Raw genomic sequence first — 144,179 nt, forward strand, 5'->3', positions numbered from 1 at the left:
TTTTTTTACTCAATAAAATGATTATTTTTTTCAAAAAAGTTACGAACATAGCACATGGTATTCTTCTACCGTCCTCTGTCAGGGTAAAATCTGATGCTTCTGGAAAAGATGGTGGTAAAGCCTTTCTGTGCAGATTATCTCTGGGGTAAAAAGCTTTAGTTGCCTGCTCACTGGCTCACTAGGATGAAAACGCTAAGATACCTTCTTCACATTGTCCATTTTCTCACCCCTCATGTGTGGAAAAGCTGCTTTCAGTTTCACTAGAAGAGCAAGAAAGGTCTCATCACACATGCTGGACAGCTGGGTGAGCTGCAGATATGCAACCTTGTCCAGTCACAGGAAGATTTCAAAGCTTCCTTCTCTTCCCAATCAGATATTTTGCTGTTTGACATCGCTGATTTTTACACCCGCGTATGAATTGCTTCATTTACGAACATTTGAGAATGTAAAACACCTTGGAAATCTACTTTCAATTTTCAAAAGGTTGAGATTTCTTTATATACATACAGATGCACTAGTGCACACAGGCAATCATACGCGTGATTTAAAAATATGGTTGTAGTTACTTAAATTACAAAATCAACCAATAGAAAAACTAAAACAATAAATAAATAGCTACTAGAGGAAGAAGGAAGGGAGGAAAGAGAAGGTACTATATGTGTGTAATGTCCTCTACTTCACAGAGGGGAATTCATTTGACATCCTCCATAAGTTTATACCTTACAACATTGTCTAGGGCACAGTAAGTGCAGACACCACCACATGAAAATCAGGGAATACTAGAGAGTTATGCTTTGGTCCTGGATCTGAGGTTCACACTGAATAGAAAGTGACTGCTTTCATAATCTCTGCAGTTTCTGTAAACTCTGTAATTTTCATTTTTGAATCATTTGAAAACTATGGATCAAAGATGACTATATTCATATTAAAATATAATTACCAAAGAATATATTTATAAACTTGTTGATAATGTCAGCCCATCCATTGACCACTCCCCCAACATGAGTAGTTTTTACAAATAACCCAAGAAAATTTAAAATAATCATCTCAGATTTAGATACAACTACAGACAGGTATATGTACAATTTCTGAACAATGTGGTTGTATTTATTGTTGCTGCATGACTTGAATAAAATTTATGGTTCCATGGCTTAAACAGTAACATCAAGAAATAGCCATGTTCTCCTGCCTTTGGTAATAATAAGCATCTGTGTGCAAAGTTAAGATAATAAGCAAAAATATATAAAGGTATACATTACTGAAAGGAGACAAAGAAAGAAGTGATATGAAGTTGAAGAACTATTTCTCTCCAACATTTTATATTATCTCAAAAATATTCATGTAATTTTTTATATATGAGATTAATTTTATTTCACATTATATATTACAAATACTACGTACAAACACCATGTAAGTAATTGAAAAGTATGTGTCTTTGTGTCCATAAATTAAGATATTATTAACCAGAAATTATCTATCATTTAATGATCTTAAATCATGTGCACGCCATCAAAAAATAATTAAAAATTTACACATTGTTTCATATTGCATAGACCAAAATTAAACCCAGTTTGTGTTACCTGGTTTAATTTTGTCATGTTAATTTGGAAAGCTTTGTTTAGGTTTAACTTGGTAAACAGATTTTTTTCAAATCATTTGATGAGAGGACACAAGATGAATCTTTCTGACTTTCTCCTTTTAACTGCTCTTTGTTTCCTCTAGTATTCCTTTTGCCCAGTTATCGTTCCTTTTCACTTGTTTCTCTTTTACTCCTAAATGGTGGAAAATAAAGATATACACAAGCACATACATACACATAAATACATGCATACATGTACATACATATACACATGTATGTATACATATATAGAGAGAGTGAATAGTGTTGCCATGCAAGCAAATGAGGGTTCAGGAATTAATTGAAAACATTTGATAATGGTATTAATCTTCTAATCCTGAAGAAACCTAAGCTGCGACATATGTACATAGAGTTATGCATATAAAAGTAGAAAATAAATTGCATGTGACATGGCAGAAACGGTCAGTGTATTTTTCTTAGGCAAGTCTCTTTCATATATAAAGTAGTTAAAACTAAATTAACCATGAAGATTATATTTGTTACGTTTGGTAGTCGTAAATGGTGCTGAGTAGCTCAGCAGCATCAGAATTCTGACATATTCACACATGAATATTTTTATAAACTAATCGTTGATTAATGTGTGTTTATATCCATGACATAAACAGGAAATTATTATAGTTAAGTTAATCACTACATATCCCCCAAATTTTAATATATACTAAAAAATACCTGAATGATATAATTGAGGAAAATAAGTATCAGACAAAAAATCAAAGGAAAAGTTCTTTTGTCATTAACATTTACCATATATACATATATACGTCTATATAGACATATATACATATATATAGACGTATATATTATATACGTCTATATAGACATATATGTGTATATATACATGTATATGCGTATTAATATTAATTTTTCATCATAAAATAAAAACGTTAATACTATTGGTTTAGGTTCATCTAGTCCATAGCTTGCCATCTTTTTTTTTCTGAGGTAGATCAGCCCTGAGCTAACATCCATGCCAATCCTCTTCTTTTTGGTAGGGAAGACTGGCCCTGAGCTAATATCTGTGCCCATCTTCCTCCACTTTATATGGATGCCGCCACAGCATGGCCTGACAAGTGGTGCATCGGTGCGCGCCCAGGATCCGAACCTGGGCCACCAGCAGCGGAGCACGTGCACTCGCCACCGGGCCAGCCCCCATAGCTTACCATCTTATGCAATACATGAAATCACAAAAATTCACATGCAAAATTAAAATATTTAATATGAGACCAGGCCTGTTTTATGTGAGTAAATGATGAGGAATTATACATTAAACTTAGAATAAATAGAACTATCAGAAAAATAATAAGCATAGTTTAACTAAAATACTGTTTGTATCTTATGCATTTACCAGTTAAGAATTATAGATATTTTAAAAATTGATTTTTGTACGTATAAAGTTGTTTTAGATGATAATCTGAATGTATTTAGCTGGTTACTTGGAAAAGCTTAATAACATAGTCATTAAGATATTTAATAAATATTTCTCATACTCCCTCTTCAGAGAACTTCCTGACCTTCTTTTGTTTGAGTAAGGCCCTGTGACTAGTTTTCAACCAAGAGTTGGGGGTAGGAGTTGCATATGTTACTTGCAGGCCTACAGTTTAATAGCAGGTGTAAGACAGTCCAGAATGCATTATTTTTCTCTGGCATGATTATGGATAATATTTGAAATGTCAGCTCTTCCATCAGTTTGGTTTTCTGGACAAATATAATCATCAGACACTTCACCAATGACTCATGACGGACATATGGGGTAAATAAGAAATAAAACGTTGGCAATGAAATTTTGGGCTTGGTAATTGGTACAGCATAATCTAGCCGATCCTGATTGAAACAATTCATAAATCACTTCTCAACTATAGATTTTGATGCCATTCAGAATGGACACGATGAGGCAAATGGGGCAATGGATAGCATTATACTTATGGAGGAAAGGTTGGTTTTGAGAAAGCTGATTAAACATGAAATTAAAAGAAAAATTCCTACTCTTTTCCCCTTGTATTATTGCACTTAACTCTGTTAGACCTTCAGGTCGATGTTGAATAAAAGTGATAACAGACATTATCTTTGTCTGCTCCCAATCCTGGGGGAAAACATTCACCCTTTCACAATTAAGTAGGATATTAGTCCTAAGTTTTTCATAGATCTCTTTAGAAAGCTAAGGAAGTTAGTATTTATTCCTAATTAGCTCAGAATTTTTATCCTGAAGGAATGTTGAATTTTATCATGTGACTGTTTTGTGTCTGATAATAATATCATATAATTTTCCTATTTTAGTCTGTTATATTGAATGACCTATATTTGTTTTTCACATGTCCAGACAACTTTTCATTCTGAGATGAACAAACTTGGTCATGATGTCTTATCAATTTTATATATTACTAGATTTGCTTTGGTAAAATATTGCTAAGAATTGTTGCACCTATGTTCATGAGGAAAATTGTTCTATAATATTTTGTTTTGTTTTGTTTTCTTGTTAATGTCTTTGTCTGGGTTTAGTATTGGCCTCAAAAAATGAATGGGAAAATGCTTTACCTTCTTTTACTTTTCAGGAGAGTTTGTGTAAAATCGTGTTATTTCCTTCTTAAATGTTTAGTTAATTCACCAGTGAAGCCATCTAGGCAGGCCTGGGGTTTTCATTGCAGGAGTGTTTTATTTCAGAATACAGTTTCTTTTATTAAAGATGTATGGTAATTCAGATATCTAGAATAATTCAGTTTATCTAGTTTTTCTTGAATGAAGTTTGGTAATTTCCGTCTTTCAAAAAATTATTCCATTTGATGTCAGTTTTTGAATCTTTGGCCTAAAGTTGCTCATAACATCTTCCTATAATACTTTGATATCTGTACAATATGTAGTGATGTCCATGCTTTCATTGTTGTTACTGGTTAGCTTTCCACAGTTTCATAGATGCTGGCAGAAGACAGGGAACTCCTACATCAGAGACGGAGCTCTTTATCTTATCAGTTTGCCTTGTCCCCCAACTCCAATAGGGGCAATGCGGAGTGGCTAAAGTGGATGCTGTACACGTAGTGAGTTTGCATCGTAACTGAGGAACCCCAAGCTCAGGAACTCACAGTCTTTTCAAAAGGACTACTGGAAAACTTGCCCAACATTTACTCTAGAGGGACACATTATCTTTATTATCTTGGGCAGCAAGCACATCTGCCCTCTGCTCTGGAGGGAGACACCACCTCTATCTTTCAGGGCTCTTTGCTATACAAACATCTTTAAAAAATAGTCTGAAACAAAATCTGTTAATGCTTTTTCTCATTATTAATAAGAAGATGTGTAGAAATGTAAGATATCCATGAAGAATCATCTCCAAACTGATTTCTTCTTTCTTTCCATGATTAGTCTGGCTAGAGTTTATCACATTTATTAATATTTCCAAAGAATCGACTATTGGTTCCATTGATTTTCTCTATTTTTTTGTTGTTATTTTTAGTATTTCCTTCTTTCTGCTTGCTTTGGATAGAATTCATTCTTCTTTTTCTAGTTTTTTAATGTGGAAACTTAGATCATTGATTTGAACTCTTTTTTCTTTTGTAATATAAGCAAACAATTTTATAAACCTTTTTGGTAAGTATTGCTTTAGCTGCATCCCACAAATACTAATATGTTGTATTTTTATTCTCATTCATCTAAAACATTTTCTAATTTCTCTTGTGATATTTTTCTTGGACCCAAGCATTGTATAGAATTGTGTTATTTTTTTCCCTCAGTGTGTACAAATGGATTCAGTATTTATTTTTTATTTCAAATATTGTTTCATTTTTAGATCCAAATTTATTGGTCTTTTTTTGTATCTTCTATGCCTCATTTCTTCATAATCATGTTTTCCTCTACATTCTTATGTATGTGGAGTATAGTTATAGTGGCTGTTTAAAAACCTTGTTACTATTCCATTGTCTTTGTCATTTCTGGATCTTTTTCTATTGATTAATTTTTCTTCTAGTTATGGATTATATTTTCTGCTTCCTGAAATACCTGGAAATTTTTCGTTAAATGCTAGCCATTTAAAAGTTTACATTTTGTGTGCTGGATTTTGTTGTATTCCTCTGAGAAGTGTTTGATGTTATTTTGGCACACAGTTAAGTGTGATCAGTTTTGTTGATCACATGATCAGTTTTATTCTTTTGAGTCTCACTATGAAGTTTATTAAACTGCCACAGGAGGAGCCATTAGTCTGAATCTAGCCACTGCTTAGGCTAGAGCTCTTGAGGGCTCTTCCTACTCCTCCGTATATTGTGAGGTCCTTCCATTCTGGCTAGTGAGAATATAAACTATTTCCAGCCCTTGTTATTTCTAGGAATTCTTTGATCTACTGTTTTCCGGTGCCCCTTTGCTAGCATTTCAGAGTTTTACTCCACACATGTACAGATCAATATTCAACCAAATATTTAAGGGGATTCATTTCTTCAGATTTCCAGAGATTTCTCTGTGAAATTCTTTCCTCTCTGGCACTATGCTTTAAAAATTCTAAGTTTTTTTGCCTTTCTGAGATTCAATATCCATCTCCTCAACTCAAAAAGACCACCAGGCAATGTTTGTGTTACGTAGCCTTACACTGAAGCCTAGAAATGGCCTCTAGAGAGTAAACTGGAGAGATTGTAGGGCTCATATCAATTGTTTGCCTTCTCTTAGAGTTTAGTCCTGACCTACCTGTTTTCCAATGTCTGAAAATAGTTGTTTCCCATATTTCTTCTGGTATTCTGGTTGTTATAGTGAAAAGATAATTCTGGTCCCTGTTACACCGTCATGAAGAAATTCTAGAAGCAGAATTTCACTCTTCTCTTGAATTTAAGGCCATCAGATGCGCATAACTTCTCTGCTATGGCTAAGAAAGTCCATGTGACAGAAGCATGGCTTGAGTTGGATTTGGAGATTAGGTAGAGAGAAAGAGAGAAAGAGAGACGACAGACAAGAGCTGAGAGGCTGATGGTAAACAATCTTTAACACTGTCTTCCCCCTCGAAAGTAAACTCATACATGTCAAACTTTCATCAGTCATTCTTATTACTAAGTCTTCTGGGTGGTTGTATTGAGTTAAGAGGTGGAGAAAATGGCAGGAACTTTTTGCCAATGTCCTTACTGGAGAGGGTGGATATTCACAGCACTTCCCAAGAGTCTGAAATGATTAATGTAAAATGTATTACTTGAGTCTGAAATATACCTAGAAGAAGAGACATAGTAGTAATGGCAAATTTCAGGGTTTGTTGCTATTTTGGTGTTAATTATTATTAAAGTATAAAGTTACTAAGATATATTCCTCAAGATGCTGAAATAATTCATTTTATCAAAAATCTGCATGATGCAAGATTTAAAATCCATACGATTTCTCATAGTGAGAAATGTGTTTTAAAGAAAATGACATTTAATTCAATATTAAACTCAAGATCAGGAAGGGCACCATGTTTTACAACTGTTAGCATGATGTCAAGATGACCCACAGATATCAGCAGAGAGTTTATTAATAATATTCAGAAATAGATTATCTACAAAAATATGATAACTGGGCCTCAAAATTAGAATTCTTATGGAAGTAAATACTTCATTCTAATAAAAGTGATTACCTAATTTTTATTGTAGTTCTGTAAATCAAACCTAACTCAAATAAATGAAACATAAGAAAGCTCACTATCCTAGTACCTTCTTGCCTTGTAACTTGAATCTGTTTAGAATGAAATAGGCCACTTTTTTAGTATATTACTGTATTTGTACTTCCAACACCTGCCATTCTTTCAGCTGATAGAGCAGGCAATCTTCTGCGCCATATCAAGCCTCTAATACAACCTAGTTTCCTGAGATCTACACATAAATGAAAGTAAATTTAGATAATTTTTTGTTGTTGCTGCTGCTGCTTTTGTCATGAAACTTCATATCAGCCAAACCCATCATGTCACAAAAACTCATCTCCGTTCATCTTATTTTTTCTGTCCGTCTCTATCTTTATTCCATTGGTCCCCTATTTCCTCATGTGTAGCAGCCATGAAAATGTACCTCTCATGTCTCCAACTTGACCAGTTTAATTGACCAACTGCCCCAGATGCTGAAATATATCATCATGTTTGTGTGAGGCCATGCTTTCAATGACAATTACTGAGAAAATATTGAGCATGGCAGGAATATTTAGGCAGGCCTATTGTCAGGAGATATGCAACTCTTCTGATGGCTGACTTTGGTTTGAGGTGTCCCCTTAAGCCTTGGCAAAACTTTCATTGAACTGTACTGCACTCTAAATTATTCCTTCTGTGTTTTCTTCCCTCCTTCACAAAGGTCAAGCCTGCATCGTGAAAAACCTAGAACTCTGAAACATGACGTGAAGAAATTTGGATGAATAATCCTGAGAATGTTGACTCTGCTATCCTCTGAACCTTCTGGGGTTACCGAGGTGGCCTGTTATTCCCCAGTAAGAGTTAGCACCTCTTCCAAGATAGAAGATGCTGCAGAGGCATTCTTTATGCAAGGCAATAGGTCTCCTCGTACTCAGGAACTGTCCTTACTGTCTCTTCTGGCTGATTAGACAATAAATAGGTAACTATTCCATCATAGCCTAGTTGGAGAAGTCCAGGGCCTAGTGAGAGAAGAAAGGGACTACACATTGAAAGACCTGCAACAATTAGCTGTCATTTACTAGTAGGAGCCAGAGAAGTGCTTTGGGAATGTATTATTGAGTTTCTCCATCAAGGGAACTAAAGTATAAAGTTGGATAAACAAGAATTTATTGAGTTCAGGATACTGTCTTAGGACAAGGGATTTTTTTTCAGTGACTAGGGCAAAGTTATTGTTAGTGTGGCTCTTAGAAGCCAAAAATACGCTATGGCTTTTGATTAACAATGTGGAAATGTCTGAGATGCTTTGGCAAATAGTAGAGGTAGGAATACAAAGAAGCTGAAGGAAATAGGAATGCAGAAATACATATATTTATGTGAGGCCAGTGCTCCCTTTCCAAGGTAATGTCCTACAGGCGGGCCCAGAGCACACATCTTTCACCAAAGCCATTAAGAATATACAGGTAAGAGGAGCACCAGATTTACTAAGAAATTCAATTGTGGCTATCCTTTGCAGACCAGGTTTGATGGTAGGAGAAGTGGTCATAGAGGTGGGCTCATTAACATCCACATGGAAGGTCTGATCCTGGAGTAATAAAGATTCAACGGCCAAAGTTAGTAGGCTTCAATTACCATAATGACCTGCAAAATTGAAGAAGCAGCCAATGGGGCTTGATCTACAGGCACTTGTAAAGATGGTTAATAAACTATGGTACCTCTATGGGTAAGATATACAAGCAGTCAACAAGAGTATATATTTACCTCTATAGCCAGAAAATTATAATGGTGAAAAACAGAAGATTGAAGGCAGTTATTACAATAAAAAGCCACAATTTCTTGCTCAGTTCCTGGACCCAAAGAGTGGTCATGTCCCAAGGAGGAAGGACTCTGCAATACTGTGACAAGAATCTACCATAATAATTCACACAGTTTTTTTTTTTTCACTTTGGAATGAGCTTATACCCATTTACTCAAGTGACTAAATATTGGAGAGAGAGGGGAATGGTTACTCAGACATCATAAGAACAATTAAGCCCAGGTTCTAAGTTGACATTAATACCTGGACATCCAAAACATCATCTTCTTTTCCCTGTTAGACTGGCTTGCAAGAGCCACGTGTCCAGCCAAGGCATCATATTCTACCTAAACTAAACATACTCAGAGAGGATGGTGAACAGTCAAATAATAAATACACACCTTTCCAAAGCCTCCACCCGAATGTACCGATCCTCATGTATGTATTACACATCTTGGTTAGTAGTACTGCTATCTGCCAGTAGTCCAGACTAGGGACCCTAATGTCATCCTTAACTCCCCACTCTTTACCTCTTACTCTCAGTCAATCATTCTACTCTGTTGATTCTACCAGCTTTATGTGTCTTGAACTGATCAAACCTGCATCATTTCCTAATCAGCCTCCTTCCAATCTCTGGTTTCCAAAATGTATTCCAAAGACATGATGGATAAATCTATCTAAAATACAAATTTAGACACTTCTTTTCCCTGCCAAAAATCTTTCAGTGGCTCCAATAGCACTTAGGACAAATTCCAAACCCCTTAATTTTGCATATAAGGACATTCATAACCTGACCCCCACCTAACTTTTAAATTTCATCTCTCAGCACCCCAACTCCCTCCTAAAAACCCCAATCCCCTTCTGTAAACTCATGCTTTCACCATGTTAGAGTGCTTACAGTTCCACAACTTCTTTCTGGAAGCCTCGTGACAGCTAGATTAAGTGCCCTCATGCATATGCACCCTCATATCATCCAGGGCTAATCCTATCTGAGCAATCATTATGCTTAAACGTTAGTATATTTATTTTTCTCTCCTATTAAGCAATTTTATTTATCTAGTACCTAGTATTTTCCTGGGTACACATATGTTAGATATTTAGCAGATGGTTTTTAAATGAAACAGTGTTTTGAAACATTCTAAGATCCTTGAAAGAAAGATAAAGTTAACTTTGAGAGATTTATTACCTCACATTACCTCAAATGGAGGATGTATCACGTGCAAGTAAATGAGGCTTCTTAACTTAAATTTAATTTAAATGTAAACGTGGAATTAATAGAAATAATGATCTCAATTAAACCAGTAAGAGATTTTCCTTCCATCTTTAGTCTAGACTGTGGAAATAAATGTTTAAGATATAACAACATCTGTGTGAAGTCAAGAGTAGTACAGTTCTTTGCCAAAAATATTTACTGTTTGTTTTCTGTTGGGTTATCAGACATACACACAGTCTTCATATTAAATATCAACATTGTATTTTAATTCAAGTTATCTTTGCCAACCGGTATTAAAATCCAGGAGGCTTGAGAACTGAGAGAGGCAACTCTATCCCACAGAATGCTCAGCGGCTTAGTTAACATGAGAGTGGTCGTTCCAGACTCAGAACTATACATCCAATGAACACTCCTGGACATTTAGGAAACTTCTTCCCTTAGGATAATGTCTTTATTCTCTCTCCTACGCCCTTCAAGTACACCAACTTTTTTATTTCTCCTTCTGAGGACATGCCCTTTTCTTCTGCGAAGGCTGGTTGTTATTCATGCAATTCTGTCCAGTTTCACAGCTGGATGGTAAGAGTAGAGACATTTCAATTCATGCCTGTGGAGGAGGGAGAGGAGAAAGAAACCATTACCTTGGCTAGCTTTTGAGGAAAAGAATCATTTTTAAAAAATTTTGTCTTTCATTATAGCATTGCTCTTACTATATCTCCTAAGCATTACCTTAAATATTGGAATGTATGCTGGATGGACAGGACGTAATGATCACCACAGTTAGTAAGCATAACTGGAAATTAGGGAGTCAGAGTTAGATATTATTTCAACTTTTTTACTCAGTAGCTATGAGACTGAATCTGAGTAGCTGGTTTTCTTAAGCCTCAGTTTCCTCATATATAAAAGTCCTATAATGGTATCTACTCCATCAGTTTTTTTTTCATTAGAAATAAACACGATGATCTACTTGATGCATTAATTTAGTGCCCGGCACATAATAAAAGGCAAAGAATATAACATCCGGTATGATTAATAACCTTTCTTCTCTGCTAGATACACTGAAAAACTGGGCTCTAGCCAACAATGTTTGTACTTCAGGATGCCCCTCTGTTAAAATAGCTGGTAATTGTCATCCATTTGTGGATAACTTTGTAATAACAAAAGTCACAGTATGTTCTGGGTTCTCTGGTGCTATCTATTGTAATCTTGAATGGTATTGGTGTTTATGTTGCTAGTGCCACTGTTGCTACTCTTAAAAGATGGATTTAAATAAGCATGTTATTTGATATCACAGGTGGAGGATGATTCACTCTTCAAATTGTGTCTGTGTTGCTGGGAGGACAGGGAATTAATTTGAATATAGCATCAGACATAAGGACCAAGAAGAGTCTCAGAAAACAAAAACAAAATACTTGAAAAGTCTTGTAGAAGAGACTTAGAATGAATGTCTCTTTATGCAAAAGTATTACTAGCAACATATAGAAGGAATAGTTTTCAAAATGCACGATGTCATTAAAGATGATATAAAACACACACTGTGTCTGCACATAGCAAAGTGTACTAGCAAATATTTAGTCAACTTGACCAGTATATACAACACAAGGATCATATTGAGAAACCAAAGTAACTTTCTTATAATTTTTTATTTCAAATAATGTAATTAACTTGATCATATTATCCCTATATTTTCAATAATTCATTTCATTTTTCTTGTTTATACATCTAGTAACATTTAGCAGTTTTAAGTTAAGTTATTTGGAAAGGTAACGGTAGAACCACCATGATTTTATTGTTTTCTCCACAAAACAATAAATCCATTTTTATCTTTCTTTCCTAAATTACCTCTTCACATTTAGTTGATGCTCGTTTTGTGTAGAGAATGACTGCCCTAACCCTAGAGGGATATGGGAAGCCTGGGAAGTGTCCAGATAGGTGCCTGTCCTGAGATGTCCCTAAGTTCCCCTGACACTAAGAATGTCCATTAGGGTTTGCCACTTGGTCCCTCATTGGTTCTACTTTAAGCTCCATTCTGGGACTGTTCCCATTAGAGAGAAAAAGGAAGAGGAGAATACAGAACTGTAATACTATTGCTGCTCTGCAATCCTTCCAAGTTCAGAAAGGTGGCCTTCTAAAGATTGATGACATCTCCATTTCTCAGTGGTCAATTTGGAGAAATAGACCAAAGTTGGCAGCTATTTCCAATATGACATAAACCTTTAATTATACCCAAAAGGTTTGGGAAGAAGCGTGAAGCATACACCAATAATATATCTACTATTAGCTGCTCATAGGCCACCCAGAGTCTCATGTATAAAGCATTTTGTACTTTTCCCATCAAGAACATATGGAAATTACCTGGGATTTGCATCATTAATTTTCCTTTCTCTCTGGTCTCTTAAACTCTCGTATTCTCCAGTAAGTCCTCTTTCTTTTTCTACCCCTTCCCTTTCCCAGCACCTACAGTACCGAAAACATCACATCTTTAAGCTTCTATGACCTGCTGGATGAGACTTAAGGACTTCAGAATCTTCAGAGTAAAACTCCTATGAGCAAATATTTATATTTTCCTAGCTAATATTGGTAAATTATCAGAGTATAATTTTGATTAATTTCTTTAACAGAATATCTGTCTCTTTACCTGTCTTATGAAAGAGACTTTCTCCATATTTAGTAAGTGAACAGAAAGAGAAAAAAAAAATGGATGATAGGAAAAGAAAATCTCATATTGCCTACATACATATTCTCTTCTCTTTGTGACCCTCAAAGTTAATTATTTCTCTCTAAATGCATTTGCAAAACCAATTTATTTGAGAAACCTTGATAAAAGACCTTACAAATGATATATTCTGGTGACTGACTTTAAACTTCCTACCCCTTACTCAAAGTGTTGATGATTCTGATGGTTAAAGATGTGCTAGATAGAGGTCAAATTTAGGTGGTTTCAAGTCTATAAAAAGAAGCCTAATTTCATTTTTGAGTAGATGGAATGGCCTGAGTGGCCTTAAAAGTCATTGAAGTTTTATATGAGGCTTGGCAAATTCCCAGTCCTCTGATAGGGACTCATGCATAGGCATAGAGTACAAAGGCCCTGCGCAGGTCGAGATGATCTCAGTATTTATGTTTTGGCACCAACAATCCATGAAAAATAAATGACTTATCTTAGCAGGTCCTTCATCTTTTTAAGAAGTCACTTCACTTCAGCTGTATTTCAAATTAAGAGGTATGAAGATCTTTGTTATACTTAAGATGCTTGCATTCAAGTTAATTTCTATATTATTAATTCACTATGTCTGCTTCCTTTGTCTGAAATTACTATATATGTGGCTATAGATGTTTATTTCATTAGGAGGCTAAAAACATTTTTCTTAGGAATGATTCTCTGAGTAGGGCTACTAGGTCCTCTTTCTTGTTCAGAGTTGGTCACACCTATAGCTTTTACAAGGATTCTCACGTCTATCAAAAGTCTGGAGATACTAAAACCCAAATTTTTGTTCTTATTTTTTTGCTTCTTTATTTTGTTCTCATGTAGGCAAATCCAAATTGTAAAGGTATGCCTTGCCACATGCACTGCCTATTCGGCTCTTCTTTCATTGTTTTTCTTTCCCTCAGACATACCTACCTTTTCAAACTATATTGATTTCATTAACTTCCATTCCTCACAAAAATAAATTGTTACTCTCTCCCGATCATACAGAGCCACATAAAACCTACAAACATGAGATAGTTGGGTGCCTGTTTTGAGACCTCCCCAGTCATTCACACTACTGAAATATCCATTCAATCTGCAAGTGATATTTAGTGAGGAACTGCTAACATTGAAATACTTGCTAAGAATTTAAAGGACAGAGAAGAAAACATATATACATAGAAGCATGAATGGTCATTTCATCCTCTTCAAGAAGCTTGCGATCAAATAGGATGGATAAGAAAGATAAAAGATATGAAGAATGATGTGTGTTTTCTTTAAAGGGATCATAGAAAATCTGCTAGAACTCTGGTACTCAGTGTTGTCTTCAAACCAACAGTGTTGGTATCCCTTGGTAGCTTGTTAGACATGAAGACTCTCAGGGCCGACTCCGAACAGTTAATCCAAATTTGGACTTTAGCAACATCCGTAGTTAAATTCCATGCACATTACAGGTTGAGAAGGTCTGTGTTGGAGCTATCAGGTTCTAAGAGGAGATCAAAAGCTTATGTGTGGAAAGGAAACTATTGGAGCTGGATCTTAAATATAGAAATAAAGAGGGCAGGAGCATAATAGCAAAGTCACGTCATTTGTACAAAGAAAGGCACAGTCTTATCTATAGCTCACTCTATTTGGATGAGTTATGAGTAGTCATATGGAATGAAACAAGAATGATAATCTTGTCCTTAATATTTGATTGAGTCAGAAAATTACATGTATGACTGCAAAAAGTTGTGGGTACTGGAGTGGAGGAAGAAATTTTCCTCTACTCTTCTAGGTAGGTTCTTCTGGGTGGCCTAAGACTTACATTGACATGAGACAGAATAACAGGAGGCAATCAAACAAAGTTTAATAATATGTATACATGGGAGAAACCCAGGGAAACTGAGTAACTTGCCAAAATGGCCAAAGTCACCTCCTTACATACCATCTTCAACTAAAGACAAAGGGGGATGTTGGGGATAGTGATTTGGGACTTCAAAGGGGAGGGAGGCAATTCACATGGAGAAGAAAAAGCAAATGTTTGGTAAACAAATGTTTGCCATGCCTTGCAGAGACAGTGAGACATGGAGAGGACTTGGATGAAATGGGCCTTGCTGGGTTCCCCCCATCTATCACACCTGGTTTATATTATACGATAGTCATCTATAGTGATAGCTCCTTCCTGGCGTAGGTCTTCTAACTTAAATTCTTTTAGACAGTTAGGGGGAAGGTCAAAGTTTCTTCCTTAGTCTTTTGTTCTTAAAAATAATCAAGCTGGAGAGACACATAGTGGGGTGGCAAATTCTGCTCCCATACTGTACTATTAAATATCTTACATTGTTTTTTTTGACCCAGGAAGTTGGGAGCCAGAGAAGGAGCAATACTATCCCTAAATTTAGTAATGAGGTAAAAACTTAATAAGCAATAAATTTGAAAGTCTATAGTTACAGAGACTGTCTTTGTCCATTCAGGTGGCTTTCACAAAATACTACAGACTGGGTAGCTTATAAACAACAGAAATTTATCTTTCACAGTTCTGGAGGCTGGGAAGTCCATGCTTTGGCATGGTCACGTTCTGGTGAGAGCCCTCTTCCTGGTTCATAGCTAGCACCTTTCTGCCTTCTTCCACCATGTAAGACAGAAGGGACAAGGGATCTCTGTGGGGTCTCTCACTAATCCCATTCATGAGGGCTCCACTCTCATGACCTAAGCACCTCCCAAAAGCTGCACATCCCAATACCATAATCTTAGGGGTTAGGATTTCAACATATCAATTTGAGGGGGACACAAACATTCAGGCTATCTCAGACACATTCAGAAATATTACCCAGATCTAGTCTCTACTTGCAGTCCTAATAGTTCTATCTCAGACTGGTAATCATGGAAATCACATATTTGAGAAATGATGGTCACTGAGTTTCTTTTCATCTACCAGTATTGAGATACAAGAATTTTATTCTTGCTCTGTAATATGTAATATTATGAATCTGGATTTTTGTCAGAAGCTTTCTTTTTGGCTATGGTACAGAGAAAATTGAGTACTGTGGAAAATGAAAAGTCTTTAATTAATTTAAAAAGGACACCCTAGGGGCCGGCCCGGTGGTGCAAGCGGTTAAGTGTGCGTGCTCCGCTATGGCAGCCTCGAGTTCGCCGGTTCGGATCCCGGGCACGCACCGACGCACTGCTTGTCGAGCCATGCTGTGGCGGCTTCCCATATAAAGCAGAGGAAGATGTGCACGGATGTTAGCTCAGGGCCAGTCTTCCTCAGAAAAAAGAGGAGGATAGGCATCACATGTTAGCTCAGGGCTGATCTTCCTCACAAATAAGAAAAAAAAAAGAAAGGACATCCTGGCTGCCAAAAAACTGTGTGAGTTGATAGAGGGAGGTGTGAGAATATGCTCATATCATTAATTTTGTATAAAAATTTGAATTTCTAATAAGTCTTACTAATTTTATAATTTTTATATTCATGAGCCATTATAATCCTCATATGTATGTGTGTGTGTGTGTATTTTAAAGCAAGAAAAGACAAGCTTTTACACCGAAAAGTTTTTATTTTCAAGTTGAAAGAACTTTACATATATCTTTAACAAATAAGTAATGATCCAGTTCTACCTGAAGGAGAGGTTATGTCATTCACATAAAGTAGGCACCAAAAAACATTGTTTGATCTGGATTTTGATCTAAATATATATCTAGAAGTGTAGTTAATAATCATATTTCATAGATCTAGACCCTCCCTAGGAAACTATACAAAACAAGGATGCTACCAGAAAATCTGCCATCTCACTCACCTAATTCTAAATGCAATCTAAAACATATGCTAAGCACATAAAGGATCCAAATACTGGTCTAAGTAGTTAAGATATAAAAATTAACAACACAATGTCTCCGTCCTCAAGAAACTGTTAAAGGGAATAAGTATATTCAAGTAATTGTTATACAAATAAGGCTACTACAAATACTTTGAGGCCAAAATTATTAATTTCCTGTGAGAAAACAGTAAATAATTCACAGAGAAAATGATATTTAACAAATATCTTAAATCTTTGGTAGGATATCAGAAGTCAGAAAAGAGGGGAAAAGACCCCTCAATTCTATTCATTAACTTGACCATAGCCCAAGAGCTGCAAGCAATCATGGCACATGTGGGAATTGACAAAATTCCGATGTTGCCAGTGGGAATAGTGTGTTAAGAAGAGTGACAGGGAAAAAAGAAGAAGAAGAAAACAATGCTGAAGATGGGTGAATGGGTTTAGAGAGTGTGATATCGTGGTTTATAATAAGAAATATAATTTGGTTTTTGTCCCTGTACCTGGCGCAAAGCTCCTAAAAGCCTTGCAATTTCCTAAGTGATAAGAGCAACAAAAGTGAAAGGATAGTCTTCTGTTATTCATATCAAGTTCTTTTCAACCACACCTGAATTTACCTTAATGAGGTGACTTCTGAAAGTTCAGGATGAGGGCTTATTGCCAGGGGAACTATCCGTGTAATTAGATGGTTGGAACTTTCAGCCCCATCCCTCAACTCCAGGGATGGGAGAGGGGCTAGAGGTTGAAAATATCACCAATGCTAATGATTTAATCTATCATGCCTATGTAATGAAGCCTCCATAAAAATCCTAACTGAAGGGGTTTAGAGAACTTCTGGATTGCTGAACATGTGAAAGTGCTGGGAAAGTAGTGTGCTTGGAGAGGGCTTGGAAGCTCTGCACTCCTTCCCACATAACTTACCCTATGCATCTCTTCCTTCTGGCAGTCCCTGAGTTGTATGCTTTTATAATAAACTGCTAATCTAGTAAGTAAATTGTTTTCCAGAGTTCTGTGAGCTATTTCAGGAAATTGTGAAACCTGATGAGGGAGTTGTAGGAACTTTTGATTTTTAGCCAATCAGAATTACAGATGACAATCTGGACTTGTGATTGATGTCTGAAGTGGGGATCAGTCTTAACCTGTGTGACTTGATCTAACTCTAGCAGTTAGCATCCAAATTGAGTTAAATTGTAGGACACCCAGTTGACGCTGTCCAAAAATTGGAGAATTGCTTGGTATGGAAAACCCCACACATCTGGTGTCAGAAATTAAGTGTCAGAAGTATTGAATGTGGTAGTAAGAGAAAGTGGAGTAGGAAATAGAGTTTCTCCTTTCAAGGAGAAAAGTTCTGCAAATAAGCAACTATGTCAAATGCTACTGTGATAGTTGAGGCAAGATATCATAAATGCCTGCTTTATTTAAAAGGGTTTATAGAAAATGGAGGAGACAAATTGGAGACAGTATAAACATATTTTTTTTAAAGGGTAGAGCTATTAAGGGAAAGAGAAAAACAAGTGACAGCTAGAGGACAAAATGTGTTCAAACTAATTTATTATTGTTTGTTTATTGCGAGAAATAAAGATATGTTTGTTTGCTGATAGGGAAGAGGCAGTAAAAAGGGAAGTATTGATGATATCCTTGAGTGTGTGATGAAGAATGAGGAGCTTGGCAGTATCTTCTCAGTAAAAAGACACAAGTCATAGTAAATGGGTCCAGATAGATATTGTTGGGTAGATCATGACAGGAAGAGCTAGTAGAAGTGGGAATTCTCTTATAATTGCTTCAGTTTTCTTTGTGAATTAGAATAAAATAGTATCAGCTTACAATGAGGATGGGGATGGAGATTCAAGCTTTTAAAGATTGGTACCAAACCTCTTATTCTCAAGTTTGTGTGCCCGATGCGCAATAAGCCAATCACTGAGACATCCTTGCTTGGAGATGGAGAAAGGTTTATTTGAATTGGCCAAAAACAAAAAGGTGGGAGGATAGGCTCTTTCAAATCCATCTTAACAAAAGAGGAAAGCAGGGGGTTTTATAGAGCTAAGGGGCTTGGGTGGAGGAGTTTTGGAGAAACAAAGAGGAAATCCCTGTTTCTTTCACTCCAGGTAAGCCCTTGGGCGATCAGACTTCTGGGTATCAAGGGCAGCTGGGGGTTGGTTATTTGATGATCATATCTTCCTTAAAGGCCTTCCTTTTATTCTACAAAACAAGCTCATAAATCCTTCTGACCCTTGAGTCACCCCTCAGACTAAACAAGAAAACAGCAAATTAACAAGATTAACTTCTTTTCATCTGTGTCTGTGTTGGAACAAGGTCAAAGGGTAATCATGTTCTTATTGAATATTTACAGTAACCCTCAAGTACCTGGCTTCAAGATGAACAGAAAATATGAAATTCTATTTCACATTTCACAGAAAAGACAATGGACTCAGCATCAAAATCCTGTTTTGGTGATTAATTATTAATTTAAAGTGAGACTAGTAACGTGATTTGTATTGTTTTTTAGGAAAGTGAAGCTGACTAAAACAAGAATGAGGAAAGTCATCAGATGAACTAGGTTGTGTGACATAAACAAATGCTGCAAAAGGATAGAGAAGCAAGAGAATGAAGAGCATATGCAGTAAAATGCTCAAAAAAGAATAAAGTTAGCAAAAGCAGAATGAAGTTCATGGGGAGGAGGATGAGAGGTGAAAAAAAGTGTTTATGTCATCAGATTAAACCTCTATTTGAATTAAGAATTTGCTGTCAATGGAGTAAGAGTGTGATTTGGAAAAGCATTGATGTGATAATGGACTGGCTGAGGTAGGATGGAGAGAAAGATCATTGGAGGAAATTAGATCACATAACTGAAAGTTGAGGATACGAGAAGTACAATTTACATGGATATTGAAATTATCGAGAATGATAACAGGGCTATTGTTGGAGAGAGGGATAGTGACCCAGGAAATAAAATATTCAAGAAGAGAGGAGGAGAGATTGGGTGGGTTGTAGATGACTACAACAAGGAGTGGTGGTAGAGTTAGAATGCTGGTGACATGAGATTGAAGCTAGAGAAAGAAGATGAGGGAAATATTCACTGAAGAGTTTACAGATTAAGGAGGTTTTTATTTTTGACCTTGAATTTAACATAGCACAGTGGAAGTTAAGGAAATGGAGAAATGTGGCAGATGGGGTCAGAAAGAGGAATATGCATAGGATCATATGGGGATTACAGTCCAAGGAGTAAAGTATGACCTATGATCCTGGGCTTCCTGATGTACGGGGAAAAGAAGAATGACAGAGTAAATCCTTAGGTCTCAAGGTTATAGATGTTGAGGGGAAGCAGGGTTGGAGAAGGTTTGTCAAAACTGAGGATTAATTCTGGGGCCCCCACCTACTATTGCCGATTGAGATTTGGATTCTAGTAGAAGATATTCTTATTTCAAAAATCAATTCAAAGAGCACAGTGATCTTAGCATGAAAAGCATTTTTTCTAAGTTTAAGAAAATATAGAAAAATATCTCTATGACCTTAGAGTAGACAAAGATTATTTAAACAGCCACAAATCATAAAATGAAAAACTGAAAACGTGCCTACCTTACTTTTCAAAATTTAGTGTTTTAAAAAGTAAAAAGACAATTTTCTGGCTGAGAGAAGACATTTGCAATATTTATAACTAACAAAGGCTCACATTTAGAGTAAAGAATTGCTACAAAAGTATAAGGAAATTATAAATGATCCTGTAGAAAAATAGTAGAAAGTATAAAGAGGCAATACTATTAAGAAGTTATCTAAGAAAAAAAGTTCAACCTCTTTGGAAAATAAAATTAAAACCACAAGCAATCAGAGAGACTGTCTTACAGCCCAAACCCTCTTTGTGAGTAAATATGAAAGTTTCACAATACTAGATGTTGTGAAGATCTGGACCAAGTGTAAATCTTATTAAGGTGAAAATAAAACTGGTACAATCATTTTTGAAATAGATCTGCAATGTCTAGGAAAGTTAAAGGTCCCAGTTCCCATGACTCTGAAATTGTACTCTAGATATATCGTTTTGGGTAACTCTGGCTCATACACGTGAAGAGAAGTGTGGAATGCTCATAGCAGCATTGTTTATGAGAGCAAGAGTTCTTGGAGTCTCTCCAAATTGATTCATCTTCAGAGGGCCTTTGAATTCCACTGATTCAAAATCTCCTCTAAAAAATGGTTTGCTTCTTTCTCCTGGTATGAAGAAGAAAAACTGCTTTCTCAGTCTGATTTTAATCAGGCCATCCAACAATCTCAGTATGCTGTATCTGAAGCTATTCAATGTCAACATTCACCTCTCCTCAACTGTTACTCCCAGGTCTATTCCAACCTCAAAGTCACTCCCATTTCCCTACGCTCCCTCTCCTTTTCATTCTGATCCCCTGAACATGTTCCTGTCTCCCTCAACACCATGTCCTGACCCTCCTTGTCTTTACACAACTCTCCCCAAACCTGTTGCTATTTTACACACTTCCCAGTTTCCTAAAGTTACTCAAGATCTTGGTCCTGCTCCCCTGGTATTCACACCCGGGGAAGGGAAGCTAAATGACTTCAACTGCCGTCTCCTCAACTAGTTACTTTTAAGCCTTGGTCCATGTCTGACTTTCATGCAATAGTAAAGGAATCTCCTAACCCACAAGAAAAACAGAGAGGGACTTTCTCTAAAATTGAGAGATGCGACAACATCTCCATCAACAGGGCTCATATGAAATTCTAAAATACAAATCCATGGGACAATGATTTTTATGAACCTTGGATAGCCCCCAGTGAGACATATTTTGTTTACGGCAATTGTGTCTATTGGTATCTGCCTGCTAATTGAACTAGATCCTGTTATCCAGCTACTATTATTAGCCCTTACCAAATCTTTAAACAGACTATCTTCCTCTCTCATTTTAACTACTCTATGACCTCTGATTTAAGCTTTCCAGGCACTAGGTGATCCAAAAGGCCTATAAAAATGTGTTACAGCTATAAGCTTAGGTATAAAATTCCAGCACTAGAAGGAATCTATGACCTTTCTTTCTCACAATGTTCCCAAGAAGACTTAGAACAAGAGGCTAAGAAATTTGGAGTAAACCTAAGAAACTTGATTACCATAGCAGATCATTTATGGCAACCTTTGTGCCTGTAGCTGCTGCCATATAGGCCACTCAGGAAGTTTACTAGAACTCCTACAATTTACATGCTCTGCTCCGGGAAATAACCAGGACTCTGCACAATCTTACCAAAACAATCAACATCATCGCCAGAGAACTACCAGAACTCCAGTGAATGGTCTTCTGCAATCATATGGCATTGGACATGATTCTGGCTTCCCAAGGGTACACTGTGCAGTAGTCACAGTGACTGCTGTGTGTATGTTCCTTGAAAACTCTCTGATGTCTATGCCATCACTGAAAATATTCAGACAACAAACCAGGAAATTTGTTGCATCACCACTGCCATCCTCACTCTAACATCTAAGGACACTTTGGGCCCAATGTCCTGAATCCTCCTGATTGGCTCCCTTCAAACCTCCAATCTTGTTTTCACTCTCTTATTCAAATTTTAATACTCATTATTTTTATTATATTCTTGTGTGTGTGTTGTATGATGCGCTTGCTCCCCCCAGCTTTGTTCAGGTATAATTGACAAATAAAAATGTAAGATATTTAAAGTATACAATATGATGGCCTCGCAACCACTTTTGTACTCTCTGTTTCTATATGTTCTCTCTATATATAGAATATATATATATATTTATTTTAGATTTTACAAATAAGTGATACCGTGCTGTGTTTATCTTCCTCCATTTGGTTTATTTCCCTTAGCATTATGCCCTCCAGGTTGATCTTGGACCATGTTGTCACAAATGAAAGATTTCCTTCTTTTTTAAGGCTGAATGATATTCCATAGTTTATATATATGCCATATTTTCTTCATCCCTTCATCTGTTGATGGAAACTTAGATTGTTTCATTATTACAGCTATTGTGAATAATGCTGCTATGAACATAGGAGTATGGGTATCTCTTTGAGGTAATGATTTTTTTTTCTTTTAGATGTATACTCAGAAGTAGAAGAGCTAGATCATATGATAGTTCTATTTTTAGTTTCTTGAGGAACCTCCATAGTGTTTTCCATAGTGGCTGTATCGGTTTACAATCCCACCAACAGTGAACAAGTGTTCCCTTTTCTTCACATCCTCACCAGCATTTGTTATCTCTTGTCTTTTTTTTTTTTTTTTAATTTTTTGTTTATTGCAGTGACATTGGTTTATAACATTGTAAAAGTTTCAGGTGGACATCAATGTACTTCTATTTCTGCATAGATTACATCCTGTTCACCACCAAAATACTAATTACAACCCATCACCACACACATGTACCGAATTATCCCTTTCACCCTCCTCCCTCCCCCCTTCCCCTCTGGTAACCACCAATCCAATCTCTGTCCCTATGTGTTTGTTTATTGTTGTTATTATCTACTACTTAATGAAGGAAATCATACGGTATTTGACCTTCTCCCTCTGACTTATTTCACTTTGCATTATACCCTCAATGTCCATCCACGTTGTCACAAATGGCTGGATTTCATCGTTTCTTATGGCTGAGTAGTATTCCATTGTGTATATATACCACAGCTTCTTTATCCATTCGTCCCTTGATGGGCACTTAGGTTGGGTCTCTTCAACAAATGGTGTTGGGAAAACTGGATAGCCACATGCAAAAAAATGAAAGTAGACCCTTACCTTACACCATACACAATAATTAACTCCAAATGGATTAAAGACTTGAATGTAAGACCTGAAACTATGAAACTTCTAGAAGAAAACATAGGCAGTACGCTCTTCGACATCGGTCTTAGCAACATCTTTTCAAACACCACATCTGACCGGGCAAGAGAAACAATAGAAAAAATAAACAAATGGGACTACATCAAACTAAAAAGCTTCTGCACAGCAAAGAAAACCATCAACAAAATGAAAAGACAACCTAACAATTGGGAGAAGATATTTGCAAACCATACATCTGATAAGGGCTTAATCTCCAAAATATATAAAGAACTCATGCATCTCAACAACAAAAAAACTAACAACCCAATTAAAAAATGGGCAAAAGACCTGAACAGACATTTCTCCAAAGAAGATATACAGATGGCCAACAGACACATGAAAAGATGTTCAAAATCTCTTGTCTTTTTGATAATAGACATTCTAACAGGTGTGAGGTGATATCTCATTGTGGTTTTGATTTGCAGTTCCCTGTTGATTAGTGATGTTGAGCACACTTTCAAGTACCTGTTGATGATTTGTATATTTTCTTTGGAAAAATGTCCATTTATGTCCTTTGCCCATTTTGTATTAGGGTTATTTGTTGTATGGCTATTGAGCCATATAAGGTCCTTGCATATTTTGGATACTAACTCCTTATTTGGTATGTGATTTGCAAATATCATCTCCCATTCCATAGGTTACTATTTCAGTTTGTTGATACTTTCCTTTACTGTGCAGAAGATTTTTGGTTTGAGGTATTACTACTTGTTTATTTTTGCTTTTGTTGCCTTTGCTTTTGGTGTCAAATCCAAAAAATCATTGCCAAGACTAATGCCAAGGAGATTATCCTCTATGTTTTCTTCTAGGAGTTTTATGGTTTCAAGTCTTACATTTAAGTCCTTCATTCATTTTGAGTTAATTTTCGTGAGTGGTAGAAGATAAAGGTCCAATGTCATTCATTTAAATGTGAATATCAAGTTTTCCCAGCACCAATTATTGAAGAGACTACCAATTCCCCATTATATATTCTTTGCTCGTTTGTTGAAAATTAATTGACTATATATGCATGGTTTATTTCTGGGCTATCTATTCTGTTCCATTGATCTATATGTCTTTTTTTATGCCAATACCATAATGTTTTGATTACTATAGGTTTGTAATATTGTTTAAAATCAGGGAATGTGATGCCTGCAACTGTGTTCTGCTTTCTCAACATTGCTTTGGCTATTTGGGGTCTTTTATGGTTCCGTATACATTGTAGAATTGTTTTTTCTATTTCTCTGCAAAATACCATTGGAATTTTGATAGAGATTGCATTAAATCTGTAGATTGCTTTGGGTAGTATGGACATTGTAACAATATCAATTCTTTCAATTCATGAACATGGAATACCTTTTTATTTATCTGTGTCCTCTTCAATTTCTTTCGTCAGTGACTTTTGTAGTTTTCAGTGTACAGAAGTTTCACCTCCTAGGCTATAATTATACCTAAGTATTTTTCTTTTTGAGACTATTGTAAATGGGATTATTTTCTTAATTTCTTTTTTGGATAGTTCATTGTTAGTGTATAGAAACACAACTGATTTTTATTTATTGATTTTGTATATTGCAGCTTCACTGAAATCATTGATTAGTTTTTTGGTGGAGATTTCTACCTATAACATCATGTTATCTGCAAACAGAGACAATTTACTTCTTCTTTTCCAATTCGGATGCCTTTTATTTCTTTTTCTTGCCTAATTGCTCTGGCTAGGAATTCCAGTACTATGTTGAATAAATGTGGTGAGGGTGGACATCCTTGTTTTGTTCCTGATCTTAGAGGAAAAGCTTTCAGTGTTTCACCATTGAGTATGCTGTTAGCTGTGGGCTTGCCATATACGGCCTTCATTATGTTGAGATATGTTTCCTCTCTACCCAATTTATTAAGAGATTTTATCATGAAAGGATGTTGAATTTTGTCAAAATGCTTTTTCTGCATCAATTGAGATGATCATATGATTTTTATCATTCATTTTCTTAATGTGGTGTGTCACATTTATGATTTGTGGATGTTGAACAATATTGCATCCTAGGAATAAATCCCACTTCATCAAGGAGTATAATTCCTTTAATGTATTGTTGAGTTTGGTTTGCTAATATTTTTGTTGAAGATTTTTGCATATATGTCCATCAGGCATATTGCCCTGTACTTTTATGATTTGTAGTGTCCTTGTCTGACTTTGGTATCAGGATAATGCCAGCCTCATAAAATGAGTTAGAAGTGTTCTCTCCTCTTCTATTTTCTGGAAGAGTTTGAGAAGTATTGGTATTATTCTTTAAATATTTGGTAGAATTCATAAGTGAAGCCTTCTAGTCCTGGACTTTTCTTTGTTGGGAGGCTTTTGAATACTGACTCAATCTCCTTACTAGTAATTGTTAAGATTTTCTCATTCTTCATGATTCAGTCTTGGTTGGTTGTGTATTTCTAGGGTTTTATCTATTTCTTCTATGCTGTCCACTTTGTTGCTGTATAATTGTTCATAATAGTCTCATGATCCTTTGAATTTGTGTGGTGTCAGTTGTAATGTCCCCTTTTTCATTTATAATTTTATTTATTTGAATCCTCATCTTTTCTCCTTGATAATCTATCTAACAGTTTGTTCACTTTGTCTATCTTTTCAAAAATCAGCTCTTAGTTTGCTTGATCTTTTCTATTGTTTTTTTAGTCTCTATTTCATTAATTTCTGCTCTGATCTTTGTTGTTACTTCCTTCTATTAACTTTGGTTTTAATTTGCTCTTTTTCTAATGCCTTGAGAAGTAATTTAGGTTGTTTATTTGAGATCTTTCTTGTTTCTTAACGTAGACATTTATCACTATAAACTTCCCTCTTAGAACTACTTTGTTGTATCTCATAAGTTTTGGTATGTTGTGTTTCCATTTTCATTTGTCTCAAGATATTTTTTGATTTCCCTTTTGTTTTCTTCTTTGGCCTATTGGTTGTTCAGGAGCATGTTGTTTAATCTCCACATATTTGTAAATTTTCCAATTTTCTTTCTATAGTTGAATTCCATCTTCATACCATTGTGGTTGGAAAAGATTCTTGGTATGCTTTTAATCTTAAATTTATTAAGACTTCAGGGAAAAACTGGGAAATGGGAAATTTTGGCTGCTCCCTCTGTGCTGAGCCCTGGTGGGATAGCTAGTTAAAAATTGCTTCATTGTTTTCTATAGTCCTGTGGGACTCATGAATGGAAGCCCCTTTGGCTATCAGAGCTAGACATTTGGGGACCTATCCCTTGGCAGCAGCTGTAAAAGCTGGGGTGCAGGTGTGTGTACAAACTCCTTCCAGGAATTTTCTGGTGACTTGGAGCAGACTTGAGGGAGAAGACAGGAGTGATCTCTGCCAGCTTCCCTGGTCTCTGGGTAGAATCACAGTGAGCCCCTAGAGCCTACCATTTTTTTGATGTGTGTATTTTCTCATTCGTCTGATATGCAGGAGTCACTCAGCTGTTTTCTGGATCTCTTTCAGAGAGAATTGCTCCATGTGTAACTGTACATTCAGTGCATCTATGGGAGGCAGGGATCTCAGGAGCCTGCTATGTCACCATCTTGGTCGATTCCTTCACTATATTCTTAGGCATGGTTCCCATCAAGTTCATGATCTCTTAGATGTTCCAACTGCTGACAGTCCAACAACACACTAAACAAATGATACAACTAGTTCTTCAAGGCCAACAAGAAAGTTCAGGCCAGCCCACCCCTGGAAACTACAAACTTCAACTTTACAATGACTTTTATTTTATCTCTGATAATATTTAAGGACAGACTTTGTCCATCTTAAACAACAGAGGGGCTGACCAGATTGCCTATTATTTACTTACTGACATAGTCTGGTTAAAATTTAGTCAAGATTTCCCCTTCCCCATAGTCCTATGAACGTTATTAGCTTACTCCCAATTTTAAGGAATTACTAAGGCGTAGAACATCCCCCCGTCAAGGTTCATTCTGACAATCAGCTGGCCACAGCGAGAAACATTTCCTGTTAAACCACCCAATCATGCTGTCTGCACACCCACACCTGCTTGCATGATTTCTCCTCAAATTTCTTGCTGACCCTGCTTACTATTCCCTATAAAAGAAAAGCCTTTTTCTGTTTGATTTTGAGATGTTTGAAGATCTCAAGGTCTGAGTCTTCTCTCTATTGCAATAGTCTTTTCAAATAGTCTTTCTTTAGCTGAGTTCAGACTTTTTATTTAACAACATATTTAGAATATTATACAAAACAAAACAATAAATTTGTTAAGATTGTACTGACTGTTTCATATCTTCTAATTATAAGTCCTGCATGTATAAATTTTTATTTCATGTAAAATTCTATGGGAATGACAACCACCTTATTAAGAATGGTGTCTACTTTGTGAAGGAAAGGGTAGTTAGTGGTAGTTAGTGGATTGTGTTCATAGGAACTGTGTAGAGAGCCTTAACAGTTGGATAACATTTCAGTTCTTAAGTTGGATTTGGGGTACATAAGTGTTAATTTAATATTCTTTATACTGTATTGTATCCCTAAAATACTTCAGTTTCTTTTTAAGGCTTAGGTAGTAAAGAAGGGCACAAATTAACAATAATAGAAGTGATAGCAGGAAAAAAGGCAGGCTGTTTTTGGCATTTAATAGTTTTATACATTTGTTTGATTAGTAAGGGTTAAAAATAGAATGAAAACTAAGACGGTGAATTTCAAACTGTTTTCAATCAAAATCTCTGGTACTATGCGTTATCTCTTGGCATGGTGTTTATAAGTACAGGATTTGGTGTCAAACAGTTCTAGAATTAAATTTGCTGATGACACCTTCTATTTCTGTCACCTTGAGAAACTGACACAACCTTTTGAGCCTCTGATCTCTCATCTGTGAGATGTGACACAACTGATACCTCTTTGGGCTATTATGAGGTATAATAGAGATAACTAGGTGCTTAAAATGTTAAAGGTTATTCTTTAAATAAAAGATTATGACAAAAATTTCATAATAATCTGTCTTCCACATGATTTCTACGGCCAGACTCAGGACCAGAACAGAGCTTGATATTCCAGGTTTGAAGAAATTCTGTCTCCTGAATTTGGGAGAAAAAAAAAGGATTTAAGAGATCTCTAAATTTAGGAGACGTGCATTATAGTTCCAGCCCTGATATTAATAAGGTATGTTACCTTGACCTCTGAAAATATATTTATTGAGCATAGATTGGTAATATGCCACAGCAAAGTGATCAATGCTGAGGATAGGCTGTTAAACATGATAACTTCATTCCTTTTTGGACCTTATATTTCCTCATCTACAAAATAAGTGGCTTAAATTAAATGATATCTTTGTTTTAAGCTTCAATAATTCCTAAATAACAAACACTTTGCCAGAGCCGATCTTGATTTTTTCATTAACACTGAACTACCATAAAGAAAGAAGAGTCAACTATGTGCACCTAAGGTATAAGTTTGCACCTGGGCCTAAGGCAAGGATTTGTGATAATGTATGTTGTTTATGTAAAAGGAGGGAAACAGACAACTGGAGCAAAGATGGGCTTGGTTATACGGAGGAGGCTGAAGAAATTACTGTGCATTAGCATCTCAATATTGTCCCCGCAGCCTTAAAACATATTCCAAATGGGTCCACTTCTTACTATTTTTGCTGCTACCGTCCTTGTCCCAATCTCTACTCTCTCTTGCTTGTACTACTATCAAGGCTGATTGATTTTATTGATTAATCTGTCTGCTACCATTTTGCCCCAACTCCCTGCAGTACATTATCAACAAGAACAGCCAAAACAATATTTTAAAAACAATCATATCATTTGATTCCCCCCTTAAAATCTTAGGATGGCTTCCCAATGCAATTCTAATAAGAAACAAGCGCTCATCCTTGCCTACTCATTCCTTACATGATGTGGCCTTTGCCTGCGTATCTCACTTCTGGCCCCTGTCTGGCTCCCCTCGCTTCACTGGTCCCACACCAGCATAACTGTGTTTCAGTGTCTGTTCCACGACCCCACTGAGTTTACTTCTGCTCTTGGGTCTAGGAACACGCTGTTTTCTCTTCTTTATTATAAGCTCTTTTAGAAGATCTTTAGTTGGTTTTCTCTTTTTAATGGCTTAGGTCTCAGCTTAAACTTTGCCTTCTTTATGCCCCAATGTAAAGTAGCTTCTTGGTCATGAATTTGAAACCTTGTTCATAGTACACTCTAAACAGGTATATTAAGATTCTTCAGATAAACAGAACCAATAGGATGTATAGATATATAGATATAGAGAGAGATTTATCTTACGAATTGGCTAGTGTTGTTATGGAGGCCAAGAAGTCCTATGATCTGCCATCGGCAAGCTAGAAAACCAGGAAAACTGATAGTATAATTCAGTCTGAATGCAAAGGCCTCAGAACCAAGGGCCCACTGGTGTAAGTCCCAGAGTCCAAAGGCCACAGAACCAGAAGCTCCAATGTTTGAGGGCAGGAGACGATGGATGTCCAGACTCAGGAAAAAAAGATAATTTGCCCTACCTCCACATTTTTGTCCTATTTGGGCCCTCAGTGATTGGATGGTGCCCGCCCACACTGGTCAGGGCAGATCTTTACTGGCAATACTGATTCAAATGCTAATCTCTTCTGAAAAGACTAGCCATCTGGGCATCCCTTAGCCTAGTCAAGTTGACACATGAAACTAACCATCACAGTAGTGAGTGAAGTTTTCTTGTTATTTATGTTGTTTATTTGGTTATCATTTGTTCCTCTCCACACAGACATATAATACATACTAAAATGTAAATTCTGTGAGAGCAGGGTCTCATTAAATTTATTCAGTCCTGTGTTCTAGATGTCTAGTACCACCTCTCATAAATAGCAAGTGCTTAATAAATATATACAGATGGAATGTATAAGAGAGTGAGTGAAAATGGAGGTGTATATGTATCTCCATATTACATATGTATCCATATTATATATATATATTCTCACATTTTTATGTTTTCAAGGAAGAGAGAGTGAAATATGTATAATACAATATTGTGTAACCCAATATCAGTGGAATAGTATCCATTTTTTAGAATTTGAAATATGCTTCTTAATGTTCATGGTCAAAAATGAAAAACAGCCCATGCCTAAAAGTAAAATGTTTTAGAGCCAGCCCTGATGGCCTAGTGGTTAAAGTCCAGCATGCTCTGCTTTGGCAGCCCAGGTTCCTGGGCATGGAACCACACCACTTGTCTGTCAGTAGCCATGCTGTGGTGGCAGCTCACAGAGAAGAACTAGAAGGACCTACAACTAGAATATACAACTATGTTGGGGTTTTGGGGAGAAAAAAAAAAAGAGAGGAAGATTGGCAACAAATGTTACGTCACAGTGACTCTTTCCCAGGAAAAAATAAAAGGAAAAAAAAGCGAAAATGCTTTAATCTATAATATTAACAGATGAGCTCAGGTACATATTAAAAAGCATAGATGATGCTATCCTTCAACAAATCACACACAGATTTTAAAGACCACTGTTAGAAAGTGATGAAAACATCTCCAAAATGAAAACAGTAGAGAGAATACTATTTTAAAGTATTTTCCTCACTATAATTTAATACTATTAATCAATTTTTTTTTTTTTTTGTGAGGAGATCAGCCCTGTGCTAACATCTGCCAATCCTCCTCTTTTTTTTTTTTTTTTTTTTTTTTGCTGAGGAAGACGGCCCTGGGCTAACATCTGTGCCCATCTTCCTCCACTTTATATGGGACGCCGCCACAGCATGGCTTGCCAAGCAGTGCGTCGGTGCGCGCCCGGGATCCGAACCAGCGAACCCCGGGCCGCCGCAGCAGAGCGCGCGCACTTAACCGCTTGCGCCACCGGGCCGGCCCCTATTAATCAATTTTTTAAAATACTTTTTTCACACGCACAAACAATAATAAAGTCTTTTTATAATTTTGTAGTGTATTCAAGTGTCTCTTTAGGAATTCAGGACCATAGGCATGCCCGAAATGATTTTTTGGCAAAATTACAAAACAGGAGAAAAACCTCCATCACCCATTATGTAATTGAACTTTTGCTGTATGGATAACACACAGACACAAAGTGAATTTGTAAAATTTTCTCTTTCATAATGTAAAATTTAGTACATCTATTTATATGGAAACTTTATTCTAGATTTTTTTAGAGATTTGAGATAATTGTGAAATAGATTGTTTCATCATGAACGAATATTAGAAAAGACAATAAATGTAAATAGTATTTCTCTGCATGTGTGCTCATAAACCTTCATTATATTTAACTATATTTCATGATATTTGAGGAAAAACATGAACTATAAAACTGAAAATCAAATTGCAGCATACATTAAGAAATTGTTCTAAAATGAAGCTATACTGTGATTGAAAAAAATTTACCTTTTTTCCAACCCAAAGCAAGCTGAACTAAATTTAGCAGAATAATATAATGTTGTTTTTTGTTTATTTATGTTTTATGGTAAACATTTCCAATAAACCATATGGTTATGCAATATTTGCCTATTGTACAAAACTGTTTTATGTTTTTAATTGAATTTATTCATCATTCCAATCAAATAGGATGTCAAGTCAATAAACAGATAAGTCAACCCAAGACTAATTTAGAGAAGTATTGGAAAGGGACTGAAAATCACTATGTAGTCCTTTAAGAGGAGATGATGTTCAAATACTTTAGAAATGTGAATGTTAGATATTTGATTGAGTTAAATGATGAATTCAGTACAAATTATTGAACTACATGTTCATCAAAACTTCGTGCTGAACTGTTTTAAATGGTCAAATTGGAAATTTTGAATTTAATTTTATCAAAGGATTTTTATGTAATAAAACAGATTTATTGGGTATATAACATCTGGCTCATTTTATTCCAGGAGTTCCAATAAAGAAATAAACATGTTTTCATGATTTGGAGTGTAGAATTCTAGGGAAATAAAATATCTATCCTAATCACTATATTTCATTCAAAACAATATGTGCCCAATATCTATTATAAAATTAATCTCTTTATAATACATATATGTTCTATAGTATTTGAAAGATAAATAAAAATTTAAGTTTTTTTCCCCAATACAGGACTCAATTCTATTTATATTTCTAGAAAAAAAATCAGGGTCCTTTCCGTAGAGCTTTTGTTTTATTTAGCTATGTTATTTCCCTCATCTCTCCTTTTTTTCTTCTTAGTTTTTCTTAAAAATGGATATAGCCGAATGCAGACTCTATTAGCGTTTTCACTACAATTAAAATTAAAACTACATTGATCCAAAGATTTTCACCGAACAGGACCATAGATGTTTGGGAATTGCCTCAACACTCATTTGTTCTATTGGCCAGTTTCTCAGTGCTTTAAATAGATCTCCTCTAGTGGGTCCGAGCCCCGGTACTGCACAATAACACAACACCGAAGGAGCAGAAACTGATAACCTCATTTGACTTCACAGTTTCATAGATATAAAAGGAGTATAGCTGTAGCCACAGAGTTGGGTTATTGTCTTGCTCAATTGTTTTGTCTACCACAGGCAACTGTTTTGAAGCTTGATAATGAGGCAGGTTCAAGTACTTAAAAATTATGTCCTCATGCTCACACTTAGGTTCTTTGGTAAAGACCAAATAGCCAAAACTGTGAATGCAAAGACTATAAGATGGAGAAGAAAGTCAATTAATAAATAGAATAGATCATGTATTGGAGGAGTCACTTCAATTTTTTGCAGCCAATTTACATGTTATTAATATGCTGTTATATCCATGTACTACATGCCCTATTATATCTTAGGAAGGATCTTACATTTTTCAAATTCATGATATTACAAATACTTAAATTTGGAGAGGAAAAATTGGGACAGATGGCCGTTCAATTTGTATGCAAAATGAGAAAATTTCAATGTAATAAGAGGAAGAGTACCTGCCAATAATTCATACTCTAGCTTTCCCTAAGTTGACTGACTACAAAGAATAATAAAAATGTTAATTTCATTATAATACCAATTACACTAATTAAAAAAAAATAGCAATATCAACAACAAATAACAACAACAACAAGGAAACTTGCCCTGAATCTAATATTAAGAATGCTTATAAATGTGATTTAAAATCGGTTGTAAAACTTGAAGTTGTTTTGAGAGATGATGTGAAATGGGGGCTGGGGGCAATGCTATTTTTACTCCCTTTTAGAAACTTGAATGATTTCATATCTTCAGGGGTGGACTAACTCTATAATTCAGGCCCTGTAGATTTCACTGATGCCAAGTCAGAAGACAGTGTTTCCAAAGGCAACACATTGCTCCTTACATCCAAAGGGCATAAAATATGGATTAACTTATGTGCCACCAAATAATATCAGATGGCCCTTCTGAGTGGAATATTGAAAATATTTTTAAAATGTATAAATTACTCTTTTCGTGAATTATATTTCTTAAATATTTATATTGTTTTTTTATTCCTCCTGAAGTAATACCAACATAAAAGCAGTATTAAGTACAGAAAAATTGTAATGGGCTAAAAAAATTAAAAACAGCATTTATAGATTTCTTCCAACCATAGATATCAAAGCAATGAACAGGATTAATTTAAGATAACTACCTAGATAACAGACCTCAAAACATGTTATTGATAATCACTTTATTATGAAGTTAGTGGGAAGTATATTTGTGATTTTATCTCTGTTTTACCCCTGCCAAAGCATTTAGAAGTTTAAAGTAGTAGAGTTTATAAGTGAATTAAATGAGAAAGTATAAATAAAAGAGAAGGATGAGAAAAATTATCTGAATATACAGTAAGACAGTGAAGTTTTGTTTGCATGTTAGTGGGAAGAGATGCATATTTGCACATTGGACAGTAAGTTAAGTGAATCTCCAGAACATCTAAAGGACTTTTGAATAAGAACCATAGAAATGTCCATAGCAATGATCATAACAATATAATAACATAAATATTTACTGTTCCATCTCAATAAAATAATGTATGGTCTAATGTTTGTGGATCATCCTATATCTATTCTTTATAATGTCTTGATTTGAGTGGGTTTTAAAAAATATAAAAAAATGGTTATTAAGAAAACATAGTTTTATTATCTACCTATTGCCTTACCTCAAAATTAATACAGGATACTTTCATTATTGCCCTCTATCTTCACTAAAAAATACTGCAAGAGATGTTTAAGTGTTTGGATAAACAAAGTAGAGCATATGTAGTGAACATTTACTTCCTTCTTTCCTCTTTTAATAGTACCCTAATTATCATTCAGTTGTCCAATCTTCTTCCACAAGCTCTGTGTTTTCAGGATAAGCTGATTCCACCTAGGTATCCGAGAACGGGCAGCATTTATTTTCAAGGTAACCCTTCCACCTTATTACTTTATTCAGGAACAGAAGCCAAGCTGATGAATGCGTGGCGTACTTCTGGCCACAGTTAGACATCAAAGACAGTAACATAGCAATTATATATCACAATTAGATCTCATACTAAGAGAAGTTTGATGAGGCTCCTGGAGGAAACAAATATTTCCTTGCTTTTCAAATAAACCTACTTGAAAGGACAGCCTAAGTAAGACACCCACCCCACAGAAGAGGGAGTATTAGAGAGAATTGCAGAGGGCAGAGAGAACCCACTTGTTAAACATACCTGGAGCCATCTCGCTTTCTAGATTTGCAGTAATGGGAGCCTAAGGAAGTTCTTGTTGCCTAAATCAAGTCTTCTGTTGCTTTGAAACCAATAGCATTCAAAGTGGTTTTCAGTGTAGAATCCTTTTTATACTTTTGATAACTGATTAATAATGCTTAATCTACTCCCCTACAATTGTTTTCCCCTCATAGTAGAGTTAATTTGTATAAAATAATCTGCTTGTTATTGACAAAATGTTGTAGCTGAAACTATTGCTATCATGTTAGAAGTGCATAGAAATTAACTCCAACAGGGGTTACTTGATGTATGCGTGAACATAGGGCTACAAGAACAGATTTGTGGATATTGCAAGTATTAAAAGTTAATTCCTTGAATTGTTACAAGTTAAAACTAAAAAAAAAAAAAGGTACTGGTGAAGAGAGGGAGACCACACCATATATATTTTTGGAATGGAAATGCACATTGCCATTAGATCAATCTTTACCGACTTTCATATTCTCATTAGAACATTCTTTGGGAAAATTATAAGACCATTGAATCACTCAGGACAATTATACTGCAATAGCACAACTCCAAACCTCAGAGACTCACAACAACAAAGGTTAATATCTTGCTAACGCTATCTGTCCATCATGGATGGCTGGGGCTCTGCTCAATATCATCTTGATTGTTAGAACAGGCTGACTTAACAGCCTATCAGAGAAATCGCAATGTTTTGGCAGAAGTAAAAGGATTTGGCAAGCCAAGGGTGACACTTAAAAGATTCTATTAACAAGTGACAGTTCATTTTTACCCACATTTCATTTCCAAAAATAAGTCACATGACCACTCCTGAGGTGAGCAGGATAGGAATAACAAATCTTCCTGCAAGAAGTGTGGGAAGGGACATGTCGTGGCCAAGTCTAAAATCAAAAGATCGTGTATGTATGATCCTCCTACTATAAGAATTGAATATATATGATCATTAACAGTCTACCACAAGCACACCAATCCCTTTTCTTATCCTGCCTACTTAGCCTTACCACTTCTATCAGTCTTAGGGACATTAGAATTAATCTCATTATGCCCATTGCCTACGTTTGAGCCACAATATGAGGTCCAGATACCCTAGATCACTTACCATCCTGTGGACTCTGACTTCCATGTAGCTCTATGAGTTCTATGTGTTCTCTTTTCTGGCCCTATTTATCAACTCCTGAAACCCTTCCTCTGATCCCTCTAGAACTCACATTCTTTCAAAACATATTTCCCTATATCTTCAAACAATTCTCTAAATGTCCCTTTCTCTTTCTTGCTCTACCACTAACCTAGTTCTCTCTTGAGGACACTGCTTCCCCTACTGCCCTTCCAACCAGTTAACATTTCCTCTCCCATATCCATCCTACCATTGGGGATTCAGATAGAGTACATTTTCTCTTTGTTCTTTATTGCTATATCCAAGCCATTTTACCCACTTCTGTAAACACCTTCCTACCCCCAGCTTTGAAGTGCATGCCATCAGCTTCTATGTTTTAGTCACTTCCTACCCCCAGGTACTTCATCTCCTTGCTTGAAGATTTTAGTTCTTTCTTCACTATCAGAGTCTCCAAAATTACTCCAGTCACATTTTGTTTAATTTTAACATTCGATGATATTTCCCATACTCGGCTCTCTTGGTTACTCAATGAAACACTAATCCAGGTGCTTTTGTGAAGGGATTTTACAGATGTAATTAAGGTCTCAAATCAGTTGAAATTTGATAAGGTGATTATCCTGGGTGGATCTGACTTAATTAGGTGAGCCCTTAAAAGGGCCTGGGCTCTTTCTGGTAAAAGAAATTTGAAGCATGAGAGAGATTTGATATGAGGGATAGTCTCTGTTACTAGCTTTAACATGAAGAGGGCCATATGGCCAGGAATACAGGCAGCCTCCATGAGCTGAGAGCAGCCCCCAGACAACAGCCAAAAAGAATATGGTGACCTCAGTCCTAAACTAAAAGGAAGTAAAAATTTGCCAACATCCTGAATGAGCTTGTAAGCGGATTCTTCCCTAGAGCTTGGCTAACAGCTTGATATCTGTCCTCTGATACAACAGAGAATCCAGTCATGCCATGCTTGAACTTTTGACCTACAGAATTGTGAACTATTGAATGGGTGTTTTAGTCACCAAGTTTGTGAGCACTTGCTATGTAGCAATAGAATACTAATATACTAACAATTCTATGTCTTCTTATGTCACTCAGAGTCAAACCCAGTCTTCCTAAGGGAGAAAAGTTCCTTCCCGACCTGCCCCCTCACCCCTAAAGCTCTCATACCTAACCACCTCATCACTTTCCTTTTTCCGCACGTGCTCTCCAGCCAACACTGACTTCTTGACATTCCTTCAAGTTCTATGAACATGTGAGCATGTTCTGAACTCAGACCTTATATATTTGTTCTTCTCACTTCCTGGAATGTTCTTCCTGAAGTATCTGCATGGTTTACACTTTCACCAATAGTAGATCCTTTCTCAAGTGTAACTTCTCAATGAAACCTTCAGTAGCCTTTTATGTGAAATCATAACTCCTTCCCACCTGCAATCTGCCTCCTCCTTCACAGCTCTATTTTTTAAAAAAATAAACTATGCTATATTATGGTGATAACTCATTTACTAGTTTATTGGTTTTATACACTATAAAAATGCTTTCCTACTTTATCAGTGGAGGGATTTTTTTCCTATGTTAAATGATATACCCCTAATTCCTACAAGAGTATCTAGCATTTGGAAGCATTTATCGGATATTTGTAATAAAAATGGAAAAATCTCTTCCCTTATTCTATTGTAAATCTTGGTAATCTTGGGTGTAGTAGAAGGCTAAAGAGAGGTTATGGAAGTGATAACTGGATTGGGGATCTACCTTTTAGAATTTCAATGACAAATTTCAAACTCATTCTGTGTTTGGGATGTAGAAGTTCTTTAGGGAACCTTTAAAAGTGAAGCTTATAAGCAAGTTATCATAATTATTGCTAATAAATACTAGCATGAATAAAGATATGTAAATAAACAAGTTTCTGAATTAGGCAGATTTGTTCTGTTTCTGTGAATATTGTCATAAGGAGTGTTTCCATACACTTAAAATATTTTAATTCTAATCTATGCGCAACTTAAGTTGAACAATGCCAAAGCACTAACATTCTAACACAATATGAGACTTGAAATTCATTACAGCAAGGATTGATCTGTGGCACCAAGTCTATCACTTCTGCATGTGCTTTACAACCTCGCTACCTCGCTTCCAGTAGCTAAAAAAACAAACAAGGAACCACTAGATGCATAGAACAGTTGTTCAGTCGTTTCCCAACTTTGCCAACTTCTTACAATTTTATTTATAGTGATTTAATATATATATACATAAATGTGTTTTCCTTAAAACTAATTTGACTCTCTCCTTTGTAAATATCTTTGAGTGAAGCATATTTTCTCCTTACACATAAACTGCCCTCTTTAGTATGAATTATTGCATGATACTGTTTATATCAGCCTTTCCTCAACGTAACCACTTTAACCAATCTGTTTGAAAAGTGCCAACTCCTGAAATATAATATATATATATATAATTTAGATGTGTAACAAGAATAAATAAGAATTTATTTACCTTTGATTCATGTAATAAATAAATATACAGTAATGTGATTTTATTACTATGATTATTGAAATACTATTCACAGCTACTCAAAAGATCTTTAAAAATGACCTCCTACTGAATTTGTACTTAATAACTGCTCCCACGTTTGTCTTAATGTAAAACTGGCTGAATTGGTATATATCGTTCTTTCAACTTGTCCACGCTTTTAAAAGCTCCTTGGGGGCCGGCCTGGTGGCGCAAGCGGTTAAGTGCGCACGCTCCGCTGCGGTTGCCCGGGGTTCGCCGGTTGGGATTCTGGGCGCGCACTGATGCACCGCTTGTTGGGCTGTGCTGTGGCGGCGTCCCATATAAAGTGGAGGAAGATAGGCACGGATGTTAGCCCAGGGCCAGTCTTCCTCAGCAAAAAGAGGATTGGCAGATGTTAACTCAGGGCCTATCTTCATCACAAAAAAATAAAAAATAAAAGCTCTTTGGATATGACAAATCAACGTTAATCTGTACCTGACTGATCCTTTACATATATCTGATTCCATTTTTTCATGCACTATTCCCAAAGTGTTTTTCTGTAACTTGTAATACATGCCCATGGGAAAACACCTAGAAGAGAAGATATATATTTTGATTCTTCTGTGTGGATTAGCCACAAATTTCTGCTAGTCCCAACAATTTTCAACTTGCTGGTAGAATGAAGAACTGATGCTCATTTCATCATGCCGGAATATACTACACAAACCTGTCCTGGTTAGCTGAACACACACACTTAGAAGGTATGCTGGGACTCAGTTGGCTACAGTGTAATGGAGAAAAGAAGAAAGATTCATTCACACACAAAAAAACCAATCAACTGAAAACCAGGACATGCCTGTTTCTAATTCTGGTTTTCCTGCTAATTTCCTCATTCCCTCTATTAACTCTGGAAACTTGCTCACTGTCTCAGTGGAATCAGGAGATTAGACTGTCAGAGATTTTAAACTGGCAAGCTATATTTTTGTTTTGTTTAGTCCAAAATTGAGTATTGTTCCTAAAATAGTCTGGATTTCTAGCTTCTTTTCAAAAAATATCAGCAGGTGGGGAGAGTCTGTGTTCCTATTCCTGTCATGCATGACAACAAGAGTGTTTGCTCTCAGAGGGCCTCACTCCCCAGTTACCACAATCCCAATTCTCCTGAGTGAAGTATGTAGGGCCCACTTTACACATTTTTGTTACTTGCTTGCCTTTGTAGATATTTGTGTTTGCAACTCATAGACTAAATGATTCCTCAGTCCCTTCCTGTTGTAAAATAGTTGTGATTTTATGATAACATTTTGAAAAATCCTACAATGACCTCCTACTTGAGCAAATCACAGCTGGTATGTATCACTCCCCAGGCTGAAACTTCTGTAGTCACTACTGGGCTCTTCCTTAAGCAAAGGGAAATGTGTTAAGAGATACTGAATATATTTTATTGAGACTAAGAGAGAGGTAGTTTGGTTCTGGTAGTGAATGGGTTCTGACATGCCGTCCTGGATTAATGGATACAGGTACCAATGGGACCAGATGGTGAGGAGAGCCCAAACAATACCTGAATGTAGAAAACAAGGTAATGGGAGCACTCTAGCAGGGGCGGGCGGCATTCTACTGTGAGGGAGGCTTCGCTCCTCCGCTGTGTGCCTGAAGCCAGCTTGCTACCTGGTGGGAATGTTAATGAGTCATAGGGTTGAACTGTTATGTGTTGCTTGATTGAAAATTTAGTGTTAATGTTAGCTTTTAAAATGCTAATAAAACTGTAATTTAGCCTCTGAGATTTATGCAAAATTACTGGCACTTTCCTTTTAGTTTGTGAAGAGGTAAGGGTTGAGGTTGTCTAATTCAATATTTGATCTGTGTTTAGGGTTACGTTGACAAGAAGATACCAAAGATGATAAAAATAGGAACTAAAATAGTGCTTCATTATTTAAACATATTCTTTCTCCCTTCAGTTAATGCACATGTTCAAGTTGGGAGGCAGAAAAAAGTGGTAGTCCTGTTTCATAGGAAGAAATGATGGCACAAAGTGTTATTTTGGTTACAAATATAAAAGTTTTCCTCCAAATCCCTAAAATGATACTACTAATGGGGTCCACCATCCATTTCCATATAGCTACCAGACTATTTTAAACACTTAATTCAGATTATATCACTTCTCTAAATAAAATCTTATTCTCAATGCATTTGAAATAAAATCTAAAGCTCCTTATCAAGAATTATTACCGTGTTGGTATTTTTCAGTGGGGAAAGGAGTGATGGTGGTTCTATTTCCATTTTGAGTAGAGCAGTTCTGCATCGTGAGGGATGGTCCCTCACACAGCAGGGTGGTTAGCATCACTGTTCCCTGGGCATTAACTGCCAGCAGACCTCCACCCCACGCATTTCCAAATGTCCCGGAAGTAGCATGGTATTGCATTTCCAAATGTCCCGGAAGTAGCATGGTATCGCACACCCTTCATTATAAACTACTGGGGGGAAGAGAACTAATCCCCGTCAGTCTCTTTGATCTCATCTCCTATATTCTCTGCCTTCCTTCCTGACTCCATATTTTTTTTTTTTCATTCCTCAAACATACCAAAGTGTTTTATAAGATGAGAGTTTTGCCTTGCTTTTGACATGGCAGGCTCATTTTAATCCTCCGAGGCTAAGCTAAAATTCCATTTCCTCCGAGTTGTCTTCACTGACCACCCTAAGTTTACCCAGCTCATCCTTGGCCCTTTCTATGACATCACTTTGTTGATTTCTTCCACTGTTTTTAACACAATCAAAAGCACATGTTTGTGTATTTGCTTACATGCTCCCTGCGTTAGGATGGAAGCTGCGTGTGAGGAAGGACCTTGTTATTTCCATAACCTATCACCAGGAATGCAGCAAATTCTTTCTTTCTTCCCCTCTTCCTCCTTCTCCTCCTCCTCCTCCTTCCTCTTCTTCTCCTCCTCCTTTTCCTCCTACTTCTTCTTCTTCCTCTTCTTTTTTCTCTCTCCCTCTCTCTCCACACACATACACTCTGTATTTTTAATTTTTTAATTTACATATGAAACAAAAGCCAGTGTCATCAGTGCAGAAAAATTTCTTGAACACCCTACCCCCATTTTAAAGAAATGGTGTACATTTATAATTTACTTTATAAAGACACAGGTGCTTAAAACTAAACTTCGGGTGAGATTTAGAATATCATAATATACTAGAGCAGTAACACTTGGGTATTTGCTGTGAAGATACCTGGCTCCCTTTTGTGTAAACAAAGTTCATTCAATCTTGTAAGACTTGTGAGGGCATATTATTACACTTCATTCACAAAACACAGTGTTCATGTGGCTTCTTATATTAATGATAACTGCAGATACAGAGCCAGAGTTCAGTACAGTTACTTCAGTGCTACGCCTCTATGGGACAAGAGTACAGATTAACTCTTCCTTCCTAAAATGTCCAAGTCATCCACTGTAGTGACGTTCCCTCTCCTTTCCCACGGGAATTGAGAAATTTCGATAAGTAACTTCTCAGCCGTATAAACCGTTTTACATGTTAAAGATGAGCTACACGTTGGTGCTTTAAAGAAATATAGCGGGGCTGGCCCAGTGGCACAAGTGGTTAAGTGCGCGTGCTCCGCTGCGGCGGCCCGGGGTTCGCCAGTTCGGATCCCGGGCACACACGGACTCACGGCTTGTCAAGCCATCCTGTGGCGGCGTCCCATATAAAGTGGAGGAAGATGGGCATGGATGTTAGTCCAGGGCCAGTCTTCCTCATCAAAAAAAGAGGAGGATTGGTAGATGTTGGCTCAGGGCCGATCTTCCTCACAAAATAAAAAAAGAAAGAAATTTAGCTATATTGGTAACCGTAGGTTATTTCCTGGGGGATATTTTGAAGGTATATAAATTAGCTTAAGCAATTCACAGTTTTATCTAGACTTGGCAATTTATTTTCCTGCCTTCTTGATACCCTTTTAGATTGAAAATCCTTCACATGCCTAAGAGTACTTGGCCCATATGTTATTTCTACTTTTCTAATGTAAAGCCTAGAGAATAAGCAGAGAATAATTCCCCCAAAATCTTATTACCAGTAATGTAAAATCTAGATCTTTAATAGCAAAATTTCTCTCCATCATTAAGAATTATCTTCTTAAAATAGTTGTATTTTCAAGTAGTCACCAACCCATGACTCTCTCTTTTAACACATCTCACTCTTGGATGATATTTTTAAATTTTTATAGGGCTGTGCAGTTTATAAAGTATTTTCAAATATTTTATCTCATTTAATTCTCACAACTCTAAGTGCAGACATTATTAAATACGTTTTCCCCATAATTCTTATTAGACCAGGATCAGAATCAGACCTGAAGCCACTTTTTTGACCTCAAGTTCTTGCTCCAACTCATTATGGCAGATGATCCTTTAAATAAAATTATATCTAAATGTCTAATTCCAGCCTATTCCCCAAAATCCTTAAGCTTTCCTAATAGATGAGATAAAAATGGGTAGTAAGGGTGACCATCTGTCACAGTTTGCCTGTGATGTCTTAGTTTATGCCTATTTGTCCTGTTGTCCCAGAGTCCTCATTGGTATATTATCTGCCCCTCTCTTTCACTTCCAAGTCTCTTCTTGCTTGGACCATAAACTGTATGGTCCCTAATATTATACAGTGCAAAACTTGCTGAGAAAAATGAAAAAGAGGGCATTTATGAAAAGCAAATGATATAAGGTGGAGTACAAGTAAACCGTAGAAGAAATAGAGAACATCTACAGATTCTGTCTAAGAAAGTTCAAGCTAAACCATACTTGGAAAGCCCTCGTTTACACAACCATTGTACATCTGGCAGATAATCCATTCAGGTGGTGATCTGAGCAGCACTGTAGGTCAATGTTTACTCAAGGCTGTATTGATCTCAATCAATGTATTAGAAGCCTTCTTCCTTCACCTCCAATCCTCTTCTCTCAGTCCTTTGTTCAGAACAAACTTGCTTGTCAGAAAATTGAAGTCAAAACCATCAGGGTCAGGAAAACGGGATTTTACCACTGCTCAGAACTTCAGGGAGAATTCCAAAGACTGGGCTGGACTCCAGAAATCTGTTGTGGGGTGATCACAGAATGGGCTGTCAGATCGTCTTTGTTCTCTGCTCCTAAAGCAGAACTGATGGCAGTGCTGTGTAGTTGCTTTTCAAGGATGAAAAGAAGATAAGGGATAGGAAAAGAGGTAGAGACCATATGGAGATTTCCTCCTGTTGTACAAGGAGCCTAGGGGTGCCCATTCTTGATTCAAAGCATTTACACAGCTGCTAAGAATTAAGTGACAGTTTTCTATGCATCATACCCGACCCCTACCTTGATTCACTGAAGTGAACCGAACAGGGCATATTCCACACTGGCATATTGTTCTTTGCCAGAAGAAGTAAGTGAGCAAATTAAAATGGACAACATTCAATAACTTCAGAAGCTATGGAAACGATGTAAAGTAGACCATTGATACTGAAGACCTGAGGATGCCAAGAGCCACACTGTGGTCGAAAGAAATGCTTATAAACCAATGTCACAGCAGTTCCAGGCTTTACAGCTTCTATCAATATTCTGTGCATATAAAAGCAAAGCTCAGGGTAAGTCCTAGATAAAATTATATTGCAGATGGAATTATCCACTTGTTTACCCTATTCTCCTTCCAGGATCTATTCTTCTCCTCTCTTTCCTTCATACAATCCCTACCTTTTTCGTGGTGTGAGTTTAGAACCCTTGACTCATACCTCCCACCGTTAACTCCACATCTAATTGCTACCAGGACTATTTTCCAAATGTGGTAGCCTCTGAATCAGATAAGTTCATAAGCAATGAGATGGAACAATCAAGAAAATCACTGCCATAGTTTGTAGTTCACACTACTCTCCTGATTGGGTGCTTTGTGTTTCATGTCAGTTATATTATTTGATCTCAAAACAACCCTGTGTTTAAGTATCATTATTCCCAATTTATAGATGAACTAACTATTCTCAGAGAGCTTTAGTAGCTTACAAAGGTCATTCAATAAAAGACTTGGCACTATCATTCAAGTTTATCTTTCCTACTCCTTCATCAAAGAAAGTTTGTCATATCTCCAGCTTTTTTAATTTAGATCGATGGTAAAAAAAAAAAAAATCAAAAATTGTCATTTGTTTTAAATCAGGAGTATGTGTTTAACTTAATTTGCTCTATATATTGTAATAGTTAACTCTTGAAGAAAAAAATGCCCTCAAGGAAAATAAAATTCAATAAAGTTCAATCATTATATCAAAATAATAGAAGACATTTTGGGAGGTAGGAAGACTTGGAGTTTCTAAAAATCCCTTGATGTTTTTAGTTTTTTTTCTTGATCTAAATATGTTATGAGTGCAGTTTTTGAAAGATGTTGATACATCATGGAATTTATTTTTCAAAAAAATTAAAAGGGAATGTTCAGCCTGATTCTAAACCATTTTAAAGATTGAAAATATTCCAGTTAAATTCATGACTATAAAGTAATAAACTCTCTCTGAAATAGAAAGAAACTATAAATTCTTTTGTATGAGACAGTGAACTAGTGCACCTCAAAGTAATTTTCTTTTGCACCTATTATTTTAAAATGCAAAACTTCAAAGAGTCTTTACCATGAAATGCTTCACACCTTGTCTCAGTGTCTGAGCTCTGAGAAAAGACTGCTCCCATTGGAGAAGACATTTCTGCTGCACTTCTTTCTTTAATGCTGTCACGGATGATCAGAGATAATAAAAAAGTATTTATCACATTATATGCTCTCCATTATGATAGAACTTTCCTATTTGAAAAGTATCGAGCATCTGTGAGTTTAACCACAGTCCAGAAACTGTACTTTTCAAAACCATCTTCGTTACCTGGTTGGAAAGGGTATATTCTTTGTCATCTGCTTTTTATGTAACACTTGCACACAGTCTTTGAATTTTACTCTGAGAATTGATTTTTTTTACACTGAACCATTTATATCTCTGAGATAACACTGAGACTATATATATATATATATATATATATTTTTTTTTTTTTTTTGTCAAAGCAAAGCTAATAAATGTGAAATCCTCTCTCCACACTCAAGATATCAAGGTAAGGAGGATACGTTTGAAAAATTGCTCTAATACATCAGAAAATATAAAAATCAATAAGCTATAAAAGCTAAAAAGCTTCTTCAATTTTGTCCCTTTATTGCTCAGTGTAGGTGGCCAGGGCCTGGAGAACAATCCTAGGTTGCAAAAAAGCCTTTAGACATCTAGTTGTGTATTGCAGACAATATGTGCAGCTCCGCCAGGAAGGGACAAGTGTGCATCTGCCAAAGAACAGGGGGCTCTGAGTGGCCTCTAAGTTCCTGTTTGTTTGATTGAGAGCTGGAAAGTGTGCTTGAGAAATCAGGCAGTGGAGACTGTGTTTTTTTGTGACTTTTGTGTGAAAATAAAACAGGTCCGAAGAGTATTTCCCTCTTCCTTTTCTCCCTCAGCTATTTTTCAGGCATAGGATGTGTAGGGTGCGTTATGTCAATAGGCATTACTAGCAGACTCTGGGAAGGCAATAAAATGCAGCACCCCATGATGAATAAAGCCTATGCTTCAATCATATAGGGCACGAATAATCTTCTTGCCCGAACATTTTTAAATTTGTAATTTTTTCTAGAACGTATATATGGCATACAAGTATTATCAGAATCATTCAGTGACGGATATGGCTAAGCAAAGTTGTTTTACACCAGTGGTCTCCAAATGTTTTCATCTTGCATCACTATTACTGCAGTATTTTTGAGTAAATGTCATCAATATCTATTTTTAAATAAATGCATATGAAGTACTAATAAATAATGTATGTTGTACATCATATTTAACAAATGTAAATGTAAGGGATTAGATAAAACAGGAATCCACACAAAAGTTCTCCCATCACCACAAATCATCTTTAATATTTCCTGGGAACTTAAAAACACACTTTAGAGGTCTCCGTTCTTCAATGTTCTCATTTGCTGTAAGGCTGCAGCCTTTTTACGTTAAAGCAGTAAAGAAAGGAAGAGTTCAACTTCTCCTTTCCTTTCCTTTTTCCTTAAATGGAATTTAAGTACAGTACATAGTTAAGTGCAATATAAGATTCTTGACATTCAAAAGCAATCATCCTAAGATCTTTACAAAATTTTGAATTTCCAAATATAATTCCAGCATTTGGTAGAACATAGTTAATTAACTGTCAGTGTGCTTTCCTGTAGTACAGAGGGTGGAAATTTATATTCCCTAAAGTCCCTTTCAGCTAGCGTTCTGAATACAAATCAGGTTTCAACAATTAGACGTACTTCACAAGAATCAAAGCAAATAGATAAGGCAGATGCTATCTCACTGATGATTTGCTTGTCTCCTAGCAAGTGTGGTTGTGGACATGTGAAATTTTTTTTTGCAACTGACTTCCAGCATCCAGTCATGAGCTTCACCGGTATTGAGAGACAGTGGCTATGGATGTAGGGGTAGTTTCCTGAATTGCAGCTGTAGTGGTGTTTTCTTGAACTTCATTGTTCTAGTGGTGGTTTCTTGCTTTCCTGCTTTTCTGACAGTGACAGGGTTAGTAGCTCCCTTGGTGCATCAGTTCTAGGGCTTCTGAGAGTCTCTGCTGGAGCCTAACATAGAGTTTGTTCCTGTTGTCTTTCTAATGTGTCTGTTTACTCTTAATTAACTCTATTAAATCACTTTCTGCTTAAAATGCTAGGTGTAATTTCTCTTTCTTGTACTCAAACCTGACAAAAATAAGTATAAAATATGCACATGACAAGTGAAGAACCACAAAGCAGCCCTGGGATGAATTTTCTAGGAAGATCATCAACTTCTTTGTCAACAAAAGCCTCTGATTCAAATTAGTACTTTAGTAAAATTACTGATTACTATTTGTCACGTAACTTTAAGGTTGATTTTGAATATTTGAGATTTCATGCTAAATGCCAGAATACTAAGAGACTACTATGCTTGTTTAGATTCAAATTTGAAAGCCATGAGAATCCCAATAAGAAACACAAAATGTAAACATATAAGCAATAAGACAAGCAGGCTCATATAAAACTTTTGGTTGCTATTTTATCCTGTTAAATTGTATGCCAAAACATAGTAACAGTTAATAGTGGAAAAGTCACCCGGCCTGAAAATACATGAGCATGCCAGGTAAGGAAATCGTGTGCTAAGCTGATCTATCACCAAGACTTACTGATTTCCATTCATTTTCAATTTCAACTAGGCACTCTAATCTCCACTGTCAAAAATAGTCATGTATGTCTTTGTAGACTAAACTCATAAGTATAGATTTCAGAATCATACAGAATCAAATGTTGAGTACTTCTATAAGTCTGGATAACTCAAGGTCTTAAGGACTATAGCTGTGTAAAATCTGTGATTTTATAATGAATGTAGAATCCACTGAATGGTAGAAGTTGTATAGTTAAATTTATCTATCTAATTTAGATAACTGAGTAGCCAAATGCATATTTCCCTCTTGTTTAGCATGGAAATAAAACATTTCCATATTCATTAAATTTAAATATATGTGTTTATGCCAGAGTGCAGAAAGATGTTTCAACACTTAAATAAACAATAACTCTACAGATATTTTATATAACATACATAGTAAATAATGTTAGAAAAACCCTTTAAGAGTTCATAAAAATTTTGCACAGCAATGAGAGAATCAAATATTATTTTTGAGGTTATGTGTGATATCTCTGCTGCCTCTAATTACTAGATAGATAGAAAGGAGAAAAATATAAACTTGGAGGAAAATAACTGCAATAATTTCTTATGGTTAACAGTCTACTGAGATCAATTTAGCCTTACCTAATCAATAATATTAACTTTGTACAATGAGCCCAAAGGGCCAAAAGAATAATGAGTATAAAATTATATTTCAATGAATGGAATATTCGGAAGTACACTCATTTTAGAATCTGATATATTTATTAATATATGCATAATCATAAATACATGTAGTGATTTTTTTTAGTTTTTATGTCTATTACAGTGTCTTCTTAGGTTGTCATTGTACTTATAAGTCAAATATTACATTTTACCTGGGACTTGCCTAGCCATCCATCTGCATTACTCTTTAGAAACTAATATGAGTATAACTGTAAACACACAAAACACATGTGTGGGCACACACACTCACACACAAAGCCATACCATCAAAACATTTGAAAGGTAAGGCCAAGCTTTACTAACTATGTCAGGCCAGAGAGTCTATCACACTAATCACAAAAAGACTTCATAAAATAATCCTTTTTCAATATTCCACTCTTTTCTTAGAAGTTTCACTCCTTTCAGAATCTTCTACATCTATTTTTCCCAACACCTTCTCTCCAACTCCTGATTCACTGCTCCGTTTGCCTACATTAGTTAGCTTTTCTTAGGGTTTTTTCTAATTTATCCCCATTTGGTACAGTCTAGCCTCTTGACTTCTCCAGTTCTCCTTTAAATCCACTACTTTCCTCAATACAATCTCGGAAATCAAAGTCATCTCAGTCCTTAGAAGGCAGAATAGAGAAGTGATTGCCAAAACCAATGGCTTCCAATTTTTTCTTTATCATGCACTGCAGCTGCTCAATATTTCATAGAGTTAGTTGGTTTTGTTAATAAATGACAATTCACATAGTTTAAATGCTATTTAATTCATTGGTGATCAGACAAAATGAGTGGATAATGTTAAGTATGTAATATTTACAGACACTTGATAGTTTCATTTTTGAAATAGATATTTCCTCTTAGGCATAAAACAGCATTATGTATTGCCACTGTATGTATATCTGCTAAAGCTTGGATAAGTACAGAATTAGTCTTAAGAGCTACTCTTTTTTTCTTTTTTTTTTTTGGTGAGGAAGATTAGCCCTGAGCTAACATCTGTGCCAATCTTCCTCTATTTTGTATGTAGGATGCTTCCACAGCATGGCTGCTGAGTGAGTAGGTCTGTGTGTGGGATCCAAACACATGAACCTGGGCCTCTGAAGCAGAGTGGGCAGGACTTTAACCACTGGGCCATGGTGCTGGCCCAAAGAGCTATACTTTTAAGCTCATCAAAGGAAAAAATACTGGAAGAGGTGATGCTAGTATGAACAAGTGAAGCTATTTTTAAAATTGATTAGATACATGTAATCAGTAGCATAAAGTACAAAATTCAACATAAAATAAAAAACAAAAACATTAGGCATTATTTCCTTAAGCCTGCAGAATCCTGTTGTGACATCTACTCTCCTATTCTTCCTTCAAAGTCACTAATGATACCCATTTTTACTACACTTCACCTTTATAAAAATGAATGAATGACAGGGAGATGGCAAAATGGACAATAAAATTTGTTTCCAGGGCCTGAATCCTCAACACAGTATCCATCAGGTCACTAAATTTTTAGCTCAAAAATAAATTCTATTCCACAGCATAAATATTTAAGTAGATATTAGTTATCAAAGTTTGCATAACAAACCTAAAAGTAGATAATATTTTGACAAGGACTTAAAGAAGTTCAGATGGATAGGTAGAATCTAAAAACACCTGCACCCACTTCTAAAAGGGCTTTTAAAGTTGGGATTCTCCTTAAACTCTAACTGACAACACATTCTTTCTCCTTTTATCATTTAGAAGAAAATGTTATTTAATGGGTTAGCATTAAATGATGATACATTAAATACCACCTAAACTTTCTCACTGAATTTTATAATCCTCCTTTTTATCCAGGCCCCTCGAGGAAGATGCACGTTCTTTTCTTAGTCAGTATAGGATAACGGGAGAGGCCAATGTGGTTTTAGATTCAGTTCTACCATATAATAAATAGCTTTAAGCAAATTACTTCTCTGAGCATACATTTCTTTATTCAAGACATGATAATAGTGTCTTTCTTAAAGAGAATTGAAAGAATTAAAAGAGATGTATGAAAAGTGTTCACAAAAATATCTACTATAAAATCAGGTCTATGTTTAAAATTCTCTTCCTCTTCCTTCCATAATAAAAACAATAAAAAAAAATTTTTAAAGTATCCATTGCTAACCTCTACCTGCAATTTGTTCAAGCCATCCTTTTCCAATTAAGAGGAAGTTCCTATAAATATCAGAGTTTCTGTGCCTAGTGCTTTTAGCAAAAAGAGAGTCTAGGGTAGCAGCCAACAGTCTTATGCTGCCACCTTTTATTAAACCCTGATGACCCATATGTCTCTGCAGGAATCTATTGCATTCACTCTCATGGGCTAAGTTCTCCTATTTCTGTAAAACTAGAGCCAAAAGAAGGTATCGATGTACTGTTTCTCCACAAAACACAATATGAAGACTGGACTGATTATAGTTATTGTTCAGACATGGTTATTTCTGGTGTTAGGCCTCAGCCTTATTTCACGCACTCATATTTGATTTGTCAGCCTCTGTTATTGCTACTTCCCTTGTCCACCTTCAGATTTAGCGCCTTACCCACATTTCTGGCTACCAGTTTCATTATCAACCTCACTTATACTAATCGTCCAATGATTGTCTTCATTTATTCAACAACTGATGAGTTGTGATATTCCAGAGAATGTGTTAGGTTCCAGGGATTTAGGAATGAGTAAGAAAAAGATAAGTCTGAAGGCTTAATGAGCAATACTAATGGGACAACTGAGTCAGAAAACATAGGCCACTGCTATGTGAGGAAAGTCAGAGGGCGCATCAGGTCTGAGAGCAATGGTTTGGAAGTTCGGTAAGGAACCACAGAGATTTCCCAAGTTATTAGAAGAACCTCTTAATGGAAAGGGGGCACAGATGTATTTTTTAAAAATAATTGTTGGGCCGGCCCAGTGGTGCAAGCGGTTGGGTGCACGTGCTCTGCTGCGGCGGCCCGGGGTTCACCGGTTCGGATCCCGGGTGCACACCGATGCACTGCTTGTCAAGCCATGATGTGGCAGCGTCCCATATGAAGTGGAGGAAGATGGGCACGGATGTTAGCCCAGGGCCAGTCTTCCTCAGCAAAAAAAGAGGAGGATTGGCAGATGTTAGCTCAGGGCGGATCTTCCTCCCCACCTCCAAAAAAAAAATGATTGTCAAGTGCTGCAGATGGCTCAGCTAGAGCTGAAAACAATAATACTGGAATTGTCTCAATCTACCATTCTAAACATTTTTGTTGTTTTTTCCAAAAGTATTTACTTTCTTAGTGCAGGGAAATAGGTAACAAATTGTAGTAATGAACCATAGTTGTGGTTGGATGAAGCTGGCAGCAGAAGGATATAAGGGCCATGATTTCGAAACTGTTAATAATATAGTAAGCCAACTCATTGCCAATCTGAGTAGAAAATTAGACTAAAGTGATCATGTTTTCTTGAAGAAAATTGTGCAGAAAAACACAGCATATCTTGATAGATTATAAACTAATTAAGGAGTGGTATTTATTAATATTGAAGGTTTTGGTCAGAAAGTGTGGTGCTACAGTTTAAAATATTAAAACAAATATATATCTAGGTGATAATAAAGTCCAGAATGTGGCTGTGTGTTGGGGTTTATGATTTGTGGTGGGGCTGTCTGATTATCTTCTCTAATAATTGCATCTAAACTTGACTAGATCTTTATTTCTCTTTTACATGAACATTCGACTCCTAACATTTAGATCTCGTCCGTATAAATGTGATATCATTTTACATAATGCTGGCTCTTTCTGGGTTAGTGTAATTGCCTGTGTCTTACTCCTCATCAGTTATGTATTTAACCAAACAACACTTAGTTTCACTGTGATAGTCACTGGCAGAAGAAAGAGACATACTTAGAATCACCCCTCAGTGAGTTCATGACCTAGTGTGGGATGGAATGAGTTACTGGTCTCTCTGGGTCTCAGTTACCTCATTTGTAAAATCAACATCATAGGATTGTTGTAAGGATTAAATGAGCTGATCAATAAAAAGAACTTGGCATGGTGCTTGGCACATTGTGAGAGTGTAATAGTATTTAAAGTTAACATTCCTGGCATGAGACGGCAGGGGCCAATGTGCAGAAGCAGCTGAGTAGATGGTGTGTTTGCAGAATGGCAAAAAGCCTGATGTGGCTACAACATAAGACAAACCTATTACATAAACTCATTTTAACATCAGTGCAAGGAAAGTAATTTATAAAATAAATATGCTTTGATAAATTTTACTAACCATTCCAAAGTCAAATTAAAATTATTTTTCGATTTTGAGTTCATTAGTCATGGCTCCCTTCTAATAATTCAGGTAAAAAGAGCTGATCATGTGTGTGCACCTGAGGTGTGTGTGTGAAAAAGAGAGAAAAATAAAAATTTAGGAAACAAATAAATTGCAGGAAAGAAAGAATAGCTACTTGAAGAGAATCTCTTTTCCTTTCTTGGTACACACATAAACTTATTTTGGAGTCTGTCCACTTGCTGATCTAGAAGTCAATTTCCCCAAACAAAGCCCCTAAAGACAGTCCGTCACGTCATCTCCTTGGTCAGAATGATGAGGAATCCTTACTTGTAAGAGGAAAAGATCCAACCTTTAAAGCTGACTTTTCAAACTCTTGAATGCAAAATTTACCTACCCTCTGGATGCAATTTACCTAACCCCACTCTGCAACAAGACACTCCTTTCCTGTAAGACCCACATGCCCTATTAAATCCTGATTTCTTGGATTTACTTCTGTGCTGCACTTTCTGGAATGCTTGCCACTTTTCTCTTTAATCCACCAAGTCCTTTCATTCTTCTTTAAAAATTCAGCTGAACTCTCAAATTTTACATAAGTCCTTTCTTGAACCCTCAAGACTCTCTATTCTCATTTTTAAAATACTTTCAATAATGTGACATTCATCCTTCCAACAATCATACTGTCCACAACTTTCTACCATTTAATATTTCGGTGAACATATTTTATTCCCAATCAAGACGATAAATTTCTCTAAGTCAGAAGTTCGTTGTTATACTACTCATACTTCCAGCATTTCTGGTATCTGCTAGATTCTCAATAACTACTTAGTAAATTCAAAGGTCATTTTTAGGCAAAATTGTTGTAAGCCCAAGTATGTAATTTGTTCTCTCTATGAGAAACAACTGAGAAACACAATTTTGACTCTGTCCTTTCTCTGAATGAAGATTCAGAGGAAGTTTATAGAGGATGTGGGAATACATTATGGTACAATTTATAAAAACAGATCACAATTTACAATGATGCAGTGCCTCATTCCTGTAACTGGCTTCAGAAGAAGATGAACACTGTCAGTAAATGGCTAAGAAAACCAGATTAAGAGAGTTATATAATTTAAATGACTATACTACATCCTGGCAATTATTTTTGAAAAGGTTAGGACTTTCATTGAGTATCACCATTGAACTTTGAATTGCTTTTCTTTATTTGTAGAAATGAGGTAAGTATAAAACATATATATATATTTACTCTAAAATAGGCTCTTGATATGAGAATTAAATACTTCATGGCAATTCAAATTATTAGTTCACCAGTACTAAAAGCCAAATTTCTTCTGTTAATGTATATGTTAGGTACTTGAAGAGTAATTCATTTGTTAGAAAGCTGAAGTAAATTTCATCATTTCCTATTGGTATATTGCAAATACAGCATAAAATCAGATCTCTTTTGTCTCACATCAGATATTTATCATGCCATAAATCCAGAAATGTTATTTTTTTTTTAAAAATTTGAAATTGTATTACTTTTTGTTCCTTTATACTTCTATTTAAAAGAAAAAATAAAAATGGTGATTGGGTATAATTTATCTATAATGAATTTTGCACACACACACTCAGAGTTAATTCTGAATTATCTATGTTAATGGAAGGGAGCCGTTTCTGAATATCTAAAAATAATTTCTTTTTGACTTTGGAATATACTCTAATTTTAACAGAGATTTTGTTTACTAATTATGATATATTAATGCTAATATTAAAATGAATTTATATTCCCTATGTACACATCCATGGAACATGTTGTATATCAGAATAAATAATTCATATTGTTAAAGCAAAAATAAAAGTCAGTTTAGTGGCAATATTGATTTTTTTCTCATGTTTAGATATGCATGTCTATAAAAATTAATGTATGCACAAAATTTGATTTCTTGTCTAATTAAATGATAATGATAGAGTTAACTTATTTTTTGTTTTTAGAATGGACTATACATAAGTAACTTAAGATTTTGATGATAACTGATCTATTGTAGTAAAACCAGCAAATAAATAAGATACTAATGTGAGTGGCCAATTAATATTGGGTAAAATATTTTGAGATTCTAAAGAAAAAAACGAGCATATATTAATTTTATGAGTTTTATACAATTTTTTTCAGAGACACTCAAATTTTTTTCCCTATTCTTATTCTAAAGAAAGAGTGAACTTTCTTACTTTTCTCTCTCCATATTGAAGGCAAAAAATTTGGTATGATTTGCTTCAGATAAAGTTAGAAATTCTGCAAGATAGGTCATTTTCTTAAAAATGTACTTTTCTTTTCCAGTGTACATAGTTGACAGTCATGATTCAGTAGTGGTCCTGACAAAATTACCTTATAATATTTATAAGTATTTAATGAAGCAGAGGAAGAATACCTGGGTTTGCTGTAGTAATCCTTCTCTTCTCACATTCTTGTTTGAGACAGCAATGATTTTTCTTAGTTGAGCAAAATCTATACATACAATATTAATAGGATTGGTATTTTTTCAATGAGCAATTGTTTTTAAAGATGTTTCCATATTTATTGCTTTTCCAAATCAAATATAACAACTATACATAGTTGTTGAAGTAGTTCACATATTTCTGTGCGGCCACATGGGCGTTACTAATATCCAAAGGAAACTACCACCATTTAAGAGTGATTACATAGTTAATTCAGAAATAATCATTAATTAAATTTCTCTTTAAAAAATTATACCTCTCTACAAATTAAATTTATAAGTTCAGTCAAATATTCAATTACCTTTTTAAATTATATGGTGCTAAATTAAGTAGTGTAGCTGGATTTTTCACTTCTTAAACAGTTACATTTATGTCATGCAGATGTATCTCTGAGTTCTCTCCAAGAATGATGGGCAACGAGCCAGACTCGAGTTGAATCGTTTTGATGTAAATGATGCTCATAGTGACCCGAAGGCACAATGCAGAGCTGAGCAGCCAAATATCTCCTTATATCCAAATTTTCATATACCTGATTGCAATTTCAGAATCTCAATGGCATATTTAAAATAGAAATTTAGAACTGAAATGTCTTTCCAATCAAAGAAACCTTGCCATTAGAAACTCTTTACAATCTTTCCTGTTTGTTTCCTATTTGCGTGTAAAAATCTCTTGAGTAAAATAGAGAAAACAATTTATTTCACTTAAGTCTGTCATGAAAAGGAAGTGTAATATTTGATGACAAAGCTCATAGTATTATCTTCAACACCAAAGAAGTTATATTTGATTAGAAAAGTTAATTATATGCATAGAGAGAGCTGGGATTCTAACAGCTAATTACTCATAAAGGGAAATTAAATCTAATTTTCTAACTGACAGTTGCTATCTGGCAATATTTTTGTTAAACCAAACAAATTCCAATTTACTGCAGTGGGAACTCTAAAATTTTATGGGGCACAATCAGATGTATATAAATTAGGTTAAAAGCCAATGTGTACAGAGGGTTGGAGCAAGTCAGCACATTTTTTCAATGAATCTTTTTCTGTTATTTTTGTTTTTGTGGTTAACTATTAGCAGCTAAACTACATCATAATGACACATTGCAGAAATCCTTGGGATCTGATTCTCTCTGCTGCACTGCCATTTGTTTGCCTAGATTATTATGTAGAACTAAAGAGAGAAACTTGCCTCCGAGATTGAAGCTTTATGCACAATTAAAGCTACTTCATACTGATGATCTTATCTGTCTGGTATTCAATCTTCACTATTGACCCAGAACTTACTCATTCATCTCATAATGAAGCAAGGCCTTAAAAATGTGCTGAAAAATACACTCCTAATTAGGAAAACATTGCTGCAATCCTGGCCAAGGATGGAACAAAGAGAGAACTAACAATAAGAACTAAAACATGAAGAAAAAATATTATTTTGAGGATTCTGCAATTGTTTTAAATACTTGGATATAAAGATTTTGAATGAAGCAGCTCCACTCAAAGTAACTCTCTCAGTGAAGGCATGACCTCCAGGCAAGAGACCTTACTAGTCAAGATGGCAGGAAGATCACATTGAGTCTTGGTAGTATATAAATACTGGCATATTGAAAAAAATTGTTCCATCATTGAAATACTGGTGTTGAACACATTCTTTGAAGATGATTCCCTTTCCTTTTGTTTAGAGCAAGTGTGTTTAGCAGCTAAACAGTGGTCCAAAGAGTAGCCATGATGTTTGTTCCAATTATCCAGTTGCCGATGGCCTGTTAAAAGTATCAAATTCATTTTTGTCGTAAGGTAATGAGCTACAGGTGGGAGTAGCTGTCAATTTAGATGCATTTCACAGTGATCTTCACACATTGCCATGTGAATAAAAATACAACTCTGCATTTAAAATAAATCCTAAAGGTAGTCCTACGTTACTGTAATTTGCTACAAAATTCTAGCAAACAAAATATACAATGTGGTCTTATCTTTCATTTCATGCAAGCTCTGACAGTCGAGTTCACCTGGCATTATGTATAATAAAAGTTTTGATGGGAACAAAACAAAGCCAAAAAAAGGAAATGAAATTAAGAGATAAATTATTCCAGATTGGTAAGCATGGCTGTTTATCAAATGGAAGCCATTACATCCAAATATGGGGCACACATCTGAGCTGTAGCACCATCACAGCCTGTATGAAAGGTATCTGTTTTGTGTGGGAAATAAATTTTGAAGTAACCTTGAATTAACTATAAATTTCCTAGTGAGCAAACAAACAAACTGTATATTAAAGAGTGTGATGATCACTCATGATCGGGTTTGTAAGGAAAATTCTATGGAAATGTTTTAAGTGTTTCCATAATTTTGTAGCATCTTCAGGAGGCTTTGTTAAATCAATGATATTCTGGCTTTGCAATACATAGGAGCAGTATTCTTGATCTAATTGCTCTCTTTTAACATCAATATTATAATAGGAGAATATGACAGTGCATAGCAATTAGTAGAGAAAAGATCATGAAAATCAAAAATTTAAAAACAACTTTTAGCTAACATCAATTTTTTTCACCCATTGATTATTATACATATTACACTATCCTATGCAAACAAAGCAAAGTTTAAAACAATTAATAACTGAGATCTCTGATACTTTCTCCAAAAGCTTATCCAACAAAGCAGTCACCTCAAAGCATTGTTGTGAGATATCTGTAAGATATTGCCCAGCATGGAATCCATCAATATTTTTCATAAGTTAAATTTAACTCTGAGTTTATTTTATTGTTAACTAGAAATATTTTAGTTTCTCAATTAATATTTTTTTTTGATAATTTTGTATAGGTGAATGTTTTCTCACTGTTAAATAAATGAACCTCATCTCTCCCAAAATTTCACTTTTCTGATTCTCTTGAACCTTACATAAATTATGTAAAAGCAACAAATTACTTTTCAAAAAAGACCAAGCTTCTAGCTCTATAGAAATGTATGGGACTCAAATTACTAGACATAGCCTGGCTAAAATTCCAACAGGAGAATATTTACTACAAATTACCAGAGAGTAGGGAAATGGAAATTAGTCACAGAAATGCAAATGTTTCACAGTGCTTCCGGGAATATGTCGTTGGATTTATACTCAACTTGACTCAAAGCCCAGGTCAAATGTCTAGTAAATGCTCTTCAGTTCTGTCATCATGGGTTCAAGAAGGAGCATTGCATCAATTTTTCTCTTCTTTTATGATTTGGACTCCTTCAGGCTCCCTCCCACCCACTAATTCTCTAAAAGTAAAAAAGTCTTTACAATCCATCCCTTTCTCCTCTACCAGACACATCTTTGAAAAGGCAAAATTCACATTTACATTTTCAGAACATAGTCATTTCGGAGTGGAAGTATTTTCAAATAAGTTAAGTGCAACTATTTTTAAGTCAATTAAAAGAATAAGAGAAAGAAATTTGTATTTATACTGTCTTTTATAATTGCCTACATAATTTCCTTTACTGGAGCTCTTTGTTTTTTCTTGTGAATTTGAATTAATGTCTGATGTCACTTCCTTTCAGCTTGAATAATTTCCTTTAGTATTTCTTGTAAGGCACATCTCCTACAAACAGAATCTCTCAGTTTTGTTTATGTAGGAATGTTTAGTTGACTTTTTTTTCGAAAGACAGCTTTGCTGAATATAGGATTCTGGGTGAATTATTTTATTTCTTTCAGCACTTTGAGTATATCATCCCATTGCCTTCTGGCCTCCATTGTTTCACACGAAAAGTAAGTTGTTAATTTTTTCAGAGTTCCCCTGTATGTGTTGAATCCTTTTCCTCTTGCTGCCTTAAAAATTTTTTCTTATCTTTGGCTTTCAATATTTTGACTATGATGTATCTGAATTTGGGTCTCTTTGTGCTTATCTCTCTTGAGTTTCATGAGCTTGGATGTGTAAATTAATGTTTTTCATCAAATTTGGGACATTTTCAACCATATTTCTTGAAATACTTTTTCTGCTCCTTTCTCTCCTTCCTCTCTCTCTGATATTCCCATTACACGTATGTTGATATATTTAGTGGTATGCCACATTTCTCTGAGACTGTTCATTTTTCTTCATTCCTTTTTCTTGTTTAGAATGCAGCATTTCTATTGATTTACTTTCAAATCAAATCTTTTCTGCAACTCAAATATACAACTGAGCCACTTTAGTGAATTTTTCATTTTGGTCATTGTAGTTTTTCAATGAAGTTTTCAATTTCCAAAATTTCTGTCTCTTTATTTATAGTACCTATTGATGAGCCATTATTATTCTATATTCCTTTAGTTTTTTTAAAAAAATGGTTTATTTTAGTTCTTTGAACTTATTTTATACCAGCTGCTCTGAAGCTTTTGTCTGCCAGGTCCCACATCTGGACAAAAACTAACCCCTCCAAGTTAGTTTCTAACGCCTTTTTTCCCCACTATGTACAGGTCATATTCTCCTGCTTCTTTGCATGTCTCATAATTTTTGTCGAAAATTTGACATTTTAGATTATATATGGTAGCATCTCTGGATACTGAGCTCCCCCTCTTTTCTTGGGGCTTGTTTTTATTTTTGTTTATTTGGTCTTTATTTATTTACTGACTGACTTAGAAAAATTCTTTGAAATCTGTTTCCCCCACAGTGTGCAACCTCTACTGGCTCTGCTTAGAAGTTTTTCCCTTGTTTTTCTCACAGCGTAGCTTCCTAGGTTCCACATAAACCACTTATTAATCACAGGCTGTGCATAATAAGCCACCGTAGGTAGTTAGATTTTGACCCTTTACTGTTGGATTTATGTGTGGCTTGCAGAATGTTTTCACAGTTCATGGAGTTTACAATTGTTTTCCCTGTGTTCAGCCAGAGGCTAGTAGCTCAGAGATTGTCTCTCCAGGCATTCCTAAGACTATGCAGTCTTGTGCATCTGAAGAGTAATTTAGATCACCAGTAATTAGTGTGATTTTTATTTTCAATCCTGAATTACTAGGATTTGTCCTGGGTCAGAGGAACTCATTATTCAGCCAATATTTGGTGAGAGATTGGTGAATGTGTAAGACCCCTAAGCCCCTTGTGTTCTGTTGTTGGATCTGTGAGTGGCTTGGGGAATACTTTCCAGTCTTCCTATTGTGTGAACTCTGATTGCTCTCCTGAGTGGGTACAGAGTAGTTGATAAACACAACCTTCTGGACCCCTAGGGAATATTGTGATACCAGAAAGGCTCTTATTGGCTGTCATTTTCCCTGGTTCTCTCTAGCTGTTCTGCCATTTTGCTAGTTGCTACATTAACAATAGCACTACCAGTCCTCCTTAATTGCTCACCAAGATATCCCTTGTTTTGGAAAACATCATTAGACATGGAATTCTTTAGGCTTTATTCCAAATGTTTTCTCAGACAGAGTTGTAGGTCATTCCATCCATTATGGCCTGCCTCTCCCACTGGGCAAAACTTCTACTCCACTCCATTGAAGCCGTTAGCAGGGGAGTGCAGTGGGCCACTTTTCCTTGAATGACACCACTGCTCTAAGAATGGGCACTGAGATGGTGTGGGTAGAAGGAACAGCATAGTGATAGCCTCTAGTCTTCTTGGCTTGCCCCTCCTGGTGTGGATCTTCCACTTTACCAGCAGGCTGTTTTGGGCATGATTAGGGCCCCAGTGTTTTTGGACCCCTTTTCCTAGGAATGAGATCTAGGTGGGGGAAGGGAGCCCCAGTCTTCTCACTTGTGCCTGATCATAATAGCACTTCTATAACACAGGATTGGGGAGGACAAAAGATGCTGATGGCCTACCCCTCTTGGGGTGCCACTGTAGCCTTAGACTGGGAGCTGGCAGGAGAAGAGTCCTCTCTCATCTTGGTCACACCTGCCCAGAGTAGAGTGCCCAGAATAGAACTTCTGTCACTTAGCGGAGGAGGGGATGATATGGAAGAAGTTTCAAATGCTGCAGACTCTTGCCATTCTTGATGAAATTTAGCAAATTTTCTTGAATAAATGTCCATTTGCTATATGTCCTTAGGAAAATTTCCAAAAATTTTAAATTTACAAAACAATAATTTTCACCAGTTAAGTGGTTATTTTGCTGGGAACAGTATCCATCAATTTCCTCACAATGCCATTCTAGAATATTCACAACATCCATTTGAGGTCTTACTGTTATTATCCCAAATTTCAAGCGAAGAAACCAAGGCTCAGAGAGATGATTCATTTGTATATTCTTGAATTTCCTTAACTTGGTACAATACTCTGGCCTATACTTTTGAATTCAACACATATTTAAGAAAAAAGTAGATGAATGAAAAAATGTATCTGAGCATTCTCCTGGAATTATAGAAGCTTTAAATCCAGCAATTAGAATCTAATATTCTGGGGGCGGAGTCAAGATGGCGGCGTAGGCAGACTCTGAACTCACCTCCTCCCGCGGACACAGCCAATTTACAACTACTCGTGGAAAAATTACCCCTGAGACAGAACTGAAAACTGGATAAGAGGAACTCCTGCAACAACGGACAATCCTAACTGGGGTAAAAGAGGCAGAGACTCCCTTCTGGAGAGGAAAAACGCCGCCTTCACAAGCCGCCAGCTTCACGGCCGCCGGGAGCAGCTCACAGGTACGCAGCCTCCCTGGAGGCGCGGGGCCCTGAGCCGGGTAGCGCCCCCGCTGTGGGCATTTTGTGGACCCAGCACAATTGAGACCAGCAGCATAATATCTGACTTTGCCTGCTACTAAAGCATTGGGTAGCACCCCCAGAAAACCCGGTTCACAAAGAAACTAAAACTGGCTCTTAAAGGGCCCGCGCACAAACTCACCCGTTCCAGAAAGCATCCTAAAATCACCAGAACGAAAGGTGCACAGTGCTTCGGTGACAAGAGACTCACCTAATAGGCCCTGAGTGCATCTCGGTGAGGGGTGAGACCTCTCCAGGGACTGGGACATTGGCGGCGGCCATTGTTGTGGCCTGGTGTGAGCCTGCTGACACAGACGCCATTGGAGTTCTCCCTGAGGCCTGCTAGCCCAGGGTCTGCTCCACCCGCTAGAGCACCGATTTAATCCAGCTCAGCCAGGGCAGGCAGCCCACCCTAGAGACTAGCCCCACCCAACAACAAGCCCTCAGGCAACGTGTGGGCCTGCATAGATTAGTGACTGGATTCTCTGCAGCCTGGCAACTGAGCTGACTTGAGCGGGGCAGGGTGTGCACAAGGAGCGGGTGGAGAGTGTCGGGCGGTGGCAGAGTGTGTGGGGCTCCCGCCCTGGAGAGACTGGGTCCACTTGGGGAGGTCGGGGCGCTCACACAGGGCAGGACTGTGTTGACTGTGTGTGTGGACCTGTGGGCGGCAGGGCTTCTCAGCCACAGAAGACTTGTACTTCTCAAAGACCCACATAGGAGGTTTGCTCCACCTTCCAAAACCTGAAACAATTGGGTGCTCCTGTGCCTGAGGCCAGCCCCACCCAGCTGCAATCCTCAGAGAGCTGACAAGAGACCTAATAGGCTAGAGGCTTACACCAATTGTAAGGCCCTGAGCCTAACAACCTGCCACGGTGGGGGCCTACTCACTTAAAAGAAATACTGCAACACAAATGTGGTATTAGAACTTGCAGCCAAATGTGCTGGGGCTCCCCACACCTGATAAAGAGGCTGAAGGGCCCACAACAACTACAAGCAGCTGAGCATTACAACAGCTGGCCAGGAGCATAACTCAGCCTCCCTGGGCGCCTACAGGGAGAGCAAACAGGCCACAGCAGAAGGATACACGTAGCCCACGTAGGGTTCACCCCTGGAACATTGAGAACTGAGGGAAGCACACTGGAAGCCTCCTAAGCCATCACTTACATAAGGTCACCTATCCAAGAGCAGGAGACGTAGCTGACCTACCTAATACGTAGACACAAGCACAGGGAAAGAGGCAAAATGAAGAGGCAAAAGAATACATTCCAAGTAAGGGAACAGGACAAAACCCCAGAAAAGGAACTTAGTGAAACAGAAATGAGCAACCTACCCGACAGAGAGTTCAAACTAAGAGTGTTAAGGATGCTCACTGATCTGGGGAGAAGAATAGATGGACTCAGTGAGAATGTCAACAAAGAAATGGAAGATATAAAAAAGAACCAATCAGAAATGAAGAATACAATACTGGAAATGAAAAACTCATTAGAGGGACTCAAAAGCAGAGTAGAGGATACAGAAGAACGGATCTGTGAGCTGGAAGAAAGACTAGAAGAAATTACCCAAGGTGAACAGGTAAAAGAGAAAAGAATTAAAAAGAGTGAGGACAGTCGAAGGGACCTCTGGGACAACATCAAGCACTAACATCCGTGTTATAGGTGTCCCGGAAGGAGAAGAGCGAGACAAGGGGGCAGAGAATCTATTTCAAGAAATAATAGATGAAAACTTCCCTAACCTAAGGAAGGAAACAGACATCCAGGTACAGGATGCACAGAGAGCCCCAAACAAGATAAACCCAAAGAGGCCCACACCAAGACACATCATAATCAAAATGTCCAGAATTAAAGATAAAGAGAGAATCCTAAAAGCCGCAAGAGAATGTCAAGTTACATACAAAGGAAACCCCATAAGGCTATCAGCTGACTTCTCAGCAGAAACCTTACAGGCTAGAAGAGAATGGCATGATATATTTAAAGTGCTAAAAGGAAAAAACTTACAGCCAAGAATACTCTACCCAGCAAGGTTATCGTTCAAAATGGAAGGAGAGATCAAAATTTTCCCAGATAAGCAAAAATTAAAGGAGTTTGTCACCAAGAAACCAGTGTTACAAGAAATGTTAAAGGGACTGATTTAAGGGGAAAAGAGAAGACCACAAATAGGAAAAATTATCTATTTCCACGATTAGAACGTAATGGATACAAATGCACAAAAAAGAGGTTGGATATGATATCAAAAACATAAAAGGAGGGAGGAGGGTAGTTAAAGAGTACAGCTTTCAGACAGAGGTCAAACTAAAGTGACCATCAATTCTGTATAGAAGAAGTAAGGAACAGAGAAGGACTACTAAAACACTGAGGGAAAAAAAAAAAAGTTAAAAAATGGCAGTAAGTACATACTTATCAATAGCTACTTTAAATGTCAATGGACTAAATGCTCCAATTAAAAGGCATAGGGTGGCTGACTGGATAAAACAACAAGACCCATATATATGCTGCATACAAGAGACACACTTCAGACCTAAAGACTCTCACAAACTGAAAGTGAAGGGATGGAAAAAGATACTCCACGCAAATGGCAATGAAAAGAAAGCTGGGGTAGCAGTACTCATATCAGACAAAATAGACTTTAAAACAAAAACTGTAAAACGAGACAAAGAAGGGCATTACATAATGATCAAGGGAACAATCCAACAAGAGGATATAACACTTGTAAATATCTACGCACCCAATGTAGGTGCACCTAAATATATAAAGCAATTATTAACAGACATAAAAACAGAAATAGACAGTAACACAATAATAGTAGGGGACTTTAACACTCCACTTACACCAACGGATAGATCATCCAAACAGAAGATCAATAAGGAAACATTGGCCTTAAACGACACACTAGAACAGATGGACCTAGTAGATATATACAGAGCATTCCATCCAAAAACCGAAGAATACACGTTCTTTTCAAATGCACATGGAACGTTCTCCAGGATTGATCACATATTAGGCCACAAAACAAGTCTCCATAAATTTAAGAAGATTGAAATAATACCAAGCATCTTTTCTGACCACAAAGGTATGAAACTAGAAATCAACTATAGGAAGAAAATCAGAAAAGCCACAAATACATGGAGATTAAACAAAATGCTACTGAACAACGACTGGGTTAATGAAGAAATCAAAGAAGAAATCAAAAATACCTGGAGACAAATGAAAATGAAAATACGACATGCCAGAATTTATGGGATACAGCAAAAGCGGTTCTAAGAGGGAAGTTTATAGCAATACAGGCCTATCTCAACAAACAAGAAAAATCTCAAATAAACAATCTAACAATGCACCTAAAGGAACTGGAAAAAGAAGAACAAACAAAGCCCAAAATCAGTAGAAGAAGGGAAATAATAAAAATCAGAGCAGAAATAAATGAAATAGAGACCAAAAAAACAATAGAAAAAATTAATAAAACCAAAAGCTGGTTCTTTGAAAAGAACAACAAAATAGACAAACCTTTAGCTAGACTCACCAAGAAAAAAAGAGAGAAGGCACAAATAAGTAAAATCAGAAATGAAAGAGGAGTGGTTACAACAGACACCTCAGAAATACAAAAGATTATAAGAGAATACTATGAAAAACTATATGCCAACCAATTCGACAATCTGGAAAAAATGGATAAATTCTTAGAATCATACAACCTTCCAAAACTGGATCAAGAAGAAGTAGAGAATTTGAATAGACCAATCACCAGTAAGGAGATCGAAACAGTAATCACAAACCTCCCCAAAAATAAAAGTCCAGGACCAGACGGCTTCCCTGGGGAATTCTACCAAACATTCAAAGAAGACTTAATACCTATCCTTCTCAAACTCTTCCAAAAAATTGAGGAGGGGGGAAGCTCCCTAACTCATTCTACGAAGCTGACATTACCCTGATACCAAAACCAGACAAGGACAACGCAAAAAAAAGAAAATTACAGGCCAATATCACTGATGAACATCGATGCAAAAATCCTCAACAAAATACCAGCAAATCGCATACAACAATACGTTAAAAAGATTATACACCATGATCAAGTGGGATTTATTCCAGGTATGCAGGGATGGTTTAACATTCACAAATCAATCAACGTAATACACCACATTAATAAAATGAAGAATAAAAATCACATGATCATTCTAGTAGATGCAGAGAAAGCATTTGACAAGATACAGCATCCATTTATGATAAAAACGCTGAATAAAACGGGTATAGAAGGACAATAGCTCAACATAATAAAGACCATATATGAGAAACCCACAGCTAATATCATCCTCAATGGTGAAAAACTGAAAGCTATCCCTCTAAGAACAGGAACCAGACAAGGATGCCCACTGTCACCACTCCTATTTAACATAGTATTGGAAGTCCTAGCCAGAGCAATCAGGCAAGAGAAAGAAATAAAAGGGATCCAAATTGGAAAGGAAGAAGTGAAACTGTCACTATTTGCAGATGACATGATTTTATATATAGAAAACCCTAAAGAATCCACCAGAAAACTTTTAGAAGTAATAAACAAATATGGTAAAGTTGCAGGATACAAAATCAACATACAAAAATCAGTTGCATTTCTGTACACTAACAACGAAGTAGCAGAAAGAGAAATTAAGAATACCATCCCATTTACAATTGCAACAAAAAGAATAAAATACCTAGGAATAAACTTAACCAAAGAGGTGAAAGATCTGTACACGAAAACTATAAAACATTTCTGAAAGAAATTGAAGAAGACACAAAGAAATGGAAAGATATTCCGTGCTCTTGGATTGGAAGAATTAACATAGTTAAGATGTCCATACTTCCTAAAGCCATCTATAGATTCAATGCAATCCCTATCAAAGTTCCAACAACATTTTTCACAGAAATAGAACAAAGAATCCTAAAATTTATATGGAACAACAAAAGACCCTGAATAGCTAAAGGAATCCTGAGAAAAAGAACAAAGCTGGAGGTATCACACTCCCTGATTTCAAAATATACTACAAAGCTATAGTAACCAAAACAGCATGGTACTGGCACAAAAACAGACACACAGATCAATGGAATAGAATCGAAAGCCCAGAAATAAACCCACACATCTATGGACAGCTAATCTTTGACAAAGGAGCCAAGAACATACAATGGGGAAAAGAAAGTCTCTTCAACAAATGGTGTTGGGAAAACTGTATAGCCATATGCAAAAAAATGAAAGTAGACCCTTACCTTACACCATACACAAAAATTAACTCCAAATGGATTAAAGACTTGAATGTAAGACCTGAAACTGTGAAAGTTCTAGAAGAAAACATAGGCAGTACGCTCTTCGACATCAGTCTTAGCAACATCTTTTCAAACACCACATCTGACCGGGCAAGAGAAACAATAGAAAAAATAAACAAATGGGACTACATCAAACTAAAAAGCTTCTGCACAGCAAAGGAAACCATCAACAAAACGAAAAGACAACCTAACAATTGGGAGAAGATATTTGCAAACCATACATCTGATAAGGGCTTAATCTCCAAAATATATAAAGAACTCATGCATCTCAACAACAAAAAAACTACCAACCCAATTAAAAAATGGGCAAAAGATCTGAACAGACATTTCTCCAAAGAATATATACAGATGGCCAACAGACACATGAAAAGATGTTCAAAATCACTAACTATCAGGGAAATGCAAATCAAAACTACAATGAGATATCACCTCACGCCCGTCAGAATGGCTATAATTAACAAGACAGGAAACAACATGTGTTGGAGAGGTTGTGGAGAGAAGGGAACTCTCATACACTGCTGGTGGGAGTGCAAACTGGTGCAGCCACTATGGAAAACAGTATGGAGATTCCTCAAAAAATCAACGATAGAACTACCATATGATCCAGCTATTCCACTGTTGGGTATTTATCCAAAGAACTTGAAAACACCAATTTGCAAAGGTACATGCACCCCTGTGTTCATTGCAGCCTTATTCACGATAGCCAAGACTTGGAAGCAACCTAAGTGCCCATCAAGGGACGAATGGATAAAAAAGCTGTGGTATATATACACAATGGAATACTACTCAGCCATAAGAAACGATGAAATCCAGCCATTTGTGACAACATGGATGGACATTGAGGGCATGATGCAAAGTGAAATAAGTCAGAGGGAGAAGGTCAAATACCGTATGATTTCCTTCATTAAGTAGTAGATAATAACAACAATGAACAAACACATAGGGACAGAGATTGGATTGGTGGTTACCAGAGGGGAAGGGGGGAGGGAGGAGGGTGAAAGGGATGGTTGGGTACATGTGTGTGGTGATGGGTTGTAATTAGTATTTTGGTGGTGAACATGATGTAGTCTATGCAGAAATAGAAGTACAATGATGTACACCTGAAATTTTTACAATGTTATAAACCAATGTTACTGCAATAAACAAAAAATAAAAAAAAAAAAATCTAATATTCTGAAGTGCTTCATAGAAAAATTAGATCAAATACATGCAATGTCATGAATTGAGTCACACAACCATGTTTATAAGTAAGCAGTTTGTCTTGTTGGTCGTGTCTTTTAGAATACAAAGTCTTCCATTCAAGACATTGAAAGTGAATATTCGTAGGGTTTATTGAAATTATTACTACAATGTCATTGTAAGAACTCTTCTCTGTGTTACAAAACTAGGAGTGACACATATTGAGAGATATTTGTGTTGACCATTAAGCCTTTGTATGACACATATCCTTCATGCGTGAGTACACTACATGACCTGCGATTTGAGTGGAGTTCAAAGCCTGCAGCAGATATACTTCTGAGAGCCGATCACTCCTCTTGACTCTGAATTTTGCCAGATGATCTCTGCTTTGGGAATGAGGCAAAGCGCTGGTTGAGGATCTACATGCCAAAACCACTGTCGTTGATCAAGGAATGGCTGCTCACTTCAGGATACATAATGTCAGTCATGTTGCTTCTATGGGATCATTCAGGAAAGCATTCATGCTGTGGGGAAAATCAAACTTGTATAGAAATTCAGTTAGGGTGGGCCGCCCCGTGGCTTAGCGGTTAAGTGCGTGCACTGCGATGCTGGCGGCCCCGGTTCAGATCCCAGGCGTGCACTGACACACCGCTTCTCTGGCCATGCTGAGGCCCCGTCTCACATACAGCAACTAGAAGATGTGCAACTATGACATACAACTATCTACTGGGGCTTTGGGGGAAAAATAAATAAAATTATTAAAAAAAAAAAAAAAGAAATTCAGTTAAGTTCTCTTAAATGAGTTCTATTATGTTAAGCCTCATGTACTTAAAATTTAAGGAGAATGACTTTATAATGTACTAAAAATTCCCTAGTGAGGAGGAAGTGGATTTTGTTTGGCTTTTTAGAATTCAGACTTGAGACTTTCTGATCAAAATTCACAATATGTATTTTTTCTCTTTTTTACTTTCCTTATGTAGCTATAGTGTAAACAAGCGAATATATTTTTAACAAAAGTAATAAAATTGGAAATATTGAGTCGGTTCATGTGGGCAGTCTTAACACTTTTATAGGCCAAAGCACTGTTGTTTTGTGGTTGTCAGTTTTAATTGATTCAATGTTTCAATCCCTCATGATGGCTTTGCTGAAAAGAGTATTAAGCATCTGGGTTTGCTTTCTACCTCTGCCATTTAAAAGATCTATGACTTTGAACACTTGCTTTGTAATCTCTGATTAGCAGGTATTTTTCTTTAAAACATCTATAATAGTGTCTACTCCACATGATTTTGTAAGCGTTGGCTAAGATAACTATGTCAAAATATTTCTTTGTTCATAGAAGTGCTAAATGAATACAGCATACACACACATACACACACAAATTTTTCTGTCTCACTTTCCATATAATGGAGTGGAGATTTGATTACGTCAACACACTAAGTTTGTTGATTCTTAAATGAAACTATATATAACTAATTCACATATATAATTTATCAGTATCTTTTATATATGTATATAATTATACATATATAGTATGTATAGGCATGTATATCGATTTTGCAAGACAAATCATTAGAAAAAAGGATGGTTTTGCTGCATATATGGTTCTGGGACCACAGAATATCCATATACAAAAAAGACCTTTGATCTATACTTCAACTCATATACAAAAATGAACTCAAAATGGTTTATAATTCTGAAAGTAAAACCTAAACTGTAAAACATCTAGGAGAAAGCCTTTGTAATTTAGTATTAGGCATCAATTTCTTAGATATGACAACAAAAGCACAATCCATAAAAGAAGTTGATGAGTTGGTTTTCATCAAAATTAAAATGTATGTTGCCCAGAAATAACCTCTAAGGGAACGGAAAGACAAAGACTGAGAGAAAATATTTGCAAACTGTATACATGATAAAGAACTTATATCAAGAATACATAAAAAACTTTCAAAAGTCTACTCCAAACTTAATAAGAAAACTAGGGGCCGAGCCTGTGGTGTAGCAGTTAAGTGCGTGTGCTCCACCTCAGCAACCTAGGGTTCCCAGGCCTGGATCCTGGGCACGGACCCAAGCATTGCTTGTCAAGCCTTGCTGTAGCAGCATCCCATATAAAGTAGAGGAAGATGGGCACGGATGTTAGCCCAGGGCTGATCTTCCTCAGCAAAAAGAGGAGGATTGGCAACAGATGTTAGCTCAGGGCTAATCTTCCTCACAAACACAAAAAAATACTTAATAAGAAAACAAAAATAAACAACTAAAATTGGCAAAATATTTCAACACTTTTTTCAAAGAATATATATGAATGGAAAATAAGCACATGAAAAGATTTTACATATTCTTAGTCATTTGGGAAGTACAAATTAAACTACAGTGAGATAATACTATACTTCTAGAAGGATGGATAAAATTTAAAGCATACTAAGTGTTGGAAAGAATGTAAAAGAAGTCTGTTACATTTCTAGGAGGAAGGCACAGTGGTAGACCACTTTGGATAAAGGTCAATTTCTTTAAAAAAATGAATTGTACATCTACATGAGATTCAGTCACTCCTGTCCTGGCTATTTACCCAAGAGAAATAAAAGCTCATAGAAATATTCATACAAAAACTTCTGTGCAAGTGTCCATAAGTGTTTTATTTATTATAGTCAAACTGGAAAGAAACTAAATGTCCATCAACATGTGAATAGACAAATTGTAACAGACTGGTATAATACAGTAGTGCTTATTAAGAAGAAACTCATGAATCATTAGTACTTGTTATCACATTGAAGAATATCAAAGTAATATTGAGTGATAGAAGCAAGACAAAGAGTATATACTGTGTGTTTCCATTTATATAGGATTCTAGGTCATATAAACTAAAGTATCATGACAGGAAGCAGATCAGTGCTTATCTGGAGAATAGTTTGAGTAGGAGGGTGTGATTACAAACGGGCACGAGGAAACTTTATATATGTTTTTATTTTTGATAGTGGTGATGGTTTCATGGAGATATATATATATATATATATATATATATATAACAAATTGTACACTTAAAATAGTTCATTTTATGTCAGTTATACCTCAATAAAACTTTTTTAAAATGTTGATAGTCATTTTGAATCTTAAATGCCGTCTCTGATTTATTGCTTCCCTATGATATAGTGGTTGAAAGTATAAGTTATAAAAGCAGAATTTTGAAAAGTGAAAAATCACATTGGTAGTTTCACAAGTTGAATATGAATCTCTAAAATAAAAGTGAAAAATTTATCACGTAGGTATCAGGTATTCAAAAATAAAACCTTGGTGAGCCAGCCTTGATGGCCTAGAGGTTAAAGTTCAGCACACTCTGCTTCAGTGGCCCGGGGTTCAGTTCCCAGGTGCGGAACCACACCACTTGTCTATTGGTAGCCATGCTGTGGCAGTGGCTCACGTAGAAGAACCAGAAGAACTTGCATCTATACACAACTATGTACAGGGGCTTTGCAGGGGAAAAAGGAAGAAAAAAGGAGGAAGATTGGCAATAGATGTTAGCTTAGGGTGAATCTTCCTGTGTAAAAAAAAAAAGAAAAGAAAAGCCAGCTGTGAGTCTCTTCCTCTACTCAGAAAGCCTGGGAGGGTAGAGACTCAAACAAACAAACAAACAAATAAATAAATAAAACCTTGATATATCCTGTTATTTATCCTCTAATTCTTGACTGTATTGCAATGGACAATATTTGGCTTAATCCCAAAATAGTTTACTCAGAGGGAGGTTCTACTCCACAAGTATTCAAATTCTCTTGTTTCTTTTTTTGTATGTGTGAAGAGATCAGCCCTGTGCTAACATCTGCCAATCCTCCTGTTTTTTTACTGAGGAAGACTGGCCCTGGGCTAACATCCGTGCCCATCTTCCTCCACTTTATATGGGATGCCGTCACAGCATGGCTTGCCAAGCAGTGCCTTGGGGTGCGCCCGGGACCTGAACCGGCGAACCCCGGGCCACCGCAGCGACCGCGTGCACTTAACTGCTTGTGCCACCGGGCTGGCCCCTCTCTTGTTTCTTAAAAGTCTTTAAACCTCTCAAAATGCCTCAACTATGCAACCCTACGAGTGGTTGTATTTGGATTGCATTTCAGTGTTTTACATATATTTTATTTAGCTATGAAGAGTTCAAATATAGATTTAAATTAAATTATGAATATTAGTTGGTTACATTTCATTGCTGTGTTAACAATTTTGGGTTCCTAGTATTATATATGTACATTCAGAGATGACAAAATTCCACGTATCTTATAACATTATTGCAAGATGCAAATTTTTCCCCTTATCCAACAAGATGTGTAATGTAATATAATTTGCTTTTGGGATAAATAATGTGTTTTTAACCCCACCAAAGGAAAGTAAATCTGTATGTGGCTTTTATAAGTGTCTTGGAATGTATAGAAAATATATTTTTCTCCTCTTTTTTATGCTTCCTTTATAAAGTGACATCACAACTTAATTTTGGGATTTGAAAGATATCTCCACCACCCTCTCTCCAAGAAAATGGGTGAGTGATGGAATTAGAAGCTAATTGGAGGGCTGTGCAGAAGTCAGAAACTGGTCTTTGTATTTCTAAGGTCTGGGTTCCATAGAGGCAGCTTAATTCTAAAGCTGAGAAAGTAAATGAATGCAAACATTGCAGGTCAGGAGTTTAAAAGTGAAAGAGAAATGCCCAGAGCTGGATTCATGGTATAACAAAAATCTGAACCAGGGAGAATGCCAGTTGCACGGTCTGACAGTGACCCTGAAGGAGACAAATCCAATGAATTGGAACAAGGATTACTTCGAGGAGACTCCTAAAACGGAGCTTGCCAGAAAGGATCTGTCTCAGCAGCATATTTGGAAAATAGCCAGCAAGTCAGGTGGATCATCAGTGCTCTTGTGCTAATTCTCCAGTCAAAGCATGAGATGGTTCATCTGCATTTTTTAGAAGCTGTCTTCCAATTAAGAGATGATTTACAAAAACAATGTCCTGTTGACTCTTAAGCTCTAAATACCCCAGGAAACCAATAGTAAATAAACAAGAAATATTGGCTACAACGTTACTTTCACCAGCAGAAGGATCTTAAGTACCAATGCTATGGGGATGGTCTAGAGCAAATTAATGCAGCCTCGGCTGTAGAAAGAGCCGAGGGAGCCCTCTGTTAAATATAAGTTGAATTCCAAGATAATATATTTCGCAAGAAAGGGAAAGCAGTGGAAGCATTCTGGAGCTAAAAACAAGATTTTTTGTTTGTTTGTTTGAAGAAGAAGAAAAAGAAATTCACACTGATATAGTTTACCAGGAAACACAGAATTATTAACCTTGGTCTTTTTCTTTTGAGATTATCATTAATGCAGTGATAGACGTTGAAGGCAGATATATAAGTGAAAATCACACTTGGAATCCACCAAAAATATATAATGCTAATTGGATGTACTTTCAACTTAGTCATTCACTTATCAAATATTTATTTATTTATTATTTTTTGTGTGTGAGGAAGATCAGCCCTGAGCTAATATCCATGCCAATCCTCCTCCTTTTGCTGAGGAAGACCGGCCCTGAGCTAACATTTATTGCCAATCCTCCACCTTTATTTTCCCCTTTTTCTCCCCAAAGCCCCAGTAGATAGTTGTATGTTATAGTTGCACATCCTTCTGGTTGCTGTATGTGGGATGCCGCCTCAGCATGGCCAGACAAGCGGTGCGTCGGTGCGCCCCCAGGATCCTAACCCCGGGCCGCCAGTAGCGGATCGCGCGCACTTAAGTGCTAAGCCATGGGGCCAGCCCCTCAGATATTTATTTGACAGCTAAATGTACCTGAGTTGTGTTAGACTTTATAAATTCTACAAGTTAATAAGAGCTAACTGTTTTCAATAAACTTATCTTAGGGGTTTAGGAGGTAAAGGAAAGACAACTAAAAAATAAAATAATTAGCAATAGGTACCAAAGAGATGCATGCGTAATTATTATGTCACGTAACTTTTTAGAATGTTAATAATTTAAAAAGTAATAGAAATATGTACTGCTTATTATGGATAATAGAATTTTTACAAATTTCAATTATTTTACAAGTCATCTGTGTAATTTCCTTCTGACTCTCTGATCCTACCAACTATATTAATCAAAAGCCCTCATGTGAAATACTGGGAACAGTCTTGTCACTAGTCAAGGTCAATGTAAAGAATATTAGGTGCATAACTTTGTGACAAACTTTAACATGAGCACTGATGAGTTTTTAAAAATTTATTAATTTCTCAAAAGTTTATTTAGTGTGGACTATGAGTTGAACAGCATTATTGAAAATAGGAAATATAACAGTGAAAACAGATATAAATCCTCGCCATGGAAAGCCGATACTTTTGTGAAGAAGAAACATAATAAATAAATGAATACATAAACAAGTAAACTTATACTACTATATGACACAGTAACACATTATATGAAGCAAAGTTAAGCTTCATATACTCAAAATTAAGAATAAGAGATAAAGATTGACGTGGAAGGAAAGATATTTTGGATAGGTGGCCAAAGAAAATCTCTCTGAAAGTCATCAATAAACAGAGACCAGAAAGAATTGAAGGAGCGAGGAGGATACTGAGTGGAAGAATATTAAAGGCATCTAATTTGAGACCATGCTTGAAACATTTGAAGAAAAAATGGCCAGAAAGGCTGAAACAGAATGAGAATAAGAGGAAAAGAGTTTTCTAGGAAAAAAAAAAGTAGAGTTCTAGGCCACGGAAAAGATTTTGAGCAATATTTTAAAAGAGAGGAGATACCATTGTACACAGGTATGACACGATATGATTTATTTATTTTTTTCAGTGTCACTCTAGCTCTGGTGTAGAGAATACCATGCAGAGGCAGAAGCAAGAATTGAAGCAGAGAAAGCAGTTAGCGGGCAATTGCAGTTGTCCAGGTGAGAGATGATCAAGGTAAAAGAGAAGAAACATGATTCGATTTGAAAGTAGTGGATAGAATTAGTAGATGATTTAGATGTGGGATATGAAGGAAGGAAGGATTCAAAGATATTTCCAAGGTTCTTGGCCAATGCAATTAAATAAATAGTGGATACATTTACTGTGATGGAAAACAATAGTACCATGGGATTGGGGGATTTGGCAATGTCTGAGACTCCTATATTTGTATTGTAGTCCCCCCTTATCTTTGGGGGATACGTTCCAAGACCCCCAGTGGATGCCTGAAACCACGGATAGTACTGAACTCTGTATATACTATGTTTTTTCCTATGTGTACATATCTATGATAAAGTTTAATTTGTAAATTAGACACAGTAAGAAATTAACAACAGTAACTAATAATAAGATAGGACAATTATAACAATATACTGTAATAAAAGTTACTGTAGATCTTAGCAACCTCAGCATACAATTTCTTTTTCTTTGCTTATTAAGTTGAGAGCTTTCACCTGTTCACTTTTAGGAAGCACTTTATGGCTTCTCTTTGGCATATTAGAATTGCCAGCATCACTACTCTTGTGCTTGGGGGCCATTATTAAGTAAAATAAAGATTACTTGAACACAAGAACTACAATACCACGATGATAGTCAATCTGATAACTGAAATGGCTACCAAGTGACTAGCGTATAGTGTGGATATGCTGGACAAAGGGATGATTCATGTTCCAGGTGGGACGGATCAGGAGGGCATGAGATTTCATCACACTACTCAGAATGGCAAGTGATTTAAAAGTTATGAATTATTTCTGAAATTTCCCATTTAATATTTTCAGACCACGGTTGACTGTGGTAACTGAAACCATGGAAAGCAAAACTGCAGATCGGGGGCACTGCTGGATATAAGAAACAAACAAGGAAATGAGTGGCAGATATTGGTAGCCAGGTTTCTCACAATTGGAGTGGGAAGCTACAGATATGCTGGAGGAGGAGGTAAAATAATCCATGTGGTAATGGATTAGAGTTGGAGACATCTTTATGCCTTAATATAGACATGCTGTAAATGGTTACATAAAATGTTGGTAGATGTTTAGCTTAATACAGATATGGACAAAGGACCTGAATAGACATTTTTCCAAAGACATACAAATGGCCAACAGATACATGAAAAGGTGCTCAATATTATTAATCATCAAAGAAATACAAATCAAAATCCTAATAAGGTATCACCTCACACCTGTTAGAATGGCTATTATCAAAAAGACAAAAGATGACAAGTATTGGTGAGGATGTAAAGAGAAAGAAACCCTTGTACACTGTTGGTAGGAATGTAAACTTGTACAACCACTACAAAAAACAGTATAGAGGGCCTCAAAATATTAAAATAGAACTACCATATGATCCAGGAATTCCACTTCCGGGTATATATCCAAAGGAAATGAAATCAGTATCTCTAAGAGATATCTGTGCGCCTGTGTTCATAGCAGCATTATACAATAGCCAAGATATAGAAACAACCCAAGTGTCCATTGATGGATGAATGGATAAAGATATTTATATATAATATATATAATGAAATATTATTTAATATTTAATATATATAATATATAACATTTAATATATGTAATGAAATATTATTCAGCCTTAAAAAAGAAGGAAATCCTGTCATTTATGACAACATAGATGAACCTGGAGGACAGTATGCTAAGTGAAAGAAACTAGGGACAGAAAGACAAATAGTGCATGATATCACTTATATGTGGAATCTAAAAAAGTCAAACTCGTAAAAGCAGAGAGTAGAATGGTGGCTGCTAGGGACTGAGAGGTGAAGGAAATGGGGAGACACTGGTCAAAAGGTACAAAATTTCAGTTATGCAGGATGAATAAGTTCCAGAGAGCTTTTGTACAACATAGTGACTATCGTTATACAATATTGTGTACTTGAAATTTACTAGAAGCTATATATTTTAATATTTTCCAACATAAAGCCATGCATTTATGAATTCTAATTTATTTTTGTCAATTTTTTCTTTACATATTTTGAAGTAATGATATTAGGTACACATAAATTTTAGTTTTATTATATCTTCTTGATAGTTTGTCCTTTTCATTATTATGAAAAATTTCTCTTTGTTTTAGAAGTTAATCTTATCCTAAAGTTACCTCTGCTGATATCAGTATATCTCTATAAGCTTTCTTTTGGTTAATGTTTTCTCTGAATACCTATTATGTCCTTAATATGTTCTTGTTAAAAAAAAGTTTATGATAATATTTGTCTTTTACTTTATATTACACAATTAGCCTTTAATGTAATTGCTAATATGTGTGAGTTTATAGTTGCCATATTCCAATTTACTTTATTTTTATTGTACTTGTTTTATGATTTTTCTCTCCTTTTTGTCTTCTTTTGAAGTAATGAAACATTTTTAAGTTATTCAGTTTTTCTTCTCTATTAGCCTGTTATATATTATCTTATTATTTTTAATAGTTACTTTGGAGATTAAAATATGCATCTTTCACTTATTACAATTTAATATGAATTAGAACTTCTAATTCTTTTCCAAAATGCAAAGTCTTAGAACCTTGCTATTCAAAGTGAAGGTCCCTACCTGAGCAGCATTGCCATCACTGTGAGCTAGTTAGAAATACAGATTCCCAGGCCCCACCTCCGATCCAGTGATTCTGAATCTGTACTTTCATGACCCAGATGATTTAGTTGTAAATTTTAAGAAATATTCTCATAACCACTTTTACTTCGTTGCCACCTGCCTATGTTTGCACTGTTAATTATGCTTCATAGATTTCAATTCTGATGAAATTCCTGATCTTCTTATCTATTTCCTTAATTCACAACTATTTTAATGTTAGTGGTGGATATTTCCAATATTTGGATCTGGGGATGAGTTTTTCTTTCCTATTTTTTATTTTTTTCCTGTTACTTTTCTTAATATTCTTCCAATTATATTTTGATTAATGAATGCCAATATTGTGTATAGAAAACTGTAGACACTCTGGATGATGCCATCTTCCTACAGAGAAGATTACTCTCTTCTCTAGCAGGCATTATAAAATTAGATATCCTCAACCATTCAAAGACTTTGCTGATCCAGGGCTAGTTTAAAATTTATGGAATTCTTGGTTTATCTTTTGTTTATCCCCGCTCCTGAAATTCCAACAAAGAGCCGGAATTTGGCATAACAGCCTGAACTAAGATAAAAATTATTAAAAGCAACTATTAACCCCACAGTCTATATATTTATCATTGTTCTGAAACAGATATTGGACAGTATTGACCTCCCAGTACCTTGCCTTGCACCTTTAGTTCCTCCCAGTCGAACAGGTTAAAACTTGAGTAACTGTGCTGCCATCACATAGCATGGTTTAATACCATACCACTTACCATCAGCAATATGGCTGTTTTTTGGATTTTTTGCATTGCTCTTCTCTCCTACCTTCTCCTTGTCTGAGTCTTTTCTTCATGTTGATAGTTTCTCTACCTAGAACACTTTCCTCCTTCTCTGCCTATAATTGACTCTTCATATCATTCAGATCTCAGCACATATCACCCAAAAGGCCTTCCTTATGATCTTTATTTAAAATTACTCTTTCCCCCACCTGCCAACTTGTCATTTTTATCCCTTTCCATTATTTTCTTCATAGCTTTTGCCACTATTGGAATATTATTAAATACATGTATATGCGTGTGTGTGTGTGTGACGTTATATGTGAGTTTGTGTTTTCACTTCTTCTTATGTTTCTCCCCTAGTACAATGTAAGATGCATAATGGCAAGAATTTTGCCTGTATTTTTTACTCTTCCATCTCCAAAGACAATAACAGAGCCTGGACATATAAAGACAGTAAAAGCTATGCCACTATATCAAATGTGATGTACAAAATCATTTAACCAACACCTTGGTTAAATAGTCTACATTTCAGTGACTAAGAGAACCTCAAACAATCTCCACCCAAATTCCTGCTTTCCAGCCCAGATCTCAGGTTGATATGTAACTGAGCCAGGGGAAAACGTAACACCAATTTTCTTGACATGTTATCATCAAATTTTGTGATTGTGTAACATTTATTTATTTATTTATTTATTTATTTATTTATTTATTTATTTATTTATTTTGTGAGGAAGATTGGCCCTGAGCTAACATCTGCCAATCCTCCTCTTTTTGCTGAGGAACACTGGCCCTTGGCTAACATCCATACCCATCTTCCTCTACTTTATATGGGATGCCACCACAGCATGGCTTGCCAAGCGGTGAGTTAGTGTGCGCCTGGGATCCGAATCGGCGAACCCCAGGCTGCTGCAGCAGAGCACGGGCACTTAACCGCTTGCACCACCGGGCCGGCCCCTGATTGTGTAATTTTTTGCTAGTGACAAAGGAAGGTTTAGAATTAAATAGAGAGATGGAATAAATCAAATGCATAAACCCATGGTATTCATATTTGTTTTTAAAGTTTATCAATACATTTTGTATATTATTTTTGGACTTAATTGCTTAATACAGTTTGTCATGGGAAATCGTGATTCTATTTTAAAATATATAATTGAGTAATTGCTTTAGTGTTTGAGTTTAAGTTGTAAGTAAAAGATAATTTTACTTTACATTCACAAAAACAATATGGTTCACTATATTTAAGCTTGATTCATTAGAATCTATGAATTACTTAAGTGTTTGAGAGAGTTCAGTTGGTTATTCAGATAATTTAAGAACTTAAAAAGAATATAAAATATTAAAATTATAAATGCTGATAACATATAAGTTACAAAATTATAAAAGTCTTTTTAATAGTGATAAATTGTGCTAAATTACTAGAGGTGTTAATAAGACTTGGTTGAATTTAAATATTCAATCTGTTTTTTCATATGTTGAGTTAACAAATTGAATATCAACTTAAAAAATCAAGTAGCTACAAATGAGTATTTCTGTTTACAAAGACCACCATCAACTACACCGTGGAACGAACTTTGAAGGAACATATTAATTTCTCAAGAAATATTTGTTGAATGAGTCAATGAATGAATAACTGATTTTTTTGTTCTTTGAGGATAGTTTCCTTTACTTAATCAATCTGTAGAATCATCTACCATGTTTATTAAGCAATACAGATTTGCAGAGCTTCTCTCACCTGTAGCTACTGATTGAGTAGGTCTTGGTGGAATCCGGAAATCTGTTTTTCACTAATGTTTCTGTCACTAATAATTCTAACAATAGGCAGATACGCTGCCCTAGGGCATGTTGCTAATTTTCTCCCTATCCTGTCTAGATCGGAAATCTTTTGACCAAGTCCTATATCTTATGCCACCAACCTTCCTGACACAAACTATTCCTCTGCATGGGTATGTATCAATGTTAGTAGATGCTCTGCCTTGCTAGCTGGGATTTTCTAGTTGCTTCCAGATCAGACCTATTCTGATTATCTGTCCTGGGCAAAGAATCCTGGAAAATGTGTTCCGATCCATCGGCAGGCTGCTTACTAAGCTCATTTCATAATAATTCTTTTCAATTTATGACAGCCTATTGGTGTCAGAAATAGGCACGAAAAGAGCAAATTTGGATGGCAACTCATAGTAGAACTTGACTACTTTTATGTTCCTTTCAGGGAAGCAACTCAGTTATTATGAACGTTTATTTGACCGTGTTAACATTACACTAAGGGTCTTGAGTGACACTTTCCTTTTTTGTTTTTGACACTATCCTAAAAATGATTCAGTCTTTGCTATTTGTAATAAAATCAAACAATTCAATTGAAAATGAAGAAAATAACCTTCCAGTTTGATCTATTCCTAGGATGTGAACATTATTCCTATTATTCCTATATTCCTATTATTTGAACATTAATAATTCCTTTTATAATTCATGGATCCTTATTTTGCTATGAAATGATACTCTTTCCTTGTAAAATCACAGGTAAATATGCTTATTCAATAACCACCAGCCAAAGAGTTTGCTCAGACAATGGAAGATTGGTTCTTAAAGTTATTGAAATCTATGCCATTTTCTACTGTCACTTTATATTCAAAGTACTTCATCTGAATCAGAACTGTGATTATTGAGGACCATCTCTTACATCTTACTGTCTACCCGCAGAATTACTTGGGCTGAGTTGAATTTTTAAAATCTACTGGGTTTTTTTCAAAACACAAAATGCATAAACCTATCATCTAAGATAAATGGGTTATCTAGTACCCAGTGGGTATAAAAAAAAGTTTGCTATCCATGAAGTCTTACATTGACAAAGGCACGTCGGCACTCTATGTTCCAAATCACCCTAGATTAAATTCACTCACATATTTATCCTTATTCTCACTTTCTTTTTCGTAAATTGAAAACACAGTTCAGTCATTTTTATACTAAAAGTAAGAATACCTTTTGTTAGTCATTTCATCTCCTAGTTGAGGACAGAAAGATCAAGAAAGCAGTGTCTTCTAGGATCACCGTAGCTGCAAATTTGCAACAGAGTAATTGCTCAGCATGTGCTAACAAACTGTTCAGCTCATCCAGACACACTCAGTCAGCAAGTAAGGAAGCAAAAAGGACGATAATCAATGGTAATCATTTCTCTACTTTGTTCCTTTCCCTTCAAATGCCATTGTCGTCTCATTTATGGGAGAAAAATAGAAAGCAATTTAGAGAGTTATCAAAATAAAAAGGAGAAAAATGCAATTTAGAGACAGAAAATATTCATGTGAGTTGAAGGGAAGGTTTGATTTCTTCAACAATGAATGAGTACACTTTTGCAACAAGAAAGGATAACAGCATGTTCTTATAGCGATAGTGGCCATTGCAATGGCAATCCAAAAGTATTGCACGATGAATTGAATTATGCTGTGTGTCTCAGCAGGAGATGAGCAGACAAACCCAATTAGAGATTATAGTCATATACAGTCTGGGCCACAGTATTTTAAATTTTGAACATAACCAATTAAAAATGAGTACTACAGTAGTCTAAATCTATGGTTAACTGTTAATAATTCTTATACTATTAACATGGCTGATCATGATAATGATTAACATGTAGTATACCTTTCTAGTATAGAAAACAGTGTGGATTTCTGGGTGCCATTGTTTATAGCAAGGCTAAAAAGAGCTCAAAGTCTGTATCATTCCATAGCTTTCCATATTCATTTGCATACATATGTATATATTTTCAGGCATGAGCTCAATTTGAATAAAGACATGCATTCAAAGTGATTTAAAATTGACATCCTAATCAAAATACCTCAAACATATATTCAAATTACAAAATTTGATTTTGTAATATCCATATATCACCTAAGCGTAGTAAGGTAAATTCAAATGAATGCGTTTAAATACTTGGATTTCTTTTCTAGTTTTGGGTTAAATAGAAGTGTTATATTTAAAATATTTGAGAAAAGGTGATTATTTTCTTCAGAGTTTTTTGTTTGTTTCAGGTTTTTTTGCTCATAATTCCTGATGACTATCAGATATTATAATATTTATATTTTGGGAGATGATCAGGTCATAGTTTACGCATATTAACATTTACTTTATGGTGATAACCTTAGAATCACTCTGCTATCATCATATTTTTTGTTCCTAATTTCTAGTTTAGTGGCAGGAGGAGAGGGAGTGGAGAGCAGCACATCCGAAAAAACCTAACCCAACTTCTACACATAACCTTAGTGTTTAGACCTCACTTGCTAAATTATTTGGCTCCTTACATAGACACCATACTTAAGTCTATCAAGCTGGATAATGTTCTACATATAAAGTTTCCAGATGCCCTGGCCACGTATCTGCAGTTACCTCTAGGCCTGCTGGGTAACTAGTTCTCTAAAGTGAAAACTACTTTTCAGCAAACATTTTTATGATTGATCACAACTCAGGAGTGATCATAATTCAGCATGTTTATCTTCTAGATAATATGACCCACTATGAATCCTCAGCAAGATATGAGCCAGGCAGGCAGGAATCTCTTTTATACTGCTGAAATTCTCACGGTGGCCTATTCTCTCTCCTTTTAGGTGAAAGGCTGCAGGTGACAGTATGGAATTTTCTTCTTTAAAGCTGTAAGAGTGCCTGTGTGTTAGACTTGCCCCTAACTTTGTCCAAAACCCCTGTACCATTTCCTTATATGCTCCTCATCCTTTTGAAGTGAGCATGCAAGTCTTTCACCCTTATAATTTTCTCTTTCTGTTTCTAGCATTTTACACTTATGAGACCTGGATTCCTTGTAGACATGAGTTTTATTTTTATTTATTTATTTTTAATAAAAGGTTTATTCCATAATGGTTTTAGACTTCCAGAAAAGTTGTTAAGACAGTAACATATTCCCTGCATGCCCTACATGCCTCAGACCCAGTTTCTCCAATTATTAGCATCCTAAATTACTATTGTATATTTGTCACAATAAATAAACAAATATTGAAACATTATTATTAAAAGTTCATAATTTATCCAGATTTTCTTACTTTTTACCTAACGTTCTTTTTCTATTCCAAAATCCTATCCAAGAAGCATTATTTTAGTCCTCATAGCTCATTAGATTCTTCTTTCTGTAACAGTTTCTTAGACTTCCCTCGTTTTCAATGACCTTGATAATTTTGCAGAGTACTGGTCAAATAATCTGTAGAATGTCCCTTAATTGGGATTTATCTGATGTTCTTCTCATGATTAGACTGTGGTTTTGGGTTTTGTTTTGTTTTTTCTTTTTTTAGTGAGGAAGATTAGCCCTGAGCTAACATCTGTTGCCAATCCTCCTCTTTTTGCTGAGAAAGATTAGCCCTGGGATAACATCCATGCCTATCTTCCTCTATTTTATATGTGGGATGCCTGCCACAGCATGACTTAATAAGCACCCGGGATCTGAACCTGCGTACCCCAGGCCACAGAAGCAGAGCATAATAAACTTAACCACTACGCCACCAGGCTGGCTCCAGTTTTGGGTATTTTGAGGGAAAAACACAGAGGTAAAGTGGCATTCTCACACATCATATCAAGGATACATAATATCAAGCTGACTGATCACTATTATTATTAACCTTGCTCATTTGGCTGAGGTAGTGTTTGTCAGAATTCTTCACTGTAAAGTTATTCTTGTTTTGCTTCTTTCCATGTTGTACTCTTTGGAAGGAAGTGACTTTGCACAGATTACTTAAAGTGTAAAAACTTATGCTCCATCTCCTTGAAGGATATGTGGAGATTAAACACCACACTTCTGACTAATACATAGGTCAAAGAAGAAATATCAAGAAAAATTAAGAAATACTTTGAACTAAATGAAAGTGAAAATATAACTTATCAAAATTTTGGGGATACAGTAAAAGCAGTGTTTAGAGGGAAGTTTATAGCATTGTGTGTATTTATTAGAAAAGAATAAAGATCTAAAATTAACAATCTAAATTGCCACCATAGGGAATTAGAAAAAGAAAAGCAAACTAAATCCCAAGTAAATAGAATAAAAGAAATAATAATTAGAACAAAAAATTAAATTGAAAATAGGAAAAAAATAGAGAAAATCAATGAAACCAAAATCTGTTAAAAAAATAATAAAACTGATAAGGCTTAGCCAACCTAACTAAAAAAAAAAGAGAAAGGGCACAAATTACTATTGTCAGAAATGCAAGAGGGGACATCACTAGAGATCTCATGGACATTGAAAACATAATAAAGGAATATTATGAGCCACTCTATACCTACAAATTTGAGAACCTAGATGAAATTGACCAATTCCTTGAAACAGAAAAACTGCCAAAACTCACACAAGAAGAAATAGGCAATCTGAATTGGCATATGTCTATTAAAGAAACTAGATGACCTTCAGTATAGTGATCACTTTATAAATACAACATCAAAGGCACGATCCGTGAAAGAAACAATTGAAATGCTAGACTTCATTAATATGAAAAACTTTTGCTCTACAAAAGACTCTGACAAGAGAACGAGAAGACAAGCCACATACTGGGAGAAAATATTTGCAAAAGCCATATCTGATAAAGGCCTGTTATCCAAAATATACAAAGAACTCTTAAAACTCAACAATAGGAAAATAAACCAATTAAAAATTACCAAAAACTTGAACAGACACCTCACCAAAGAAGATATACAGATGGCAAATAAGCATATGAAAAGATGCTCAATCATATGTGATCAAAGAAATGCAAATTAAAACAACAATGGAATACCACTATACACATATTAGAATAGCCAAAATCCAGAAGACTAAATGCTAGCAAGGATGTGGAGTAACAGGAATTCTCATTCGTTGCTGATAGGAATGGAAACTGGTACAGCCACTTTGGAAGACAGTTTGATGATTTCTTACAAAACTAAACATATTTTTACCATGTGATCCAACAATCGTGCTCCTTAGTATTTATCAAAGGAGTTGAAAATTTATGTCCACACAAAATCTGCACATGGATGTGTAGCAGCTTTATATAGCCCAAACTTGGAAGCAATAAAGAGGTCCTACAGTAGGTGAATGGATAAATAAACTGTAGTACCTCCAGACAATGGAATAATATTCAGCACTAAAAAAAAAATGAACTATCAAGCCATGAAAAGACATGGAGGAAACTTGAATGCATATTATTAAGTGAAAGAAACCAATCTGAAAATACTACATACTGTGTGGTTCCAACTATATGACATTCTGGAAAGGGCAAAACTATGGAGACTGTAATATCAGTGGGGTGGGGATGAATAGGTGTGGAACAGAGGATTTTTAGGACATTGAAAATACCCTGTATGATACTATAATGATGGTTGCATGTCATTATATATTTGTCCAAACCCACAAAGTGTACAAAACTAGAAGTGAACACTATTATAAACTTTCAACTTTGTATGATTATGGTGTGTCAGCGTAAGTTTATCAATTGTAACAAATATACCACTCTGGTGGAGGATGTCAATAATGAAGTAGGCTATGCATGTGTGGGGGCAGGGGTCTATGGGAAATTTCTGTACCTTTCTCTTAATTTTACTGTGAACCTAAAGCTGCTTTAAAAAGATAAGTCTTAAAAAAATTTCCATTTGCTTCCTTAAAGTCTTTGCGGATACTTTTTATCTTTCCATTTGTTTCAAACATGCTTATAGTTACTTGTTGCAGTATGTTCTGATGGTGATTTAAAATCCTCGTCAGATAATTTTAATATCTCTGTCATTTCAATGTTGGCATTTGTTGATTTTCTTTTTTTTTCCATTCAAATTGAGATTTTCCTGATTTTTCCAAGAGGGGAAAGGAGGAGATACCGAGTATTTCCTGCAAAGTAGGGTTATAAGTCCAGCTTTCCAACTCAGCCTCTGTTGACACCTAGTGGGGAGGTTCTCCTAGTTTTCTCAGGGCAGGGGTGGCAATTAAGACTACCCAATAAGGCCTCTATTTATACCACGTTGGCTGGGACCATGACGCCTACTTGGCCTCTCTGGGGGTGGCCTCCGTATAATAAGGCAACAGTGAAAGTCCTGACTCTCCACTAGGTCTCTTCTGACACCATCTCAAAATAGAGGGGAAGGGAGCTTTGTTATCTCCATATAGGGGTGGAAATTCAGGCCCCTATGTGGTCACTGATAGAGGTGGGTGGGTATGGCTTAGTACTGCTGGGTGGTGATGAAAGCCCTTCTTCCAACTGAGCCTTGTTTGACACTATATCAGCGGGCCGTTGGTATGGGATCAGGTCTCCTCATTACAACCTGGTGTCGATGGAAGTTTAGGCAGCTGTCAGTGGTAGAGTTTGGGCAGCATTTTTTCTGTGGTTTTTCTTTTCTGAGGAGTAGACTAGTCGTTGTCAAAAAGATTTCTGTCTTTCCAGTTGTCCCTTTCCTTGTCTATTGTTTTGAGTCAGGAAACTCATCTTTCATTGAGTCCCAGGAGCCCAAACCTGCCTGCCTTTTCTCCGCCTTTCAGAGTTTTCTTATTTTGTTGCATATACCGTGTTCAGATGATTAACTTTCTACCATGAGGGTGGAAAGGGAGGAAGCACATTTACTCTACCTTTCTACTGTTGAAACATTTTACATATGGGAGTGGTGTCATTAGACATAGACTTTAGAGAGACAAGTCTTATATGGAAACACAGCTATAAGGTACAGAAGCAGACTATGCAAGAAATGATGAAATGCAGGACTGAAACATTGGCTGTGCCGTTGGAAGAGGGAAGACAAATATAAAAAAGGAGAGGCTAAGATGGCAGTTGTTTGTGATCAACTGTTTGATAGAAAACATTGCCCAGTAAACTTTTAAAATTTACAATATTCACGAGGACTCTTGGAGCTTGTTTCCCATATCTTAAATATTCTGTGGTTCTGAAGATTTTTTTTCCCCTTACTAGATTCTAATTCATATTTTAAGAAATAAAAAAGAACCACAATCTAAAACATGGGAAATTGTAAGGAGAAAATGTGCTTTAATCAACTGCAAGAAGGTGCATAGTAGATCAGAATAATATGTTTATAGTAGCTATATTGCCAGCTACATTCAGGGTCACTTATGAATTGCTAGAAAGTAAGTTGATAGAATAAGAAACATCAGAAATTTCATAACCCTATGTTTGAACACTGGACAATGTTAGACAGAAATATCAGATTCTAGTGATAAGGATTCCCGAAATGAATATTTGAAATGGTGAAAATGTTCCTTTTCTCCTTCTGTTGAAAATAAAATATATCAAAAAGAAAAGAATCAGATAAAGGGGTGAAATTTTGAAAGCAAATAATTAAATAATGACCAGTAAACATGTGACTTTATGCGTATATTGGGGATGTGTATAATATATATGTATACATACACATATATATACACACACACATATACACACACACACACTGAGACTTTAAATTTTTTTTGTGATACTGAATCTTTATTTTTTTAATGTATTTTTAATACTGCTTTTGATAAAAAAAGAATAGCAATGGTTCCACCTCCAGAAAAAAATAAGTTCTTTAGTAAATCTGAACTTAAAACAATTTCAGTGAATATGAAATCTCAATATATTTATAATTTGATGATATTGGGTATATCACCCAAAATCCAGCTCTTTGGTGTTCAGCATCGAAACTACAAACACACATATCAAATGTGTATACAAACATGTTTTGTTTATTAATAGCAATATTTGGTTTTTTATTTAGCAAATATTTACTCAATGTCAATTATGTGCAGGTACTGTTTAGGCTCTCTCAAAATAACAGTGTAACAAAACAAATCAAAACTCTTTCCCTTGTAGAGATCACATTTCAGTGGGTGAAAACACAAAATAAATAAATACATAGGAAAATATATAGTATGTCAGATGGTGACAAATGCTAGGGAGTGATAATACTCTGTAAAAGGGATGGCTATTGCCATAGACTGAAAATTTTTGTCCCCTCAAATTCATAGGTTGACCCCTAATCCCCAATGTGATAGTATTTTGAGGTGGGGCCTTTGGGAGGTGATTAAGTCCTAAGGACAGAGCCCTCATGAATGGGATTAATGCTCATATAAAATAGATTTCAGAGAGTACGCTCACTTCTTCCAACATGTGAGGACACAGGAAGAAAACCATTTATGAACCAGGAAGTGGGCCTTCACCAAACATCAAATCTGCTGGCACCTTTATCTTGCACTTTCCAGCCTCCAGAACTGTGAGAAATAAATGTCTGTTGTTTATAAGTCACCCAATCTATGGTATTCTATTATAGCAGCCTGAACAGACTAAGACAGCTATGGATACTGGTGAAGCAAGACACTTTAATCTAGTAATATTGATCATCACTAGAATAATTCAGGAAGAAAGTACTGTATGTTCATGTTCATTAAACTTGAATGTTCTGAGACTTATAACATGGATCTTAGTGTCCTGGAATGATTATTAGGGTATCCTTGTTTACCTATTAGGTACTAAGTTAAATATTTTTTGTAAACAATCAAATATTTATGGATCATCTAATGTAATTTAATTGATTTTCAACCCACTTTAGAGGACCTCAAATTTTGCATAAGGAGAAATTTGAGTGATTGGTTGATTAAGACATGATTCCTTCAGTTGGAAGTGAGGAATAGCAGATAATTTATTATTAGGCAAACATAACCACAGTAAATTCCCACATAGGAAATATTAATATCACCTTATAGCAATTTTAGGAGAAGAGATTAAGGAAGTTGGAAAAATGCAGGTAAGAAGTAATCTGCAGTTCCTCAAAAACAGTTTTTTTATAAAAGGCTAGAGTATACCCTCCACTTATCAAGGTGCTCCTTAGGTCAATATGCAATGCCCTAAGATCCTCTCACATGGTTTCAACCTGAATGGAAAGGAACTCAGTAATTACCTTCATTTAATGGAATATAATAATGTGAAAACCTTAACTCTTTCATTTGATTATTTTGTGGAAGGAGAACCTGAGGCACATCACGGTTTAGAAATTTGCTAGTGTTCATGTTAAATTAAATATAAGAATAAACCTCTGAGTTCCGAGGGTAAGGCATTGATTTGCTTTATTTGACACTATTTACGTGTCAAAACATCTTAAATATTGGAATCTCAGAACACTGCATCTTTATTTTTTTTTAATTTGTTTGTAATACTGCTATTGATTAAAAAAAAAAGAATAGCATTGTTTTCACCTCTGAAAAAAAAATAAATTCTTTAGTAAATCAGAACTTATAACAATTTCAATGAATATGAAATCTCAAAACTGTGTGTTCAATATTGCTTTTGAAAATTCACAGCCTGACTTTTATTATATATTCAGCACTTAACTTGGACAAGTTCCGCTAGGTCCTAAATGGCTTTATAAAACTTTATGATCAAAATTTTAATTATAAAAGTCATATAAACCCAAATGATTGTTTTAAGATGCTTTCCTCTTGTAAACATTATAATTTTGTCATGATAAGAAAGATGATACTCAGGATAAGAAGGATGATAAAATGGTATCGATAGCTAATACTTAAAGACACAACCTTGAAACAGGCACTGTACTAAATACTTTGTATACAATCTCAATTACAGTTTAAAGAGTCATCTCAGTAGTTGCTCAAAAACACACCTAGTAAGGGATAAGAGCAATAATCAAACTCCAGACTCTATCAAAAGTATATGTACTTAATCCCTATATCTTGAATTTGAATATAATTAAATTTTCTTTTAAAATCGTTGTAGTTATGGATAAACAAAATATGTTACCCAAATTACAGAATAATTATACCAATGTGAAGTTTTTGATGTTTAAAAAGACAAAATTCCTATGAACATAAGAAAAGAATCCTTTAGCTTACTGTTGAAAAAAATAATACTTTAGTTAATAGTTGGACAAAATGAAATCTGTTGTTCTAGGTATGGGTGTAACAACATGTCACTTATCTCTAGAAGGTTAAGGAAAATTTACAATATCTTAACCATAATATATTTACTAAAAACAATTAGGATCTTTATAGATGTTGCTGAACCTATGGCGGTCATTGATTACTAACCTATTTTTACCACCCTTCCAACCACTCACAGAGATTGGGTTCTAAAAAGATTGAAAGACTGTGTCTCATACAACATAATAATTCTTATTTTCCAAACTAGTATTTAGTACCTAGTAGGTTTTTATTCCTAAATTTTTATTGCTTGAACAGTAATTCCAGGAACATATGCAGGCATTGCATCTTGCCATAGATATTAACATCATCAGGCTCAGCCTTATCATTCAAGTATAGCACCTGCAGCTTTGCTTAGTTGACTTTCAACTGTGGATCCAGGAATACATATATAAGATTTATCATAGATATAAGATGTTTACTAATGGGGAGTGAAATGATCAAGCTTTTTCTATAAGGGAGGATAAAACGGTTGTATTTTTAAAATAATTCTCATATATAATCTCAAATCCTGTTTCTTCTTTTACCTGTAGCTGATTTCAAGATCAATTTTAATTCTAAAGATCAAAGAAAGAACAAAAGGGAGAATATATTTTACATATTGAAAAATCAATTCTGAAAAGCAACTCTGCACCAGCTTTCAAATTTTTGTTCAAGAATTACTTGAGGAAGAGTGATGTCAGCATCATGGAGGAGTGAGTTGTTACTTTTGTCTCTTCCCTCTAAGTTACAACTAACCTGACCTCAATTAACCGACAGAGGATTCCCTACACAACACAACAGGACACCTGAGAGATCCATGCAGCTATACGTCTGAAAGTGGGTGGACTTGACCCCTGGGAAACAGTGGAACTAAGGGATCAGACCCCTCCCATCCCTGGCAGCAGCAATCCAGGTCAGGGATCTACACAGTTGTCGTTGCAACTGTGAGTAGAGGTGGGAGAAGCCCAGACCACTCGTGAATGCTTTTGGAGTGCTAGTCTGACCTGCGAGTGCCCCCACCTACTGTGGCAGCCCCACCCACATACTCTCTCCACCAAGTGGTGGTGGCTCAGCCCCCTGAAGGCATCCCACCCACCAAGTGCAGCAGCCCCGCCCACTCAAGTGCAACCCACCTACCCACCAAACACAGCAGCCCCACCCACATGAGTATGACCTGCCTACCAAGCACAACGGCCCTGCCTATGAAAGTCCAAATCCCTGGGTATCTGTGGCCAGCCTGCAAGAATGCAGAGTGGCCTGACTGGCACAAATAGAAGCAGAAGGAGCAGGAACGGAAAATAGTCCCTGTCTACCACCAGTCATGGAAGGTGGAATCTGTGACCAGAAGCAACAGAAACCACAGCAAAATCTGTGACCCAGCCCCCAGTGGTGGCAACACCAACACCAGCTCCACCAGCAGTGGGGGCTGTACACAAGTCCCCAGATCCCCTGGACCCCACCAGCTACAGTGACATCTGCAAACCCAACAGCCCTGACAGTGGTGCAACCAGCACCCCAAGACAAACCAGGAACAGCAGCACAGGTGGTACACAGGAAAGCAGCATCTGAGCCCATGGACACCCAATGGAGGAACATGAGACCCAGGTGACCAGAACCAAAGTAACCAAAGCTGTACCCAAATAAGAAAAGGTGATTACTACTACAAAAGAACCAGCAGAAGATCAATTCATCAATCACCATGAAGAACTATAGTAACACTGAAGAACAAAAGGAAAATGACAACTCTCCAGAAACCAAACCTGAAGTCACAGAAGATTATAATCTAAATGAGAGAGAATTCAAAATTGCTGTCATAAAGAAACTCAATGAGTTACAAGAAAACACAGAAGGGCAGTTCAATGAGCTCAGGAATAAAATTAACGTAGAGACGGAATACGTAATCAAAGAGATTGAAGCTCTTAAAAAAAATACAGAAATTCTGAATATGAAGAACACAATTAACAAGATAAAAAATAATATAGAAAGCATAAAAAATAGAATAGACCTTATGGAAAAGAGAATTAGTGACCTCAAAGATAGAAACCTAGAAATGCTTCAGGTGGAGGAGGAGAGAGAACAAAGATTTTAAAAAAATGAAGAAATTCTTTGAGAAATATCCAACTCCATTAGGAAAAGTAACATAAGGACAGTAGGTATCCCAGAGGGAGAAGTGAAGGAGAAAGGAGCAGAGAGCATGTTCAAAGAAATAATAGCTGAAAACTTCCCAAACCTGGGGAAAGAACTAGAATTACAAGTACATGAAGCCAATAGAACTCCTAATTACATCAATACAAAAAGACCTTCTCCAAGGCATATATTAAAACTACCAAAAGTCAACGATAAAGAAAAAATATTAAGGGCAACAAGGCAGAAGAAAATAATCTACAAAGGGACCTCTATCAGGATTTCGGTAGATTTTTCATCAGAAAGCTTACAGGCTAGGAGAGAATGGAATGATATATTCAAAATACTGAAAGACAAAAACTATCAGCCAAGAATACTCTATCCAGCAAAATTATCCTTCAGATGATGGAGAGTTAGAAGCTTTTCCAGATAAAGAAAAGCTGAGGGAGTTCAGTGCAACTAGTCTTGCCTTACAAGAAATGATAAAGGGAGTCCTCTCACCTGAAACAAAAAGGCAAAAGTTTACAAAGCTTTGAGAAAAGAGATAAATAGATGAAATCAGAAAATTGCAGCTCTCTATCAGAATAGGTTAGCAAACAATTATAACATGAAAGATAAAGGGACCTGAAATTTATACAATGTTATAAACCAATGTTACTGCAATAAACAAAAAATTAAAAAATAATAAAGGTCTTAGGAGAAAAAAAAAGATAAAGAGAAAGAAAGCATCAAAAACAACTATAAACACTTCAATTTAGTCACAAACTCACAACACAAGAGAATAATTTCTGGTAGCAATAACACAGAAGGGGAAAAGGAAATGGATGGAATGTGTGTAGGCTAATGCAGATAAGAGGCTGTTAGAAAATGGACTATCTCATCTATGAGATCTTTTATAAAAACCTCATGGAAACCACTAAATGAAAAATTAAAGCAGAGTCATGATTCATAAATAAAGAGAAAACTCAGAAAATCATCACAGAAAACCAGCAAACTGAAATGGCACTCAGAAATACAAGGAAAAAGAAACAATGAAAATATAGAACAACTGGAAAACAAGAAGTAGGATGGCAGTATTAAGCCCTCGTATATCATAATCACTCTAAAAGTAAATGGATTAGATTCACCAATCAAAAGACACAGAGTGGTTGGATGGATTAAAAAACAAGACCCAACAATATGCTGCCTCCAGGAAACACAGCTCTAAAGACAAACATAGGCTCAGAGTGAAGGGATGGAAGTAGCCATACTTATATCAGACAAAACATACTTCAAGATAAAGAAGATAATGAGAGACAAAGAGGGGCAGTATATAATGATAAAAGGAACATTCCATGAAGAGGACATAACACTAATTAATATATATGCACCTAACACAGGGGCACCAAAGTATATAAAGCAACTACTAACAGACCTAAAGGGAGAAATTGACATGAACACAACAATAGTAAGGAACCTCAGCACCCCACTTACACCAAGGGATAGATCATCCAGACAGAAAGTCAACAAGGAAACAGTGGCCTTAAATGAAACGCTAGACCACATGGGCTTAATAAATATATATATATAGAAGATTACATCCAAAAACAGCAGAACGTACATTATTCTCAAGTGCACATGGAACATTCTTAAAGATAGACTATATGTTGGGAAACAGGGCGAGTCTCAAAAAATTTAAGTTGATTGAAATCACGTCAAGCATCTCTTCTAACCACAATGCTATGAAACTAGAAATCAACCACAAGATAAAAGCTGGGAAAGTCACAAATATGTGGAAACTAAACAACTTGCTACTGAACAACCATTGGATCAATGAAGAAATCAAAAAATACATGGAGACAAATGAAAATGAAAACACAGCATACCAACTCTTATGGGATGCAGCAGAAGCGGTGCTAAGAGCGAAATTGATAGCAATACCAGCCTCCACAACAAACAAGAAAAATCTCAGAGAAGTAATCTTAAACTATACCTGACAGAACTAGAAAAAGATGAACAAAGCGCAAAGTCAGTAGAAGGAGGGAAATAATAAAAATTACAGCAGAAATAAATGAAAGAGTCTAAAAAAAGTTAGAAAGGATCAATGAAACTTTGAGAAGATAAACAAAATCGACAAACCCTTAGCCAGACTCACTGAGAAAAAAAGAGAGAAACCTCAACTAAATAAAATTAGAAATGAAAGAGTAGAAATTAAAATGGAATCCACAGAAATATAGGAGATTATAAGAGAATATGATGAAAAACTATATGCCAACAAATTGGATAACCTAAAAGGAATGGATAAATTCTTAGAATCATACAACCTCCCAAAACTTAATCAAGAAGAAATGGAGAATCTGAATAGACCAATCACAAGGAAAGAGATTGAAAGAGTAATCAAACACCTCCCCAAAAAACAAAAGTCAAGGACCAGATGGTTTCTCTGGTGAATTCTACCAAACATTCAAAGAAGATTTAATACCTATACCTCTCAAACTATTCCAAAAAATTGAAGAAGATGCTTGCTAACTCATTCTATGGGGCCAACATTACCCTGACACCAAAACCAGAGAAGAACAACACAAAAAAGGAAAATCATGGGCCAATATTGTTGACGAACATAGATGCAAAAAAAAAAAAAAAAAAAAAATCAATGTGTTATACCACATTAACAAAATGACAAAGGAAAATCACATGATCATCTCAATAGATGCAGAGAAAGAATTTGACAAGATTCGACATCCATTTATGATAAAAACTCAATAAAATGGATATAGAAGGAAAGTACCTCAACAGAATAAAGGCCATATATGGCAAACCCACAGCCACATCATATTTAATGGTGAAAAACTGAAAGCCGTTCCTCTGAGAACAGGAACAAGACAAGGGTGCCCACTCTTGCCATTCTTATTCAACATAGTCCTGGAGGTTTTGGCCAGAGCAATTAGGCAAGAAAAATAAATAAAAGGTATCCAAATCGGAAAGGAAGAAGTGAAACTCTCACTGTTTGTGGATGACATGTTAGAAAACCCTAAAAAATCCACCAGAAAACTATTAGAAATAATCCACAACTACAGTAAAGTTGCAGAGTACAAAGTCAACAAGCAAAACTCAGTTGCATTTATATACACTGATAACGAACTAGCAGAAAGAGAAGTCAAGAGTACAATCCCATTTGCAACTGCAACAAAAGGAATAAAATATCTAGGAATAAATTTAACCAAGGACATGAAAGACCTAAACACTGAAAACTAAAAGACATTAATGAAAGAAATTGAAGAAGATATAGAGAAATGGAAAGATATACCGTGTTCATGGGTTGGAAGAATAAGCATAGTTAAAATGTCCATATTACCTAAAGCAATCTACAGATTCAATGCATTCCCAATCAGAATCCCAATGACATTCTTCATGGAAACAGAAAAAAGAATCCTAAAATTTATATGGAATGACAAAAGACCCCAAATAGCCAAAAGAATGCTGAGAAAAAAGAACAAAGCTGGAAGTATCACAGCCCCTGACTTTAAAATATACTGCAAAGCTATAGTAATCAAAACAGCATGGTACTTGCACAAAAACAGAAACATGGATCAATGGAGCAGAAATGAGAGCCCCAAAATAAACCCATACATCTATGGACAGCTAATTTTTGACAAGGGAGCCAAGAACATGAAATGGAGAAAGGAAAGCCTCTTCAATAAATGGTGTTAGGAAAACTGGACAGCCACATGCAAAACAATGAAAGTAGACCATTATCTTATATCATATACAAAAATTAAGTCAAAATGGATTAAAGACTTGAATGTAAGATCTGAAACCATAAAACTCTTAGAAGAAAATATAGGCAGTACACTCTTTGACATCCATCTTAGTAGTATCTTTTTGAATACCATGTCTACTCAGGTAAGGGAAACAAAAGAAAAAATAAACAAATGGGACTACATCAGACTAAAAAGCTTCTGCAAGGCAAAAGAAACCATGAACAAAATGAAAAGACAATCCACCAACTGGGAGAAAATATTTGCAAATCATATATCCGACAAGGGGTTAATATCCAAAATATATAAAGAACTCATTAAACTCAACAACAAAAACAAACAACACAATCAAAAAATGGCAGAGAATGTGAACAAACATTTTTCCAAAGAAGATATTATACAGATGGCCCACAGGCACATGAAAAGATGTTCAACATTACTAATTATTAGGGAAATGCAAATTAAGCCTACAATGGGATATCACCTTACAACCGTCAGATTGGCTATAATTAACAAGACAGAAAATAACAAATGTTGGAGAAGATGTGGAGAAAAGAGAATCCACATACCCTGCCAGTGACAATGCAAACTGTACAGAGTACAGCCACTATGGAAAACAATATGGAGATTTCTCAAAAAATTAAAAATAGAAATACCATATGATCCAGCCAACCCACTACTGGGTATTTATCCAAAGAAAGTAAAATTAACAATTCAAAGAGATTTATGCATCCTTATGTTCACTGCAACACTATTCCCATTAATCAAGACATGGAAACAACCCAAGTGTCCATCAACAAATGAATGGATAAAGAAGATTTGTATATATATACATACATATATATATGAATGTATATATATACAGTGGAATACTACGCAGCCATAAAGAAGACAAAACTGTGCCATTTGCAACAAGATGGGTAGACCTTGAGGGTATTATGCTAAGTGAAGAAAGTCAGACAAAGAAAGACAAACACCATATGATTTTATTCATATGTGGAAGATAAACACATGGATGAGGAGAACAGATTAGTGGTTACCAGAGGGGAAGGGGGTGGAGGGGAGAACGAAAGGGGTAAAGAGGCGCATACATATGGTGATGGATAAAAACTAGACTATTGGTGGAAAACACGATGCAGTGTGTACAGAAACTGACATATAATAATGTACACCTGAAGTTATCCAGTATTATAAGCCAATATGACCTCAATAAAATAATTAGATAAAAATTAAAAAAATAAATAATTACTTGAGTAGCACTTTGCCTAACTGCCACCAGCCACCATCACAGCCAGAGCTGTCTGTAGCCCATCAAGCTGGCAAGGGTTATCAGCTGCTGGGTAGGACAGGCTCTCAGGTACAGTGCATGCAGGTGTGCATGGAGTTCATGGAGGACACTAGCTGCTCCCTCAACCTGTACATGAAAGGCTCCATGTGGAGGGCGATGTAGTCGCCCTGTTGAATCAGACCAAGAGGCTCAGAGGCCGTGCTAAGCCTGCTGGGTCCTAGATGTCTGGGTCAACTTGGCCCATGTTTATGATCTGAGACTATTAAAAAATTGTTTATATTGTGTGTTAAAAAAGCAATTATTTGAGCCAAATAAACATCTATATTATGAAATAAACCATTCCCTAGAATGGATAGTACATTTTTAAGGATAATTTCATGTCCATTGGCTTCCTAATCTGCAGTCAGCAGATTGACAAAGAGAAAGATTCTAAATACAACTTATTCAAGTAGCCCCAAATATATATGTTGAGGAATAATACTTAGAACTGTATACATTTTAGTTCTTTCCAAAGTCATTCACCTCACACACATGCATGTACACACACACACACACACACACACACACTCCAGGACTGCTACACTTGGAATAGTGCCTGAATTAACAAATAGTTTTCTACATAGTATGCTTTTGCTGATTCTGACAGCAGACAAGGAAAACAAATGTTTCACCAAAAATCCATCTGGCTCTAAGTCGTAGTATACCTTCCTATTTTTCCCTTACCTCTAACCCCTTCCCACATCCAAGGAGGGAAAGATGAATGGTTATCAGTACTCTAACATCCTATTACTTTGTGGTGGGTGACAACAAACTCTCAAAATCAGGAAAATTGAATGTTTCAAATGTGGGCTTCCAGCTTCTTCTCTGAAGCTTTGTTTGATCCTATATAGTTAACTTTATATGACTGGGCATAAAGTAAGCTAGTAATGTCACTGTATGTGTAATGATATTAAACAGACATCATGGTTCCAGTTTCTGTTCAGACTTCAGGATAAAGTAGGCTTATTTCATCATAAAGTCATCAAACCACCATCTTCATAAATAGAACACATAGATGATCTCAATTAAAGCAAAATGATAATTACAGTTAAAGAAAAGGAAACTATAGCGTTACGTAGTCACAGCCAAAATTTTTCTGAGCATTTTAGATGGAATCAAAGCCAATCCTAAAAACAATTGATGAAGACTTCATAATTAAAGATTTTTCTTTGGGCAAATGAATAAACAATGACTAAGTTTTAATAATGATAGTTCTGAAGTAAGAAGCAGATATCTCTGTGCAATTTCTCATTATAAAGTATAGCACACATTAAAGAGGCACAAAAAGAACCAGGATTGTTCATGGTTATATTTACATACTTGGATTCAGTGAATTCTTCTTAATCATTACCTAGGAATCTAAACTTGGGGAAATAAAGTTAAATATTCTCTATTAAGGATATCTGTGGTAAGCAGAATTCTAGACGGTCCCTAAGGTTCACAGGCACTGGTACACATGTCTTCTATAAGCTGTCTTCCTGACTGTGAAAGGGGCCCTTGAATAGGATGAGATATAATTATAGTGATTGTGTTATGTTATATGATAGAAGAATTATTTCAGATGTAATTAAAGTCACTAATCAATTGTCTTTGACTTAATCAAAAGGGAGATTATCCTGGGAGTGTTTGACCTAATCAGAAGAGCCCTGTAAAAGAAAGACAGTGGCCTTCATGGAGGTCAGATATGTTCTCCTGCTGAACTTGAAAATATAAGCTGCCAAGTGGGAGTTCCTATGCAGAGGCCAAATGGCAAGGACCTAAAGGGCATCCTAGGAGCAGAGAGTAGTCTCCAACTAACAGCTAGTAAGAAAATGGACCTCAATCATATAGCCACAGGGAACTAAATTCCACTAACAACCCCTTGGGTTTGGAAGAGGACCCCAGGCATCAGAAAGGAATGCAGCATGGCAACTACTTTTATTTCATTCTTGTGGGACCCTGAGCAGAGGACCCAATGAAGCTATGCCCAAATACCTGTCCCACAGAGACCGTGCAACAATACATGTATGTTGTTTTATACTTTTTAGTTTTTGGTAATTTGTTATATAGTCATAGAAAACTAATGCAGACTCTAATCTTCAGAGTAATCGCCAGCTCCCACGTAGAGAAGTAAGCTAAGCTTTATATACTATTTGTATTACAGTAGTCATGTTTTTTAATTCAAGTCAAAATCTCATTTTTCCAAAAAATACAATTTTTTTTGTGAAGAGTAGGTTTCATACACAAATGCCGTATATATTCCTACCTGGGGGGTGGGGGGGGCTGTGGGGGATAGTCTCTTTATTTAGACCCAATTATAATTTGAATAAATCAATTCCTACTTTTTACTCTCAAACAGGCCCAATCTATTGATATTTTACTCACTAAAGCATGTTTAATTGTAGAACCTTAAATTAACATCTAGAGTTGAAAAAGTAAATGTTTTATAACACGTGGCAGCCAAATTCACAAAATACATTATGTCAAGAGTTGTAGAAATATGCAGCCATGTACAAGCACAACTACTTGAGGAAGAAAATAATTACTAAGAAGAGTTTTAGTTTGGTGTGTTTGTAAAAGAGACAAAATGAAAACAATATTTTTTAGCTAAAAGCAAAACAGATTTTTATCTCTGATATTCATAACATTTGCTTGCAAAGTTATTTGGCCAACATTCGGGAATGTGCTAACCAGGAAGTTATTGATACTATTTACAAAGCACTCTTCGTTGTGCTCCCAGGGATGCCTAGATCGTTATCTGCCCTTACAGGACATTTGGTCCTGTCCAAAATGCCCATGAGCATATTTGGTCCATGCCAATTTGTTTTTGATGGGAACAAATATCAAGGACCTTTTGGTGTGGACCAAACGTCTTAGGAACATTTTGGACAGGACCAAATGGTCCTGAAAATATCGAGGACCTTTTGACATGGACCAAATGTCTCCATGGACATTTTGGACAAGACTAAATATGACCAAATTATCAAAGACCTTTTCGTGCGGACCAAATGTCTTGTGGATGGTTGAGACAGGACCAAATGTCAAGGACCTTTGTCATGGATCAAATGTCTTGTGGAAGTTTTGGACAGAACCATATGTCTGCTAATCTTATCTTTTCACAAAGAGCTTAAATCTCCTAGCTGGACTGTTGTTAGTGTTTTCCTTTCTTAGAAATAGTTAACTCTCGATTCAAAATGTTTATCAGTAAGGATAGATAATTAGAATAAATCTATAACATGCATTTCATCTTTTTTTCCTACATTTTTCACACTGTAGGAAATCATAACACTTAAAGTAACCCTTCTTCATAAGCTTTCATGCTGTATGACTAGAAAGGGGTATGATTTCCTGCTCCTGACTCCCTGCTGATAAATGTTCCCAAAGAACTGTAACAATTCATTAAGCTCCTACAATGGGTAAGCCTGTTGTGCACAATGATCTTGTATTTCTTACAATAACCCTAAAAGGTAAGTTTTAACCTCAAATGCAAAGGTTAAAGTTTAGCAACTTACCCCGAGGTCACAGCCAATGAAGCAGGGCAGAGATGCTAACCGTCTATCTGATTTTGAAGCCACTTTTTTTTGCTAGTTCAAAGACCTCTCCTTCTTATCTGTGTCTTTCCTATCAGTAGCAACTAAATAAATTGGTTTCCCCTCCTTGACTTCCTCGAAGTGCATCCTAAGCTTCATTGCCTTTAACCACCTGATTCTGAAGCCACAGTTAACAAGGAGAAAAAAACAAGATGAAGAAAAATAAAGAATCATGTTTTTCCCTTTATAGGTTTCCATTCTGAAGCTGGTAAAAAGACTGAACATGGAGGCAAGCTTAGAGTTTTCACTCCTCTATGGGACTAGACAATCTTATTTCTGAATCACTGAAACTAAAAGTGACTTTTGGACTGTTTACGATATATAAAGTGAAGTAAAATCGTGATCCTGTTAGAGTTTTTATCTGGCTGCGGGAAGTTTACACTTAATGAATCAAGTTTAAGGGGACCATGGAAGATGATAAGCTGTACTTGCTCCAAACTAAAGTTTGAACATCCTCTTACCTATGTCTATTTGCTTTTCATGCTGCTCTATAATCCTGCTCAAATAGATTTAGCTTCTATAATTAACTATTTTGGTGACAGAAAAATCAATGCAAACTGGCTTAAGCAACAAGGGAATATATTGACTCATACAAGCACAAACCCCAATGACGACACAGGGTTCTGGTTTCTTTCTACCTTCTTTAATGTGTTGACTTCATTCTGTGTCTGTGTATAACGGCAAGTTATGTGGATACAATAGAAACCCCTTAGTTAAATTCTTGTGTCAGGGAGATCTTTTCTCAAGGCAGTCTGAAAAAGCCCTCAGAGTCACTTTAATCAGACTAGCTTAGATTGTGTTCACCCCTAAACGAATCATGTGGCCAGGAAATATTCCAGGATGGGCCCAGTTTACGTGTACCACACGTGTTGCTGGAGTGGAGCCTCAGTTTCAGGCCACGTAGATTGAAAATGGGAGATGGATGGAACACCAAATGAAAAGCAAGGGTTGTTGCAGAAAGAAAGGGAAATGGATGGTGGGAAAGCAAATAACAACTGTCCACTGAGAATGCTTTTTGTGCAAGTTCTATTCTAGCAGGATTTATCTATTTCTGAACATTCCAAGCATTATACCAGACTTTAAGAACCAGATTCATTTATTGTAAGACCTTTTGCTGTATAACTGCAGTCTCCATATTTCTTTCTATATTAGCTTTTTACATCTTTGACTATTATCCACCACCTGCAGGTGTTCAGCCCTGGGATGTAATAAGCATTGTTCGGAGACTGTGTTCCAGAAGCTTGATGACAGTCTTTCTCCCTTGCCCCATTGTCAAAGGTGGATTCAAGTATTGCTCATGAATGTTTCAAGAGATTAGATGAAATGTCTAAATCAGCCAAATGAATAGTTACACGTGACTTTTAGTCTGTATAGATTTTACTTGATGCTACCTTACTGAGATGTTCTGAGAGACTCCAGAACTACAATTTTTCTAGAATTTCTTTGTCAGAACACTCACCAAGTTTGAAAAGCTGAACTGCAATGATGAAGCCGTATAATGGCCTTCAATTCTGTAGCCATTTGCTTCCACTTGTGCATTTAAATTTGTGGCAGAAATCTAAATGTTTAGCTTAATTGCCCTACTATGAAATACAGAGATTTATGAAAAGACGCTAACAGCCCGTCCCCTGTGCCATCATTGAGCAGGCTCGCTGGGTATTCAATAATAGGAAGGAAAAAAAGCATAAGTATAAAGAGGCAAAAATTACATTTGAATCAACATGGCAAAGCGTTTCCATGGTACAAAGAAAAATTAAATCAAACAGTGGGGTTCTTTTCAACTGAGGCCTTTAAGGAAACGGGCAAGATGTAATGTTCTTTATTTGTCAGACAAGTGACACAGTTAATCAGTCCTAATTGCCCAGGATTGGCCTCTCAGTTATGTCAGTTAATTAAAGCACATTCTCGTATATACTGACCGAAGCTCTCTGTGTGGTGGGTAGGCAAAGAAATGAAAAGCATATAGAGTGAGTCCCTCTCCTACTTGGAAAACGAAATCAATACTGATTTAGTTGTGGCAGAATTGAGCCATTTTGTCTGCAGTCTTTTTATCTGCAAGGCCCTCTGGCCATCAGTGTGGGAAAACATTCATGGAACAAATGCATTTAGCAGGAGTAATCATCATCATCGTGAAGTGCTTATCAGAAATGAAGACAAAATGCAATTAGTCTAGATTTACAGTTGGACCAATAATTACCACTCAGATGTTTCAGCTGAATGGAAAATACATGATTCCAAACCATGACATTTGTGTTCGATTGCATTCTCCTCCTTTCTCTTGTGATCTCTAACCCTCCTCCATTTTCTTTTCTTTTTTTTTTCATTTATAAAATATGTCAGTCATGATGTAGCACGGCTGAATAATTGTCATAGAGTCAAATGCTTGCAGATGGTTAATGGAAACAGAAAATTAAATGAACAGCAGTAAAGAAACTCATACAAAATTAAAGAACTCTATTGCAAATTTAAAGGGTCATTTGGTTTCATCAAAAATCAAATAATATGAATATGTTATCCTCTGCATGAAAGAGACTATGTTAAATTGTTTTGAGAGCTGAAAAATGAGCAATCAATGGTGTGCTAATGAAATTTGTGAAAAAATCATGCACTATTGAAATATGCCGTAAATTGTCATTTAGTCCCTGCAGAAGAAGGCCCACGTTGGGGGATCAATTTTTTTTTCTTGAGCTTATTGTTTACTTAAATTATTGAACTGAAGATAGGACTTGAAACAAGTTAAGACTGCTACTAAAAAGAAATGAGAGTAGGATTAAACTAAGAAGATCTCTGAGTTGCAAAAAAAACACAACCCACTAAAGTACTTACTCTTTCAAAATTGTTTGTCTGAGTTTTTTTCCCCAGAATGACAGAAACCCAACAATTCATAACACATTCAAGATCTGTCCAAAGAACAGAATCAATGGCCCCATTGACCTGCAAGGATTTAAGATGGTTTAGGCCAACTAAGCTCTCATCTGCCTGGCAGTTTTGAAATATATAATTGATAAAACTTTCGTGAAAAGAAAAGCTGTCTTTCTGGTGAAGCATTAGAAATGAAGTGGTATGGTGTCATTCAGAAGTGGATTTCAGTTACAGATTCTTTAAGAATAGATTTCAAGATTACAAAGCATTACATTCTTTATTCATTCCTTTTTATTTTTCATTATCCTCTTCATTCTCTGGGAAACCCAGAAGTCAATATGAAATGTCTTTTGTCCATCATAGAAATGATTTCATCTTTGATGGTTGTTCATATCAAAGGGAAAGAAAAATAAAGACACATAATTGAGTCTTTATTGAAAATAACTCACACATTTGTGACATTGCCTTGAATGGCTATCTAAGAGCTGAATATTTTAATGATTAACAAAATCTTAGAGGGTGTTTGAAAGTGAATCAGTTTTTCACATTAAAAACCAAGGCTGTAAAATAAATATTCCTAAAAGAACAGCTTTAAAAAGGTTAAAAAAACATGTTTTTTTAAAAAAGAATCCCTTAAGATGATTCATAGTCTTTTCAAATGCAAAACAAAATGTCTCTTATCTTGCACTGATGAGAGAGAAATAATACTACAAACATACAGTTTTTTCTTTTCAATTATCCTTGATGATTTAAATCCTTTAAAGTATCTTTGATAGTTTTTTGTTCCTCTCAAACTTCTGAGTTGTCGGTAGATTGACAACTATAAAGTTGATGCAGAGGTTAAAATATTGATTCAACTTTTCATTTGATGATATAAAATACATAATTTTAAATCATACCTAGCAAAGGTAAAGTTTAGTTGCTTGTTATATCATGTTGAAATAAGATAACAAAAATAGCTCAACAATTTTGAATAGTTTGTGTGAATAAGTTATAATGGTATGTCCAATTTTATTGAGTTAAAGCATTTTTCTGTGGTTTTCAAATGTTGCTCCATTTTTAAAGATTTTCTGCCCTTTTTCTAACTGAAGCTATTTAATATACCCATTTTTACATAACAGCAATATTGCTGTCATTTTAAATCCAGCCATCCAAATACTGCATGTAGAAGCATTACCTATACAATATCCAACAGCAATACTCTTTGAAGATTCAGTTCTAAAAAATAATTTATAGATTAAATTTGTAGCAGAAACATTATCATTGCTCCCACTTAATATCATTACTCTTCAGTTTTTTTTATACATTAAAATTTTAACTTTTTTTTCACTTTTCAAATAAAATGTAAAAGATTTTTATGCCGGAAGCAAACATCTTTATTTTGATGTATTAAACTGAAATTTCTACTAATATCCCAGTCCTACTAAAGGCCAGTATTCAATACTTCTGTTCAGTACAGAGTACATTTCATTCAAATACAAATACAGGACAGTTCATGGGTATGCCTGAAAAACTATGTATCATGATAAATATATTCCCTTTTTGATAACTATATTCCCTTAAATAAATACATATCATAGCTGCAAGTTTGAGGGGAAAACACAAAACATTTACACTAGAATTTAGAGCACCCTCTTGAGTTCAGGATGACACTAGAGATGAGGGACGATGTTTCTTCAGCATTTTGAGATTCTGTGGATGAGACAAATGTAACAAACATTAAATAAGTACAAATATAAGTATGAGCGCATTGTAATTTTCAAGAGCTGTCAAGGTCAAAAAAAGTTGCAGAAAGCCTATAGTGGCAGGTGTGTTACCTTGCCGAGGTCCAACTTCAGGACTAGGGTACTCATTATCCCGGCTGCCATGTTTGCCACTGACAGCTTATAGCTGCGTCCCTCCCCTGGAATTACCCTTCACCTCAGGGAGCTGCCTTGAAAACTTATTTGCCTTCACCTCAGTCTGCATCTGGTGATTAATGTGGGTACAAAGTGTCAGCACCCTTGCCTAAATTCCAGGCATCTCTAGAAGGCCATCCCAGTTTCCATGCTTCCCATGAGCTCAGATAAAGCCATTGTTACTACCTCCTTAATTTGCTCAGTACTCTTTCCTTATTTCATCACTGAGAGTTGCTTGAGAGAAAGCCTTAATAAACTTCTTGCATACAGATCTTAGTTTCAGAGTCTGGTTTCCAGTAACCCAATCTAACAAAGAGACTTTAATTGGAACTTGAGTGATAGACAGCATTTGGATGATTAGAGAGATGGAAGGAAAGCATAGTAGCCTGGTGTGGCATGGAGTACACAAACCAAAGTGAAAAAGTAGAAGGGACTTGTTATGTTTGTAAGATGGTGAAAGGATTCTGGTCTGACAATCTGAGAGATTTTCAGGGAATTATTTGAAATGAGAATGGAGAAGATGAGCGGGAATAAAATGTGAAAAGTATTAAAAGCTATGTGAAGGATTTGGATTTTATTGAGTAGATGTTTGTAAGTCACTCTAAGACTCAATTAAAAATGCAATGTTTAACGAAGCTTGGTATGGCAAGGATATACAGTATGGAATAGAATCAGGAATGACACTACATAAATCTGTCTTACAGAACGAAGGCCTGCATAGAGGGCAACAGAAAGGTTGAACAAGTATCTCTCTTTTTCATTCCACTTTCTGCTTGTTTGTGTGTGTGTGTGTGTGTATGTTTTGTGTGTTATCTGTTGTGGGAAAAGAGAAAAAAATCTCACATATACTCTCTGAGGAAGCATTGGGAAAGTATGAATAGGTCTTTTGATGACTCCTCTGTTATGAATTTTTTTTGTCTTAAGTTTTTATTAAGGTAACATTGGTTTATAACATTACACAAATTTCAGGTGTACATCATTATATTTTAATTTCTGTGTAGACTACATCGTGTTCACCACCCAAAGACTAATTAACATCCATCACCACACACATGTGTCCGATTACCACTTTTGCCTTCCTCCCTTCCCCATTCCCTCTGGTAAGCACCAATCTAATGTTTGCATCTATGTGTGTATTTGTTGTTATTGTTTTTATCTTCCACTTACGAGTGAAATCATATGGTATTTGACTTTCTCTGTCTGATTTATTTCACTTAGCATAATACCCTCAAGGTCCATCGCTGTTGTTGCAAATGGCACGATTTCATATTTATTATGGCTGAGTAGTATTCCATTGTGTATATACACCACATCTTCATTATCCATTCATCCATTGAAGGGCACTTGTTTCCAAGTCTTGGCTACTGTGAATAATACTGCAATGAACATTGATGTGCAAATATCTTTTGACTTAGTGTTTTTGTGTTCTTTGGATAAATACCCAGCAGTGGAATAGCTGGATCATATGGTACATCTATTCTTAATTTTTTGAGAGATCTCCATACTGTTATCCATAGTGGCTGCACCAGTTTGCATTCCCACTAGCTGTGTTGTGTAGGAGGGTTCCCTTTTCTCCACATCATCTCCAACACTTGTTATTTCTTGCCTTGTTAGTTATGGCCATTCTGAAGGTCATGAGGTGATATCACATTACAGTTTTGATTTGCATTTCCCTAATAATTAGTGATGTTGAACATCTTTTCATATGCCTGTTGGCCATCCATATACCTTCTTTGGAAAAATGTCTGCTCAGATCCTTTTCCCATTTTTTAATTGGGTTGTTTTTGTTGTTGTTGTTGTTGAGTTATATGAGTTTTTTATATATTTTGGATATTAACCCCTTATCAGATATCTGATTTGCAAATATCTTCTCCCAATCATTAGGTTGTCTTTTCATTTTGTTGATGGTTTCCTTTGCTGTGCAGAAGCTTTTTAGTTTGATGTAGTCCCATTTGTTTATTTTTTCTTTTATTTCTCTTGCCTGGTGAGACTTACTATTCAAAAATATACTGCTAGGACTGATGTTGAACAGTGTGCTGCCTGTGTTTTCTTCTAGAAGTTTTATGGTTTCAGGTCTAACATTCAAATCTTTAATCCATTTTGAGTTAACTTTTGTGTATGTTGTAAGATAATGCTCTACTTTCATTCTTTTCCGTGTGGCTGTCCAGTTTCCCAACACTGTTTATGGAAGAGACTTTCCTCTCTCCATGCATGTTCTTGGCTCCCTTATCAAAATTAGCTGTCCATAGATGTGTGGGTTTATTTCTGGGCTCTCACTTCTGTTCCATTGATCCGTGTGTCTGTTTTTGTGCCAGTACCATGCTGTTTTGATTATGATAGCTTTTTAGGATATTTTGAAATCAGGAAATGTGATACTTTCAACTTTGTTCTTTTTTCTCAGGATCGCTTTGGCTATTTGGGTCTTTTGTTCCATATAAATTTTAGGATTCTTTGTTATATTTCCATGAAAAATGTCATTGGGACTTTGATAGGGATTGCATTGAATCTGTAGATTGCTTTAGGTAATATGGACATTTTAACTACGTTAAATCCATGAGCACAGAATATCTTTCCATTTCTTTGTGTCCTCAATTTCTTTCAAAGGCATTTTATAGTTTTCAGTGCATATTCCCTTTCCTCCTGTTATATACTCCCAGTATCTTTTCACTTTGGACCAATCAGAGTTGCTGTAGGTCCCAGGGGCTAAGACACTAATCCTTCCGAAGTCTTTTTTTTAACTGTAATTTTTTTCACAGGGAGTTTTATTTTTTTCTACGTTGGTCCTAAGTGTTTCACAAAAGCACAGAGAAAATAAAAGTAAACTCACTGTTTACTCAAAAAAAAAAAAATAGATCTTTCACCTCTTTGGTTAAAATTATTCCTAGCTATTTTATTCTTTTTGTTGCAATTGTAAATGAGATTATATTCTTAATTTCTCTTTCTGCTATTTCATTGTTAGTGTATAGAAATGCAACTGATTTTTGTATGTTGACTTTGTACCCTGCAACTTTACTGTATTTGTTTATTATTTCTAATAGGTTTTGGTGGATTCTTTAGGGTTTTCTAGATATCAAATCATCTCATCTGCAAATAGTGAGAGTTTTACTTCTTCCTTTCCAATTTGGATCCCTTTTGTTTCTTTTTCTTGCCTAACTGGCAAGGACTTCCAATACTGTGTTAAATAAGAGTGGCAAAAGTGGACATCCTGGTCTTATTCCTGTTCCTAAAGGGATAGCTTTCAGTTTTTACCATTCATTATGATTTTAGCTGTGGGTTTGTCATATATGGCCTCTATGATGTTGAGGTTCTTTCTTCCTATACTCATTTTATTCAGAGTTTTTTATCTTTAATGAATGCTGTATCTTGTCAAATGCTTTCTCTGCATCTATTGAGGTGATCATGTGATTTTTATTCATTTTGTTAATGTGGTGTGTCACATTGATTGATTTGCAGATGTTGAACCATCCCTGCATCCCTGGAATGAATCCCACTTAATCATGTTGTATGATCTTTTTAATGTATTGTGTTCAATTTGCTAGTATTTTGTAGAGGATTTTTGCTTCTATGTTCATTAGTGATATTGGCATGTAATTTTCTTTTTTTGTGTAGTCCATGTCTGGTTTTGGTATTGGGGTAAGTTTGACCTCATAGAATGAGTTACGAAGTGTCTCGAACCCTCCAATTTTTTGGAAGAGTTTGAGAAGGGTAGGTATTAAGTCTTCTTTGAATGTTCGTTAGAATTCACCAGGGAAGCCGTCTAGTCCTGGACTTTTGTTTTTTGGGAAGTTTTTGATTACTGTTTCAATCTCCTTATCGTTAGAATTCACCAGGGAAGCCGTCTAGTCCTGGACTTTTGTTTTTTGGGAAGTTTTTGATTACTGTTTCAATCTCCTTACTAGTGATCAGTCTATTCAGATTCTCTATGTCTTCTTGATTCAGTTTTGAAAGGTTGTATAATTCTAAGAATTTATCCGTTTCTTCTAGATTATCCAATTTGTTGACATATAACTTTTCATAGTATTCTCTTATAATCCTTCGTATTTCTGTGGCGTCCATTGTAATTTCACCTCTTTCGTTTCTGATTTATTTATCTGAGCCTTCTCTCTTTTTTTCTTGGTGAGTCTAGCTAAAGGTTTGTCAGTTCTGGTTATCTTTTCAAAGAACTATCTCTTAGTTTCATTGATTTTTCTATTGTTTTTTAGTCTCTATTTCATTTATTTCTTCTCTAATTTTTATAATTTCCTTTTTTCTAATGATTTTTGGGCTTTGCTCTTCTCTTTCTAGTTTTTGGTGTATTGTTAGATTATTTATTTGAGATTTTTCTGACTTCTTGAGGTAGGCCTAAATTGCTATAAACTTCCCCCTTAGTACCGATTTTGTTGTATTCTACAAATTTTGGTATGTTGTATTTTCATTTTCATTTGTCTCCAGCTATTTTTTGATTTCTCCTTTTATTTCTTCATTGATCTAATAGTTGTTTAGTAGTATTTTCTTTAGTGTCCACATATTTGGGGTTTTTCCAGGTTTCTTCTTGTAGTTGATTTCTAATATCATACAGTTGTGGTCAGAAAAGATATTTGGTGTTATTTCAGTCTTCTTAAATTTATTGAGACTTGTTTTGTTGCCTAATATGTGATCTATCCTGGAGAATGTTCCATATGCGTTTGAAAAGAATGTGTATTCTGTGGTTTTCAGGTGTTCTGTATGTTCTGTATATATCTACTAAGTCCAGCTGGTCTAATGTGTCGTTTAAAGCCCATGTTTCTTTATTGATCTGTTTGGATGATCTATCCCTTGCTGTAAGTGGAGTGTTAAAGTCTCCTGCTATTATTGTGTTGCTGTCTATTTCTCCGTTTATGTCTGTTAATAATTGTTTTATTTATATATTTGGGTTCTCCTATGTTGGGTGCATACATATTTACACGTGTTATGTCCTCTTGTTGGATTATTCTCTTTACCATTATGTAATGCCCTTCTTTGTCTCTTGTTACAGTTTTTGTTTTAAAGTCTATTTTGTCTCATGTAAGTTTTGCTACCCCAGTTTTCTTTTTGTTTCCATTTGCATGGAGTATCTTCTTCCATCCCTTTACTTTCAATTTCTGAGTGTCTTTAGGTCTAAACTGTATCTCTTGTATGCAGCATATATATGGGTCTTGTCTTTTGTCCATTTATTCACCCTATGTCTTTTGATTGGAGCATTTAGTCCGTTGAAATTTAAAGTAGCTATTAAGTATATACTTACTGCCATTTTGTTACTTTTTTTCTGGGTGTTTTGTAGTTCTTCTCTGTTCCTTTCTTCTTCTCTTGCTCTCTTCCCTTGTGATTTGATGGCTTTCTTAAATATTATGTTTGGGTTTCTTTCTATTCATGTGTGTGTGTATTTATTATAGGTTTCTGGTTTGTGATTACCATGAGGTTCATATATAATACTTTATGTAAATATCAATCTATATTAAGTTGATGGTCTCTTAAGTTTGACCTCTTATTAAAAGTTCTACACTTTTACTCCACCTCCCCACATTTTTCGTTTTTGATATCATATTTACCCTCTTTTGTGTGTGTGTTTATCCCTTAGCCTCTTATCATGGAGATAGTTATTTTTAGTACTTTTGTCTTTTGACCTTCATACTAGCTACATAGGTTGCTGATCTGCTACTTTTACTGTATGTTTGCCTTTACCAGTGATTTTTTTTCTTTGATAATTTTCTTATTCCTATTTGTGGTCATTCTTTTCCACTTAAAGCAGTCCCTTTAAAATCTCTTGTAAGGTCAATTTAGTGGTGATAAACTCCTATAGTTTTTGCTTGTCTGTAAAACTGTTTATCTCTCCTTCCTTTCTGAATGGTAAACTTGCTGGGTAGTGTATTCTTGGCTGTAGGTTTATTCATTTCAGCACTTTGAATATATCATGGCACTCTCTTCTAACCTGTAAGATTTCTGTGCAGAAGTCAGCTGATAGCCTTACGGTGTTTCCTTTTTATATAACTTGTTGCTTTTCTCTTGCAGCTTTTAGGATTCTCTCTTTAATTGTTGACATTCTAATTATAAAGTGTCTTGGTGTGCACCTCTTTGGGTTTATCTTGTTTGGCTCTCGGCTTCCTATACCTACATGTCTGTTTCCTTCCTCAGGTTAAGAAAAGTTTAGCTATTTTCTTCAAATAAGCTCTCTGCCCCTTTATCTCACTCTTCTCCTTCTCACTCTTCTTACCTTTAATATGAATGTTATTACGCTTGATGTCGTCCCAGAGGTCCCTTAGAATGTCCTCAGTCTTTTTAATTCTTTTTTCTGCTCAGCTTGGGTTATTTCTGCTACTGTTTAGTCCAGCTCACTGATACATTCTTCTGTGTCATCTACTCTGCTGTTGGTTCCCTCTAGTGAATTCTTCATTTCTATTATTGTAGTCTTCAGTTCTGATTGGTTCTTTTTTATATTTTCCAATTCTTTGTTTAAGTTCTCACTGTGTTCATCTATTCTTCTCCCAAGATCAGTAAGCATCCTTAAGACTATTAATTTGTACTCTTTATTAGGTAGATTATTTATCTCTGTCTCATTTAGTTCTTTTTCTGAGGATTTGTCCTGTTCCCTTATTTAGAATATATTCCTTTGTCTCCTCATTTTGCCTACTTCTTAATGCTTATATCTATGTATTAGGTAGATCAACTACATCTCTTTTTTTTTTTTTTTTTTTTTTTTTTTTTTTTTTGGTAGGTGACAGGTTTAATAAGCAAGGGAACTGACATTTAAGGCTTGTCGTGGGCGACCACAAGATGAGTAGATCTCCACACCCGCTCAACAGAATCTCAACAGTTTATATAGAGGCCTTAACTGGTTTCAGTCATGTATACTGTCCAGATGGTGTCAACACCTTACTCTCTCAAGGCTGTGTCCTTGTAAAAGCTCCTAGTGTGGGAACAGTGGGCAGGATGTACATTCCAAGGACAAGGGAGGGGGTGAGAAGCCTCAGACTGCCTTGGTCCAGCTCACAGGTCAACCATTGGTCACAACCTCTTGATGACCCCCTCAAATAGCAGGAGAAATATGTTATTTGAAGTGTGACAAAATTACTAGGGTGGCTAAAGAGCACAATACATGTTTAATAAGAATGAAACTGGGTTGGGAGGAAAACCAGCCGTAACATACATTTAGAAAGGGAGGAAATGCCAGTGTTGAACCTGAAAACAATGGTTTTAGTCTGCTTGGGGCCATGCAGGAGAGGACTGCAAAGCGAAATCTGGGCTTCTCACTTTGAAAATGCATTTGAATTTAATGTGTACGCACCCACTGAAGTTTTGACTTTTGCATACTACCAGTTGGTTACACCACAGGACAGCCCAGGTCAGGAGCACCTGTGTCTGAACACCCTGGGAACGTTTTCCTGGCCTCTCTGAGTGTTTCCAGCGCAATATCTCACCTGGTTGCTATAACTTCAATGTGCCATAGAGGTACTTCCAACTGTTCTTTTTCCTTCTTGTTGTTATTGTTTTCTTCTTTTTTTACTACCCAGCTTTCTAATATTTGAAATGTCCTTAATTGAACATTAGGACTTGAAGACTTGACGTCCTCAATCAGGAATGAACTAGTTGGCACAGGGTTCTGATCGGATGAAGTAGGTCATCCACCTCCACAGAATCTCAGGTAACTAAAATGCATATCACTGAATCCTGGTGATTCAGGGCTGGGATGCTGCTGGGTAAAGAGCCAGAGGATGCTGGCTCCTCGAGGCTGGGCAATGAGGAAAGAGGGCTGCAGAGTGATTTGCCTAAAGCCCACCCACCTTGTTTGCCTTTAGCAATGAGTAGAGTAAAAAAAATATTTTGCATTCAAAGATTATGACCCTTTGCAAACCCTAGGAGTTGATCCTTTCATCCCAATAGATTGCTGACCGTGAGTTCTTAAATAGGTTGGTAACTTTGTTCTGCACCCCAACTTTGGAGTGGGTTTTAACAGCCCTGGGGCAACTACATCTCTTGATCTTGGAAATGTGGCCTTATGTAAGAGATGTCTTATAGGGCCCAGCAATGTGCTCTCCTCTTGTCACCCATGCCAAATGTTTCAGGAGTGTCCCCTGTGTAGGCTACATGTGCTCTTCTGTTGTGGTGGGGTTGCTCTTGCTGTAGGTGCAGGGGTATGTTAGGCTGGCCTCTGGGCTGGCTGGTTGTAAGGTTCATTCCTGTGTGGCTGCTATGGTAGCTTTGTTGATGGGGCAAGCCCTGTAAGGCTGGCTGCGAGGTTCAATAGCACACAACTACTGCTGTTTGCTGTTATGTGAGTCAGGCTCCCAATGTGGCTGGTTGCTAGGCTCAGGCTGGGCTGTTGCTGTGGACCTCCAGTGTGGCTCTTTGTAGCTCAAAGCTGTTGTCTGGCTCTATCAGGAGCATAGATGGGTGGGGCTTGCTGTAGGCACAGCAGCACAAAATCATTTCCCAAGTTGGAAAGGAGAGCAAATCACCTGTGTGGTTGTTTAAGGTGGCCAGCAGTACAAATCTGCTGCAACTCACATGCCCCACCACCTTCAGGCCTGCACACTATGCCAATGCAGTCCCACCCAGTGTGCACGCCCTGGTGAAGTGGATCCACTTGCCCTGCTGCAGAGATCCCACACACTCCACCTACACAGGCCCACAAGTTCACTGCAGGCTTGCTGGTGGGGTAGGCCAGTCCCTCGGGTGGGTTCCCTGCTCCGGCTGTGCTCAATTAAACCGGTGTTCTAGTGGGCATGGCAAACCCTAAAGGAAGCAGGCTAAAGGAAGCAATCCAATGGTGGCTGTGAGGGTCCGTGTTAGCACAACTGGATTAGGTCACAGTAATGGCTGCCTCTAGTGTCTCAGTCCCTGGGGTGGTGGTCCCAGCTGCCTCCTGCCTCCCTGAGATGCATTCAGAGCTTACTAAGTGAGTCTCTTTTACCAATGGACTATGCATTTTTGTTGTGTTTTTGTGTTGGTTTCTGGAATGGGTGAATCTGTCCATAGGCCCTTTAAGAGCAGATTTTTCTTTCTCTGAAGTTTGATAGTTTTTCTGTCAGCATTCCCCATTGGTTTTCAAAGCCGGCAAAGCCAGGGATTATGAGATTTGCCTCACTTGTGCTGACTCTAAAGGCTGGAATGTCTATTGTGGCATAGATCTCCCTCTCAGATCCCGCTACTCCTCCAGGAAATGATTTGTACCTTTAAGATTGCTCCCAGCTGTGAAGCGCTACAGCTAGGATGTGGTTTTGGTTTTTCCCTCAGCAGAGGTATATTTCTGCCTCTTCCATCCCTGTTAGTGTTGTCTCTTGTTGGGGGGGTTCTGCTTAGCCAGTTTCCAGATCTCTTCCAAAGGAAATTGTTCCACAGGTAGTTGTAGATTTGTTGTGTCTGTGGGAGGAGGTGAGTTCAGCATCCTCCTATGCCACCATCTTCCCAGAATTCCTCTGTTGTGAATTAATTTTCCAGATCCACCATCAAAGAGGTAAATTACCTGATATATTTTTATTCCATTACATATTTCCTACTTCTATCTTGTGGAGATAATAATGAAAAATAAAAGAAACATGGGAGGAGGGCCAGAGGAAGAAGGAGGACAATCAAAGGACCTGGATAATGGTACATATACTAAATGATTGGCTTCTGGCATAACTGAGAGTTAATTGTTTTTCTTTAATTCAGCCTGGACTCTGTGTTCAAATCATCTCACCAGGATACAAGTTGAATGACAAACACTCAATTGAAATAGTGAATTTTCTATAATTGAATTACTTCTCCACCATACCTCAAATAAGACACTAGGTGCTCACCACAAACCTTGTTCCCCAGGACCCTTTTCAATATTGTTCTTTTCCACTAAAAGCAGTTTGAGTTTTCTTTGAGTATAACAAAATTCATCATGCTTCAGTGATTTAGCAATTGTATCAGCAGGTTATTATTCATATCTAAATAAAAATCCTAGAAACAAATTCCTGACAGGCTCATCATTACTCTGAAGTACTGCAGGTATTTCTATTACTTATTTGTAATTTCTTCAAAATTGGGAAGATGTCTAATTCAGATTATCTTGTAATATCTCATATATAAATGAAAAAGCAATTAAGAAGGGCAATACTATTTCAAATTACAAATAATACATTTGTTCTTTAGAACAAAACTGAAGCCACCCTAGCAGATTCAAAGAGCACTTTACTGATTCTAGCTTGGGTTACTCAGCCTATGGAATAAAAATATTATACTGCTATGGACTTCTTTAAATTTTTGTTTTCCTAAGAAAGTAGTCATGCAAATTCCTTGGTTTAAAGATGTCCGTGTAATATCATTTGAATTTAAATAGTTCCCTTTCATTTTGAGTTTACTATCTTAAATAGTCCATTATAGACCCAACATCTAAATTCCTCCAAGTAATGATGAAGAAAAGGAGGGTAGAATAGAATACCTACTGTAAACTTCTACACAACATTAAATTTCCATCAACTTAACTTAGTAGTTCTAAATGTGAATCTGAGTCTCCTATTTTCCAGAAATTCTGCCTTGCATGATTATGGAAAGTTTTAGTCCTGACAAAATCCATTATTGAAAAAATATAATCAACAAAGCCTTATTCAAAAAATTTAAAAGGATATGATTTCTTTTGTGTCATTGACTTTTATAAATATTATCAAATTGCAATGATATTTCACCATGCCTAGCATAATGTAGGCATTTAATGCTGAACAATAATGTACTTTGTTGCTCTTTCCACCTAGTTTTATAAGATTGTTTTCACTTTATTTTCTGATAAAGCAGATAGAATTATATCTAAGTGTTTCTCCTCTATTTCTTGTCATAATTGTACAAATTATCTTGAACAAAATGACAATAGGACATTTTATATAATATGAAAATTATTCAGAGAATTCTGATATGGCCCTGGCCACACTGCTATACCTCCCTTCTGGCAACTGCATTGCTCTGTGGAGATTCAAGTTTGATTATTGGAACTCAAGTTGGGCAATCAGTACCTGAAAATCCCTGGAATCCTCCAAAACTATTTTTATACCTACTACTGATGTGGGTAGGGGTTATTGCAAGAAGGTCAAGGAGAATTAGAGAACTTTCCACATCACTTGCCACCAAAGTGAGGGAAAATGATTCTTCTTGGAATTTAAGTCAAAAGAAATCAGGTTTATCAGATGGAATAGGTGACAGTAATTTTCTTCAATCTAGGTCATTTTGATTATACTAGTGAATGTTGTTCTCTCATCACAGAGAGCTTATCAAGGAAACAGTAGTAAAATTGCCAGAATTATTTTTGTTTCACATAATTAAGGACTTCTATACTCAAAAAGGGATTAAATAATGGAGCAAAATTATGTGGAACTGTGGACATTTAATAATATAATGAAGGGTTAGGGACCCAAACTGTTTGCTTACTTAGGTAATTACAGCAGATAATTTACTTTGAGAATCAATCAGTGTTTTTTAGTTTTTTTTTAAAAAAAATTCCAATCAGAGTATCATCTGCTTAATTTTGAAAACAAAATTTTTATCTTAGTTCTATTATTTGTGATTGGACTAAAATTTTTCAGACTACAGAAATTTAGGTGGATAATTCCATAAAGGCTAATTTTTATTTGGTAATTTAATATGCAGACAAAACATAATGAAATATAGGTCCAATCATTCCTTGGGGCCGTTTTGGACAATTTAATAATGAGCATAGATAATAATAGCAATGAAAGGTATCATTCAAAGATTATTATTTGAGGCACAATATGAAGCATATTTTTACATTATATCAACTTATTCACCTCACTTAATATAATCCCAAATAGCCTTCCATGTCTTGGTAGCTTCTTTTTAGCCTTGTCTGAGATTCTCTTCTTACAGTCAGCTCCTTGAGTTATGCAACAAAGCTATGGAAACATTCCTTAAATTTCTTAATTAATTTAAGTAGTGACTTTGTGGAAAAGATTCTGTATTTGATAGGTGTGGGAAATAGTCATATCTTTGGCTGCTCATGATCCTGCTGGTAATTAGTTGATAGAGTTATGGCCAATTATTGAACATTTATAGATCTTGAATATGAAAGCTAGCTCAGCATTAAGCTAGCTTGCAGTTTAGAAGTTTTATGTTCTAAAACTCGGGAACACATGACCTTTGATCATTAATAATAATTCTGAGAAGATGTAATTCAAGACAGCTGAGTTTCCTTGAGTTTTTAGGGAAAGGATTCCAGAAGATAGCAGAGATGGTGAGTGGAGAGTGATGCCTCAAGATCAGAAAACACATTCCATCAGCTTGAGAGAGTAAGCAAAGGACAATTATGTGGGAAAGAGTGCTGGAGAAAAATATCTAATCACTTCTGCCAACTGTGTAAGGCTGGGATGATAGGCACCTGACACTGCACATGCCCTAAAAGGCAGAGCAACACGACTTTCAAGTTTGTCTTTCCCTAGGGAGCCCCTGGTCTCTTTCTGCCATCTCAAAACAATAACACTAGTTCCTCTCTTCCACTGTCTCAATTCAAGCCTAGGTAATAAATGGTTGATCAGATACAGAAAGTATTTCTAGGGCAAACCCATCTTAGAGGAGCTGCAATGATTAGCAGCCATCAAAATATTATAAGCTTTAGATTTACAAATCTAAAACGTCAATGACAGAGCAGAATTACCAGTAGGCTCAAAAGCAAGCTTGATTTCCTAAGAGAGAGAAATGTTGTGCATAAATATATCCCTGTGGACATATTCAATTTAATTTACTCACAAACCCTTAAAAACTATCCCCTTATGGTTGATGCAACTTATTGTGAACCATGAACATTTCTTCACAAAAATACAGCTGCCAAAGTGTCAGGGCTTATGTCAGTGTGTGTTGGTTTCTCTAATTCAAATTGTGGAGATGTCTTTAGATAGAAATTGGTTTTTGAAATGACTGCTCGGCACAAAGTATTGTTCACATCAGTTCTTTTCTGAAGATTTTTTTGACTAGTCTTATTTGTTTAATCATACTAACAAATTGTAGGTAGATCTGTGAATCAGTTTTTCAATAACAAGTCTACTGAAACTTCAGATTTAGATTTCTTTACACACTGGTATTGTAATAGGTTTACAAAATGAGCCTTGAAAATGCCTTAAAAGTACCTAAATATTATTTACTCAGAATATAGTAGATGATAGAAATAAACTTGTTTAACTTTAGGCTATGTTCTAGGAAAATCCTATATTCACTCGGCCATTAAGGAACTGAATCAACTGAAGAGTAGTCTAATACTTCTTTAGAAGGACTGTATACTGAAGATATGCAATAGAAGATATTTTAAAAAATGAACAAAAATAATTTTCTTTAGTATTGCGCTTTTTTACAGACTGAGTCAAGATTTATAAATCTTTCTTCAATTTATGTTTTTCATAATTTCCCAGAAGTAAGACAGTGACGAGTATTTATTTGCGACACTGGGGAAAATAGCTTTTAATTTTAAATTAGCTGCTTGGGAAAGTGAAAATTGGTACAGTATATTTGCTACTTAGGCTCAAGGGGTGCAAAAATGTTTTTAATTATTTTTTACAAAAAAGCATGTGATCAACATTCTCATCCTGCATAGTAGAGGAAGTGCTGCATTGAAAAGATTTGTCTTACCACTTTAATACCTGCCTGCCTGAAATTGGTCGTGTATGTGTCATTTTTAAGGAATCAAAGGAACTTCTTTACCAATTATATAGAAATATAAAACTGAACTTTAAAAAAAAAATCCCACATTGCAGCATGAATCTACATCTATGCAACATTCTCGATAACTATACACAATCCAACCTAAATCTATGACTTTATTTCTCCAAGGGATAGAAAACTTAACAACTATTAAGTAGTTCTATAACTTATCACTGTGAAATAATATAGTCAGTGTCTGTTATTTTTTTTACTGCTCAGCCAATTATTATCTTCTAGCACTAGCACCAAGATTTCCCTTCGTAGAACCACCCCTTCCTCTTGATCAGCAATTCTCTTTAGGTTGGGTTGACCCTAACTGGTTGCTTTATGAGTGCTCATGGATACACATCCCCCTGGCCACAAAGATGAAGGGATGGGCAGGTAACTTAAATTCAGTCTACCAAATGCAAATAACATTGTCCCTATACACTGTACTATCAATTTCAGAAAGAAAAATCTCTTTTTCCACGGGGGCTGTCAAGCTGGAGTTCCTGGCAACTATTTTATCATCATTTATGAGAAAACTATCTTAGAATAAAAGCAAAACACAAGAAAATACAACTAAGATCCAAAAAGAGATTTCTGATGATGTCATCTGAGAATCAATACCCTTTTATGTTTGAAGCTAGGTTGGACACTTAGTATCTTTTTGCTCAAGCCAGCTCATATTCGGTTTCTGTAAAGTGAAATTTAGAGTCCTGACCCACAAAATTATACTGATAATTTGAAAGATAAAAGAATATCATCTTGAAATAATCTTAAGGTGTTAATAAAAAAATCAACAAATTTGTCATATATATGACATCCGTGGTCTTAAAACATGTGTGGTAGATATGCCTGATTGACTGACTCTATCCTTTTTAACCTATCTGTAGAATGACTTAATTACAGTCTTCAACAGTGCTTAATAATCTAATCAGAATCTTGTTAAAATGCAGATTGTGACACATTATGTTTGGGGTGGGACTTGAGGTTCTGCATTTCTAACAAGCTCCCAGATGGTGTAGAGGCCACTGTAGTGGAAAGAACTTGAAATAATAAAAAGTCACTGTATGCTACAGATCAGAAATCCAAAAAACGGGCCAGCCTGGTGGCGTGGTGGTTAAGTTCACATGCTCCACTTTGGCGGCCCAGGGTTCATGGGTTCGGATCCCGGGCGCAGAAGTACACACCGCTCATCAAGCCATGCTGTGGTGGCACCCCATATACAAAATAGAGGAAGATGGGCAATGGATGTTAGCTCAGAGCAGATCTTCCTCCAAAAAAAAAAAAGTACAAATTAAATACTTTCTTAAGGTATAAAGAAAAAGGAAGGAATATCTGATTAAATGGAAAGACAAAAGGAATATTTGTAATAGCAATGGAGTGATTTGAGCTCCTGAGGAGACTGAGCATTCTCCTTCTTGTGGGTTTCCCATACCTTCCCAAAGAGTATGGCCAAGCCACATCGCATAAGAGAGCATGGGTGCAATGGCAAGAGTGATTATATGGTATTCAGGAGATCTGAATTATTTTCCTAGTTTAACAGTTACGAATGTCTGTGAGGATTAGGAAGACGGTATAAGTGATGAAAACAGATTGTCTGGGAACATTAAATAGGCAGATATTATGCAATCATTTGCAAGAATGAATACCCAGTCCTGGCAGATCTAACAATTTTTCGAGATAACATAAATTAACATTATCCTGATTTTTAAATGTTTATGATTATTGTTTTATCAAATATTGTGTTGGCTAAATAGAATATATTTCCCAGGATACATTCACAATCATTTGGAAACTTCGTTGCTAATCCTGTAAATTACTATTTCACAAACTTGAGCCTCAGTACACTTCCATGTCTATCATGTAAATAAAGCCCAATGTACGATAGGAAATCAATAAAGGATATCTACTACTATTCTTAGCTGTCTTTGTACTAATTAGAAATATGGAAAACCTTGAAAAGGATGAGGAGCACATGATTTACAATTAGCCAGGTTATACAATTGTGAAGCATTAGTTTAGACAAAATTTCTATTTTTATAAGCAAAATAAGTGTCAATAACACTGTAAGGCAGGTTGCAGAAATACTCAAAACGGGTTTGTTTTGCCTTTGATTTGTAGAGCAAAGGCTCAAAACTCTCCTCTGATGAGTAGCAAATAGGTTCTGTATGTTGAACATTGTTACTCTCATGTGACAGAGAGCAAGTCATAAATAGTGCTTGACCGTATAAACTATGGGTTTATAGTGTATACTCAGTAGAGGATAGGCATTGCATTAGCATGTGATGGCTAATGTACAGCCAACCTTGTTGACTCATTGTACATTAATTACTGATAACAAATTAATCCATCACCTGCTTCAGTTAATTGGATTATAAAAATCATGGCAAAGATGAGACTAATCTAAGCCATAAGAAATGGAGTATATATTAATCAATGAGATTAAAGATTAGGAGTCTTTGAATTAAAAAATAGTATTTTTCGAAAATGAGTCATTTCAGTTTTATTTCAATAACACCAATAATATAAATAAGAAAGAAAAAGGAAGTAAAATAGAGATACCAGATGGATTCGAATATATATTTCCAATCTTAAAATAAAAATGAATTTGTATTTTCATAAGTTTTTTGACAAAAGCAGGAATTTCTTGTTTTACTTCCCTCTTATGTTTACTTCAGTTTCTACCTGATAAATGACGTGGAATTCAACTATTTCATCGTTCCTTAACAATATTTTTTTATTTAATACTTTAAAAAAATCCTTTTATAATTTGACTATTACCTTTTGAGATTTATTATACCAAAATATTATAGTTATTTATTTTATAATCAATTGTATATATGCACATATATACATTCACACATATGGTCTATGAACACGTACGTTCTATATGTGACATTTGTAACACTATTTTGAGCTTTAAATGGTTAGGAATTTATGCCCATAATAAGTTCCATTTATTTATTTATTTATTTGGAAGTATAAGTTATTTTCTAAGAAAATCTGAAATTTGGATATGTATGTTACTGTGGCTTCAACTTACAGGCACTACAATATTTCAACTGAGAATAGAAAATTATTGAACATATAAATAACTATGCTGAGGAGTTGTAAAACATTTTACAAGAGAATGAAATTTGAGTTTTACTTTGAAGGATGATTATCGTTCTATTCCAAATTGGAAAAAAAAAAGACACAGAGAAGACTACTTCATCAACAAGAAACAGTACAGAAGCAAAGAGTGAGGATTTGCCCAGTAAATGTAAGAAAATGTAGGAGTTTGATCAATTGGAATATAAGATATATAATGGTTTGTGAGGGTAAGAGAGAGGTTATGATATATTACTTACCAAAGAGTTTGAACTTGTATTTTAGAGACAGGGGAAGAAATCAGATCTCAAAATTCTAGGAATATATGAGAGTAAAACAAGAGTAAAACCTTCCCTTAGAGGTGATGGAAAGAAAGATATATTCTCAGAGGTACTGGGAAGAAAGAGATATAGGAGAAACTATGTTATGTTCCAAGTGTGTGAATGTGGGGCATAGGTACCTGGGTGGGAAGGATCCAGGATTAAGAACAGTGTTTGGGGGCCAGCCCATGGCTTAGCGGTTAAGTGCGCACGCTCCGCTACTGGCGGCCCGGGGTTCGGATCCCGGGCGCGCACCAACACACCACTTGTCCAGCCATGCTGAGGCTGCGTCCCACATACAGCAACTAGAAGGATGTGCAGCTATAACATACAACTATCCACTGGGACTTTGGGGGAAAACAAAGGAGGAGGATTGGCAATAGATGTTAGCTCAGAGCTGGTCTTCCTCAGCAAAAAGAGGAGGATTAGCATGGATGTTAGCTCAGGGCTGATCTTCCTCACAGAAAAAAAAAAAAAAAAAGAACAGTGTTTGGTTTGTTTATTTTAACATGCAAGTGTTAGGCATATTTGTCTGCTGGTAGGCATATTTGTCTGCTGATGGGACTGCACTGTAAAGTGAGAGATTAGAGATATGAGAAAGTGAACATTATTGGAACAAGACTACTTGGCAATGAAATAAGGGGACCTACTCATAAGTGGTTAAGAAACACATGGAATGCAGTGTTTATATTTTTTATATGCATCTCTGAATATTAAAATCTATGTCTAATGTAAATAGGAATGCATTGTGTATAATAGAATATGTGCAAAATAAAATGTTGCTACATTTCTATTACACAAGTGAGAGAAGGACATCTTTAAACATTATGGATTATTTTAAGATAATCCATAGTAATATGATCAACTCATATATTGAGTTGGGGCATGTGAGAACAGAGAACAACTGAGGGAATAGCACATTCATATCTTTACTGTTAAACACATTCAAACATTTATGATCAAGTGCAATTGTAGAGATAATCTCTCTCAGGATAGTTCAAACATTATTGTTTTATTTATCTTTATTATACGTCATTTCTCTTTTTCTCCGTTTTGGCCAATTCACTGATTGCATTCTAGTAAATGAAATGCTCTCTACAGATTTCCCTATTCTGGACACTTCATATAATGAAATTGTACAATAGATAGTGTCTTGTGACTGACTACTTTCACTTAGTATAATGTCTTCAAGATTTGTGCATGTTGTAGCATGTGTAGAATCTTTTTATATGCTGCTGGATTCAGTTTGCTAGTATTTTGTTGTAGATTTTTGCGTCTATATTCATAAGGGACTTTTGTCTTTAGCTTTCTTTTCTTGTGATCTTTGTCTAGTTTTGGTATCAGGGTAATACTAGCCTCAGAACATGAGTTGGGAAGTGTCCCCTCCTCTTCCATCTTTTTCTCTGATCCTTTATGGTAAACTTCTAGCTGGTCTATAGTTTAACTTATTGCTTTCATGGAGCTAGCAGCTTCCTCTTAATTACTAATCACCAAAATACCCATTGTTTTCTAGTACACCCTCATACTTGAACTCCTCACACTCGGATCCAAATAAAGTCAGTGACCTGAGAGAAAGCTTGAAAACTGTTTGTTCTCATAGTCTTCTTCTATCCTTTGACAAAGCTCTGATATTGCTCTGGAGCTAAGGGAAGGAATAGTCACCTGCTTCTCTGTGAGTGACACCTCTGATTTATGATAAGGGAGTTGGGTGAGGTGGCTTGCCTCTCCTGGTATGGAATCCTCCGCCATATGAGCAAGCTGGAGCAAGGAGGTTTGAGACTCCAGTATTCTCAGCCTGCCATGCCTGGCGTAGGGCTGCTGCCCTATAAGTGGGGGCTAAGTGGAGGAGAGAGCACCAAACTTCTTAGGAATTCTCTTCTGGAATCAAGTTTATGCAAAATAGAGCTGGACAAAATGAGAAATGCTGGTGGCGTGCACCATCTGTTGAGATACCATAGCCTCCACTGGGACCTGTGGGAGGAGGTGGCCCTGTGTTCTTGGCTGCAACTGCCTGGAGTGGATCTTTCATCACATTGAGCAGGGGAGTGGTAGGGAGTAAGTCATAGCTCCAATATCAAAAACTATTGCTGTTTTTACAAAGACTTGGTAGATTCTTAAATAATTTTTTTTCACTCACAGTATGACCATGGGATGATTTCTGATAACTTTAAAAGTTTTTAATGAATTATTTTCATTAGTTATGTTTGTTTAATTGGGAAGAGCATCCATGAAGTTCTTATGCCATCATTTTGGTTATTGTCTCTCTAAAATCTATTTCTAAAAACTACATGAAAAGTATCTATTTTATATATATATATATATAGTGAAATTTTTCAGAATATAGAAACCCTTAATTTAAAATTTACATATAAAATAGGATTGCATAAACATACATTAAATTATTCAAAACATTTTTTTTAAATATTGAGACCAAATGAATAGTATTTTTTTCTTTTTCTTTCTTTACTTTTTTAATTAGTATGATATTAAAGCACACTAACTGTAATATTTAGAGCATAGATACCAATATTATTTTTTTAAATTTTGGGAGACAGCTTTAGTTATTTCATAAAAATATTTTTATGGAACACTTAGTATTTTCATGGCACTCTTTTATGTGCTAGAAATATAATGATGAGCAAGAAAGCATAGTCCTTTGACCACCTGAGCTTATATTATATGGGGCTTGACTGGGAAGCAAAATAGACAGTAATATGAAAACAAGTAAATAAGGTGAGATAGCGATGAGTGTTCAGTAAAGAGATGAAAAGGGATTAGTAAAGGGTGAAACTTTACCCATGTGGTCAGTGAAGTACTTATGAAAGGAATTATATTTGAGTCAGCAGGAGGCAGCACATAAAGATCTATAATAAGAGCATTATGTACACAAGCAACAACAACTACAAAGCCCTGATGTGGGAACTGGCTTGGAGTTTTCACAGGTCAGAAAGAATGTCAATGTAGCTGAAAGGTAGTGAACGTGGCTGAATATAAGAGAACATAAACATCAGAGAGGTAGGCAGGAGCCAGATAGTGTAGTGGGATAACCGGAAATCTCGAAATGGGTTTGAGAAGTAGAGAGATCTATGGAAGAAGGAAAGGAATAAGTGAACAGTAAAGCACAGATTAAGTGCGTAATAGAGAGATGTTAAGGAAGATTCCTGTCTACTGTCCTATTCTTGCTTTTCAGTAGGAGTTATTTGCTGCTTGTAACAAAGGGCAAGAGAGGAATCGAGAGTTTGGAAAGATTGTTAAGAACTTTAAACAGTTCATGTAAGAGGATTTTGTGTATCTTTGAGCACCTGGCTGAAGTTGGAAAGCATTGATCTGTGATAACTCCCATCAGCATGTCTACCTAAAATGCTCCAGCAGCAGCAAACATCTAGGCAAAGAAGACAGTTGGATTAATATGAGAATAAGGATATTAAAGGAAGTTGTACGAGTAGCATAAGGGCAACAGAGATACAAGGATGCCATTGACAATGTTGTCGACAAATTTGAAGGTGAAAGTACAGATGGGGGAGGAAAGAAAGTAAATATAGGAAGTAGATATTACTTCACTAGAATACCAATTTATTTAGAGTGAGTCCTTGAGCAAATTCAGCAGAGTATGTGAATCAATAGGTAATTGCATACAGCACACACATCTTGGAGTTTAAGATCTCATAGCAAAAGGAAAATATATTTGAGGCTGTTGCCATAGCTGTGAATTACTGAAGTGGAGTGGAAGTGACAGTTACAGCAGTATAGAAGAGTCAGGATGTGTACGGTTCTGCAATTTGAAGGGACGTCAAAAAGGATGTTGAGCCTAAAAACACTAAGTTATCCTGGTTTGTATTCTGAAACAGAAAAAAAGAAATTAGTGGAAAAACTAGGGAAACTTGAAGTCTGTATTTAGTTCACAATATTATACCAATGTTAATTTCTTAGGTTTGATAAATGTACTAAGTCACGTAAAATGTTAACATTACTGAAGGTTAAGTGAGAGCATTTGGAAATACATTGTACTCTATTTGCAACTCTTCTTGAAATACAAAATTATTTTGAAATAAAAAGTTAAAAAAATACGTTGAAGAATTCCTTGATTACTACCATATAATTTGGGAGAGAGAAGGATAAATGCATATGCCATCATCAAAAACTATCATACATTTCAAGTTGCATAAAATGGCTTTATTGACATGTTAGCATTATGAGTATTTTTTTTAAATTTAATAACAATGAACAAATCCAAATTTCTTTTAAAAGTGAATTACATTCTTAAAGCTGCCAGTTTCCTAGTATAATTTCATTATTTTCTGAAATAAGTAGGCACTATGTTATTATTTTTTACATCAAGACTATTTTTTTAGAGCAATTTAACTTTCACAGCAAAATTGAGGGGAAAATTTGAGATTTCTCAAATATCCTCTGTCCCCACACATGCATAGCCTACTCCATTATCAACGTCCTTCACCAAAAGCATACTTTTGTTACAATTGATGAATCTACATTGACACACCAAAATCCCCCAAAGTTTACAATAGGGTTCACTCTTGGTGTTGTATACTCTGTAGGTTTGGACAAATGTATAATGGCATGTATCCTTCATTTAGTATCATACAGAATATTTTTATTGCCCTAGATATCCTCTGCGCTCTGCCCTCCCCCCAACCCTTGGCAACCACTGATCTTTTTACTGTCTCCATGGTTTTGCCCTTTCCAGAATGTAATATAATTGGAATTACACAATATGAAGCTTTTTCAGATTGGATTCTTTCACTTAGTAATATGCATTTAAGGTTCCTTCATTTCTTTTCATGACTTGATAGTTCATTTATTTTTAGTGCTGAATAATATTCATTGTCTGGACATACCACAGTTTGTTTATCAATTCACCTACTGAAGGACATCTTGTTGCTTCCAAGTTTTGGCAATTATGAATAAAGCTGCTATAAACATGTGTGTGCAGGTTTTTGTGTGAACATAAGTTTTCAACCCCTTTGGGTAAATACCAAGAAGTGTAATTGCTTGGTCACATGGTAAGAGCATGTTTAGTTTTGTAAGAAAGTGTCACACTGTCTTCCAGAGTGGCTGCACCATTTTACATTCCCACCAGCAGTTAATAAGAGTTCCTACTGTTCCACCACCTCGCCAGCATTTGATCTTAGCATTCTTCCTGATTTTAGCCATTCTAATTGGTGTGTAGTGGTTTCCTATTGTTCTTTTAATTTGAGTTTCTCTGATGCCATCTCTTGTGGAGCATATTTTCAAACGCTTATTTGCCATCTGTATATATCCTTTGATGAAGTGTCTGTTAAAGCCTTTGGCCCATTTTTTAATTGGGTGGTATACTTACTTATTGTTGAGCTTTAAGAGTTCTTCATCTATTTTGGATAACAGCCCTTTTTTAGATGTTTCTTTTGCAAATATTTTCTCCCAGTCTGTAGCTTATCTTCTAATTCTCTTGACATTATCTTTCCCAGAACAGTTTTTAATTTTAATGCTTTCCAGCTTATCAATTATTTCTTTCATGGATTGTGCCTTTGGTGTTGCATCTAAAAAGAAATTGTCATACCCAAAGTCATCTAGGTTTTCTTCTCTGTTACCTTCTAGGAGTTTTATAGTTTTGCACTATACATTTAGGTCTGTGATCTATTTTGAGTTAATTTTTATGAAGGATGTAAGGTCTGTGTCTAGGTTTATTTTTTTGCATGTGGATGTCCATTTGTTTCAGCACTATTTATTGAAGAGACTATTTTGCTCCATTGTATTGCCTTTGCTCCTTTGTCAATAATCAGTTGACTATATTTATGCGGGTCTATTTCTAGGCTCTCTATTCTGTTCCATTGATCTATTTGTCTATTCTTTTGCTAATACCACACTGTTTTGGTTACTGTTGCTTTATAGCAAGTCTTAAAGTTGGATAGTGTCAGTCATCTAACGTCGTTCTTCTCCTTCAATATTATGTTGACTATTCAGAGTCTTTTGCCACTCCATTGAAACTTTAGAATCAGTTTGTCCGTATCCACAAAATAACATGCTGGAATTTTATGGGATTGCATTGAATCTACAGATCACATTGCAAAAGAACTGACATTTTACAATATAGAGTCTTGCTCTCCATAAACATGGGCTATCCATCCATTTTTTTAACTCCTAGATTTTGTTCATCAGAATTTTGTAGTTTTTCTCATATAGACCTTGTTAAGTATTTTTTTATATTTATACCTAAGTATTTCATTTTTTCAGTGCTAATGTAAATCATTGTATTTTTAATTTCAAACTTCACTGTCCACTGTTGGTATATAGAAAAGTGATTGACTTTTGTATATTGACCTTGTGTTGTATAACTTTGCTATAATTGCTCATTAGTTCCAGGAGCTTTTTGTTGATTTTTTAGCATTTTCTACATAGATGATCATGACATCTGTGAATAAAGGCAATTTTATTTCTTTCTTCCCAGTCTCTATACTTATTAATTCCTTTTTTTGCCTTATTGCACTAGCAAAGATTTTAAAAATAATGTCGTAAAAGGAATGGTGAGAGGGGACATCCTTACTTTGTACCTAATCTTACTGAGAAAGCTTCTAGTTTTTCACTGTTACGTATGATGCAAGCTGTGGATTTTTGTAGATATTCTTTATCAAGTTAAGGCAGTTCCTCTCCAAGCTTACTGAGAGTTTTTTTCATGAATGGGTGTTTGGATTTTGTCAGATGCTTTTTTTAGCATCTATGATATAAGGATGTACTTTTTGAGTTTTTGCCTGTTGATGTGATGGATTACATTAATTGATTTTTGAATGTTGAACCAGCCTTGCATAACTAGGGTAAATCTCTCTTGGTCATGGTATATAATTCTTTTTATACTTTTTGGATTTGATTTGCTAATATTTCATTGAAGATTTTGCAGTATAAATGATACTGGTCTTTAGTTTTCTTGTAATGTTTTTGTCTGGTTTTGATATTAGGGTAAGGCTGGCCCTATGGAATGAGTTAGAAAGTATCTCTTCGCCTTCTATCCTCTGAAAGAGTTTGAAGAAAATTGGTATAATTTCTTTGTTAAATATTTGATAGAATTCACCGGTGAACCCATATGGGCCTCATGCTTTATGTTTTGGAAAGTTATTAATTAGTGATTCAATTTCTTTAATAAATTTAGACCTATTTAGATTGTCTATTTCTTCTTGTGTGAGTTTCCACAGATTGTGTCTTTCAGGGAATTGGTCCATTTCACCTAGGTTATCAAATTTGTGGACATAGAGTTGTTCATAATATTCCTTTATTATCCTTTTTTTGTGTGTGTGAGGAAGATTAGCCCTGAGCTAACACCTGTTGCCAATCCTCCTCTTTTTGCTGAGGAAGATTGGCCCTGGGCTAACATCTGTGCCCATCTTCCTCCACTTTATATGGGATGCCACCACAGCATGGCTTGATAAGTGGTGCATCAGTCTGCACCCAGGATCTGAACCCATGAACCCTGGGCCACCAAAGTGCAGCACGTGAACCCAGCCGCTACACCACCGGGTCAGCCACCGTTGATTATCCTTTTAATGTCTATGGTATCTATAGTTATGTCCCCTCTTTCATTTATTATATTATTTGTGTCCTTTCTCCTTTTTTTTGTTAGTTAACCTGGCTAGAGGCTTATCAATTTTTTGGATCTTTTCAAAGAACCAGCTTTGAACTTTGTTGATTTTCTCTATTGATTTCCTGTTTTTAATTTCATTGATTTCTGCTCTAATTCTTACTATTTCTTTTCTTCTGGTTACTTTAGATTTAATTTGCTTTTCTTTTAGTAATTTCCTAAGGTGAAAACTTAGATTATTGATTTTAGATCTTTCTTATTTTCTAACATACATTCAATGCTATAATTTCCCTCTATGTATTGTTTTTTCTGCATCCCACCAATTTTGATAAATTGTTTCTTTTTCATTTAGTTAAAAATATTTTTTACTTTCTCTTGAGATTTCTTCTTTGACCCGTGTGTTATTTAGAAGTGTTTTATTTACTCTCCATTTTTGGGGGGGATTTTATAGTTATCGTTCTGTTATTGATTTCTTATTTAATTTCATTGTGTTCTGAGAGAAGACATTGTATGATTTCTATTGTTTTTGATTTGTTAAGGTATGTTTCATGGCCCACAACGTGGTGTGTCTTGGTGAATGTCTCATGGGTGCTTGAGAAGAGTGTGTATTCTACTGTTGTTGGATGAAGTGGTCTATGGATGTTCATTGTATGAAGCTGATTAATGGTGTTGAATTCAACTATGTCCTTACTGATTTTTGTCCTGCTGGATCTATACATTTCTGATAGAGGGGTGTTGATGTCTCTGACTATGATAGTGGATTTATCAATTTCTATTTGAGATTCTTTTAGTTTTTGCCTCACATACTTGAAAAATAAAAGTTTTTATTTTACCTTCATTTATTCCTTTTCAAATCTTCTTTCTTTATGTATATCTGAGTTTATGACCTATATTATTTTCCTTTCCTCTAAAGAACTTCTTTTTAACATTTATAGCAAGGCAGGTCTACTGGAAACAAAGTTCCTAAATTTTTGTTTGTCTGAGAATGTCTTGATTTCCCCTTCACATTGAAGGATAATTTTTCAGGGTACTGAATTCTACCTTGATGGAGTTGTTTTGTTTTATTTTCTTAACACTTTATAATTCACTCCACTCTCTTTTTGCTTGCATGGTTTCTGAGAAGTCTCATGTGATTCTTGTCTTTGTTCCTCTATCAGTAAGCTGTTCTTTCCCTCTGGCTTCTTTCAGGATTTTTTTTTTTTTTTATCTTTGATTTTCTGTAGTTTGAAAATATCTCTAGGTGTAGTTGTTTTGGCATTTATCCTTCTTGATGTTCTCTGAGCTTACTGGATCTGTGGTCTTGTATCTGATGGTAACTTGGGGAAATTCTCAGTCATTATTGTTTCAAATATTTCTTCTGTTCCTTTCCCTTTTTCTTTTCCTTCTGGTATTCCCATTATACTTATTACACCTTTTGTAGTTGCCCCACAGTTCTTAGATATTCTATTCTGTTTTTTTCAAGTCTTTGTTCTCTTTGCTTTTTGGTTTTTGAGGATTCTATTGATATATCTCTAGCTCAGAGATTTTTTCCACAGCCATGTACAGTCTATTGAAAATCTCATCAAAGGTGTTCTCAACTTCTGTTACAGTTTTTTTGATACCTAGTATTTCTTTTTAGTTCTTTCTTAGGATTTCCTTCTCTATGCTTACCTTGCCCATCTGTTCTTATATGTTCTCTGCTTTATCCATTAGAGCCCTTAGCATATTAATTACAGTTGTTTTTAAATTCCTGGTCTGATAATTCTAACATCTCTGCCATGTGTGCTTCTGACCCTTGCTCTGTTTCTTCAAATTGTGTTTTTTGCCTTTTGGTATGCCTTGTAAGTTTTTCTTGATAGTCGGACATGATGTACTGGGTAAAAGGAACTAGGGTAAATAGGCCTTGATGTGGTGGTGAGGTGTGTGCAGAGGGGAAGTCTTCTATAGTCCTATGACTAGGGCTCAGGTTTTTAGTGAGCCTGTTCACAATCTCTGGATTGTGAACTTTTGAAGTTCATAAGACTATGCTCTAGACTTGTGAACTTCACAGAAGCTTGAGGGGATTTTTCTCTAATATTTACTTTGGGAATCTGGCTGAGCACTTGGAGGTAAATCTCACAATATTGTGGGGGCCCACTTATGATTGTGTCACCTGGAGTTTTCAACTTTCATTGTTGTCTACACTGAGCCTCCAGCAACTTGTCAATCACACTTCAAGTTTTCCCACTCTGGTGCTGGTTCCTGGAGTGGTTTCCACTTGTGAGTCTCTGCTCCGGTAAGCCATGGCTCCCTGTATTTGTCTGTCTCTGTCTCCAATTTTCGAGGCAATGATCTACCCTTTGTCCTCCTCTCTCTTGTGGATCCATGAAGAGTTGTTGATTTTTTAGTCTTTTTAGCCTTTTACTTACTGTTAAGAAAGAGTGGAAACTTCCAAGCTCCTTACATGCAGAGCCAGAAATCAGATATCTGGCACTATGTTTTAATTTTTTAAATATTAATTTCCAACTTACCAAAAATGTATTAATTTTATCTTATTAGATAATGATGTAATGTGATACACAACAGTGTATCATTTTTTCATTTATGTTTACACTTATATCTAAATGTAAAATTTGCCGTTATAACACATACATTGCAAAGAATTACAATGCATCGTTCAAACTTTCCTTAGTAGTACTTTATTCATTTATGTATACATTCTTTTATATTTATTGTGCTTCTCATGTGTTAGAGACATAATAAGAAACACAAAAATAACAAGACAGGGCAATACATCCAAAACATGTAAATATAGGGTTTTTACTTTATAAAACCACTTTATAGAAAGGAAGATGATAACTTATCTGGAAAATATTGCATAAAAATACGCAGTAAAATTCTTAATGAGAATGCTAATTATAGGAGAACCCTATTTGTAACACAATCAGTTCATCTCTCAGGTTGAAAATGTCATTGGAATTATATTTGCTGCTTCTAGGAGGGCTTTATTTAACTCAGCTACCCTAGGAGCTGTGAGAAGTTTAGCTAATAACTAACAGTGATGTTATAAATTGGTTACTCTGTGGAGGTATGGACATCAGGGTATATATATACAGGCCATAGAAAATAAAACTCTCTTTTTTTTGGAAAACAGTCATTAGATCAAGGATATCAGTGGGAATTCTGTACATTTTAGAAGCATAGAATTTCATGGTTGCAATATGCCATATTCTATGAAAGAAGAGAAGTGCCCTTTGAAAGGGTTTGACAAATCATCAAGTGTTATTAAAACAATAAATCACCAACCTATAGTCTTTGAACATTTCTTTTAACCCTACACTCAGGCCATTCTCTTTCTCATAACTTTCTTGGCTATTTATCTTCACAGTGCACCAAAGACCCATATATGAATCCTGTGTGTATTGCCGTGTGATGAGTGTATCCACCAAATACTTCATCGTCAATTGCAATATTCTCAGTGGAAATTCAAGTTTGGCCTTTCTGTTGACTAAAAGAAAACTTTTACTATAACAAGTACATTCAGATGTGATTAAAAAAATTTTTTTTAACAATGGAAAATAAATGCCTTGTTTGAAAGAGAACATTGCCCATAATTCATTAAAACACATTTAAATATTTATAAAACATAATTGTAATGTAAAGTAGACATTTTGTCACAAAACTGTGCCTTTCATAGACTATGGCTTTCTTCCACAGCAGGATTCCCAAAACAAAGTGCCTTACAGCCCCAAGCCATTATTTCAGCCAAAATAATTGCTGGTGTTAGCTTCTGTAAAATTTAATTTAATGTATAATATTTTGTTCACTTTTTCTCTTCATAATTTCATTTGATGAAGTCTAGTTTCTTTGCTTTGAGCTGCCTTCGCTTTCCTATCAATTTTAAGTTCATTTTCCTTGAGCTTCCTCTGTTGTCAGAGAACTATATTGTGCACAATTATTCTTCAAAATAGACAGGGTCAATGATTGTTCCATTTGTTATCATGGGTTATGAATGCTGATAGCTGTCACCTCTCATTGTTGCCACCAAGAACTTGGATGCCTAAGGAAATCTCAATGATACAATAGACTATGAAAGACTGTTAGCTCAAAACTCTCTGCCTCACATTTTTTAGAAGTGAATGTTTTAATAGGGTTGAATTAATTCTTATATACCTGAGGCCGTAAAGCCAATAGAAGATCCACAGAAAGAGGTGTATGTGGCTTAGTTGCAGCATTTCTGAAACACATGTGTGTTTTACGTGACAATATGTTCAATATTAAACAACTGCGTGAAGTTGTTGCCAAGCCATATATAATATATATATTCTACTATATATAGTAGAATAAGGTGAATAATATAGAATAGTATAGAATAAGGTGAATAATAACAACACTCTGCTTGAAACAGTTTGGAACTATCCCCTTTAGTTCCAGACAGTCTGATTTATGAGGATTTAAGAGAGATATTGACGAACTTTGGCTTATTTAAGGGAAAATAATTAGGATGGTGATTTGGAATTATATCATGTGAGATATGTTTCCAAAGAATTGGGATATTTAGTCTGCAGTGAACTAGATGTAAGAAGATAAGTCTTTAAATATTTGAAAGGATGACATCAGGAAAAATGATTGGAGTGACTTTATATATTTCATTTCATTTAGAAATGAAAGAGTAACAAGATAATTTTATATTCCATATAAGGAAATATATTCTAAACATCAAGAATTTTACCTAGATCTAATTTCATGTAGGATTCTATCTAGCTAGCTAGCTAGCTAGCTATCTATCTATCTTTCTCTCTCTCTCTCTCTCTCTCTATGACCCGCTAAATAACAGACATTCTTCTAGACCCTAGAAGTAAATCAATAAATAAAACAAAAGGTCCTCTTCTCTTTGAGTACATATTCTAGAGGAATTCAGAATTCAGTGGTAATAGTATGAGTTGATCAGTTCTAAGAAAGAGTAAATATGTCCAAAAATGGAAAATCATCATTCTATATATTCAAACAGACTAGAAAGCACCCTAGACAATATTTTATATTGGTACTGAATTGTTGGTTATTAACTCAGTATCATCACCAGCAACTTTTAAGACAGTCTCTCAGTTACAGGAGTGTTGGGAGCTACATTTGCCATAACTTTCTTCCCTTTATGATTCTAGCTTAAAATCTTCCAAGAATAAGCCATTATTTTCCAGGGGTGATGGCAGCCACACGTGTGAGATGACTCAAGATATTTGCTTTTTCAGGTTGAGCCCTTGTGAATTACCTGCTTTGCTGCTGCAGAATGATATTGTTTGTCAAAGCTTCTTAGAGTTGAGATTTTCACTACAAGTTAAGATTCTCAGAGATAATAGCTTCTCTAACCTTCACTTCCCCAGCCCTTTCAATGATTGAATAAACATCTATTCCTATGTATTAAAATCTTTAGCATTTCTAATTAATAGAAAGTCTTCTCTATTCCTAAATGAATATTGGCTGATAACATCTCTAGCTACCAGAAATTATTTCAGGGAAAAACAACCTTCAAAAGTGAAAATTTAGAATTGGTTCTCTATTCTGATTAGATTTGAAGTCAGTAATGGCATCTTTGACATTGAAATGAGACAGTCATGGACCTGCACTTCAATTCCCAGACCTAAGCCAATTCTAAACCCAGATCTCCTTGAAAAACAGAGGCAAGGACCACTTCAGCAATGACCTTGAAATATTGCCACAATTACACAGTATGACACTTCCTCCCAGTCTTCCTCAATGGAACCTGAACCCATTTGCCAGAGTGAATTTGTTTTGCGGACAGAAAAATCAAAAAATTTTCAGGGACTCCCAGGCACTGCCTCTAAACTGAAGATAATTCCTTGGGACCAGAAATCCTGCTCTGGCTCACGAGTAAGAGTAGGGGCTACTGGTACCGAGTTGATAAATGGAGATTTTGTTTTGGTCTATTTCACGGTGTACCTGGTAGGTCACGTAACTTACTCTGTGGTTTTTCTCTAGTTCTTAGATGTACAATATGAACAGATAAATTCCATAACTGTCATAATTCCCCCATTAGTTCCATTATAAATTAAGTGTGGACTATCAGGATGGAAAAGGCTAAGCACAAGTCCCTAGAACTCCCTCTTCCTACCAAAAGAGTAAGCCAAAAATAATACCACATCCAGGAAGACCTGCAGAGATTAATATCACAATTAAAGACCTGAAAGATGCAAACATGGATATTACACTCACATTCCCAAACTCCTATTTGGCCTGTGCGATAGAAATATTGATGTTGAAGAATTAAAGTGAGTTTTCAGAAACTCCTTCTGATTGGAGCTGTATTCCAGATGTGGTTTCTTTACAGGAGCAAATTAATACCTCTAATAGTATTTGATATGCTTCTATTAATCTTGAGAATGCTGTTTTTTGTTTTTATTTCATCTTAGAGCAGAGCTATGTTAGCTCCCCACCTCTGTCATAATCTAGTTTTTAGAGACCTTGATTTTTCTTTTCATTACTCGAAGTCTCATTCTGATGCACTGGACACTGTATTGATGACCTCATGCTGATTGCACTGGGTGAACAAGAAAGAGAAAATACCTTAGAAGCCTTGTTAATATTTATGTGTACCAGAAGGTGGGCAATATAGTATCCCAAGATTTAAGGGCCTATCACCTCAGTGAAGTTTATAACACTCTAGTGGTCTGCATCATGTTGAGATGTACGTGATAGTGAAAGACAATTATGTTGTAACCTGTACCGTCTAACAATAAAAAAGGGAAATGATACCTGGAGGGTCTTTTTGGATTCTGCGAGCAATGGCACCACACATTTGAGTGTGCTGCTTTAGTTCATTTGTTGAGCAACCTATAAGGAGAAAGAATCAGCATTAATGGAAATCCACACTGCCACCAAAGGTCCTCTATCACTTGGCCATATGATCCTGCAGATCCAATGGTACCTGAAATATTTATAACTGATGGAAATAATGTACGAGACTTTTATGTTCCCCAGTAGGAAAATTAATGTGTATTCCCTTAGGGTTTTTGGAGAAAGCCATGCCCTCTTCATTATATAACTTTTATTTTTTTAATAACAGCCCCTAACAGACAATGAATCCTTCTCCAACAAACATCAAGGTACCATGCACCCTGAGATGCTCTTCACATTGCCTGACCCACGAAACCGTAAAGCTGGGCATGCAAAGAAGTACATAACTATCACGTGGGAATAATCAAGATAGCTTTAGAACAGATTCTAGAGTCACAAATAATTTGCATGAGATATGGCTCAAATTTCACTTACACCACTCCTACTTCCACACCCCCTACTTATAGCCACATGGGCAATTACCTATGTCCAATGGACTTGGAGAGGCAATACTTGGAGTTGTTTTCAGAAAGTTCCATGTGATATTTTGGCACCACTCGAAAGATGATGGCTGAAGCAGTATAACTTCTCTGTAGGGAAGGGATATGTTCCCAGTGAAAAGGACTTAAAGCAGTGGATCTGATTATTCGCTTTGTTTGGAGGAGAAATGATCAGAGATATGAATCTACCCTAATTCATGAGCAGTTGATAATGGTTTTGATGATTGGTCAGGGACTTGAAGGAGCATAATGGAAAAATTGGAGATCTGGGTTGAAAATATAGGCATGACCTCTTGAAAGACAGAGTATGATTGTATCTGTGTCTCATGTAAATATTCATCAAAGGAAATCTACCACAGAGGAAGCTTTCGACAATCAGATGGGCAAAAATAACATTTTCTGTGTATGTCAGTCAGTCTCCTCCTCTACCATCCACTTCTTGAATAATTGGCTTATGAATAAGTTGTCATTGTAGCAAAGGTAAATGTTATATATGATCACACCAGTATGCTCTTATTATTGTCTTAGATATTCTGGCTGTAACTATTACAGAGTTTGAAAAACAAACAACAAAAAAACTGCCAACAGTAGAGATCAGTGCTAAACTTTTTATATGACAGAATTTTCTAAGGGATAGTAGCTAGCTGGTCTCTTGGGGAATGGAGCCATACAAAGAATTCAGCAATAGCATGTCTAGACTTTAGGGGCTGCAGTTTTCAGCTAATTTTAATTTAATAAGGAAACACTAAAAGACACCCCAGAGAATGCCCTGCCCACATACGGGTAGGACCAATATTTGTGCAGACATTTCAGGACCCAACAGAGGCAGGGCGTATTGACTCAGACCCTTCTGGGTACCCAGCTGGGTAAATAATAATGATAAACATGGATAATGAGAGCAATGAGAACATGGAATGATGCTGAAAAAAGCAAAACAAAAATCCAAACACAACCACATATTGCAGAATCTAGTATTGTAATAGAAAGGAATATTTTTTTACTTATTTGGCAAGTATATATTTGTGTATAATCAGTGGATTTTTCCCTTCCACATTGCCCTCTTACCTAATATCAAAGTGGATTAATAGTGGCTCCACTATATTTCAGTAAATGTTAAAATATGAAAGGGGACTATGATTAAACTAGAAAATAAATTATTTAGAACTCAGATATCAATAAAGAGGCATTTGGGGCAAAAGAGGGTAGATTTTTGGACTTAGAAAAGTTACATGGTATTAGGAATAATGCTGTCTTTTCTTGAGAAATTAGATCTGATTAAAAGGGGGTGTGTATGAATGCTAAATTGCTAAAGGGTGGACTGTGCTGGTTTGCATAGTTTAAGTAATATCTCTTCTCTATCACAGAGGAGGAGACAGGAACTATAAGTTCCAGAATCCCACTCTCTCTCTGGTTTCCAGGTTGAAGTTAGTAATGAGAAACACTCCCATAGGTGCCTATGCTAATATATTAGATAAATATATGCTTGAATATGTATGCAAGTATTTTAATAATTTAGGCATACGGTAAAATACATACTGTTTATAGTGTTTTAGATTTCCATAAGTGCTATTTTTGTAAGGTATCTCATGTAGTCCTTTCTTTATCTCAAAACTATTTTTATTTCTATCTTTCTTGAGGTATGTATAGCTAGTTTGTTGCTTCTCACTGCTGCACAGTAATCCATAGTATGTATCCACCATATATTGCTCTTCTTTTCCTCTATTGGTGAGATTTAGAGATGTTCCAACTCATTGCTACCACAAACAATCCATAATAAACAGCCTCACAAATATTACCTGGAGAAAATATAAAAATATTTCTCTGGGACATTTACAAAAATTATTGTGTCATATGGCACAGCTCAAACTCCATTCTACTTTCCTTCTCTTATAACGTCACCATTGCAGAGTCTACAAGATATAGACTGTTTTCCAAGATCTCATGCAATTAAAGTTCTAGATATACATTAAGTTCTGCCCGTTACAAGCACTCAGATGAGATTTGGAAGGCGTGAATAAGTCAGAAGGCAACTTCCTGCCTCTTTTGTCTGTTTTCTACTGAGGCACTATGCAGGTCATTTTTTCTTTGGGCTTCTACATTATTAATAAAAAAAGGAGTAAGCTGGACATTGTCTAATATTCTTCTCCTTCTAAATTTTCCTGGTTATTGTGAACATGAAAGTGGAATTTTTTACAGTGTGAAGAGAACTTGCACAGTGAGTATGGAATCCATGTGTGGAGCAGGTAATGATGCTCCATTTTCCTCCCCCTCATCTATGTATCACAAAATACAAAACTTCGTTATATGTATGCTGAAATTAACATCCCTTTCTTATACATATTGTAATTGGAACAATGTGGATAATTTTTCAAAGCTGAATTTCTCCCAATTTTGAATTACCATGCTTTACTGATTTCATTTCATTCCAAGGGTCCTGTAGTGTAGCATTGCCTTGAAAAAACCAGGACCTGTCAGATTGTAGATTTGGAAATCTCATTTGTCATCATTTGTGTAATGGTGGATTAATCACTTGGGGGAAAAGTTACATTAAACAAGCTCTCAGAAACTAATACATTAAAATCAGAATGCCAATGCGTTAATTGAAAGTAGGACATATAACATGAAACTTGGGGTCACAGTCACTCCCTCTAGGCAAAGCTGCATGGGAAGTTAAATTAAAATCAGAATATTACTTCATACTAGATAATCATAACAAGGATTGGAAATAAGTTGTGCAATCTTTATGGTTAATGTCCTCAAGCCATAAACATTGGATGCATCCATCTCCTTTGTACTGATAGATCTGCTATATAGCCTGGAGACTTATTTTCGTGAGTCTGGTCACTTTCTTCCCTGGACAGTGATGGGCACACACTGCTGATTTGGTCTGATTAGGTTGCTAGACTTAAAAATCATGTGCAAATCATCTTCCTTTATAACACGTTCAATCTTCTGAGAGAATAGCTTTCATACACATACCAAGACATTAGATTTTTTAGTTAAAATCATGATCAAAACAGAATTCTTATGACTCAAAAACCCTAAAGAGTTTAGTCAGTTTCCCTCTAATGAGTATTGTTTGTTCATTCCTGCTATATGCTTGGAAATGTGCCAGGCAAATTCTAGGTGTTTAAATAACATTTGTTCAATGACTGAATTTATGGCTTCTTTTCTTTTTAACCAGGTTATGGACTTTATCACTAACATATTGATACAAGCTAGTTTTATTCTTTAAGAGTAATATTAACTTTAGATGTCTGGATAATATCTAGTAGCTCTAGTACCATATTAAAATGAGATTTTACTTTGGTAATATAAGGCAATAGAATTAAAATAAATGGTGTGCAACATTATTAAAAATAAAATTTATTAGCACTTTACAGTTTTAAAGCTAATTATATAAAATGATTTGAAGTCACTCATATTTACATAGTCAAATTAGCTTAGGTAATATAATTTTAAATTATTTTAATATATCTCCTCTGACATTTAATATAATTTATATAAATGATTCTTCTGACATCCTGGAATAGATATTTACTTCGTAGCTTTGAATGGAACACAATTGTAAATAAAGTTAGACCTTTAAAGGCCTTAAGAAGTAAGCAGGTAATGATGCTCCATTTTCCTCCCCCTCATCTATGTATCACAAAATACAAAACTTCGTTATATGTATGCTGAAATTAACATCCCTTTCTTATACATATTGTAATTGGAACAATGTGGATAATTTGTCAAAGCTGAATTTCTCCCAATTTTGAATTACCATGCTTTACTGATTTCATAAGCAAGAGTTTAATACCTCTGTGGGGTAATCTAGTATGGGACATTATTTAATTGATTCTTAATTTATGAAAAAAAAGTTGACTATCTTAAACATTTTCACATGTTCTGATTTTGCAACACATTTCTTGGAGAACTATTATACTCTCTCCTTCTTTCCATGTCCTTTTGTGGTTGCAGATTGTGTGTGTGTATGTGTGTGTGTGTGTGTGTTAGTTTCTTCCCCCTTTTTTATTAAGAAGTTTCAATTTGCCTTTGTCTTATAATCTCATTGTTGAACACTCTCTATGGTAAAAACATCTATCAAAGACTTTTGAATGCCCTGTTTTCCTCAGTGTCAGGTAGGGAAAAAATCTGTATGTATTATCTAAAACTACACCCATATAATTAAGTCAAGACAATCATCTACCTTACATAAATTTATTCTAGGAAGAAGTCTAATATTTCTCAAGAAGTTGTTGGTGAATTCCATTTGCCCTGCAGAAAAAAAAAGTTTACTTGCCAAAAAATAAGATAAAAAATCATCTTGGTGTTAGTAATTCACAGGAGCAAAAATATTAAGTGAAACGGATCAAGTGGTAAGGTTATACTTCTGGCTTCATTACCTGTCATTCCTAGCCCTGTTTAATCAATTACCAATTTAGGCCCCCAGGAATGAATTTATTAGGATTAGCAACAATAGTGCTGGTGCTTATATTGGGTTACAATGAAATGATATGACCTCTAGGAATATAATGTTTTTAGATATTTTGTGATTCATTATTTAATGTTTTTATATAATTGAACATTTTTTTCTTCAATCAGTAATCATGTTTTAGTTCAGTTGCTCACCATGGAAAATGCCCTTTTTAATTAATAAATTTTAAATGTGGTTTTCAGAGCCTCTTATCTTTCTCATTCTGTCTTCCATCTATGCATTTATTGAAAAGAGGTAAGATATGTATAATGCAAATTAATTTCACATCACGCTAGAGCTGTTAAGCCAGGTATTCAAATTCTTTTCCAATTCAAATGCATTCTAAAGCTTAAAGTTATTACTGGTAATGAGTAATTTAATTTACTTAATTTAGTTAAACTATATTTAATTCAGTTACACAAAGACATTGTAGGAGACTTTGAAAATACATATGATGATAATATCCATGGATTTAAGAAAAATATTGTGTTGCAAACATGCTTTATTATATTGTAGAATCACTGAAGGATAATGGTTCTTGAATCCTGAATGAAATTCTCTAAAAGATGATGATTAAAAACAAATCATACAACAAACAATGAAGGGTGAAATTAACATATAAAATATGATTTTAGATTGAACAAGAAAACCTGGATGACACTTAAAGCTTATTGCAAAACAATATCAATGGAGCACAAGGGAAGCATATTTTTTCCCCAAAGGAATAAATTAAAAGTCAGAAAAAATCTCAAACAAAAACTTAAGGAAGTCAATGTCTGCCTGCTTTCTTCTAATTTCTTTTCTATGAATTATGCATGGTGGAGACAATACCATGTGAAAGTTTCTATTAGGTTCCACTATGTGGTCTTTTTGTTTAACACACATTATTACCAAAGCTTATCCATATGCATGGAGACAAAAATTTATAATGGCTTTTCATTCTCAGCTAAAGCTCACACGTTGAATTTCTCGGAGACAGGGAACACTGGGGCCACTTATGAATAGTGTGCTGTGTGGTGGCTATGGGGCCAAAGCATAAAGTGCAGGCAGCCCATTCTCCAGACACTGAGCTACTTGGTTCCACAACATCTACTTAAGGCATTTTACACCCAAAGGCTTTGGGGGCACCCTCTTGATGAGGTCAGAGTGAACAATCAAAGCCTTTACTATGTGTTTTAAAAGCAGAATCTCCTTTCCCAAACTTTCCCATGTCTCTATTCACTTCCTGTTTTTGTTTACTCTTGGACTTTTTTTTCCCACCCCTTATACAATTATTTAGTGCCTGCCCTGATTTTTCATGTATTGACTTTTTCCTTTCATACACTACACTATGTAATCCTCTTTTTTTTTCTGTTATTCGAGTCTCCTCCTCTCAGTATATTGCATTTTTCGTTTTATTTCCTTTGCTTTCCTTATTCTATATCTTCTCATTCCTCTTTATCCTTATAATAAAGTTCTTATCTTATTTTCAAATTATATTCAGCCAAAAATGATCTTTGTTCATTTATATTTTAAAAAATGCTAAAAAATATTTTTTTCAAATAAATTCATAAATAGAGCCCTGTTACTCTATGGTCTCTGACATGAAGCAGAGGATTTAGGAACATTATAAACTAAAGAAGTGAAATAGAAGAGAAAAAAGTGCTTGGTAGAAAAAAAATTAACAGACATAAGGTGAATACAGGACGATTCTGGGCAATATTCCAGAAGTAACTTTAAAT

The 144,179-nt window shown here is 35.7% G+C and overlaps 1 long non-coding RNA gene across 1 annotated transcript; it reads right to left on the bottom strand.

Moving 5' to 3' along the window:
- Positions 1-10,317: 10,317 nt before the first annotated feature.
- On the bottom strand, positions 10,318-62,302 carry LOC147917311 (uncharacterized). The gene is made up of 3 exons (XR_015551993.1): positions 62,101-62,302; positions 55,199-55,275; positions 10,318-10,802 (listed from the first exon to the last, which is right to left on the bottom strand). It is a non-coding gene; the product is annotated as an uncharacterized LOC147917311 (long non-coding RNA).
- Positions 62,303-144,179: the final 81,877 nt, after the last annotated feature.

The sequence above is a fragment of the Ceratotherium simum genome, chromosome 4, assembly GCF_057802395.1.
Source record: "Ceratotherium simum simum isolate JZ-2026a chromosome 4, ASM5780239v1, whole genome shotgun sequence".
Lineage (NCBI taxonomy): Eukaryota > Metazoa > Chordata > Mammalia > Perissodactyla > Rhinocerotidae > Ceratotherium > Ceratotherium simum.